Source organism: Oncorhynchus mykiss, chromosome 16 (assembly GCF_057628025.1).
Source record: "Oncorhynchus mykiss isolate SJ-2025 chromosome 16, ASM5762802v1, whole genome shotgun sequence".
In the NCBI taxonomy this organism is placed as follows: Eukaryota; Metazoa; Chordata; class Actinopteri; order Salmoniformes; family Salmonidae; genus Oncorhynchus; species Oncorhynchus mykiss.
This window is the reverse complement of record NC_143037.1, coordinates 53,667,919-53,789,814: the sequence shown is the minus strand read 5'-3', so window position 1 is coordinate 53,789,814 and position 121,896 is coordinate 53,667,919. Positions and strand designations below refer to the sequence as shown.

Below are 121,896 nucleotides of genomic sequence, written 5' to 3'. Positions count from 1 at the left end.
GATGGCCAGGTTAGGGGAGGGTTTGGCCGGGGTAGGTCATCATTGTAAATAAGAATTTGTTCTTAACTGACTTGTCTAGTTAAATAAAGGTTAAATAAAGCTGTTAGCAGGGTTAGGATCTAGCAGGTTTTGCTATTAGCATAGTTAGCCGTTAGCATAGTTAGACGGTGCTAGAGGAGCGTTGAGACTCATGGTTGCAGACAGGACTCTGGGTGTGGCGGGTGAGCTTGTCCGTGAGCTCTGGGCACCGGGGGCACTGGCTGAACCCAGCCCTGTTCTCACACTCCCCCAACAGGTGCTCTGTGAGGCTGATTATCTCAACCACCTGAGACACACAACATCCTCCACAAATAAACACTTCAGCCTCCAAAACAAGGACACACAAAACCACACGTCAATGTGTCTACACTGCACGGTCACATCCTCACTCCATCCAAAGCTCCTCCTGGTTCCCCATCATCCTCATGGTATTTCATCAATCATGGGACACTTTGTCATTTCATAGATAGAAGTTACTTGAAAGTGGCCTTGGAAGTTACCTATTTAAATCCAGTTTGGAGCCATGCTGGCATTTGCCTACCTGTCTACATTGGCCACAGCGGCGCAGCAATAGTGCAGGTCCAGTCCATCTTCAGTGAAGGACTCATCCTTAACACCACAGAATATACAGAGACAAACACATTTAGAATATATATACGCTGAAACGCATTAAGAAATACACACTGGCTGAAACACAATGAGAATATACACACACATGCTGAAACAATAATATACACAGGTTGATACCAATTCAGAATATACACACGCTGAAACATATTAAGAATGTACACATGCTGAAACACAATATGAATGTATTCAGGCTGAAACATACAGAATATACACAGGCATTCTACAGAAAGGCATTCTATGTTCCCCATCAGGTGTTTTGCATTATTAGATGCATTAGGCAATTTAAACAGAATTTCATTCAGCTTCATAGCTTGAAAGCTTTCAGATGTTGCTGTGCATCAACACTCACTTGTCTAAGTGGTTGACAACTGAAGACTTGTCATCTCCTGCATCTGCCAGGTTGTTTTGGGGAGCCTTTTTGATACCTGCAAAGCAACACATTTCTCAGCTGTCACTACAAATGTAAAGGGACAGTGTACTGTAGTCCCTAAAAGAATGCCTCACATAGTGGTGCAACCAGCATTCTACCATAAGAACAAAGAATGTGATCCACAATGGGTTTTGGCCAAAATGAAACCTGGTTCGTGTACGTTTGAACAGTGGTTGAGGATAGGGCTCTTTCAACCTCCATACAGACCTATTTTTATAGCTTTTACAGCCTCCTTTTCCTGTCCTTTGGTGTTTCTCTTCTCCTTTATGCAAAACCCCCCTGCAAATTCAACTTCTTGCAGAAATACAGTACATACGGTCTAAAACGTTTTCTAACACCATATAACTGTGCTTATATCCCAATGCATTTTACCAAGCAATGGTACATGTGATGAATTGTCTTTTGAAAATATTCAATCAAAACCATGGAGACTATTATGTGTGTGATTATACAGTGGCCTATACAATGGAAATCCAGTACAGTGGAATATGGGGAGTGGAATGAGGGCACAACAAGGAGGAGTGACACAGACACGCTGGCCTGTTGAAGGAAATGAGGTAATAGGTGCAGTGATGACAGCTCCACCTACACTGATCTCCTTCAAGGCAGCCAGCTGTTCCATCTCCTCTTTCTTCCCCTCCTGCTGTGCGCCTCCCTTCTTTGACTTCTGAAACAAAATGAAAGAAGCATATTGAAACACTTAATGCCACGGTATACGTCCGTCCGTCCTTCTCTAACAGCCCAGTCATGTCTGGGAGCCTTGCAGATAGACTCCACTGCAATGATGACAATGTGTCCTTAACTCACCCAGTGAGACATGGCCAGACGTTACTCAGTGGAACATTACTTAATAGCAGCACGGTCGTTACTTAATGGGACTGGGATACCCTGCTCTCTAATGAGGTAAGGGAACACAAGCGACGGAAAAGAAACAGCTCGTCACCCATCCCTCAACAATTGAGCATGTCCAACGTTACGTCATGACTCATTCAAACAGGCGGGCCTCGCCTTGGATTCTACCGGCTGCCCGTCGATCCTGGCGAAGCCGTCAGAGATGTTCTCGTGGAGGATGTTCTTGCGCGTGTCGTTGGCCAGGAGGTAGTAGGGGATGGCGTTCTTGTGCAGGCGGTAAATGGCCAGGACGATGCGCACGGCCGCCTCTCTCACCTCCGCCGAGCTGTGCTTCAGTGCACCTGTACAGAACTGACAGAGAGGCAGAGAGAGAACAAGAGCCTTTAGAGAGCTGAAACCGAAACAAAAAGACTAAGGGCTGGTTTACCAGACACAGATTACTTCTAATACTGGACAAAAAAAATCATGCTCAATGGAGAATCTTTATTTGTATCTGGGAAACCGCCTTTAACAGCCTTAACAGAAATAATAAAAAAAATAAAACAAGGATAGCTTGCTAAAAAAACTATAACACACTGAATTTAGCATGATGCACCTCTCTACACAGAGGATGAAATACGAAAGGAGATTGCATGGCAGAAAGAGGATAGCGTATAAGCACCCGAAAAAGCCTGCATATGTGATTGTTTAAACCAACAGTATTATATTACTATAGTCTGATGAGATTGATAGCCCAATAGCCGTCATAGCATATCTGCTAGAGAGCATTTACCTCAAAAGGTAAACTGTGTACAAAGGGCACCTCTCCTCTCCCTGAGTCAATGGGCTGGGGACAGGCATCCATTATTCTCTGTTGTCTCTCTCTGCTTCTCATTTTAATTACAGGAAATTCAATCACCTCTTTGCTCCGGCTCCCGGCCCATCTCCCAGGTAACAGGAGGGGAAAGGGAGAAATGTATCAGTCCTCGGACCAAGGGGGGCTAACCCGGCTAGCCCTGCACTGAGCCAAGAGCAAGCTAGGTGCAAGCTCATTATACTCACAAAAGAGAATGGGAAAATGGTAGGCTCAACTCCCATTGAGGACCATTGTTTGAATTTCAGTCAAAATCAGGGCTCATGTCATGGTGGTCAATGATGCAGGCATTAAACTAGGAAATCATGCTATAGGTTATGTTAAACAAATATGACTTGAGTCAGACGACAACAGATGCACAATCCAGACCTCTTTAGGTTTGTTCCTACTAGTTATAGACTATTGTTATAGATTCTACACTAGTCCCAAGCTGCCTTGCAGTACCCATCATAGTCTTTGTTCGATGTAAGAGGGAGCCCAATGAGGAAGGTGTGAAACTCAAGCACTGCGGCTCAGTTGCATAATACACCATTGTTCATTGAGACGGCATAGGCCTGAGGATGGACAGGAAGCCTTCACCTCACAATAGCAATCAGGTGTTGACCAAACCGGAAAACTGGGTCTGGGAATTCCCTTTTTTGACCGAAACACTGATTCTGATCCAACACCTCACTGACTGAACACACGGGGACCATACTTCCCAGGTGGCAGTGATTATTTACTGTAGCAAGTTTCTCATCAGTCTATCAAAGATCTTCAACTTGTGGATGTGATAGAACACTTTTTCAGTAGAGTGTCCTTAACAGAAGTCAAACAGCACGATCTGCTATTCAAAGTTACTAAAACGCGGCAACAATTTCAACTGGATGTTTAGATTACAGTGTTGTGAGCCTGGCTCCTGGTACTTTATGCCGTTTGCGGCAAGTTCGAATCCCAGGGGAGATCCCAGGGGGAATTACATTTATTTTGGCAGTGTGTTCCAAAGCGAATTGCATCCAAAACCTTAAATGAAGATTACAAACACTATATGTTTAAATGAAGAGCTTCTTGGAGTCCCTCTTTCAGAACACCACATAGGCTACTGCTACAGGAGTGTAACGTTAGAGCTGCCGGAGCGATGCGCTGTCACTTCTCAGAATGTTGCTTTATTTATTCATTTCACCTTTATTTAACCAGGTAGGCAAGTCGAGAACAAGTTCTCATTTACAATTGCGACCTGGCCAAGATAAAGCAAAGCAGTGCAACACATACAACACGGCGTTACACATGGAGTAAAACAAACATACAGTCAATAATACAGTATAAACAAGTCTATATACGATGTGAGCAAATGAGGTGAGATAAGGGAGGTAAAGGCAAAAAAGGCCATGGTGGCGAAGTAAATACAATATAGCAAGTAAAACACTGGAATGGTAGATTTGCAGTGGAAGAATGTGCAATGTAGAAATAAAAATAATGGGGTGCAAAGGAGCTAAATAAATAAATACAGTATGAGAAGAGGTAGTGGTTTGGGCTAAATTATAGATGGGCTATGTTCAGGTGCAGTAATCTGTGAGCTGCTCTGACAGCTGGTGCTTAAAGCTAGCGAGGGAGATAAGTGTTTCCAGTTTCAGAGATTGTTGTAGTTCGTTCCAGTCATTGGCAGCCAAAGGAAGAATTGTTTTTGGGGGTGACCAGAGAGATATACCTGCTGCAGCGCGTGCTACAGGTGGGTGCTGCTATGGTGACCAGCGAGCTGAGATAAGGGGGGACTTTACCTAGCAGGGTCTTGTAGATGACCTGGAGCCAGTGGGTTTGGTGACGAGTATGAAGCGAGGGCCAGCCAACGAGAGTGTACAGGTAGCAGTGGTGGGTAGTATTTGGGGCTTTGGTGACAAAACAAATGGCACTGTGATAGACTGCATCCAAAGTCGAGGATCGGTAGGTTGGTCAGTTTTACGAGGGTATGTTTGGCAGCATGGGTAAAGGATGCTTTGTTGCGAAATAGGAAGCCAATTCTAGATGTAACTTTGGATTGGAGATGTTTGATGTGAGTCTGGAAGGAGAGTTTACAGTCTAACCAGACACCTAGGTATTTGTAGTTGTCCACATATTCTAAGTCAGAACCGTCCAGAGTAGTGATGCTGGACAGGCGGGCAGGTGCAGGCAGTGATCGGTTGAAGAGCATACATTTAGTTTGGCATGTATTTAAGAGCAGTTGGAGGCCACGGAAGGAGAGTTGTATGGCATTGAAGCTCGTCTGGAGGGTTGTTAACACAGTGTCCAAAAAAGGGCCAGAAGTATACAGAATCGTGTCGTCTGCGTAGAGGTGGATCAGAGAATCACCAGCAGCAAGAGTGACATCATTGATGTATACAGAGAAGAGAGTTGGCCCAAGAATTGAACCCTGTGGCACCCCCACAGAGACTGCCAGAGGCCAGGACAACAGGCCCTCCAATTTGACACACTGAACTCTATCAGAGAAGTAGTGGGTGAACCAGGAAAGGCAATCATTTGAGAAACCAAGGCTATCGAGTCTGCCGATGAGGATGTGGTGATGTGGTGACAGAGTCGAAAGCCTTGGCCAGGTCAATGAATACGGCTGCACAGTATTGTTTTTTATCAATGGCGGTTAAGATATTGTTTAGGACCTTGAGCGTGGCTGAGGTGCACCCATGACCAGCTCTGAAACCAGATTGCATAGCGGAGAAGGTGCGGATGGGATTCGAAGTGGTTGGTAATCTGTTTGTTGATTTGGCTTTCGAAGACCTTAGAATGGCAGGGTAGGATAGATATAGGTCGGTAGCAGTTTGCGCCAAGAGTATCCCCCCTTTGAAGAGGGGGATGACCGCAGCTGCTTTCCAATCTTTGGGAATCTCAGACAACACGAAAGAGGTTGAACAGGCTAGTATTAGGGGTTGCAACAATTTCGGCAGATAATTTTAGAAAGAAAGGGTCCAGATTGTCTAGCCCGGCTGATTTGTAAGGATCCAGATTTTGCCGCTTTTTCAGAACATCAGCTGACTGGATTTGGGAGAAGGAGAAATGGGGAAGGCTTGGGCGAGTTGCTGTGAGGGGTACAGTACAGTAGACCGGGGTAGGGGTAGCCAAGTGGAAAGCATGGCAAGCCGTAGAAAAATGCTTATTGAAATTCTCCATTATAGTGGATTTATCTGTGGTGACAGAGTTTCCTATCCTCAGTGCAGTGGGCAGCTGGGAGGAGGTGTTCTTATTCTCCATGGACTTTACAGTGTCCCAGAACTGCCTGTGTATACTGGTTTCTAACTTCCCGGAAAAGTTGCATATCACAGGGGCTGTTCGATGCTAATGCAGAACGCCATAGGATGTTTTTGTGTTGGTTAAGGGCAGTCAGGTCTGGAGAGAACCAAGGGCTATATCTGTTCCTTGTTCTACATTTCTTGAATGGGGCATGCTTATTTAAGATGTTGAGGAAGCCTCTTTTTTTTAAAATAACCATGCATCCTCTACAGACTGGATGAGGTCAATATCCTTCCAGGATACCCCAGCCAGGTCGATTAGAAAGGCCGGTTGACAGTGATAAGTGGAGGTCGCTTGACCGCTCACCCATTACAGATGCAGGCAATGAGGCAGTGATCGCTGAGATCTTGGTTGAAAACAGCAGAGGTGTATTTAGAGGGCAAGTTGGTTAGGATGATATCTATGAGGGTGCCGTGTTTACGACTTTGGGGTGGTACCTGGTAGCTTCATTGATAATTTGTGTGAGACTGAGGGCATCAAGCCTTGATTGTAGGATGGCTGGGGTGTTAAGCATGTTCCAGTTTAGGTCACCTAGCAGCACGAGCTCTGAAGATAGATGGGGGGCAATCAGTTCACATATGGTGTCCAGAGCACAGCTGGGGGCAGAGGGTGGTCTATAGTAGGCGGTAACGGTGAGAGACTTGTTTTTAAGAGAGTTGGATTTTTAAAAGTAGAAGTTCAAATTCTTTGGGTACAGACCTGGATAGTAGGACAGAACTCTGCAGGCTATCTCTGCAGTAGATTGCAACTCCGCCCCATTTGGACGTTCTATCTTGTCTGAAAATGTTGTAGTTATGGATGGAGATTTCAGAGTTTTTGGTGGTCTTCCTAAGCCAGGATTCAGACACGGCTAGGACATCCGGGTTGGCAGACTGTGCTAAAGCAGTGAATAAAACAAACTTAGGGAGGAGGCTTAACATGCATGAAACCAAGGCTATTACGGTTACAGAAGTCATCAAATGACAGCGCCTGGGGAATAGGAGTGGAGCTAGGTACTGCAGGGCCTGGATTCACATCTACATCACCAGAGGAACAGAGGAGGAGTAGGGTAAGGGTACGGCTAAAAGCTATCAGAATTGGTTGTCTAGGATGTCCGGAACAGAGAGTAAAAGGAGGTTTCTGGGGGCGATAAAATAGCTTCAAGGTATAATGTACAGACAAAGGTATGGTAGGATGTGAATACAGTGAAGGTAAACCTAGGCATTGAGTGATGATGAGAGAGATATTGTCTCTAGAAACATCATTGAAACCAGGTGATGTCATCGCATGTGTGGGTGGTGGAACTGAGATGTTGGATAAGGTATAATGAGCAGGGCTAGAGGCTCTACAGTGAAATAAGCCAATAAACACTAACCAGAACAGCAATGGACAAGGCATATTGACATTAAGGAGAGGCATATTGCCATTAAGGAGAGGCATGCTTAGTCGAGTAATCATAAGTGTCTAGTGAGTAGTGAGGTTGGTTGGGGTCACGGCGATTCAGACAGCTAGCCGGGCCATCGGTAGCAAGCAGGCAGAGGATGGAGGTCTGTTTTTAGCCACCTCGTGCGTTTTCGTCAGTAGATGAGTGGGGTTCCGTGTGGTAGAGGGAACCAATCCAAATGGCAAAATAGATATAGTTATAGTGACCCAAGAAAATAGTCCGATAGACCTATTCAGATAGCAGCCGATAAGACAGCTAACGATTAGCGGGCCGCAGATGGGCGTTCAGGTAACGTCGCGACGGAGGAGCCAGTTGGATAACTCGGGCAAATAACGTCGGTAAACCAGTCGTGAAGGCCCGGTGGGGCTCCGCATCGGCAGTAAAACGGATCCGGATAGGCGATTGTAGCCCAGGAGTGGCTGATGGAACTCTTCAGCTGGCTAGCTCCGGAATAATTGATGTTTGCTCCGGGACCGACGTAAGCAATAGTCACTCGGATAGCAGTGTAAATGTACAGAGCTTGCGGTAGAAATCCGGGCATATGGAGAGAAAATAGGTCCGGTATGCTCTGGTCTGAGTCGCGTTGTACAAAACTGGCTAACTTTTCGAGCTAAAGGATAGCTGATGACCATCAACCGTGGTTATCTGAATACTAACGTTAGCCAGTAAACTGGCTAGCTTCTGGCTAACTTCTATTGTGGATTTCAGATTTGAGGTGAATAATACTTTTTAAAATGTTTTTAATTGGTGAGGCGGGTTGCAGGAGAGTGTTTTGAAGTTAAGATTTTTAGAAAAAAAATATATATATAAAAAGATATGCGAATAAAAAATGTAAATATATATATATATATATATATATATATATATATATATATATATATATATATATATATATATATATATACATACATACATACATATACACACAGCAGTTTTTTCCTTAAACAATCTTGACTTGAGGGGAACCCATAGTTCCTGTACCCCGGAGATTCAAGGTCAAGCGCCTTAGCACTGTACATCACCTGGCAGCGGTGTCAATCATGGTAAATTACAGCTATTTGACAAAGGCCCTTGGACTTGTTTTAATTTTTAATCTGCATGAAAAACTTTGTATAGATGTACTTGATCTTTTTCCGTAAAATCACATGGATGTGAGCTTTCGTCAAATGTGAAAACATTTTGAATTTTGTCTAACGTTAGTAGCCTTGTCAAGGATGCATCACGCAACCTATTGGTACCTGTGACAGACCAAGTGGAACAAAAGTAAACCTTGAGTTTGGAGGTTTATTAAATCCCTCTGGTGGCCGATTTGACTTATTTTAAGAAATCCATTGGTTTGTGGAAAAAAAGTGTAACATCTTTGATGAAGAAGTTGTTATAGGAAATCATCACTGCCACCTAGTGATGTTAGCATAGTGCCAGGTTATGTGATGGGACCAGCTACAATGTAGCATTCTATCACATGACACTATGTCAAATAATTTGAATTGGGTGATGTTTAAACTTAAAGGAGAATGGAAACACTAGGCTTTAGAACACCAACTGTAAATCACCATTGTTGCATCACTGACAGGAGAGTTTTGGAAGTCCTGAATTTACTGAGACCATGACCTCTGAATGCATTAATGAACATAATTTGCTGGTGTCAAACCACATATGAAAACATTGTACATATTTTGAATGTTGAGAAACAGCCTTTCACGTGATATGACATACAATTGCACCACATCAATCAAATTGTAATCAGTCAAGAAAAAACCTCTGTGAAAATGGGTGTTATATGAAAATCAACACTTCTTATCCAAACTGCAATTACACAACTTCCTAAGGAAGACGTACAGCATATCGAGTCTTCCTTATTTTTTACAGATTTAAAATCTGTAATCAGAATTAAATCTGTAATCAGAACCTTTTACTGTGAATGAGCTACAGCTGTTTAAGTGAACAGTGGTATTTTTCTAGAATTTGATGGATGTTCCGTGATCAGACACCTTCTCATCTGGATAGTATATTAAAAACATACACTACCATTCAAAAGTTTGGGGTCACTTAGAAATGTCCTTGTTTTTGAAAGAAAAGCTCATTTTTGTCCATTAAAATAACATCAAATTGGTCAAAAAATACAGTGTAGACATTGTTACTTTTGTAAATGACTATTGTAGCTGGAAACGGCTGATTTGTTATGGAATATTTACATAGGCTACAGAGGCCCATTATCAGCAACCATCACTTCTGTGTTCCAATGGCAAGTTGTTAGCTAATCCAAGTTGATCATTTTAAAAAGCTAATTGATTAGAAAACCCTTTTGCAATTATGTTAACACAGCTGAAAACTGTTGTTCTGATTAAAGTAGCAATAAAACTGGGCTTCTTAGACAAGTTGAGTATCGGGAGCATCAGTATTTGTGGGTTCGATTACAGGCTCAAAATGGCCAGAAACAAAGTACTTTCTAATGAAACTCGTCAGTCTATTCTTGTTCTGAGAAATGAAGGCTATTCCATGCGAGAAATTGCCAAGAAACTGAAGATCTCCTACAACGCTGTGTACCACCCCCGTCACAGAACAGCGCAAACTGGCACTAACCCGAATAGAAAGAGGAGTGGGAGGCCCCGGTGCACAACTGAGCAAGAGTACAAGTACATTAGAGTGTCTACTTGAGAAACCGACGCCTCACAAGTCCTCAAATGGCAGCTTCATTAAATAGTACCCGTAAAACTGCAGTCTCAACGTCAACAGTGAAGAGGCGACTCCGGTTAAGCCCTGGCTGTTGCGAGAGTGTGCTTGCAGGCTAGGTCTGAGTCAGACCGAAACTAGATAAAGAGAAGTAACTACTGTCTGGTTTTGACATCTTGATACATTGACGTAGGTGATCATACCACTAGGGAGTGATCACATGTATAAAATCAGCTGCGTCCTTGGGTGGGGTGCAGAACTTACTCGGAAACATGCATGGTATGTTCCTGTTGTCAACTTCTGTCTGCAATTGCATTAATAAAGGTTTTTACATTATTTAATTAAAGATAGTCTGAATGCAAATTTCACCAATGAGCCAATGATTGACAAGGAACGAACCCCAACATTAGAGGCAATGAAGCCTTCAAAACTGCTTCAGCATATCAAATCCAATCACCTTGCACTTAAAGACAAACCTGTTGAATTCTTTGAGCAAAAGAAAACGTGAACAAGGACAGACGCAAGTCTTGAAAGCCACTGCATCAACAAATGTGGCTGCACTGAGTGTGTCATAGTTAGTGGCTAGCCGTATTGCTAAGGCCAAGAAGTCTTTCACTATTGGCAAGGAGATGATTCTACCTGCTGCTAAGGACATTTGCCGTGAACTCTTAGGAGAGGCTGCCGCTAAAAAGATAGCACAGGTTCCTCTTTCGGCTACCACCGTCACTAGGCGAATTGATGAAATAGCGGAGGACGTTGAGGCACAATTGTTAGAGAGGCTTAACGAGTCGCGGTGGTATGCAATCCAGGTTGACAAATCTACCGATGTTGACAACAAGGCAATACTGCTGGTTTATGTGCAATATATATTTCAGGATGATGTGCATGTGGATATGTAGTGTGCGCTTCCCTGCCGACAAACACAACGGCCGCAGGACTATTCAAGTCTTTGGATGATTACATGTCAGGAAAATTGGATTGGTCATTCTGTGTTGGTGTACGCACGGATGGGGCTGCTGCCATGACAGGACAGCTGTCTGGTTTCACTACCTGGGTTAAAGAGGTTGCGCCTGAATGTGGACTAAAGAATCCCCATAGCTAACATATGGCTGGCTATCTTTCATTTGGTCAGATATACATTCCAGTTTTAGTCCCAAAACTTTACTTTACATATTTCTTGACACATTAGATTTTCGTATTGAAGCTTCTTAAATTTTTTGGGGTAATTTTACCAACTTGCTCGCTCATTTTCTCCAAAATGTTTGCAGACTACTCACCATGTGGTCATGCTGGGGAGGGGTGCAATCCCATCACCTGGTGATATTTGTAGGGGTGTGGCTTAAGGCACATTCATTCTACAGTCTTTTATTTAATGTGTGTGTTTTGGTATCGACATCAAAAGGTGGGACAGCATTTTTTTTGAGAAAGTTTAAAAGTCAATAAAATCACTAATTAGATCAGTTTCTTCCAATGTAATAATATAACAACTCTAGATGTTCTATTGAAATAATAGTGTTAAAAATCACAAAAATCATGAATTGCTTTATTTTTAATCATGAAGTTTTGGAGGGTTTGGGACAGCCACCTCTCAATAGAAATGTGTATAAACATTGAGTTGTACTATGTACTTGTACATTGTACAATATTCAGTTAACAATATGTTTGTTATTGCCTTGGGCTGAATTACAGATATAATGATGTAAAAAAAAAAATCCTAAATTTGAAGACTTGACTGTTTTTATAAATGTGTAACCTGCAATTTGCAAAACTTCTGTAGAATCCCTTGTGTGTTTTTTGTTTGTTTTTAGGCCATGTGGTGTGCCAAGAAGGACTGCAAACAAACAACAGCAGTTTTCAACAAACCAATTCCAGTCGTATGCACGGAACAAGCAGTATACAGAAAACATGCCCTCCCAATATTGCCTCTGAATACAATGCTAACCCCAAAAGTTCTCAGCAAACATTGAAAACAGCCGACACAAAGGAGTCAGGTGCCAGTGCTAGCAGTCAGCAAGCACAAACATGCAAATACAGGCCACTGAGGAGAGTAGCATCTGTGTCTCTTCAACTTCAGAGATGGACTCTGGTGCAGAACCTAACAATTTGCTCCCGCCTATCATAAAGTCAGCGGTGAAGCAGAGGCAGGTCAAAAGAGGGCTGTCATAAACTATAGAGGACAGACAATGACACTGCCCACTCTGTTAACACTTAGATAGTTAACACATAGATACTAGGTCACTGTTGGAAGTGAAGAGACAGAGAGAGAGACAAAAATAACATACATCATCCAAGCAGGCACTCCTGGGACTTCGCTAATTGCTTTCTCCGGGACATGAGATTCAATAGGCGCTGACCCGACCTGACCACCCTGGCTGCCGGGTCTGTCTTCTTCCCAGGCCTGTTCATGCTCTCCAAGAAATGCCTCAAATACATCCCTGCACTAAGGTGGAGCAAAGGGGATGCGGTCAGTGTCAACCGGGTTGGTGTTCTCCGTTCAGGCGATCATGGCCTCCTCAACTGGTTACATCACTGCCTCCTCCTGTGAAGACATCATCAAGGATCAGTATTGGCTGACCAGCACCTACATCCTCTTTGCCATGCCCTACTTTGTGTATGAAATCTATGCTATGGTCATGAGCTACTGGTACAAGCAACGGGTCAAGGATCACAAAGCAGACAGCGGCGCCAAACGCCTGGGTGCGGCCCTGGCCTGCGACGCAAGTTCCTCATTGTGCTCCAGCACGTAGTCATGGTCACTGTGTGCTTCCTCATCTCTGTGTTCTGGCGACAGGGCAAGGGGGATTACTTTCAGGGCGTCATGTTACGGGCTGAACTCAGCACACCATCGGTCTGTCTGGGAAAGATCCTTAACCACTACAAACAGCAACACACTCCCCTGGACAAAGTGAATGGGGCTACAATGCTGCAGTGTTAATTTTGGCACTCTGTTTTAGATTTAGTCTAGTCTTGAATATGATTAAGTCACATTTTTGTCATTTGAATAATCACTTAGTCTAGTTATTGTCAAAATGATGAAAATATTTTAGGCCATTTTAGTCAACTACACTGAACAAAAATATAAACACAACATGCAACAATTTCTAAGATTTTACTGAGTTACAGTACATATTAGGAAATGAGTCAATTTGAAATAAATTCATTAGGCCCTAATCTATGGATTTCACGACTGGGAATACAGACATGCATCTTTTCGTCACAGATACACTATATATACAAATGTATGTGGACACCGCTTCAAATCAAATGTTATTTGTCACATGCGCTGAATACAACAGGTGTAGACCTCACCGTGAAATGCTTACTTACGAGCGCTTAACCAACAATGCAGCTCAAGAAATAGAGTTAATAAATATTTAATAAATAAACTAAAGTTTTAAAAAAGTAACACAAGACATTTACATAACAATAACAAGGCTATATAAGTTTAGGGGGGGGGGGCATTTGATTTGCTGTCTTCGGCAGTCTAATGGCTTGGGGGTAGAAGCTGTTCAGAAGTCTTTTGGACCTAGACTTGGCGCTCCGGTACCACTTGCCCTTGTGGTAGCAGAGAGAACAGTCCATGACTAGGGTGGCTGGAGTCTTTGGACATTTTTAGGGCCTTCTTCTGACACTGCCTAGTATATAGGTCCTGGATGTTAGGAAGCTTGGCCCCAGTGATGTACTGGGCAGTACGCACTACCCTCTGTAGCGCCTTACGGTCAGGCGATGATGCAACCAGTCAGGTATGGCAACATACTATTCAGCTACACCCCTACCAACATTCAGCTACACCCGTTGCTGACAGGTATATAAAATCGAGCACAAAGCCATGCAATCTCCATAGACAAATATTGGCAGTAGAATGGCCTACTGAAGAGCTGAGTGACTTTCAATGTGGCACCGTCATAGGATGCCACCTTTCCAACAAGTCAGTTCAATTTCTGTTTTTGTGCTGTTATTGTGAAATGTAAACGTCTATGAGCAACAAGTGGTAGGTTGTCCCTGGATATTGGGGGGAACTGGAAAACACTGTCATACACGTTGCCAGAGCATCACAAACATGCTCAATGGGTGACATGACTGTTGAGTATGCAGGCCATGGAGGAACTGGGACATTTTCAGCTTCCAAGACTTGTGTACAGATCCTTGCGACATGGGGCTGGACACGACAAAAGTGAATATGAAAAAGGTCCAGGGTACCAAATTACGTTTCATGCTGACACGTTTTTGGACCAGAACATGTTTTTAACCTTTATTTAATAAAAGTACAGTACTTTTCTATGGAGCAATTGTTGTGCCTTAGTTCTGCATTCTAGGAAATGTTAAATGTATCAATATCATGTTTGTATAATCCCCTACTAAGCAAGCATACTAAAGGAGTTTCTGAACTAAACAAACATAAAAAAGTACATTCCTACTCAGCTTGTGGGTCGTTTCCAGCTAGAATATGAACCAGTTTGATTTCTGGAATACCGTTACGGACCATTTAATTTTTTTTTTTTTTTAAAACATCCTTAATGAAGTCCATATAGTCTTTGTGTCCTCTTGTTAAGTCATTGATTTATTGGTGACAGATGGCTTGTATGCGTAATAGATGAAGTGTGGGGGACCACTCGGACTAACAAAGAACCATTCATGTCTTGGGTTGGAGTTCAACTGAGTTCTTAACGGTTCCACAGGGCACGAGCAGTGATCTAAGAGGGCTGAGTCGTCAAAAAGTTTAAAAAAAAATACAAAAAACATGACCAGAGCTGAGATGGTGATGGTAGCCAAATACAGACTCTCTCTCTGAAGACTTTTCCCTCACTTATTCACGTGCACATGCACCACACACATGCACATGCGCACACACAGTCCAGAAGCTACACTACCACAACAATGTGACACCTCAAATGTTGGCAAAGCCTACTTTTGCTAATCTTTTCTTGCCCGAGTGAGGGACATGCTGTAAATCAAGAGGACTCGATGTGTTCTGAAAGATGAGACGTTGAGGATTATAATAAATACCTCTGATGCCATACAAGAAAACCACAAACCCGTGAGTAAAATGGGCACTTCACCTTTCCATATTATAAAACTCATGTCATTTACAGTTTTGACGACTATGATCGATATGTTTAATGTACAGTTACAAGGATGACATGGCGTCATACCCTGGGTTGTCCTGAACAGAATGATCCTGTTTGCCATATTGTGAAGGAAATTAGCCACAGAACTGACTCCATCCATGACTCCATCCTATGCGCATCAAAATGACCTTTGGTTTCTCTGATGTGCCTTGTGAAAGCCTAAGACCATATTTTATAACTTAGATAGTCATGTTGGCAATAGAATACACTTTCAAATGATGCCCACCTGACACAGATTGCGATTTATAGTGGACCAGTTTTGGATTGGTCCATTATATTTATGGCCAAACACACCAAGACAGTCGTGAAGAGGGCACAACAACGCCTATTCTCCCCTTAGGAGACTGAAAATATCTGGCATGGGTCCTCAGATCGTAAAAAAGTTCTACAGTTGCACTGTCAAGAGCATCCTGACTGGTTGCATCACCGCCTGGTAGGGCAACTGCCTGGCCTTCGACCGCAAGGTGCTACAGAGGGTAGTGTGTGCTGCCCAGTACATCACTGGGGCCAAGCTTCCTGCCATCCAGGACCTCTATACCAGGCGGTGTCAGAGGAAGGCCCTAAAAATTGCTAAAGACTCCAGCCACCCAAGTCTAGGTCCAAAAGGCTTCTGAACAGCTTCTACCCCCAAGCCATAAGACTGCTGAACAGATAATCAAATGGCTGCCCAGACTATTTGCATTGACCCCCTCCTTTTTTTTACGATGCTGCTTCTCACTGTTTATTACCTATTATCTGTTATCTGGATGACTTATGTACTGGGTTTGACCAGGCCACAGATAGCAACAGAGATGTATTTATCTTGGGTGATTTTAATATAAATTGGAAGGATCAAAATAATTTGAATAGAACAAAATTGATGAGATATGCTAAGAACTGTGGTTTGAAACAAATGGTTAATGATACTTCTAGATCTTAAATCAAGTTAGGTCATCGTTCAGACACATGCATTGATCTGATTTTCTGTAATATACATGTACCATTGCAATGCTTAAAAGCCAGATCAATGCCAGTGGACTGGACAGACCATAATATTGTGACCATAACCATGAACCACAAGGTTCCAAAGAAACACACTAGGATTGTGGTCAAAATACATTTTAAAACATTTAATCATGAGCCATTTCTAAATGATTTGGCTGCTGAACCCTGATTTATCTAGAGGATGATTTAAATCACGCTATAGAATGTTTTATTGATTTGCTCACTGAGGTAATGGACCATCATGCCTCTATAAGAAAGAGTACAGTTGGTGCCCGTCTCCATGGATTGATGATGAACTGGGTGAGTCTTTTTCTCTAAGAAATATGGCAAAAGTCTTAGCAGCCAAGTCAAAATTAGAAATTGATGAACAGAATTATAGAACATTACGTAATTATGCAGTTAAATTGAATCGAAGGAAAAAAAAGTTGTTTTACAAAGATGTTTTTATTGATTGTAAAAATGATTCTAAAAAGGTATGGAATACAGTTAAGGGCTTACTTGGTACATCTATCTCGTCATGCCCATCTAGTGTGTAGGTTGACGGGAGAATAATAACAAAACCAGTTGATGTTGTGAATCAAATTGCAGATTTAAATTAAATTACTGAGCAACAATGTAAACATACATTCTTCCAAACAAGCTATTGTCCAATGGATTAATGATCATATTATGAGCAACAGGATCTGCTCTTTTAGTCTGCAAACGGTGTTAGTGGAGGAGGTGTTAAACCTATTGAAGTCATTACCTGATGGTAAATCTAAAGGTTATGGTCTTATGGACAATTTTTTGCTTCGCTGTTCTGCTCCCCAGATTGCAGTTCCACTGAAATATATATGTAATTGGTCAATGGAAAAGGGGATGTTTGCAAATGTATGGAAGCATGCGAAACTGTGTCCTATTCCGAAAGACTGCATAGAACCCATTACTCCTGCCAATAGTCAACCAATTAGTCTACTCCCTACACTCAGTAAGATATTGAAGGGGATTGTGAGTAGACAAATATGGGAGTACATGGAAAATAATGATCTGATTACAGGCAATCAGCATGCTTATCGTAAAAACCATTCCACTACCACTGCATTGGTTGACATGACTGACCAATGGCTCAATGCTATGGATAATGGCACGTTAGTGGGTGTACTATTTTTAGATTTCAGTGCAGCATTTGATTTAGTGGATCATGAAATAATTTTGATAAAATTAATGCATTATGGTTTTAAGGAGGTAGCATTGAATTGGGTACAGTCAGATCTAACTGACAGGAAACAGTCCACCTATATCAATGGTTCATTTTCTTCCCCTCATGTGTTCAACTGTGGAATACCTGTCACGTTCTGACCTTTATTTCCGTTGTTTTGTATTTATTTAGTATGGTCAGGGCGTGAGTTGGGTGGGCAGTCTATGTTTGTTTTTCTATGATTTGGGGATTTGTATGTTTCGGCCTAGTATGGTTCTCAATCAGAGGCAGGTGTCATTAGTTGTCTCTGATTGAGAATCATACTTAGGTAGCCTGGGTTGCACTGTTTGTTTGTGGGTGATTGTCTATGCTAGTTGCTTGTGTCAGCACAGGTCTCATTTGTAGCTTCACGGTCGTTATTGGTTTATTGTTTTTGTATGCAGTGTTCAGGACTTTCTTTAATTAAATATTCACTATGAACACATACCACGCCGCATTTTGGTCCTCTGATCCTTCTTGCCTCTCCTCTTCAGGTGAAGAGGAGGAAGACCGTGACTATACCGCAGGGCAGCTGCCTTCGGCCACTTCTTTATTTAATATATACCAACGATCTTTCCTGTGCCTTAGCTGAAACTCAAGCTACTATATTTGCAGATTATACTACAATTTATGCAGCAAGACAATCGGTTAAACAGGTACAGCAAGCTATACAAAGAAATTTGGAGAATATCAGGGAGTGGGTTTGCCAAAAACAACTTGTTTTAAACATCAAGAAAACCAAAGTTATGTTGGTCTGTTCAACTACGAAAAGGCCAAAACTGCATGGGATACAATTAAGTATGGGAGTACAAATTGAAGAAGTGGCAGAAACCAAACTATTGGGAGTGCAACTAGACAACTTCTTATCATGGTCGTCTCAAATAACTAATCTATGTAAAAAAAAAAAAAATTAAAACAGCATGCACAATCAGAAGGATAGCTAAATATTTACCAGGAAAAATTCTTCAGCAAATAACACAAGCATTAATTGAGAGTCAGGTGAACTAGTGTTCTGTGGTCTGGGGAAATGCATCATTAAATGAAGTTAGGAGGCTGCAGAATGCACATAACAAAGCAGTAAGGATTGTTTTAAGGTGGAGATATGGTTCTTCTGTTGCAATCATGCGCAGTGTTCTTGGTTGGTCATCAGTCGACAGGATAATTGAAAAAAACCTATTTATTTAATTTCATAATATACATCATTTAAAACGGTATTCAGTTGGTAAGAGACAGACATTCCGTAAATACTAGGAATAGATTGTCCGCCATCTATGCGTTATCCGGACAGAAAAGAGAAATAGGCAAAAGAACATTTCGATTTAGAGCAATAAAGAAATTGAATAAATTAACTGAGCAAACTAGAAACCTTTCAATATGTAAATGTAAACATTATTTTAAAACAATTTAAATATAATACATAGAAATGTTGTGGGACTGTAGTAGATGAAGAATCAATATTTTTTTAGATGGAGTATTTATTGGGTCATTATGTTAGTATATTATGTATGTTTGTAACAGTGTGTTTATATGTGGAAATGTGTTCGTATTATAAATTGTATTTTAATGTTTAAAGACTCTTGGAAGATTAGTCCAAATGAGGACTAAAAGAGATACAAATCAAATCAAATGATCTATGCATAGTCACTTTACCCCTATCGACATGTAAATATTACCTCGACTAACCTGTACCCCCGCATATTGACTTGGTACCGGTAACCCCTGTGTATAGCCTCGTTATTGTTCTTTTATTGTTGCTTTTTTATTTCTTACTTTAGTTTATTTAGTAAATAAATACATTTACTAAAGTAAAATTTACTTTAGAGTAACTACAATGTTGTTGATCCATGCTCAGTTTTCTCCTATCACAGCTATTTGACTTTGTAACTGCTTTAAAATCCCCATTGGCCTCATTGTGAAAGTCCTAAGCTTTTTTTTCACTCTGTGTCAATGGAGTTACAGTAGGAAGGACACCTGTACCTTTGTATTGACTGGGTGTGTTCATACACCATCCAAAGCGTAATTAATACCCCCCCCCCCCCCCCCCCATGCTCAAAAGAATATTCAATTTCTGCTTTTTTATTTATTTATCTACCAATAGGTGCCCTTCGTGGCAAGGCATTGGAAAACATCCCTGGTCTTTGTCGATCTGTGCTTGAAATTGACTGCTCGATTGAGGGACCTTACAGCTAATTGTATGTGTGGGGTAAAGAGATGGGGTAGTCATAATTCTTCTTATTGTACACAGAGTTAGTCCATGCAATGTATTCTCTGACTTGTTAAGCAAATTTTTACTCCTGAATTTATTTAGGCATGCCATAACAAAGAGGTTGAATACTTACTGACTTAAGACATTTCAGCTTTCCATTTGTAATACATTGTTAAACATTTCTAAAAACATAATTCCACTTTGACATTATTGGGTGTTGTGTGTAGTCCAGTGACACAAAATCTAAATTGTAGCAATTTTAAATTCAGGCTGTAATACAACCAAACGTGGAAAAAGTCTAGGGGTGTAAATACTTTGTTATTTACAATAAGGGTTAGATGAAGAAAATCGGACCTCTCTGAAATGAAAATGGATGGCCCTCCCTTCAGCAAAATACAGTCTATCTTACCTAAACCTTTCCTGAAAGCTTGAAAAAAAAACAAGTGACCCTTCCCTATACCCAAAATAAAAATAAAGTGGATAGCAGAGAACATCTCTACCGTTTACCCTCACTTCTTGGACAGACCAGAGCCTTAGATCTGCAGTTTTACTAAATGTTCTTCATCCTGTAAGCATTATATGGCAACGCAGGAATTTTGATAACTTACAGGGCTGCGGTCCAGAAGGTTGTGGGTTCGCAGACCACCATGGACAATAATAGGGGTGGAAAGATCTACTTTATAGTAAAAGCATTCAATGAATGCATCATCTTATTTGCAAAATATTACAGGCTAAGAATGACAGAGAGATAGGCCTGTGTTCATCTTATCATATTTCTTCAATGCCAAATCAGTGTGTCTTGTTTGCAAGGAAACGGTCCCTGTTTGCAAATAATTAAGAGATGTCATTAGGAATCTGAGAATTGTACCTTTAAAAGTTAGGCCTACCTTTCCACTCCAGACAGATTAGGCTTACTGATGGAGAAAAATGTAAGGTTTCACTGCTTGCTACTCTTCTTCTGTGGCTTAACCCAGCGAGAGAAGGTCACAAGTGTTTCTCTAAAAGCTGTCTGGGTTTAAACATATTCTATTGTACAGTAAGTGAATATATTAATCTATTGATAGTGACACAATTAGATTACTTCCCAAGCAAAGTCAGTCTCTGAATGTCAAAGAAACAAAACAATGATATCCCCATATGCGTCGGAGTCACGCCTTTCTCGAGTATGTTACAGCTTGTTTGTAGCATAAAGCATCGCGGACCAAAGCGCTGTTACAGTTCACATTATATCATCGGATCTGTTTCATTTTCTTCAAAATCTTAAGATAACAAAGGGTAGGCCTGTGGTTTTGCCATTTTCTTTAATAAAAGGTAGGCCTATGGCACACCCTAACTTAACAGCCCTTCACTGACAAGGAGGTAGGCTATTTAAAGAGTGCGTGGTGGGTGGAGGTATTGACCGATAAATCTATGGATATTGCTGCCTAAAGCCAAATTTTGTCAGTCAAACAGGTAGGACTAACTCTTATTTCTTAAAAAGGAAGAAATAGGCTCCAACACAAAGCTCTCTTGTTGTTAATAAAGTCTAATTAAAATGAAGACGGTTGAAATTAATTATGACTACTCGAATTTCTTTACTTTCAGAACCATGAGCTGTCCGTTTCCGAGTCATTTTGCCACAGCTGCTGCTTGAAGTTTTAGCACCACAATGTAAATGACTCCAACCTGGCTTATTGTGAGGTCAATGACTCTGATAAATAGATCATGGGCAAGAAACATATTGTTTTAATCAAATCAATTATAGTAGTAACAAGCTATCCAAGTTGACCTCCAGTCCTCTTTCTCATCTTCACGCTCTACTTCTCAAACGGAACAGAACATAGGCTATAGGCTAGTCCACGAGCAAGATGCATTTTTGGGACTGGCCTAATCAAACATTATTTTCGGGATAAACCTTTGACTCTCCTGAACAGCCACCATAGCCCGACACAGCACAACCATTGTTTAGGCAGCACACAAATTATTTTTTGATCAGCAAGAGCAGAGCAGGCCGGGGCTCAGGGTTGTAATATCCATTGCAGTGGCGGATTTTGGCATAGGCGACATGGGAATGGGGACATTTGCGCGATTGGTTTTCTATCGCTCATTTGCACGTCACATCAATGATATCATGTCACCGTGTGGGAATGTGAGTCAATTAAACTTGTCGGAGTGGGCGCCCTGATTCCAGTTTATTGGATTTTATTTCACCTTTATTTAACCAGGTAGGCCAGTTGAGAAAAGTTCTAATTTACAACTGTGACCTGGTCAAGAAAAAGCAAAGCATTGAGACAAAAACAACAACAACACAGAGTTACACATAAACAAATGCACAGTCCATAACACATTAGAAAAATCTATGTACAGTGTGTGCGAATGTAGAAGATTAGGGAGGTAAGGCAATAAATAGGCCATAGAGGCAAAATAATTACAATTTAGCATTAACACTGGAGTGATGGATGTGCAGATGATGATGTGCAAGTCGAGATACCGGGTGCAAAAGAGCAAAAAGATAAATAACAATATGGCGATGAGGTAGTTGGGTGTGCTATTTACAAATGGGCTCGGTAAGTGATCTGTGAGCTGCTCTGACAGCTGATGCTTAAAGTTAGAGAGGGAGATATAAGTCTCCAGCTTCAGTGATTTTTGCAATTCGTTCCAGTCATTGGCAGCAGAGAACTGGAAGGAAAGGCGGCCAAATTCGGTGTTGGCTTTGAGGATGACCAGTGAAATATACCTGCTGGAGCGCGTGCTACGGGTGGGTGTTGCTATGGTGACCAGTGAGCTGAGATAAGGCGGGGCTTTACCTAGCAAAGACTTATAGATGACCTGGATCCAGGGGGTTTGGTGATGAATATGTAGCGAGGGCCAGCCAACGAGAGCATACAGGTCGCAGTGGTGGGTAGTATATGGAGCTTTGGTGCCAAAACGGATAGCACTGTGATAGACTGCATCCAGTTTGCTGAGTAGAGTGTTAGAGGCTATTTTGTAAATCACATCGCCGAAGTCAAGGATCGGTAGGATAGTTTTACGAGAGTATGTTTGGCAGCATCAGAGAAGGAGGCTTTGTTGCGAAATAGGAACCCGATTCTAGATTTAATTTTGGATTGGAGATGCTTAATGTGAGTCTGGAAGGAGAATTTACAGTCTGACCAGACACCTAGGTATTTGTAGTTGTCCACATATTCTAAGTCAGAACCAGAGTAGTGATGCTAGTTGGGCAGGTGCGGGCAGCAATCAGTTGAAGAGCATGCATTTAGTTTTACTAGCATTTAAAAGCAGTTGCAGTCGTTTGGAGGTTTGTTAACACAGTGTCCAAACAAGGGCCAGATGTATACAGAATGTTGTCGTTTGCATAGAGGTGGATCAGAGAATCACCAGCAGCAAGAGCGACATCATTGATATATACAGAGAAAAGAGTCGGCCCTTAGAATTGAACCCTGCGGCACTCCCATAGAGACTGCCAGAGGTCCGGACAACCTCTGGCAGATTTGACACACTGATCAGTCATTTGAGAAACCAATTTGAAACCAATTTGAGTCTGCCGATAAGAATGCGTCCTTGACCAGGTCGATGAAGACGGCTGCACAGTACTGTCTTTTTTTTTTATTATATTTTTTAGCCCCTTTTTTTCTCCCCAATTTCGTTGTTTTTAGTAGCTACTATCTTGTCTCATCGCTACAACTCCCGTATGGGCTCGGGAGAGACAAAGTTTGAAAGTAATGCATCCTCCGATACACAACCCAATCAAGCCGCACTGCTTCTTAACACAGTGCGCATCCAACCTGGAAGCCAGCCTCACCAATGTGTCGGAGGAAACACCGTGCACCTGGCAACCTTGGTTAGTGCGCACTGCGCCCAGCCCGCCACATGGGGTCAATGGTGCGCGATGAGACAAGGACATCCCTACCGGCCAAACCCTCCCTAACCCGGACGACGCTAGGCCAATTGTGCGTCGCCCCACGACCTCCAGGTCACGGCCAGTTACGACAGAGCCTAGGCACGAACCCAGAGTCTCTGGTGGCACAGCTGGCGCTGCAGTACAGCGCCCCTAGCCACTGCGCCACCCGGGAAGCCCCCCAGTACTGTCTTTTATCGATGGCGGTTATGACCAGCTCGGAAACCAGATTACATAGAGGAGAAGGTACCTTGGGATTCAAAATGGTCGGTAATCTGTTTGTTAACTTGGCTTTCAAACAATTTAGAAAGGCAGGGCAGGATGGAAATAGGTCTATAACAGTTTGGGTCTAGGGTGTCTCCCCTTTGAAGAGGGGGATGATCACGGCAGCTTTCCAATCTTTGGAGATCTCAGATGATGCGAAAGAGAGTTTGAACAGGCTAGTAAGAGGGGTTGCAACATTTTCGGCAGATAATTTTAGAAAGAGAGGGTCCAGATTGTCTAGCCCAGCTGATTTTGCAGCTCTTTCAGAACATCAGCTGTCTGGATTTGGGTGAAGGAGAAGCGGGGAAAAATGAATGACATTTTCATGCTGATTCCCTGTGAGAATGGAACCCACAACCCTGGCTTTGCAAGCGCCATGCTCTACCATTTGAGCCATACTCTACCATTTGAGCCATACTCTAGTTGTATTTTTTTTTAAGTATAACATTAGTCAACTCAGTGGCAGTTTCCTTTCTGAGATTTGAAGGTTGCGGTTTCGTCAAACCACAGACTTGAAAAATGCTTGACACTCAGCATACAGAGACTAGTATCCTGTCCAGGGGGAGATGTTCACACAACAGAAATTGGTTCCTGCCCTATGAGCTACATAATGTAACTTTTGTGGTTGGGAAAGGGATTTAACCCAACCCCTCTGAATCAGAGATGTGTGGGGGGCTGCCATAATCGACATCCATGTCTTCGGCGCCCAGGGAACAGTGGGTTAACTGCCTTGCTCAAGGGCAGAATGACAGAGTTTTACCTTGTCAGCTCAGGGATTCGATCCAGCAACCTTTCGGTTACTGGCCCAACGCTCTAACCACCAGGCTACCTGCCGCCCTCCTTTCTGTTTTATTGTAGTATTTATTGTTTGTGTTTTTGTGTGTTATATGCGTTTGTTTCTTATTGCAAACCATTAAACAATTGTTTACAAAACAAAGTAACCAGCATGGCAACTATTGAGTTAGCCTGGTCATAGTTAGTGGTTACAGCCTGGTTTCTAACTAGCTTGGTAATCTGGATGCCAGATGTCATACAATACAACTCAGACTTTGATGTTTCTATAGCCTACTATCAGCCATCACTGAGCAATCCATTCATAAAGCAATCACATAGAATAGTATACATTTTATTCCCACCATAACATCACTATGTAGATTATTGAAGCCTACTTTCTCATTGCAGGACAAGTCAGGGAAAGTGGTTGCAACTTACAAGGCCAGCGTTGTCACCAATCCTCTCTAATATTTGTTTAAGGAAAGAGCTCTAGCAGCAAGCAGTGGGAATGTGAGTGGGACAGGGGGAGCATTGTTAGGGGGGTGGCTAGAGTGTGTGTGTGTGTCTGTGTGTGTGAACAGTAAACGGTTGGTAGGCAGCTCTAATAGTGACTAGCTGCAGTGTAAAGCACCCAAAGAGCATGGTCAATCAGAGCCTGTGACAGCAGTGGAATGTCCAATGTAAACATATCTGACCAATAAACTATCCCTTTTCAATTCACTTTACACAGCTTAAAGCTTTTCAATTCACACCAAAACCTTACACCTTTCCTCACCAGTTCTAAAATAGAGCTTCATGAGTGAACAATTTTAGTGGAAACTTTGGCACCATGTATTTTTCTGGAGATGAACACAATGTGCAGTATCATGGAACCGTAATATTTATATATGTGTGAGAATGAATGTTTGTTCACGTTACATATTGACTTGAGTTTTGACTTTTGAAACATGGGGAAATCCGACATGGTAAAATGTTTACCATTCAACTATTCTGTTCTAGACATTATCTAGGCCTGAAATCAACATCAGCCTCTGGTTCTCACCCTGACCCACTGTCCATCAGTTTATCCTCCAGCCACTTTCAGCTGACAGCAACAACAGATAGATAACCTGATTGGTTGCCTGCCTTCAAAACAAGGACAAGGCCTTTCCTTCACTTTCAAGGGAAAACGTATTTGAACTTGAAGGGCAGGGCAAGGGGGGACTAGCCATCACATTAGTTCAACAAACACAAGGACAAAAATGCCACAAATAACATCACACAATGCTAAATAATGCCATCCATTTCGTGAAGAAACCAGGTACCATCATGCTCAACTTTAGGAAGTGTAAATAGGCCTAGTCTTTGGTAGTTGCATAAAAACAACACCCTGAACAAGGAAGTTCACAAATAAGAGCATGGTTTGCAGACAAAAATACACAAAAGGGTCAAATGTTCCCCTGTGTAAGTTAAGCAAGAATAAACACATTCAAAATATTTCTGAAGTTTTGTCTATTTTTGTGTGGGGCAATTCCACAAGGAAGTCCACAAATAAGAGCATGGTTTGCACACAAAAATACACAAAATGGTAAATGTTCCCTGTAAATGTTCCCAAATACATTCAAAATATTTCTGATTATGTTTGTGTTTAATATTTCCACATATTGTATTGGACTGTACTTTACTGTGCTCTACTCACTGTACAATACTGTGCTGTCCAAACATGTGAAACATACATCTTTGATAGGTTCAGATTTGGTCTAGTCCATTAACATCAAGTCCAGGTTGGACTGACCAAATTTGAACTACTTTTCAACGCTAATGGACGTCCTGCTGGTTAAAGTAAATGGAAAGAGAAGGGGCCCATGAGTAAGTGTCAATAAGAGCTGGGATAGGTGCATTAACTGGAGAGAGAGAGAGAGAGAGAGAGAGAGAGAGAGAGAGAGAGAGAGAGAGAGAGAGAGAGAGAGAGAGAGAGAGAGAGAGAGAGAGAGAGAGAGAGAGAGAGAGAGAGAGAGAGAGAGAGAGAGAGAGAGAGAGAGAGAGAGAGAGAGAGAGAGAGAGAGAGAGAGAGAGAGAGAGAGAGAGAGAGAGAGAGAGAGAGAGAGAGAGAGAGAGAGAGAGAGAGAGAGAGAGAGAGAGAGAGAGAGAGAGAGAGAGAGAGAGAGAGAGAGAGAGAGAGAGAGAGAGAGAGAGAGAGAGAGAGAGAGAGAGAGAGTGGCAGAGAGAGATGGAGGAGTTGTCCAGACTCAGACTGTTTTAACATGGAGAGAGAGAGAGAGAGAGAGAGAGAGAGAGAGAGAGAGTGGCAGAGAGAGTGGCAGAGAGAGTGGCAGAGAGAGATGGAGGAGTTGTCCAGACTCAGACTGTTTTAACGCTCTTGGTTTGAAATAGAAAGAAAGCAGTTATGAGCTGAACATAACAGTATGCCAGTGGAAGGGAGGACAGTAGCAGGTCACCCAACTGTGGTTTGTGACAATAATGATTTCCCATTGTAGCCAATCCAGTTGCAGTAATTCCGTTACTGACATTTTGTTATTCCGTTACCAATTTGTTTGAATCACTTACTAATTCATAAACAAAATTGATATCAGTAAAATCACTATAACTAATTTGGTAGGCCTACCATTACTTGTTACTTCTGTGAACTTTCATTACCCTCTCTCCACATGCAGGAGATAATTAGAAATGAGAAGTTACTGTATGTGTTTTTTTAGTAATGGAATTACAGGGCACAAGGCAAACAAGGTAAACAATTTCTCCAAAACTAAATATAAGTGTTAATATTAGTTGGCAGGGGTTTTAACGTCAACATGATTGTATTTTGATGCATTTCTGATAAATTTTAAGAGTTTTTCTGGCAGATGTTTTCTAAATCCCCTTTTCCATCTGTTTATCCAGAAATCAAAGCCTTTTCTTATGCCTAGTTTTTAAGATGGAAAATGTAAGTAAAAAAATATAAAAATCAGCTGAATGCCTTGATTTCCCTTAAATATCGATGCTTAGCTTTCATGTTGGGTCCTTTTTGATGAAAATGCCCTGTGCAAACGACCCTCTTAAACTGCTTGAGCAATATTTAGTCTTTGTTCACAAACTACTCAGTGCACACACTTATTCTCTGTTCATAAAAACACATTACTGTGAAAAGGTAACCATAATCACCTCCCCAAGTGCAGGTTTCCTACAGCGTGGGTTTGATTGGCCTCCATAAATCAGCCCCAGATATCAAGAGAGCTGTTAGTCATTGTGACACAGGGCAGGTAGCTAGCCCTTATTTCATGTTCTACATGTTGTATGTAACTTCAATCTGGGCCAAGTGTGGTTAAAGGCACTTAAAGGTGAACATGTAAACCTACTGTTCTGAGTGATAAAGAACACGACCCCCCAGGCATCACAACTGCCAGTCAATTATCACACCTAGGCTAAATAGGGAGAGTCTGTGTCCCAAATGGCACCCTATTCATACGATGTCATCTAGGACACACACAAATACCGAATACGGTGCCATTTGAAACTCACAGACGATACTTTATCCTGGAGGGCCTTCTTGACCAGAAAAACTGCTGCCCTCAGTTCCATCTTGGGTGTCCCGGGCCAATACTTCTGTCAGCTTCTTGTAGATGTCCTACCGCGAAGATGCCCTGCTGCCTAAGGTTTTTGAATATGTTCCAGCCACCTAGGGCAGATGTGCGGCGGGAGGATTGGAGAGTAAGTCAGTCAGTCAGTTTCTGGCAGTTTTGTATTTGTATTTATTATGGATCCCCATTAGCTGATGCCAAAGCAGCAGCTACTCTTCCTGGGGTCCAGCAAAATTAAGGCAGTTTATATCATTTTAAAAACATTACAATACATTCACAGATTTCACAACACACTGTGTGCCCTCAGGCCCCTACCACATATCTACAGTACTAAATCCATGTGTTTGTATAGTGCGTATGTTATCGTGTGTGTGTGTGTGTTTGTGTTGCTTCACAGTCCCCGCTGTTCCATAAGGTGTCATCTAACATCTAAAATGTTACTGCTTGCGTCAGTTACTTGATGTGGAATTGAGTTCCATGTAGTCATGGCTCTATGTTGTATTGTGTGCCTCCCATAGTCTGTTCTGGACTTGGGGACTTTGAAGAGACCTCTTGTGGCATCTCTTGTGTGGTATGAATGGGTGTTTAAGCTGTGTGCAAGTAGTTTAGACAGACAGCTCAGTGCATTCAACATGTCAATACCTCATAAATAAAAGTAGTAATGAAGTCAATCTCTCCTCCACTTTCAGCCAGGAGAGATTGACATGCATATTATTAATATTAGCTCTCTGTGTACATCCAAGGGCCAGCCGTGCTGCCCTGATCTGAGCTAATTGCAATTTTCCTACGTCCTTTTTTGTGGCTCTTGACCACACAACTGAACAGTAGTCCAGGTGTGACAAAACTAGAGCCCGTTGGACCTGCCATGTTGATAGTGTTAAGAAGGCAGAGCATCGCTTTATTATAGACAGACTTCTCCCCATTTTAGCTACTACTGCATCAATATGTTTTGACCATGACAGTTTACAATCTAGTGCTACTCCAAGCAGTTTAGTCATCTCAACTTGCTCAATTTACACATTATTTATTACACGATTTAGTTGAGGTTTAGGGTTTAGTGAGTGTTTTGTCCCAAATACAATGCTTTTAGTTTTAGAAATATTTAGGTCTAACTTATTCCTTGCCACCCACTTTGAAACTAACTGCAGCTCTTTGTTGAATATTGCAGTCATTTCAGTCACTGTAGTAGCTGACGAGTATAGTGTTGAGTCATCCACATACATAGACACTCTGTCGTTACTCATGTTGTTAGTAAAAATGTAAAAAAGCAAGGGGCCTAAACAGCTACCCTGGGTAATTCCTGATTCTGACTGGATTATATTTGAGAGGATTCCATTAAAGAACAACCTCTGTGTTCTGTTAGACAAGTAACTATTTATCCACATTAAAGCAGGGGGTGTAAAGCCATAACACATACGTTTTTCCAGCAGCAGACTATGATTGACAATGTCAAAAGCTGCACTGAAGTCTAACAAGACAGCCCCCACAATTATTTGATCATCTATTTATCTCAGCCAATCATCAGTAATTTGTGTAAGTGCTGTGCTTGATGAGTGTCCTTCCCTACAAGCATGCTGAAATTCTGTTGTCAATTTGTTTACTGTGAAAAAGCATTGTATCTGGTCAAACACAATTGTTTCCAGAAGTTTACTATGGTTGGTAACAGGTTGATTGGTCAGCTATTTGAGCCAGTAAAGGGGTTTATTATTCTTGGGTAGTGGAATGACTTTAGCTTCCCTCCAGGCCTGAGGGCACACGTTCTCTAGTAGGCTTAAATTAAAGATGTGGCAAATAGGAGTGGCAGTATCTTCTGCAATTATCCTCAGGAATTTTTTATCCAGATTGTCAGTCCCCGGTGGCTTGTCATTGTTGATAGACAGCTTTTCACCTCTTCCACACTGAACACACTCTTCCACACTGTACAATTCTTGTATTTCATAATTATACTTGGATGTGAAGTGTCAGTATTTGTTGCTGGCATGTCATGCCTAAGTTTGATTATCTTGCCAATGAAAAAGTCATTAAAGTAGTTTGCGATATCAGTGGGCTTTGTGATGAATGAGCCATCTGATTCAATGAATGAAGGAGCCGAGTTGGCTTTTTTACCCAAAATTTTATTTAAGGTGCCTCAAAGCTTTTTACTGTCATTCTTTATATAATGTATCTGTTACCCCTTTCCTCTGCAGGGCAGGTAGAGGTCTCTTGTCATAAGGCAGGGCGGTGAGCTGTGAATATAGTCATTCAATGGGACACCAATGTCAAATGTATAACTTTTGTTTAATTAATGTTGACATGGAAAATTAGATCCAAAGATTAAGGCAGAGAGATTAGTTTAGATAATGTTTCTATATAGATCTAGATAGAATATTTAAGAATGTTTACATTTATTACACCAAGATATCTCAAGTGTTGAGAAATGTTCCGTGTTCAAGAGAAACAGATCATGTAAGAGACCAAACAGACTGAGCTGGAAAGACTGGTGAATGAAAGGCCTGTTGAAAAGATTGATTGATTAGATCAGTGGTTCTCATTCCTGGTCCTGGGGACCCAAAGGGATGCACATTTTTGTATTTTCCCCTCGCACTACACACCTTGTCAGGTTTTGATGATTTGAATCAAGTGTGTAGTGCTAGGGAAAAAACCCAGGACCATGATTGAGAGCCACTGGATTAGATGATCTACTAAAACAAATGTGGCTTTCATTAACTATAATGTCATTGAATATATCATGATTTATAGTACTCCCTCTATGAAGAGCCAAGGTATAATATCTATTCCAAGTACAACTCTGCCAGCCAACTGGCACAATACTCCTGTTCTGTAAAAGGCTAAAAGCCGAGCCTTCCAGCCAGGTTGGCACGCTCTAAAGTCACCCAACTGTTTCACACTTTTAATTAAATTGTGAAACTCAATCTGTCTGTGGTCACACTGGTGAGTAAACCATATAAACGCTTGGTCATAATCCCATGTTTGATCGTTCCAAACACCTGCAGCTTAAAAGGAGGGCCCCACTGTTAGGGATGGTCATGAGTAATCAAGTACTCGAACAGACAACAAAACTCAAAACTTTAACCAAAGATCACTTTTTTTTCACATACTGTAAAACTATTTGGTGGAATGTGCTTAGTGGCTGCACAAACGGGCAAGTGAAACTTGGGCCCGGAAATTGTCTTCTTGAAGACAACACTAATTTGCTTTGACTCTAGGGTTCCAAGCCAAGCATCACACAGTTCTTCTCCCTAAATTTACTTTCAAGTGGAATTGCTAATCCATCCTGTCTCAGCCTCCAGTATTTATGCTGCAGTAGTTTATGTGTCGGGGGGCTAGGGTCAGTTTGTTATATCTGGAGTACTTCTCCTGTCCTATTCGGTGTCCTGTGTGAATCTAAGTGTGCGTTCTCTAATTCTCTCCTTCTCTCTTTCTTTCTCTCTCTCGGAGGACCTTAGCCCTAGGACCATGCCCCAGGACTACCTGACATGATGACTCCTTGCTGTCCCCAGTTCACCTGGCCGTGCTGCTGCTCCAGTTTCAACTGTTCTGCCTTATTATTATTCGACCATGCTGGTCATTTATGAACATTTGAACATCTTGGCCATGTTCTGTTATAATCTCCACCCGGCACAGCCAAAAGAGGACTGGCCATCCCACATATGCTCTCTCTTTCTTTCTCTCTCTCTGAGGACCTGAGCCCTAGGACCATGCCCCAGGAATACCTGACATGATGACTCCTTGCTGTCCCCAGTCCACCTGACTGTGCTGCTGCTCCAGTTTCAACTGTTCTGCCTTATTATTATTCGACCATGCTGGTCATTTATGAACATTTGAACATCTTGGCCATGTTCTGTTATAATCTCCACCGGGCACAGCCAGAAGAGGACTGGCCACCCCACATAGCCTGGTTCCTCTCTAGGTTTCTTCCTAGGTTTTGGCCTTTCTAGGGAGTTTTTCCTAGCCACTGTGCTTCTACACCTGCATTGCTTGCTGTTTGGGGTTTTAGGCTGGGTTTCTGTACAGCACTTTGAGATATCAGCTGATGTACGAAGGGCTATATAAATACATTTGATTTGATTTGATTTGATCCATTTGGAAAATTTCCAAAACAGGCATACTAAACTACACTGAACAAAAATATAAACGGAACATCCAAAGTGTTGTTCCCATGTTTCATGAGCTGAAATAAAATAATTTTCCATATGCACAAAAAGCTTATTTCTCTAAAATGTTGTGCACAAATATGTTTACATCCCTGTTAGTAGCCATTTCTCCTTTTTCAAGATAATCCCTCCACCCGAGGCACCTCAATAAATTGATTAAACAGCATGATCATTACACACGTGCACTTTGTGCTGGGGACAAAAAAAGGCCACTCTAAAATGAGTAGTTTTGTCACACAACACAATGCCACAGATTTCTCAAGTTTTGAGGGAGTGTGCAATTGGCATGGTGACTGCAGGTGACTGCAGGCGACATAGCTGTTGCCATGCCAGAAAATGTCATGTTCATTTCTCTACTATATGCCAGCTCCAACCAGCCTCACATCCGCAGACCACGTGTATGGCGTTGTGTGGGCTAGCGGTTTGCTTAGGTCAATGTTGTGAACCGCATGGTGGTGGTGAGGTTATGGTATAGGCAGGCATAAGCTACGAACAATGAACACAATTGCAATTTATCGATGGCAGTTTGAATGCACAGAGATACTGTGACGAGATCCTGAGGGCCAGTGTCGTGCCATTCATCCGCTGCCCTCACAACATGTTCCAGCATGATAACACAAGGATCTGTACACAATTCCTGGAGGCTGAAAATGTTCCAGTCCCTGCATACTTACAAGACATGTCACCCATTGAGCATGTTTGGGATGCTCTGGATCGACGTGTACGACAGTGTGTTCCAGATCCTGACAATATCCAGCAACTTTGCACAGCCATTGAAGAGGAGGGGGACAACATTCCACAGGCCACAATCATAAGTCTGATCAACTGTATGTGAGGAGATGTGTCGCGCTATGAGGCAAATGGTGGCCATACCAGATACTGACTGGTTTTCTGATCCAAGACCCTACCTTTTTGTTAAGGTATCTTTGACCAACAGATACAGTGGGGCAAAAAAGTATTTAGTCAGCCACCAATTGTGCAAGTTCTCCCACTTAAAAAGATGAGAGAGGCCTGTAATTTTCATCATAGGTACACTTCAACTACAGACAAAATGAGAAAGAAAATCACATTGTATGAATTTTAATGAATTTGTTTGCAAATTATGGTGGAAAATAAGTATTTGGTCACCTACAAACAAGCAAGATTTCTGGCTCTCACAGACCTAAAACTTCTTCTTTAACTCGTTACCTGTATTAATGGCACCTGTTTGAACTTGTTATCAGTATAAAAGACACCTGTCCACAACCTTAAACAGTCACACTCCAAAATCCACTATGACCAAGACCAAAGAGCTGTCAAAGGACACCAGAAACAAAATTGTAGACCTGCACCAGGCTGGGAAGACTGAATCTGCAATAGGTAAGCAGCTTGGTTTGAAGGAATCAACTGTGGGAACAATTATTAGGAAATGGAAGACATACAAGACCACTGATAATCTCACCTCGATCTGGGGCTCCACGCAAGATCTCACCCCGTGGGGTCAAAATGATCACAAGAACGGTGAGCAAAAATCCCAGAACCACATGGGGGGACCTAGTGAATGACCTGCAGAGAGCTGGGACCAAAGTAACAAAGCCTACCATCAGTAACACACTACGCCACCAGGGACTCAAATCCTGCATTGCCAGACGTGTCCCCCTGCTTAAGCCAGTACATGTCCAGGCCTGTCTGAAGTTTGCTAGAGAGCATTTGGATGATCCAGAAGAAGATTGGGAGAATGTCATATGGTCAGATGAATCCAAAATAGACTCGTCATGTTTGGAGGACAAAGAATGCTGAGTTGCATCCAAAGAACACCATACCTACTGTGAAGCATGGGGGTGGAAACATCATGCGTTGGGGCTGTTTTTCTGCAAAGGGACCAGGACGACTGATCCATGTAAAGGAAAGAATGAAAGGAGCCATGTATCGTGAGCTTTTTAGTGAAAACCTCCTCCATTAGCAAGGGCATTGAAGATGAAACGTGGCTGGGTCTTTCAGCATGACAATGATCCCAAACACCCTGCCCGGGCAACGAAGGAGTGGCTTCGTAAGAAGCATTTCAAGGTCCTGGAGTGGCCTAGCCAGTCTCCAGATCTCAACCCCATAGAAAATCTTTGGAGAGAGTTGAAAGTCTGTGTTGCCCAACAACAGCCCCAAAACAACACTGCTCTAGAGGAGATCTGCATGGAGGAATGGGCCAAAATACCTCTGTCATTGCCAACAAAGGGTATATAAGAAAGTATTGAGATAAACTTTTGTTATTGACCAAATACTTATTTTCCACCGTAATTTACAAATAAATTCATAAAAAACCTACAATGTGATTTTAAAATGTAAAATTATAGGCCTCTCTCATCTTTTTAAGTGGGAGAACTTGCACAATTGGTGGCTGACTAAATACTTTTTTGCCCCACTGTATTTGTATTTCCAATAAGGTTAAATCCATAGATTAGGGCAAATGTATTTATTTAAATTGACTGATTTCCTTATTTGAACTTAAACTCAGTAAAATTTTTAAAATTGTTTCATGTTGCGATTATATTTTTATTCAGTATAAATCGAACGTCAGTATATCGAAAAGAAGACCGATTTTGGTTTGTAACCCTGCAAAAATTGTCTTCCAACTCGCTTCAAATGATCACTCTGAGAATAACTGTTCCAGACACAATGCGCATCACTTAGCAATGGCAAGTTTTGTCATTTGGAAAAATATTATATTTTATTTGATATATTACGTCATGCTTTTTACTATAGCATACGGTCCCTTCAGAAAGTATTCATACCCCACGACTTATTCCACATTTTCTCATGTGTCACGTCCGGACCATAGAAAGCCTTTATTTTCTATGGTAGAGTAGGTCAGGGCGTGACTAGGGGTTTAGTCTAATTTATATTTTCTATGTGGGGTTCTAGTTTGGTTTTTCTATGTTGGTGTTTTGGTATGATTCCCAATTAGAGGCAGCTGGCTATCGTTGTCTCTAATTGGGGATCATACTTAAGTAGCATTTTTTTTCCCACCTGTGTGTTATGGGATATTGCTTTGAGTTAGTGCACGTAGCATCTCTGAAGTCACGGTTCGTTATTAGTTTATTGTTTATTTGTTTTTGTCTTTGCTAATTTTCACATTCTTTATTAAATTACAGTATGTGGAACTCAACATATGCTGCACCTTGGTCCAATATTCATTCCAACGAACGTGACAGAATATCCCATCAACAAAGGACCAAGCAGCGTGCCCAGGAGGAGGAAGTATCCTGGACTTGGGAAGTGATTCTGGTTGGGAAGGGATCCTGGACTTGGGAAGAAATCCTGGCAGGACAGGATCGCCTTCCATGGCGGGAAACGCAAGCGGAGAAGGAAGGACAGCGACGACGCCAGGGTTCGTGGCCACAGAGTAAGCCCAAAAGACAGCCCAAAAACTTTTTGGGGGGAGGCACATGGGGTGGTCGGCGGAGCTGAGGAGTGAGTCAGAGACCGTCGAGGAGTTATTGGATAAATTGGAGGAGAGTGAACAGAGGGGAGAGTTAGAAACCTTCGAGGAGTTGTTGGATAAATTGGAGGAGAATGAAGCGAGAGAGCTACTATGCTTGAAAATGTGTTGTATTTGATTTGGCCCAAACAGATTTTTGTTTTTATTCAGGACAAAAAGTGAATTGCTTCGCCACATTTTTTGCAGTATTACTTTAAGTCCTTGCTGCAGACAGGATGCAAGTTTTTGAATATTTTTATTCTGTACAAGCTTCCTTCTTTTCACTCTGTCAACTTGGTTAGTATTGTGGCGTAACTACAATGTTGTTGATCCATCCTCAGTGTTGATCCTATCACAACCAATAAGCTCTGTAATCGTTTTAAAGTTGCCATTGGCCTCATGGTGAAATTCCTCATGAAGGATGCCTGTATCTTTGTAGTGACTGGGTGTATTAATACACCATCCAAAGTGTAATTCACAATGCTCAAAGGGATGTTCAATGTCAGTTTTTTTTTTACCCATCTACCAATAGGTGCCCTTCTTTGTGAGGTATTGGAAAACCTCCCTGGTCTTTGTGGTTGAATCGATGTTTGAAATGCACTGCTTGACTGAGGGACCTTACAGATAATTGTATGTGTGGGGTCGAGAGATGAGGTAGTCATTCAAAAAAAAAAAAAATCATGTTAAACACTATTATTGCACACAGAGTGAGTGAGTGACTCAGAGTGAGTGACTTGTTAAGCACATTTTTAACTCCTGAACTTATTTAGACATGCCATAGCTAAGGGGTTGAATACATATTGACTCAAGACATTTCAGCTTAATTTTTTTAATGAATGTAAAAATGTCAAGCAACATAATTCCACTTTTACATGATGGGGTATTGAGTATATTGAGGCCAATTTTAAATTGAGGCAGTAACACAACAAAATGTGGGGACAGTAAAGGGGATACTATCTGAAGGTGCTGTACTATAGGTGTCTTGACTGTGATAAAGGCTCGGGAAATAAGATAAATGAACAAAACAAGGCATTAACTTAAGTTCCCAGTCACAACTATTGAAATGACCCAAGAAGCCACAAAGAGCCACGAACCGTGCCCATGTCCAGTAGGTTGTGGACCTCCAGATGATGGTACACTGTCCTGTACTCCTCCATCTGCTCCTTCTTCTTCTTGGCCGTGTCGTAGTCCTCCTACTCAATGGCACAGCGCTTCTCCACGTTGGATCGGCCCAGGCATTCTCCTACCTAGCCCAGTCACACATGGGGACAGATGGAGAAGGCAGGAGGCACATGAATGGATAAAGAGAAAGACAGAGTGATTTTGAAAGGTTATTTTTTGTGCTTAACTATTTTCATGTCAATGAATGAACGACCAAAGGCCCAAATGTCAAACTATATCTTATGTTGTTCAACAGGACCGCATATGAAATAAAAATAGTTAAGTCCTCCTTAAATTGTGGTTACTATGCAACAGTTCATTGCCATGCCCCCAGAGCATCACGGTATTACATGGACGGAATTGGTAGTGTTTACTAGCTGGTATCCCAAATGGCACCATATTTACTTTATAGTGCACTACTTTTGACCAGGGCCCAAGGGGTAGTGCATTACATAGTGAATAGGATGCCATTTTGGACACAGACCATAGGTTCCAGTAAGTCCAATGTGTAATTTTACTGGGAAATTTCACAGAACTGAGGGAGCTTGCTAGTCGGTGACTGGTAACACATATATTTATATAAGTTACTGGATTAGCTACTAATGTGACAGACAATTAGTAGTAGACATATTTCAAGTATGTGACAATATGAAGTAATATCTTTTTCTATTAATCCTGCATAGGTGTGAGTTATGCCATCAAGGAGCTATGGAGAGAGTTTCGGCTAGATCACCTTGGCAACAGCAGTGTATGTAATGCTAAGAGGCGTTTGGGTTGGAAAGAACCCGTTCTTTGGTTACAGGCTAGCGTCTGGTTTGTCACAACAAAGAAAAAACACTCACTCGCCTTCACCGCAGCTGTTGTGCTTATTAAGTATTCATGGTTGGTATGACGACCGAGTACACATAGGTGGTTGGTGACAGGAATCTGAACAATGTTTAATGACTATGATTACAGACACGGCAAAATCAGACTGCAAAATTGCAAATCAATAAGGAAGTGAAAAAGTCAAAAGATGAATTCAAAGACTTGATATTGAGTATACTGTATGTGTACATTTGGAATGCAATGATAGTGTCTCTACACTACAGGACCAAAAGTATGTGGACACCTGCTCATCAAATATCTCATTCCAGAATCATGGGCATTAATATGGAGTTGGTCCCCCCTATGCTGCTATAACAGCCTCCAGTCTTCTGGGAAGGCTGTCCACTAGATGCTGGAACATTGCTGCAGGGACTTGCTTCCAGTCAGCCACAAGAGCATTAGTGAGGTCGGCCACTGTTGTTGGGCGATTAGGCCTGGCTCACAATCGGCGTTCCAATTCATCCCAAAGGTGTTTGATGGGGTTAAGGGCTGCACTCAGCGCAGGCCAGTCAAATTCTTCCATACCGATCTCGACAAACCATTTCTTTGTGGACCTTGCTTGTGCACGGGGAAGCATTGTCATGCTGAAACAAGAAAGGGTCTTCCCCAAACTGTTGCCAGTTGGAAGCACAGAATCGTCTATAATGTCATTGTACGTTGGTACGTTAAGATTTCCCTTCACTGGAACTAAGGGGCCTAACACGAACCATGAGAACCAGCCCCAGACCATTATTCCTCCTCCACCAAAACTGTACAGTTGGCACTATGCATTCGGGCAGGTAGCGTTCTCCTAGCATCCACCAAACCCAGATTCGTCTGTTGGACTGCCAGATGATGAAGCGTGATTCATCACTCTAGAGAATGTGTTTCCAGAGTCCAATGGCGGCGAGCTTTACACCCCTCCAGATGACGCTTGGCATTGTGGATGGTGATCTTAGGCTTGTGTGTGGCTGCTCGGCCATGGAAACCCATTTCATGAAGCCCCCGACGAACAGTTATTGCGCTGATGTTGCTTGCAGAGGCAGTTTGGAACTCGGTAGTGAGTGTTGCAACTGAGGACAGACGATTTGGACTTATCAGAGCAAAGGACAGATTTCCACCGGTCTAATGTCCATTGCTCGTGTTTCTTGGCCCATGCAAGTCTCTTCTTCATATTGGTGTCCTTTAGTAGTGGTTTCTTCACAGCAATTTGACCATGAAGGCCTGATTTACACAGTCTCCTCTGAACAGTTGATGTTGAGATGTGTCTGTTATTTGAACTCTGTGAAGCATTTATTTGGGCTGCAATTTGAGGTGCAGTTGACTCTAATGAACTCATTGTCTGGAGCAGAGGAAACTCTGGGTCTTCCTTTCCCGTGGCAGTCCTCATGAGAGCCAGTTTCATAATAGTGCTTGATGGTTTTTGCGACTGCACTTGAAGAAACATTCAAAGTTCTTGAAATGTTCCGTATTGACTGACCTTCATGTCTTAAAGCTATGATGGACTGTCGTTACTCTTTGCTTATTTGAGCTGTTCTTGCCATAATATGGACTTGGTCTTTTGCCAAATAGGGCTATATTCTGTATACCACCCCTACCTTGTCATAACACAACTGACTGGCTCAAATGCATCAAGAAAATAAATTCCACAAATTAACTTTTAACAATGCACACCTGTTAATTGAAATGTATTCCAGATGACTACCTAATGAAGCTGATTGAGAGAATGTCAAAAGAGTGTGCAAAGGGTGGCTACTTTGAAGAATCTTAATTATAAAATACATTTTGATTGTTTAACAGTTTTTTGGTGACTACTTCATTCCATATTATTTCATAGTTTTGATGTCTTGACTAATATTCTACAATGTATATCTATCTATGCAATACATATTTTCAGATCTACACAAGTTCCATGGGGAAATGGGGTACTGGGTATTTTTATTCCATTTCCACACAGAAAGACCCTAGAAGCACCTTTTGCAGGTCAGCGATTGCCTGTATGAGTGTTTTGGCAAACTCTTATCTCTCCTGACGGACCATCTCCTGCTTCTTGTCATCCAGTAGGTGGATGATGTGGGCTACCTCGGGTCCTGATACATGTCAAAAGCCAGGTCATCCAGAGGAGAGATGGACTCACACTTACTGAAAGAGACAATGGGATAGAGCCGCTTTTAATGCATAGAACATACTGTAGCCTCGGTTTACACTTGTAGATTATTAGGTACCCCTATTAGCCAAATTAGGTATTCAAAATATTACCTGAAATTGTTTGATTAGGTAAACAAATATTCTGTACATTTGAAATGTACAGAGTATTGTTAGTACAGTCATTTACATGTTGTTGATGTTTTTTTTTTTTTTTACCTCTATGGGATATTGCTATTTTTTGAGTCTCAGAGTGACTATTTGACAACTATCCAAATGTAAGTGTCATTTGTGTTTCTCTTTAGCCTGGATTCCTGGGCTTCTACGTTAGCCATTTCTATTTAACAGACTGTAGCCCAAGCTAAAGAGAAAAACATAACAATCGAAATGGCAAACAGTGGTGATTTAGAGGTCTTCTCGATGAGCCTTCAACCAATGAGCCTTCAACCGTATGTTGCAACCAAGGCGGTCACGTGCTGACTGCTGTTAAGGTAGTGCTCAATCAGCTTCTCTCTGCTTAGCTGTGGGCAAACAGAGGTACAATTAACCTCTCTCAATGACAGGTCTCAAAACACACAGCGAAAAGGCACAGGTCATCTGCTCAGTAAAGCACAACAATCACAACCAACTGACTCCATATTATGGAAACCCAAATGGGGCATATTCCAGTTGTAAATTAGAGAACTAACAGTAACATGGACGATATGAGGACTACTCAACTCTGTATATAATAGATGAGGCAAGTCATCAGAGCTGGGTGATCTACCACAAGTAGTCTCGTCAATTCACGTATATCTACACATCTCAATGATATGACCAGAAATAGTACTGCATGCAGCACTCAATATACTTCAATATGTCACTCTATAGGTTTCATCTGTACAATCACAACATACATGGAACAGTGAGAACACTAAAACCCTGAGAGATAACCAGGCCAGCTAACACTGTGGCCATGGTGGAGGTACTTATGCGTGGATTTAGAGAGCAACAATGTGGAGCTTGTCCCGTGGAATCTGCCTTCCTGTGTGTTGGAGAGGTAAGGCTGGACCACTCGTTGTAGGGTAAAGTTCCCCCTAGATGCTGATCTATGGTCAGTTTAGCATTTTCCTAATTAATGTTTAAGGTTAGGCTTGGGGGAGGGGAAGCTGATCTTGGATCTGCAGCTAGGGGAAACTTCAACCCTGAGCTGGGCCACTCTCCTCCAGGGGCTGTCCGTCCGCAGGTCTATCTGATTACACTGGCTATGGCCTCCTCTGTGATTACTCTGCCCTCTGAGTCTGATTACCACATTCCTGTCCCATGTCCGTCAGGGCAAACGCACACGCATACACACACACACGGCAATACAGGCACACACAGTGACCACCATGGAACCAGGCAACACTCTAACAAAAGAAAAACTGACACACAGTTACATAAACAGTGGAAAATGTATTTTTCTATTGTTTTTTTTGTTTTTTACATAAACACATTATGGACGCATTTTATAACATCAATAATATTCAGAAATATCAACTATGATTATCTGCAGATCAATGTAGGCCTATAATGTGTATCTGGTTATAGTTATATGAAACTCAAAATGTTTTTGATTTTACTGTACCATAGACTAACACTTCATGTGCTATACTCACTGTCCTGGGTTAAATGCTTGTGGACAAGTCATGTAATCAGTCATGTCAATAAAAACATGTCACATGTAAATGGGTGTGTCGGAATACACATACTAGAGTACTACATTTCTGCGTTTAATAATCACTCGTATTTTCCGCCTTATGTACAGCTGATAATCAGATAAAGTTACGCGCTGTACCATAATGAACAAATGGTGGGAGTCAATGCAATCGCACATTAGATGATCCATTCAGAGTACTATTTTCAAAATGTCAACATACTATAAAACATTATTTTTGGGAAAGTTGCACAAAATACATTAAACCGAAATATGTCTTCCGCATTTAACCCAACCCTTCTGAATCAGAGAGGAGCGGGGGCGGGCTGCCTTAATCGACGTCATCGGAGCCCGAGCAGTTGTTGTTGGGGGTTAACTGCCTTGCTCAAGGGTAGAACGGCAGATTTTTCCACCTTGCCGGCTCGGAACCAGCGAACTTTCGGTTACTGGGCCTACGCTGTTAACCGCTAGGCTACCTGCCACCCACTTAAGTACACTAGTATGGGTATTCGGACACAATAATGACTTCACATTGGCAACCTCACAAACACAGCAGCTCTATCTGGTGTGTCACAGTAGTACTGCACCTTAAATATCCAGTCAAATAAAACATGAAAGAACACGTACACACGTTAAAGAGCAGCCACTTACAATAGTGTCAATAGCATTGCCATCCACAAAATCTCCCAAAGGATGTATGGCAACCAATGCAACCTGAAATGATAAACAAAAGCCTATGAAAAAAATCGAATAAACAATGAAATTATATGAATGTGGTAATACCTAAGTTCAATCAACAGGCTATGGGGAATTACTTTATGTGTAGTACCGGTAGGTAATGATTGACTGTGAGTGTGACATAGTGGAGTACCTGGTTGTAAAGGTTGTAGCGGTTGACATGGTTTCTGTGAAAGGTTACCCGGAGGTAAGTTCCAATGGCATCCATGTGAACAGACTATAGAGAAACATAGAGAAACATATAAAGAGAAACATACCTATGGCAACATTTGCATACCAATTCCTATTACTGTGAACATTTCTTGTAACAAAAATGCAGTAAATTATGAAAATGTAGGCCTACACACTGAATGCACAAAACCTTTGGAAAACCTGCTCTTTCCATGACATAGACTAACCAGGTGAATCCAGGTGAAACTGTGGGAAGCATTGGAGTCAACATGGGCCAGCATCCCTCTGGAGCGCATTCGACACCTTGTAGTGTCCATGCCCCGATGAAATGAGGCTGTTCTGAGGGATAAAGGGTAGGAAGGTGTTCCTAATGTTTTGCACACCCAGTGTATATCATAATAGTAATATAGTTACTTAGCAATAACCAATGCTGAAGTTCACCATGTTCAATCACTATATGTGCGTCAAGTGGGAATTGAACCTACAACCTTGGTGTTCCCACCACCATGCTCCATAGAATCATAACCACAACAACAACATAGAGAACAGCAGAAACAGACTGCAATCCAGGCTACATGCTCCATCCAAGTAAGCCAGACACATGTACATCAGGGCACACATTTTCTATGGGACAAGGTCAGGTAGTCCCTCCCTGTTTCAGTCCATTTTCTTCCTTTTGGTGCCTAATGGATATGACCCCTGTTCGTGTTGGTCAGACATCGCTGTTCGCTGATTCTAATGACTCACCCTAATCTGCAGAGGGTTCCAAAGAGACTAGGTGAGTGGGCCTCTGGTAGTCTGTCGCCGATGTGGAACTCTATCCTGCCTGAGATCAGGTACTGGTGGGCCAGCAGCTGCAACTTACGGACCCGACTCTGCCCTGCCAACTGCAGAGTGACCTCCTGAGTATATGGACAGAACCTGTGGAAGAAACAAGTGAGGTTGGAACTTATTTTTATTTGTATTTTTTTTTAAATTAAATAATACAAAACAACATACAGACGAAAAACCAAAAAAAATCAACACCACTCCTGCCCAGATCCACCTGTTCTCACCCGTATCTCCAGTGCGTCCGTATGACATCTCGAAATATACAGACAGATGGATTAAAAGTACATTTACATTGTAATACTTCTGACAGACAACTTTCGAACTCTGGCCAGAACTTTTCAACTTCATAACATTCCAAGAAGGCGTGAATTATTGAGTCATCGGTTAGTTTTACAATTACGACGTGACTCCGTCGTTGTGCTGTAGAATTTGTGAATTTTGTCTATTGTATAATACATTCTATACATTAGTTTATACTGGATTAAGAGTAGATTTTTGTTACCTTGTTTTCATTAGTTACTGTATGTTCAAGCATTCCCTCCATCTTGTGCTAATGTCAGTTGTTTTTTATTCTTGGTTCCAATAGTTTATATTTTTTACTAAGAGATTGTCAGTTGAATAGGCTCTCTGCAAGGTTTTGTATATCGTACCTATCATATGAATATCCTTCTCTGACTCAAATAGGATTCCTTCAAGATTGCTCTGATGTCCAAAAGATTACAAATCAACATTTTGTGATATTAAAGTTTTCAGTTGCACGTATCTGAAAATATCTACAATGGTCAGTCCAAAATTACTTGTTAATTCTGTCGTGGAAATAATTGTATTTCCTCTTTCTATGCCTTTAGTTTTCCAAATGGACCAATTTATCGGGAACATTCTGAAAAGCTATGCAATGATTGTTCCATAGGGTTGTGTTCTTTGGGAGTGATGTTGGTTCTTGTAGAATTAATTTCATTTTCTTCCATATTGTTATAATGTTCTTAACTATGAAGATAAGAAAAGATTCTGCGGGTGAGAACGAGCATTTCTTCAATATGTACCCATTGTTCCTCTTCAGTGTATTTAACAATGTCTCAAGTAAAAGCCTTGGGTGGCGAGTTGATACAATTACATACCTGGAAGGTTAAAACCACCCTCAGACTTGGGGAGATGTAAAACTTCCCCTTTTTATTCTGAGTTTTATTTGCCCATATAAAGTCTGTTATTTGCCCATAAATATTTGGAGGGGTAATTGGTATAAATATAAAACCTTTGGGAGCCAGGCCATTCTGAAGACGTTTATTCTACCTGTAAGATTTATGGGAAGATTGCTCCATTGAAATAGATCTGCTTTCATATTGTTGAGTAATGGGATAAAGTTATCTTCATACACAGTGTACAAGACATTAGTGTCACGACTTCCACCGAGGTGGGTCATCTTCCTGTTCGGGCGGCTCTCGGCGGTCGTCGTCACCGGTCTACTAGCTGCCACCGATCCCCTTTTCCTTTTCTGTTGGTTTTGTCTTATTGGTTACACCTGTTTCTTGTTTGGGGTTTGGTTAGGGCTATTTAAGCCGGTTATTCCCACCTGCTTTTGTGCGGGCTTGTTTCTCTGTTCGTTTTGTGGATGTGTTATTTTTGTATTTTCTCTGGACTGTTTGTGTCCTGTTTTTGGGCCGGTCATTGTATGGTGTTTCGGCGTGACCTTTCTGTCACCGGAATAAATACGGTTGTCCTTAACCCTCTGCTCTCTGCGCCTGACTCCGCACCCACTACTTCTAGAAGTCTCTCTGCGCCTGACTCCGCACCCACTACTCCTAGAAGTCTCTCTGCGCCTGACTCCGCAACTACTACTCCTAGAAGTCTCTCTGCGCCTGACTCCGCACCCACCACTCCTAGAAGTCTCTCTGCGCCTGACTCCGCACCCACTACTCCTAGAAGTCTCTCTGCGCCTGACTCCGCACCCACTACTCCTAGAAGTCTCTCTGCGCCTGACTCCGCACCCCCTACTCCTAGAAGTCTCTCTGCGCCTGACTCCGCACCTACTACTCCTAGAAGTCTCTCTGCGCCTGACTCCGCACCCACTACTCCTAGAAGTCTCTCTGCGCCTGACTCCGCACCTACTACTCCTAGAAGTCTCTCTGCGCCTGACTCCGCACCCACCACTCCTAGAAGTCTCTCTGCGCCTGACTCCGCACCCACTACTCCTAGAAGTCTCTCTGCGCCTGACTCCGCACCCACTACTCCTAGAAGTCTCTCTGCGCCTGACTCCGCACCCACTACTCCTAGAAGTCTCTCTGCGCCTGACTCCGCACCCACTATTCCTAGATGTCGTAACAGAAGCACGCACCACCCATGTAGTCAGCAGGAGCAGCGGCAACCCCCCTCCCATCTATGGAGGAGCGTGTCCTCCACCATACGGCCATCCTCAATCGTATCGGGTCAGTGATGAACATTGAAATTTAAAAAATACAGCTTGCTCATGTCCCATTTCATCTCTATAACCACCGCTATCAACAACTAGTCCACCTAGGTGCGTGTGGGACTGTAGTCCATTACATCTTCCATCCAAAACATTTGGAGCGTCCAGTCTGCATGTGCGCTGTGCATTTTTTATCTCCACTGCTGGTTTCATGTTTTACTGCGTCTTCCATTTGGCATATAAACGTTTTAAAAAGTATTTCCGGGTGGCATGACTTTGCTTTCTTCCGGATCTGGTATAGCATCATGGATGTTCAAGAGAGTTGGCCAGAAATAGAGAAAGCCGCAAAAGAGAAGAGACGCGAACTGGTCCTGCAAGGTGCAGTTATCGATGAAAAGATATCCTCGAATGGAGGTCTGTGTTCTGCAATCTATTCTCTCAAGCTCCTAAATTACCTAGAAATCATCCAATGCCCGAGTTTGACAGAAATTCATGGAGACATAAAAAACCTGACCACCCTTACAAGCTTGATTGTTTGTAGGAATAAGCTTTCCTCTATTCCCAAAAATCATTGGACATTTGAAGTCACTGAAAGTCCTCGACATTTCAGTCAGCACCCTGAAAGCTTTGCCTGATGAGAGAACCCAGCTAAGCGAGCTCAATACACTCAACGTGAGCAGCAACAATATCAGTCACTGCCAGGTGGACTGTGTCGTTGCACGAAGCTCTCCATCATCAACATATCAAAAAATGGCATCACTCGGTTCCCTGATGACTTCTATCGCCTGGATCTCCTCAGCACTGTCGTTGCCTCTGAGAATTACATTGAAGACCTGAGTGGAAATGTTCACATGCTTTCTGCTCTAAAGGGGTGTGACTAAAATAGATGGGTAATATCTTGTACTGCTACCTAAAATATGCATTCTTGCATCTTGTCTATTCCTTCTGCATTATTATGGCCATGATTGACAAGGTACCTCTCTCAGGTACCTCTCTCAGTTCTACTCATCAACAATGTATTGAACGGACCTGAGACTGTCGGGACATCTTCCTTGCACAAGGCCTTTCAGATGGTGAGACAACAGACCTGGATGAAGCCCCGTTTGGTTATTCATCTTAGTTGAATGTAGTAACATGCATGTAACACTGAATATAGTAACATGCATGTAACACTGAATGTAATAACATGCATGTAACACTGAATGTAGTAACATGCATGTAACACTGAATGTAATAACATGCATGTAACACTGAATGTAGTAACATGCATGTAACACTGAATGTAGTAACATGCATGTAACACTGAATGTAGTAACATGCATGTAACACTGAATGTAATAACATGCATGTAACACTGAACGTAATAACATGCATGTAACACTGAATGTAGTAACATGTATGTAACACTGAATGTAATAACATGAACTAAAAACAACAAAAATATGAAATGTTCCTCTCCAGGTTTTGGACCAACAACAAGCTCCGTGACATCCCCTACGAGTTGAGCGACTGCTGAAGGAGATCAACTTCAAGGGAAACAAACTAAAAGACAAGCGGCTGGAGAAGATGGTCAACGGTTGCCAGACCAAGTCCATCCCGGACTACCTTCGAGCTGGTGGCCGAGGAACAGGTAGCAAGCAGGCCGACGGGGGCCGGAACGCAGAGAAGACCCAGACCAAAAAGCAGCGCAAGCAGAAGAAGAATGAAGAGGAGGATGAGGATGAGGTGGATAAGTTGAACCGGCTGGTGGTGAAGGTGCTTCACATTTCTGACAACCACGGGGCGTTCACTGTAAAGGTGGCCAACGAGCTGAAGGATGTGAGGCCATACTTGGTGTGCTATGTGGTCAGAGGCATGAACTTCAGGTCCGGGAATGCGCTTAAGAGATTCCTGGCTGCTCAGGTAACGTTGTTTTGAGATGAGAACATGTTCATCTAGGAGCCAGTCTGTTTCTGCGTTAGCCGACTCTTACGTTGCTGTCTTTGACAGTCATATTTGGCAAGGTAACAATGTAGGCTAGAAGTTTCTTAGTGCAGTATGGGACCCAGATTAAGAAAAATCTACAAAATAAACTCAAGCACATAAATGGACATAAACTCACCATCCTCAACAGCCTCTTTTGCATTATTCACAACTCTTTCTCTCTTGTCTGTTGTGGTTCAGACCAAATTTCACAATGACCTATGTGGTAAAAGGACAACTGCAACCATCGCAACTCACAACATGCAGCTACTCAAGGGACCTCTCATGTATGATGCCAGGCGTCCTCCCATATTAAAGGTACGATGCAACATTGCATGACATTTTCCTCATACCACGTTAGACAGCCACACATATTCAAGTCAACTCGCTTGAGCCATTTAGCTATGTATTTCAAACTTTTTGCATTTGATTGGTTTATGATGACATTTCTCAGGACCTTGTCCCATGTCTTTGTTCAAGTAGTTTATGCAGACAGTCTTATAAAGGTCTCTAGAGAAGGCTGATTTTCTATTGGACACGGTAACTCCATTTTAGTAGAATCCAGTATTTTGAAGGACACTCTAATAAGCAATTGTGAGCCATCACATTATTCCATTCTTAATAATACCTTATCCTTTTTTCCGTATGTTATGCCAAAGCCAGGCGACGCACCACCTGTTAATAGTATTATCAGTCTTATTGAAAGACCTGCATATGTCTTCACAGCAACAGTTTGAACACAAAATAACATTGTTGCTAGTTGTTGTCCGTCACTCTTGGCAAATCATTGTATTCAAAAACTGCATTCAGGTTTGTGTCAATGCATTTCAGTTCCATTCAAGGTCATTCAAACAAGCAAATAATATTTTGAAAGGAGCACAACTCTCTCATGAACTGTTGTTCACTAGAGAGTCCCCCTGGGCCGTAAGGAGATGACTGCGGTGGAGCAGTTGCAGCTGGAGTGGGAGAGGACCAGAGGTAACAGAGGAAGAGGCAGAATGTTTCTGAGTATTAGCACCTGTCTTTAAAGGAAAGATTCACCCATTTTGAATGTTATATTGTTCTTGTGCATCTCTGAACAATGTTCTGTCGATTCCCGGAGTCATTTCATGTTTTCATGTGTTCTGAGCTATTGCCACTCAAGCAGGCAGAAATTTGACAGGGATGATGTAGCTTTGCGATAAAGTGTCTCTCACTACACTGGAAGTTAATAGGAATACGACTTTTAGATTGCGAAAACGTCTATCATACATGTCAGATTTCAATACTGGGTGACGTCATAACACAGGATGTTGTCTTCTCTCTAATGAGCCATTGATCATATTTTTGCGATATTCCTACCTCGAGAAATGTGTAATTTAACGAGGTTTCACAACATTTGTCCTATTTGTCTGCCTCTTCAGTCCAAGGTGCATTGCATGGTGCCGTTGCATGGCCGTTGCGAATGTCAGACTCCACTCTGCGAGGCACATCGATCTGCAGGTTGAACATTTCGTATTTGGTAATTTATTTGGATCCCCATTACTCTTCCTGGGGTGCATACAAAACTTGAAACATGACATAATATAGAACATTAAAGGGATACTTTGGGATTTTGTCAATGAGGCCTTTACGTACTTCCCCAGTACCAGATAAACGCGTGGATACCATTTTTATGTCTCTGTGTCCAGTATGAAGGAAGTTAAAGTTTTGCGAGACAATGCTAACTAGCATTAGTTTAAACAAAACTGGAAGTCTATGGTAGATACCCATACTGTACGCTAGCGCTAGTTAGTAACTTCCTTGAAACTCATTGCCAATATTCCGAAGTATCCCTTTAATAGAAAAGAACAGCTCAAGGACAGAACTAAATAAAAACATGGTGAGATTGTAGACTCCTAAATTGATAACTGTAAAATCGCCTAAACAAACAGCACTAACTAGCTACACTTTTTATGCAAAATGATGTGGAGTGTCGGCTGGAGAGACAAATATATTGATTAAAGTCACCATGCCTGAGAGATTTACATGGTTATCAAAACGTCATGCCAGGGTAAGCTTACACGAAACACAATCATTATTTTAAGTGTTTCTAAAATCCTCTATGGGAAAAAGGAATGGTGGAAAAACGATTGGAACCATTTCCCTGTTTCACCGCCAGGTTTTATGGGTATTATGGCACCTCCGCTGTGGGGCTCTATAGGGCTGTGGTGGTCATGAAATTTTGTCAGCCGTTACTGTCATGCAGTAACTGCTGGTCTAACGGTAACACATTTAGCATCTCGAGGCCTCTACGCATACAGACTCTATACAAACAGCTGATGCGCGTCTTTGGAACAGCTACATTTTAAAAAGTCAAATAAATCAATTGAATATACAACATCACAATAAATCCATTACTTATTTTAGGCAGGTCTAAAGAAACATAAAGAAAATGTCTTTCAGAAGAACAGAATGAGTTGGCCTACTGTATGTTATCTGGCTATGTGCCATGCCGTAGGTGGTAGGCTTGTTATTTAGCAGACAAAATATGCTTATAATTCCGGTGCCATTATTTTATAGTAAGAAGAATATAATACAAAGGATATGTTTCCTATTACGGAGTGTGCATATGAAGTGGCTATGTTGAGTGTGAAAGTGATCAGTTGAAACAGGTCTTGTACGCTAGATTTAGAGATTTGGCAAATTTAGTTGTGAATGATACAACCTAGAGGTCGACCGGTTAATCGGCATGGCCTGGCCGATTTAATTAGGGACGATTTCAAGTTTTCATAACAATCTGTAAATGGCATTTTTGGACACGAATTACATTGCAATCCACGAAGAGACTGCATGGCAGGCTGACCACCTGTTACGCGAGTGCAGCAAGGAGCCAAGGTAAGTTGCTAGTTAGCATTAAACTTATCTTATAAAAAACAATCAATCTTAACATAATCACCAGTTAACTACACATGGTTGATGATATTACTAGTTTAACTAGCTTGTCCTGCGTTGCATATAATCAATGCGGTGCCTGTTAATTTGTCATCGAATCACAGCCTACTTCGCCAAACGGGTGATGATTTCTCAAAAGCGCATTCGCAAAAAAGCACTATCGTTGCCAATGTACCTCAAATCAAACCAGTCAGGATGCTCTCGATGTTGCAGCCGTAGAACCCTTTGAGGATCTCATGACCCATACCAAATCTTTTTAGTTTCCTGAGGGGGAATAGGCTTTGTCGTGCCCTCTTCATGACTGTCTTGGTGTGTTTTGACCATTCTAGTTTGTTGTTGATGTGGACACCAAGGAACTTGAAGCGCTCAACCTGCTCCACTACAGCCCCGTAGATGAGCATGGGAGCGTTCTCGGTCCTCCTTTTATTTTACTGTAGTCCACAATAATCTCCTTAGTCTTGGTTACTTTGAGGGATAGGTTGTTATTCTGGCAACACCCGGACAAGTGATCAGGCCTATCACCGTTGTGTCGTCTGCAAACTTAATGATGGTGTTGGAGTCATGCCTGGCCATGCAGTCGTGGGTGAACAGGGAGTACAGGAGGGGACTGAGCACACACCCCTGGGGAGCTCCAGTGTTGAGGATCAGCGTGGCAGATGTGTTGCTACCTACCCTCACCACCTGGGGGCAGCCCTTCAGGAAGTCCAGGATCCAGTTGCAGAGGGAGGTGTTTAGTCCCAGGATCCTTAGCTTAGTGATGAGCTTTGAGGGTACTATGGTGTTGAACGCTGAGCTGTAGTCAATGAATAGCATTCTCACATAAGTGTTCCTTTTGTCCAGGTGGGAAAGGGCAGTGTGGAGTGCAATAGAGATGGCATCATCTGTGGATCTGTTTGAGCGGTATGCAAAATGGAGTGGGTCTAGGGTTTCTGGGATAATGGTGTTAATGTGAGCCATGACCAACCTTTCAAAGCACTTCATGGCTACAAATGTGAGTACTTCGGGTCTGTAGTCATTGCGTTACAGTGCAAGCAGAGTCAGGGTATTTGCAGCAGTATGGGCCACCTGGCTAGTTGCGAACTGTGTGAATTTCTTCCTAGCAAAGACCGTAAATAATTTGCCAGAATATTACATAATTATGACATAACATTGAAGGTTGTGCAATGTAACATCAACGGGTTGCCACCCGTTGGATAAAATATGGAATAGTTCCGTATTTCACTGAAAGAATAAACGTTTTGTTTTCTAAATGATCATTTCCGGATTTGACCATATTAATGACCTAAGGCTCGTATTTCTGTGTGTTTATTATGTTATAATTAAGTCTATGATTTGATATTTGATAGAGCAGTCTGACTGAGCGGTGGTAGGCAGCAGCAGGCTCGTAAGCATTTATTCAAACAGCACTTTCCTGCGTTTGCCTGCAGCTCTTTGCAATGTTTGAAGCACAGCACTGTTTATGACTTCAAGTCTATCAACTCCCGAGATAAGGCTTGCAATACTATAGTGCCTACAAGAACATCCAATAGTCAAAGGTATATGAAATACAAATGGTATAGAGAGAAATAGTCCTATAATTCCTATAATAACTACAACCTAAAACTTCTTACCTGGTAATATTGAAGACTCATGTTAAAAGGAACCACCAGCTTTCATATGTACTCTTCTGAGCAAGGAACTTAAACGTTTGCTTTTTTACATGGCACATATTGCACTTTTTCTTTCTTCTCCAACACTTTATTTTTGCATTTAAACCAAATTGAGCATGTTTCATTATTTATTTCAGACTAAATGTATTTTATTTATGTATTATATTGAGTTAAATTAAAGTGTTAATTCAGTATTGTTGTAATTGTCATTATTACATATATATATATATCTCACCACCGTGAGATATATATATATATATATAAAAATCGTCCGATTAATCGGTATCAGATTTTTTTGGTCCTCCAATAATCGGTATCGGTATCAGCGTTGAAAAATCAAACCTTAGAATGTCTTAGAAATCAAAAGATATATGGGCTGCATGATGCGACTATAGGGTATTGATGATTTGAGAAGACACAAAAAAAAGCTTGCGCTCTGTTCCTTGCCTCAAGTTGCACACGCTGTTCTCTCATCAAGTGATCATATTTTCATCCATCAGACTATTATCAATTAATCTAGTCTTTACTAATATGTATAGTTAGTTTTGATTTAGAATGGCCATTATCAAATGGGAAGGAACAGAGGCAGGGGTAAAAAGATGTCATCCGTAGGCACTAGAAAGGTGAATGGACGTGCATTCCCGCTTGTTCGTTTTTCAATCATGCCTTGTAGGCTACTCCATTTTTATAGCAGAGCATGTGCTTAATACGAGCAAATGATAAATAAATATAGTAGCATCTTTTTAGTGACAACCATCAAAACTCTGCTTTCACACGGGATTGCATATAGAAATGTCTGGCCTTATAAAAACACGTATTTAACTCCATCAACCAATGTTTGAGGAGCATGCAGCTTCTCGGAGATGGAAACGCACGGTGGTGAGATATTCTGTAGTTAAAGGTAATGTGTCAGCCTATTAATTATGAAAATATAGAAAATGCCCTATTACTAGGCTATTTAAAATCAAATACAAATTGCAGGTTAACTCTAAGCCGCCCTGCACAATCAATGAACCAACAGCATCACTTAGGCCTATACATTCTCTCCCAGACTCATGGATAGAGTGTAGCATAAGTATGCATAATAATACAGTCCACACTCAAAGGCGATTATTTGTTTAATTTTGTACCAAAGACATATTTTAGTTTTTTCTGACGTGCGTAATATGCGGCAGCCTATGTATTTCATAACTGCAAAATCATTATTTAAATTCAGTTGTTTTCAGGCTTGGGCTCATAAGCTGCAATATGCATATGGGTGTTGAATGAATAATCACCTTAGAAATGCGATGTCATTTTTGTTAGACTTTGAAACAACATCCACAACGACCACGTTTTCCACTCCGTTTCAACTTCTTTCTTCAAATTGATTGATCACAGTGAGGTAGGTGAGTTTTAAAAACACGATACTGTTTTCACGATAAGTGTTTGATGTGATTTTACATTTGCATTGACGTGAGTGGTTAGAGGACCAATCAAGCGCTGAGGACCAGACCACTAGGTCATTAGCGAGTTGGGTACTACCAACGGATGTCCAGAGTGCATAAGAGCAGATTACCGTGCAGTCACGTGGAATTTTACTGGGGTCATGACTGCTGATGTGGCGGTAATACGGTCACCGCAACAGCCCTACTTCCAAGGTGCAAATTTGCAGACTTCCCATCATGGATTCAACAATGATTCAACAATACGGCAAATGATTTTCAGGAAATATAAAAGTGCAAACTTCTGGAGAATGAGGGGCGGCAGGTAGCCTTGGACTAGTAACCGAAAGGTTGCAAGATCAAATCCCCAAGCTGACAAGGTAAAAATCTGTTGTTCTGCCCCTGAACAAGGCAGTTAACCCACTGTTCCTAGGCCATCATTGAGAATAAGAATTTGTTCTTAACTGACTTGCCTTGTTAAAGGTTCCATTTTTTTATGATATAGAATCGCAAAAGCTGCAGTAAGGCCTACATTTGTTTTATTGCCTTACCTCCCTAATCTTACTACATTTGCATACTCTGTATATATATTTTCATATTGTGTTATTGACTGTACGTTTGTTTATCCCTTGTGTAACTCGGTGTTGTTGTTTTTGTCTAACTGCTTTGCTTTATCTTGGCCAAGTCGCAGTTGTAAATGAGAAAGAACAAAATATATGACAGATTTTTTATTTTTCATAGTCATCATTGACATTGTGGACATTACATTCTCTGTATGAGCAGTCACATAGGTTGACTTCAACATTGGGGAGGGGACCATTGCAGAAGACAATTTTGCCTCTAATATTGAGAGGGGGGCCGTAACCCCACTTTCCCCCTGGAAATTACACCCCTGCTACAGGGCTCAAATGCACAGGATTTTTTAAATCTGCATGATAGGTTGATTATAAAGATATTTCTCTTTGCAGACTTGGCAGATTTTAAGTGAGAAAAGGCTGAAACTAAACATATTAAAGTGTATTTTTGTAAAGATGAGGTTTGATATTTGCAGATGATTACACCTCAATACTGAAATCAATTGTACATCTACCTGAATAACATTGTTTCCAGTCCTTTTCAAGAGGAAAACATCTTGTTTGACTCACATAGTTCACACACAATGTTTGTGGAATAACACATGGAATCAATATATTTTCAACAGCCTTTTTATCACTATTAGTATTCGCTGTTTCCTTTCATATAAATATTGAAGCCACATGACTTTGATGCACAGTTGAATAGGCTTACAAAACATGCCCAACAGTACAATCTTAAAACCACAGAAATGAATACAGTGCCCTCAAAGCATTCACACCTCTTGACGTTTTCCACATTTTGTTGTTATAGCCTGAATTTAAAATGTATTAAATTGAGATTTTGTGTCACTGGCTTACATGCAATAGCCCATAATGTCAAAGTGTATTTAGAAATGATCAACAAGCAAATTGAGGGAGCTTGAAGAATTAAAAAAATAGTAATGTGCAAATATTGTACAATCCAGATGTTCAAAGCTCTTTGAGACTTACCCAGAAAGACTCACAGCTGTAATCGCTGCCAAAGGTGATTCTAACGTATTGACTCAGGGATGTGATACTTACCTAAATGAAATGTTTCTGTATTTCAATAAATTAGCACAATTTTGTCAAAACATGTTTTCACTTTGTCATTATGTGGCAAAAATGTAATCCATTTTAAATTCAGGATGTAACACAACAAAATGTGGAATAGGTCAAGGGGTATGAATACTTTCTGAAGGCACTGTAATATCACTTACTGAGAAGAACATATTGAATACCAAAAGTCTAACATTTTGTTCATATTTTTGGACTTAATCGCCTAATTGCCCTGGCATTTCACATAAAAGACCAAGCTGTGGGGAAGCTGTAAAATCACTTTACAACAAGCAAACTGCAATCCCAACACTTCTAAAAAAAGGAAACATAAAATCCTGACTATTATTGAAAGTGTGGCTCCAATAATCTTTGATCCTCTCATACAGCCATTATTTGGTCATTTAAAACCCATGTATAATTGATACATAACACATAATTGATACATAACATAATTCCATCCATTGAGGGTCCTTCCTCTCTGAACAAGGGTCCTTCGGTCAGTGGCTGGTCAGCATTTGTGGGCGTAATATCCAATGAGGTATCCTAAGATGTAAACAGCCACTAGTGCAGCCAAAGCTCCGGCCACCTTGATAGCTACGCCCAGGGTGCCAGTGCAGACCCTGTTGTAGAGCCTTTGATAAGCAGAACATGTCATGTAATACATATGGCCAGTGATTACTGTTGGGGTCAGTTACATACACTATCAGTAAACTCAAGAGGTCAGAATGTGGAGAAGTTAATCAAATGGGATTTAATGGAGGAAAAACAATGTGCACTGACTATCATTTTAATGTGATACACCTTAATTGAAAGTAAAGTAAATGTCTTATTCACAGCTTACCCCGTTACACCTGTTCCAGCCACATTCAGGTTGATGTTGTCTTCATTCCAGCGGTTGTATTGAACACCAGCAGTGTTGGGGTCCGTTTCAGAAGTCATTCTTCCCTGAACGTTATATACTGCAAATACTTCTTCAACAGCCTGTGAAGAGAAGATAGTGATGGCGTTAGGCAATATGGACACAGAATAGGTAACAGCTTCATAAGACATTTTTACACGTCTTTCAATTGTCTTACCACAATCAATTTAGACCAATTCAGTCCCTCCTCCTCCCATTCAGGCCAACTTAAATTTCAATAAATTTTGTGTATCTTATTATATGTAATTGTATCATAAAATAAGTTTTTCTATGACACTTTAAAACTCAAAACAGGTGTCTGGAGCTGTGGAACATTGATCAGCTTGCTCAAAAATGATCCGCTGGAAATTATTCCTGTTGTTACAGTACATGCTGCCCAGACCGCTCGAGCGCGTTCGCGTACGCATGTTGATTTTGTCCACCCACACCAGACGCGATCAGGACACTCAGGTTGAAATATCAAAATGAACTCTGAACCAACCATAATTTGGGGACAGGTCGAAAAGCATTAAACATTTATGGCAATTTAGCTAGCTAGCTTGCTGTTGCTAGATCATTTGTCCTGGGACATAAACATTGGGTGTTATTTTACCTGCACAAGGTCCTCCGACAATTAATCCACAGATAAAAGGATATAATTAATCCACAGATAAGTTTTTGTTTCTAGTAATCTCTCCTCCTTCAGGCTTCTTCTTCTTCTTTGGACTTTATATGGTGGTTGGCAACCAACTTTAAGGTGCATTACCCACACCAACTGGACTGGAGTTTGGACCTCAGTTTATCACCCAAGTGGATATATGCTCCTAAAAACCAATGAGGAGATGGCGCGTCGGTATATGTTCCTAAAAACCAATGAAGGGATGGGAGAGGCGGGACTTGCCCTTCAAGAACCAAGTTCTATTTTAGCGCCTGGCTACGCAGACACTAGTTGACAAGCACAAGCAGTGTGGGTGCAATGATTGAATAACATGCATATGTACATTTATTTTTCAACGCTCGCAGTGTGGTCAGCATGTTAGTCACCCAAATTAACCTGTTAGTCACCCAAATTAACCTGAAAATAACTGGAAGTCAGTTATTATGTTATACAGTCAGCAGCACTGTGCTCTATCGAGGACTGAAGGCAGATAGTCTTGAAAAGTGTGCCTCTTGCTCTATAATTATGAAGCCTTGAACAAAGTTCATGATTTCATCAAGGTCAGCATTCATCACCTGGTCATAAATTGATAAGGCTTATGCGATAGTAGTTATATGGCTCTTTCCAATGATGATAAACATTATTTTATCCTTCTCGATGGTTTGATTCATTTTTTCACCATTCATTTTTCACATAGTGAATTTTACAAACACTTCAAACTAAGTATGTGTTTGGTGTAGGCTTAGCTTGGCGTGACGTTTTGATAATCACTTTAATTATCTCTCAGGCAAGGTGAGTTTTATCAATATATTTGCCTCAATTTACTTTAAAACAAATGCTAATTAGCTACAGAGAACCTCAGTAAGACTACAAATTCCTGCAGGAAGCTCCTCACGTCATCTCTAGCCGACATTGTCAGCTACCATTCACCAGCGCGATCAGAGACCTTTGCCCAATCTATGATGAATCCATGTGCTGTATTGAAATTAATTTAATAAAGTGTTGAACCTCTTCCGTCTCCTTTCTCTGTCTTAGCTAGCCACTGACGACACTTTAGCTAGATAGTTAGCAGAACAAAAAATAATATTGTATTACTTAGCCTAGATAATTGTTTGTACAGTATGTTGACTTTTATTTCAGACCTTATGACATTTTTCAAGGATGAGCATTAGAGCATTAAAAGGGGAAGACCACTAAAAGCCTGGCCATGTGGAGAAGTGCAGCTATTGTGAGGGGCAACTTACCGGTTTAGTCAGAGCCAGCATGAGGGATAAAATTTATCCTGTGTCGGTGAGTGTAGCTATTATGTTACGTTTGAGCATCTTAGCAATACAATGTGTTCTATACTGCTGTCAATATTCTACAAGGAAAGAGACACGTAATCAATGTTATTAATATTAACGAGACTACCCCGGATAACAGACTTAGATGAGTGTTAACTCAGTTCTAGAATGTTGTCATGGATTATAAGGAATCTAAAAATCTATTGACATTCAGAATTGACTTTGTTTAGACATCCAACCTGTGTTGTAGTTTCATGACCAGAGACAAATATTCAAAGGAACTGTATTTGCTTATTTGAAGTGGTACATGCATTAACACAGTCTTAATTTGTAGGATCCTTCCCACTATATGATTCATATGTCAAGTGATAAAATCCCAAGTTATCAATTAGTTTATGGAAAAACTGCACTTGTCCTCTATTCTACTGCTGTAATGTCATCAATCAAATCAAACTTGATTTATATTGCACATTTCTTACAACAAATACATTTCAAGGTGTTCAAAGTCATGCATTGAAAGGCATGTGGCACTTAACATCCTTCCTCTTAGCAGGTCTCTATAGGTGACCAGGGGATTCTCTCTACCACTTGAGAATGCCCCCATAGAGCTCAAAAGTGTAGTTATTTTTTGTGCATTGGCTATTTTTGTGTGCTAATGATGGATATAATCCTGGATTGCTGATGCTATACAGTATATTGGCCATTAAGAGGCTTTGAAGCAACCTGTCAGCCATAATTTGGCATTCCCCAGTAGGAGCAGTCCTCCAAAGAAATGAATGGAATTATACAATATTTCAAATCAATGTTTCAAGGACAAAATTATATCTATTTTAAGTATATATATTTTTGTGGTAGGGACAGTAACAGTAATCTAAAAAATAGTATACTTTAATTTAAATGGTTTTATACAAAACCTGCTCATTCAAGAGTTTTTCTTAATTTGTACTATTTTCTACCTGGTAGAATAATAGTGAAGACATCAAAACCCTTGACAAAAAACAGCACTGTGTCTCACTTTTTATTGATCTCCCTAAGGCTTTTGATACAGTTGATCATGCTATGCTAATGCAGAGATTGTCGAGTGTAGGTCTTTCAGAGCATGCAGTTGCATGGTTTGCTAACTATCTGTATGATAGAACTCAGTGTACTCAATTTGATGGGCTAATGTCTGTTAAATTGTCTGTCATTAATGGTGTGCCCCAAGGCTCTGTACTTGTTCCTCTCTTATTCACTATTTATATAAATGATTTAGACAAAAATGTCCAAAATGCACAACTTCATTTTTATGCTGATGATACTGTTATTTACTTGTGCCTCATCTCTTACAAAAGCTTTCCAGAACTTGCAAACCGCTTTTTATACTGTTCAACATACCTTGTGTCAATTGAAGCTTATCCTCAATACTGACAAAACTACACTAACAGTGTTTTCTAAAGCAAGAAATAGACCTCTGAACCTTTCACCTATTACTACCTGTCAGGGCAAGGAGATTGAGGTTGTAACCTCATAAATATCTTGGAATTTTAATTGATGGCGGCCTCTCTTTTAAATTGCATATTCAACAACTTACAAAAAAATTGAAGCTGAAATTGGGATTTTATTTTAGGAATAAGGCCTATTTTTCATTTGAAGCCAGAAGGAGGCTATTATCAGCTACATTAATACCCTTACTGGACTATTCTAACGGTTGTCGTATGAAGAAGGTGAGGACCAAGGTGCAGCGTGGTACGTATTCATCCTTAATGGAACTGAACACTGATTAACAAAACGACGACGAGAACAACCGAAACAGTTCTGTCTGGTGCAGACGCAAAAACAGAAAGCAACTACCCACAAAACCCATGTGGGCAAGAGCTACCTAAGTATGGTTCTCAATCAGAGACAACGATAGACAGCTGTCCCTAATTGAGAACCATACCTGGCCAAAAACAAAGCAATACAAAAACATAGAATAAGGAACATAGAATGACCACCCTAGTCACACCCTGGCCTAACCAAAATAGAGAATAAAAGCCTATTTATGGCCAGGGCGTGACAACTATGGAGATATTTTATAAATCAATGCTTCCGCTCAGTGTTTGAGATCACTTGACACCCTTTACCATGGCACTTTGAGATTTATTTTAAACTGCAAAACCCTTACGCACCACTGCACTTTGTATACCAGGGTTGGCTGGCCTTCTCTAGTCACTCGTAGGCTCAGGCACTGGTATACTTTTATTTACAAAGCCATTTTGGGTTTACTACCTTTTTATTTGGGCATTTTTATTGTTCAGAAATGTGGTGGGTACTCTCTTCGTTCGCTGGACTTTATCCTGCTTACTGTTCCAAATGTCCGAACTGAATTTGGTAAAAGGCCTTTTATGTACTCTGCGCCATCGTCTTGGAACGCCTTACAAAATAATTTTAAACTGGAAGAACTTGTCCTGATTGGTATTTTTAAATCACTGATGAATGATCTTGAGACTGATTCCCTGACCTGTCAATGTTTTTAATTTGCTGTTTTTGATTTTGTTATACTCTTGTGAATTCTATGGTTTTTACTAGGATTACTTGTAGTTTTTCTTGTTGTTTGTCTGTAATTTTTGTAATGACTTGGTGCTGCCTATCTTGGCCAGGACGCTCTTGAAAAGGAGATTTTAAATCTCAATGAGCCCTTCCTGGTTAAATAAAGGTTAAATAAATACATTTAAAAATGAAATAACACATATGGAATCATGTAGTAACCAAAAAAGTGTTAAAACAAATCAAAATATATTTTAGATTTTAGATTCTTCAAAATAGCCACCTTGATGACAGCTTTGCACATTCTTGGTATTCTCTCAACCAGCTTCATGAGGAATGCTTTTCCAACAGTCTTGAAGGAGTTCCCACATATGCTGAGCACTTGTTGGCTGCTTTTCCTTCACTCTATGGTCCAACTCATCCCAAACCATCTCAATTGGGGTGAGGTCTGGTGATTGTGGAGGCCAGGTCATCTAATGCGGCACTCCATCACTCTACTTGGTCAAATTGCCCTTACACAGCCTGGAGGTGTGTTTTGGGTCATTGTCCTGTTGAAAAACAAATGATAGTACCACTAACCGCAAACCAGATGGGATGGCGTATTGCTGCATTATGCTGTGGTAGCCATGCTGGTTAAGTGTGCCTTGAATTCTAAATAAATCACTGACAGTGTCACCAGCAAAGCACCATCACACCTCCTTCTTCATGCTTCACGGTGGGAACCACACATGCGGAGATCATCTGTTCACCTACTCTGCGTCTCACAAAGTCACGGCTGTTGGAACCAAAAATCTCAAATTTGGACTCATCAGACGAAAGGACAGATTTCCACCGTATTTCTTGGCCCAAACAAGTATCTTCTTCTTATTGATGTCTTTTTAGTAGTGGTTTCTTTGCAGCAATTCAACCATGAAGGCCTGATTAAGGGCAGTCTACTCTGAACAGTTAATATTGAGACGTGTCTGTTATTTGAACTCTGTGAAGCATTTATTTGGGCTGCAATTTCTGAGGCTGGTAACTCTTAATGAACTAATCCTCTGCAGCAGAGGTAACTCTGGGTCTTCCTTTCCTGTGGCATTCCTTCGAGAACCAGTTTCATCCTAACGCTTGATGTTTTTTGCACTTGAAGAAATGTTCAAAGTTCTTGAAATGTTCCGTATTGACTGACCTCCATGTCTAAAAGCTATGATGGCCTGTGATTTCTCTTTGCTTATTTGAGCTGTTCTTGCTATAACATGGACTTGGTCTTTTACCAAAATAGGGCTGTCTTCTGTATACCACCCCAACCTTGTCACAACACAACTGATTGGCTCAAACGCATAAAGAAGGAAAGAAATTCCACAAATGAACTTTTAACAAGGCACACCTGTTAATTGAAATGCATTCCAGGTGACTTCTCATAAAACTGGTTGACAGAATACCAAGAGTGTGCAAAGCTGTCATCAATGCAAAGGGTGGCTACTTTGAAGAATCTCACATATAAAATATATTTTGATTTGTTTAACACTTTTTGGGTTACTGCATAATTCCACATGTGTTATTTCATGGTTTTGGTGTCTTCACTGTTATTCTACAATGTAAAAAATAGTGAAAAACCCTTGAATAAGTAGGTATGTTCAAACTTCTGACTGGTACTGTATATATGTGAGCTAAGCATATACATATGCTTAGATCACATACTATAATTTTAAGGTATGCATTAAGGGATCTGTAATATAATAAATGTGGCAAAACGAATGTAGAAATTAATAAATGTATTCTATAGCTTCCGAAATATGTTTTTACAGTGGTGGGGGAGTGCCAAGATGGGGGAACGGAGGTTTCAACACAGCGCACACAATACGTCAACTAGTGTGTTTTCAAGATATCAGTGTGCGCCATATAAACGTCATAACCAAGCGACGACAGGAAGCAGTGGATGTAAACAAATATACAGACGTTGCAGGTATTATTCGCATCTTTGCTGTATATTATGATTAAATCCTGAGAACAGATTTTAAAACGACAGTCTTACGTTTTTCAAAGGTTGAATTGTTCCATGTTGCAATTCCTTTTTTTGACGTTTGAAACGTTCGCCTCATATCATTCGACATTATTTGTGTTCTCGTCTCTCAGCCACCAGAAAATGACAACGCTAACAAGACAAGACCTCAATTTTGGACAAGGTAGCTAGCTATATACATTATTTTACGTCGACCTGTAAAATGTGCATTTCAATTAACAATTTCATTTTCATATAGACTCAAGCTTCGTTACTGCCTGTTTCTTTTGCAGTGGTGGCTGACATCTTGTGTGAGTTTTTGGAAGTGGCTATTCATCTCATCCTCTATGTACGAGAGGTGTACCCATCTGGAATATTCCAGAAGAGAAAGAAATACAATGTACCTGTACAGGTAAGGTTATAATATCACCGGGGTAATAACTATTCAGCTACTATTAACGGTTATCTGCAAAATATCCATCACTCATGTTGCATTACCTTCTAGATGTCATGCCACCCAGAGCTGAACCAATACATCCATGATACTCTTCACTGTGTAAAACCCCTCATTGAGAAGGTGAGAGAATACATTAGCCTACATATGATTGACATAGTTTTGCAAACCCAATGGCTCACCATGCTAAATATGTTATTGCATGAGGGCACACCTTTTTTTGAGTGCATATTACTTGCATGAAGTTCTACATTTCTCCCTCAGAATGATGCAGAAAAAGTGGTTGTGGTCATCATGGACAAAGAGCATCATCCAGTTGAGAGATTTGTCTTTGAGATTTCACAGCCTCCTCTTTTATCCATCAGGTGAGTGTATATATCTTCACTGACATTTTCAACTTCTCTGATAGGGTTGTCACGATACCAGAATTGCGATACTCCGATGTGTCATGGCAAGGGAAAAAAAACATGAAACGGGCAACATTTTCTGAGGAAAACAGTCTTAATGTTGGAAAGCTTTATGTTGTCACCCAGAATCACATTCATTTTCCAAGATATAGAACATAATATTTTACGTACAGTAGATTTTTTTAAAGGACCAAAGTGTTTAGTCTGCTTTGTGTTTTCCTTTTTGCCATGGAAAATCCAGTATCGTTGTATCACGATACTGGCATCATGACAACCCTAGTCTTTAATACCTACATGTTTCAAGCAGACCACCGTAGTCCCTGTCCCCAAGAACGCCAAGGTAATGTGTCTAAATTACTTTTCGTCCAGTAGCACTCACATCTCCCTAAAACACTTCAGCGAACAGGCCTTTGTAATCGACCTGGCCGGGGTATCCTGGAATGACATTGACCTCATCTCATCAGTAGAGGATGCCTGGTTATTCTTTAAAATTGCCTTCCCCATCATCTTAAATAAGCATGGTCCATTAAAAAAAAATTGAACCAGGAATAGATATAGCCCTTGGTTCACTCCAGACCTGTCTGCCCTTGACCAGCACAAAAACATCCTGTGGCGTTCTGCATTAGCATCGAATTGCCCCCGTGATATGCAACACAGGCAGTTAGGAAAGCTAAGGATAGCTTTTTCAATCAGAAATTTGCATTCTGTAGTACAAACTCAAAAAAGTCCTGGGACACTATAAAGTCCATGGAGAATAAGAGCACCTTCTCCCAGCTACCCACTGCACTGAGGCTAGGAGACACTGTCACTATCAATAAATCCACAATAATTGAGAATTTCAATAAGCATTTTTCTATGGCTGGCCATATGCTTTCCACCTGGCTACACCTACCCCGGTCAACAACCCTGCGCTCCCCACAGCAACTTGCCCAAACCTCCCCACTTCTCCTTTACCCAAATCCAGATAGCTGATGTTCTGAAAGAGCTGCAAAATCTGGACCCCTACAAATCAGCCGGGCTAGACAATCTGGATCCTCTCTTTTTAAAATTATCTGCCGCAATTGTTGCAACCCCTATTACTAGGCTGTTCAAACTCTCTTTCGTATCGTCTGAGATTCCCATAGATTGGAAAGCTGCCCGGTCATCCCCCTTTTCAAAGGGGGAGACACTCTAGACCTAAACTGCTACAGACCTATATCTATCCTACCCTGCCTTTCTAAGGTCTTTGAAAGCCAAGTTAACAAACAGATTAGCGACCACTTTGAATCTCACCGTACATTCTCCAATATGCAATCTGGTTTCAGAGCTGGTCATGGGTGCACCTCAGCCATGCTCAAGGTCCTAAACGATATCATAACCGCCATCGATTGTTGCAAATGAGAACTTGTACTCAACTAGCTTACCTGGTTAAAATAAGGTGAAATAAAAAATCTGTAGCCATGAAATACTTTGAAAGGCTGGTCATGGCTTACATCAACACCATCATCCCAGACACCCTAGACCTACTCCAATTCACATACCGCCCCAACAGATCCACAGATGATGCAATCTCTGATGTAATCTATATTGCACTCCACATTGCCCTTTTCCCACCTGGACAAAAGGAACACCAATGTGAGAATGGTGTTCATTGACTACTGCTCATCATGTTCAACACCATAGTTCTCCTTTAAGCTCATCATTTATCTCAGGACCGCGGGACTGAACATCTCCCTCTGCACCTGGATGGGCAGCCCCGATGTGTAGCCCCCAGGTGATGAGGGTAGACAACAACACATCAGCTATGCTGACCATGAACACGGGGGCCCCTCGGGGGTGCGTGCTTAGTCCCCTCTTGTACTCCCTGTTCACCCACGACTGTGGTCGCGCACAACTCCAACACCATCATTCAGTTTGCAGATGATACGACAGTGATAGGCCTGATCACTGACAATGATGAGACCGCCTACAGGGAGGAGGTCAGAGACCTGGCAGTGTGGTGTCAGTACAACAACCTCTCCCTCAACGTCAGCAAGACAAAGGAGCTGATCATGGACTACAGGAAATTGTGGGCTGAGCACACCACCATTCACATCAACAGGGCTGTAGTGGAGTGGGTCGAGAGCTTCAAGTTCCTCTGTGTCCACATCACTAAGGACCTATCATGGTCCATACACACCAACACAGTTGTGAAGATGGCATGACAACACCTCTTCCCCCTCAGAAGGTTGAAGGTTGAAATACATCCTCAAAAAGTTATACAGCTGCACCAATGAGACCATCTTGACTGGCTGCTTCACTGCTCTGTATGGCAACGGCTTGGCATCCGTCCGTAATGCGCTACAGAAGGTAGTGCGTACGGCCCAGTACATCACTGGGACCAAGCTCCCTGCCATCCAAGACTCCAGCCACCCAAGTCATAGACTGTTCTCTCTGCTACCGCACGGCAGCGGTACCGGAGCGCCAAGTCTGGGACCAAAAGGATCCTGAACAGCTTTTACCCCCAAGCCATAAGACTGTTGAACAGTTATTCAAATGGCCACCTGGACTATTTGCATTGTCCCCCTTTTTTTGTTGCACTGACTCTGTTACACTGGCTCTATGTACACTCACTGGAATCTACTCACGCACTACTCTGACACTCCAACAAACACACACACGCACTACATATGCTCACGCACACAAAACACATGCATATTGACCCCACATACTCACACACAAACACACTTTCACACTCTTCACACACTCTACTGCTATTATCTATCCTGATTGCCTAGTCACTTTTACCCCTACCTACATGTACATATTACCTCAATCACCAACTACCTTGTACCCCAAACTACCTTGTACCCCCTTGTATGTAGCCTTGTTATTGTAATGTGTTACTATTTTCCTTGACTTTTTTTTCTCTCAAATATTCTTACTTTTTAGGGCTCGTAATTAAGCATTTCGAGGTGAAGTCTACACCTGTTGTATTTGTCACATGCACCGAATACAATTTGATTTGATTTAATATGGTTTGTTGTTGGATTGCCCTTTTCGCTACCTTGAGCTTATACGAGTTACTCTTCTGGCTCTACAGCTCTGATACATTGCTGTCACACGTGGAACAGTTACTGAGGGCGGTTATCCTGAAGATCAGTGTATGTGATGCAGTTCTGGAAAACAACCCACCGGGTAAGATGGAAAAGCTATATTGGAGAATGGAGAGACACTCGGTGAGAAACATCTCTGTTTGAAAATCGATAGCTGGAGGTCTGCTGCTATATAAGTCTTGCGTTCCCAAACAAATTCCCTTGTGGAGTCCATGACAAGGAATATATATATATATATATATATATATTTTCCAAATGTGCCCTGTATTATACAATATAAAAATACACATTATACATACAGTATACAATTTCTGTTAAGTTGTTGTCTAGCAGCGGTCATAGTATTATAATATGTCTATTTACTTTCCACTGTCCCAGGATGTACGTTTACAGTGCTGGTCCACACCAGGGAGGCAGCCACCCGTAACATGGAGAAGGTTCAGGTCATCAAGGTCAGTGTTGTCACAAACAGGACGTTTCAATACTGTATGTGTGTTGATTGTAATACACGGACTTGTTTGTGTACCTACATTCAATCATATATGTTGTATTCTAGTGTGTGGGCCTGTACACTCCACATGTGATGTTGCCATGTTCCCCTCCAGGATTTTCCATGGATAGTTGCAGATGAGCAGGAAGTACACATGCAGGAGCCCAGACTCATACCCCTGAAGACCATGACATCAGACATTGTGAAAGTAAGCAATGGCATGGTTCTTTGTGAAGATTACGACACTTGCATGAAAGCCCACACTAATAGACGTAATGTTGTTTGAATGTGAATAATTTCATGTTGTGTAAAATTTGTATGTAACAACATATTTTCTTTGTTTAGATGCAGCTGTATGTGGAGGAGAGGGCACAAAAGGCTTCATAGATGAAGCTCGACTAAAAAAGATGGCAATCTCTGCACTGCAGCTGCCACAATAATCAACTAGTTGAGGTGTGCATTTGGGAAAGTGGGGATCTCTGGATCTTCATTCTAATGCTTGAACTGTGAAAACTTTGAGAAAAATACTGTTTTTTTGTCATAGTTTGACTTGGCAAGAGGGGATATGCAGAGTCAGTTATCGGTTCAGCACTGTATCATTGCTCATCACAATGAAAATCATTTAGTATGTACATAGTTATTACAGCAAAGCCTAAGGGGAATGATCTGTGGTATAGTGGGCACTTTTGTTCCCATTCTATTTGTTTCCAGTTTCCAAGCAATGTTTAAATGTACCATAGGCTGCGTTTACACAAGCAACCCAATACTGATATCTTTTCCCCTAATTGGTCTTTTGACCAATCACATCTCTTGACAGATCTTTTTTCAGAGCTGATCTAGTTAAACGAAAGAGCAATTAGTGACAAAAAGATCTGCATTTGGCTGCCTGTCTAAATGCAGCCCTTTTGTGTTGTATGAAGCTATGTTTACACTATGATGTTAATTATTGTGTTCACTAAAACATGTTTTTTGGGGCAGTCTCAGGTGGATACGGTCTACCTGGTTAAAGTTCTAGACCAGGGCTCTCTAACCCTGTTCCTGGACGGCAGCTCTCGAAGAACAGAGTTGGATAGCCCTGATTCTAGACAGTCGATAACAGGGATGACCAAACAGGTTGCATGGTTTGATATTGTAAGTGTTGAACATTGACATGGTCCATAAGAAAGTACTCAACCCAAACTGCAAAAATACTTTGTGAATAAATGTGGATTTAGTGTTTTTGATTTTAATATTTGAGTTTTGTTTTTTCATAATGCATTCTACTTTGGAAAATAAAGTGTTGAGTCGACTGTAATACTTTTGTCAAGTTATGTTCCATTCCACTGTAATGCACCAAAAAAGTCCCTTAAATCTCGGATACTGATTTAGAATTGCTTAACACAAGGAGGGTTTGTAAATCTAATGGACGGACTGAGTACAAGGCAAAAAACATTTGACCTGACAGAAGTGCACTTGCTCTGTTTATTATTTGATGGAGAATACAGGTAGGGGTATCTACAATACCATTGAGGGTTGCATATCAAACACGCCTTCTTCCAATCATTTTATTGTTCTTTGGTTTTACTGTTTTGTTGCATTAGCTTTTCATCCTGTTCATTTAAAATGAAAATTCCTATAGTAATGTGTATATTATGTCTACTTTATGTAGTGTGTTACGATATTAAATGCACTGTAGATGAAATTATTATTATTATTATTATTATATTATTATTATTTTGATTAGTGACTGCAAAAAGACTGCTAATGATTAGGGAACGGTTTATAAGGACCTATATTAAAAATCTTATAAATGATCTTATGTTACGAATCATTAATACGTCATTTAAATGTTTTTGTGTAAATAACTAGCTTAACATTTGGTGAGAACTGTGCATAACTAATAAATGGTTTATTAACTTTTTTTGCCCTCACCCTTTGCTGGGTTTGGAAGTGAAGGAGAATGCCTGCCCTCCTGTCCACCTCCCATAGCTCCTCCCTGGTCACAGGCCCGGGTTCCATGGTCCGCGGCAGAGAGAGGTGAGACATCCGAGAGCCTAAGGTGGACAACAGAAGACTTCAGCACACACCAGGACTGATGTGGCATTACTGGACTCAACTACTTAATACAAGTGCAGTGAGCATAAGAGACTATACACATTATCTCACCTACTGAGCTTCCATGTCCAATGGAAGGAAATGTGTTTCATAGTCGCAGCTCTTCCCTGTAAGGCTGATCTTCATCGAAGGCCCAGGCCTGAAGTAAAATATTGGCTGTGAGACCAGGGGTGGAAATGGAGCATGATTGGGGAGAGGCAGGGGACTGAGGGGTGCTCCCAGTATGGAGCTTGATGGCTGGTTCTCAGGTACCTACCCTGCTCACTGAGCCTCGATCCTAGTGTCAAATGTATGCCTCTGACAAAAAATGATAGAGGACAGGACACCCAAAGGATACATACAGTGCCTTCAGAAATTATTCAGACCCCTTGACTTTTTCCACATTTTGTTAGGTTACAGCCTTCTAAAATTGATTCAATTGTTTTTTCCCCTCATTAATCTACACACAATACCCCATTATGACAAAGCAAAAACAGGTTCTTAGACATCTTTGCTAATCTATTAATAAAATAAAAACTGAAATATAACATTTACATAAGTATTCAGACCCTTTACTCAGTACTTTGTTGAAGCACCGGTTACAGCCTCGAGTCTTCTTGGGTATGACGCTACAAGGTTGGCACACCTGTATTTGGGGAGTTTCTCCCATTCTTCTCTGTAGATCCTCTCAAGCTCTTTCTGGTTGGATGGGGAGCGTTGTTGCACAGCTATTTTCAATTCTCTCCAGAGACCTGAAAATAGGGTTTGATCGGGTTCAAGTCCGGGCTCTGGCTGGGCCACTCAAAGACATTCAGAGACTTGTCCTGAACCCACTTCTGTATTGTCTTGGCTGTGTGCTTAGGGTTGTTGTCCTGTTGGAAGGTGAACCGTCGCCCCAGTCTGATGTCCTGAGCGCTCTGGAGTAGGTTTTCATCAAGGATCTCTCTGTACTTTACTCTGTTCATCTTTGCCTCAGTCCTGACTAGTCTACCAGTCCCTGCTGCTGAAAAACATCCCCACAGCATGATGCTGCCACCACCGTGGCTCACCGTAGGGATGGTGCCAGGTTTCTTCCAAACAATAGCCCTTTTCAATTATTTTTCAATTCTACGATAGCCTGTTCGAACATGTACACTAAGTTTTGTCATTTGTTTCAATGTTACAGCTAAAGCACTTGTCTAGTGTGATTAGTCACTTTATACTGGAAGCCAGAGCTTTCCAAACCTGTTCCTGGAGAGTTACCGTCCCGTAGGCTTTCGCTCCAACCCTAATCTAGCGCACCTGATTCTAATAATTATCTGGTTGATAAACTGAATCAGGTTAGTTCCAACTGGGTTTGGAGCAAAAACCTACAGGAAGGCAGCTGTCCAGGAACAGGGTTGGAGAGCCCTGGTGCAAACCATGCATTGATTACTGGATTGGGGAAATAGTTTTATTGACCCATTAACCGTACCATGGAAAGGATGAATCATTCTCCCTCTCTGCTGTTAAGCATTTCATTATGCAAAGTAAACATTGAGACATATCATGCATACAATTCCCAAGACATGCTTCACATCCCATGGCATTCTCCACTAAAGTATTTCACTGGAGTAGAACTATTTTGGTTTTGAATTGTAAATATGAATGTTTTGACTGAATCTGCTTACAAAAGTTTGAACTTACATCAGGGTAAAGCTCTGTGCTCCAAGCATCTTCCCCCCCTGCTGTTAACGCTCTGGTTTCACCATTTGATCTGTTCTCTCTCTTCACTCCATCTTTGGGCCTTTCTTCTGTCTCTCCTCTAGGTCGCTCCCATCAATTTTCCTTCTCTACCGTAACACCACTTTAATTCCTCCCATCACATTCTTCTTCAACTCTAACTCTTCCTCTCTACTTCATCCATCCTCAGCTTCTCCAAGTGTCTCCCCGTTCCTCCTCCCTGGATGAGTCTGTCGGGACAATCACTATTCCTCTACTGGACACTTGTCCTCCATGCCTCAAACTCTTCCTGCGATGCGAAGTACAATGTGTTATTATACATACCTAGCTCACTATGTTACCTGAGTCAGTGTGAGCTATGATGGGTGCTTTACCTGAGGTAAGGGTGTGGCTGGGGTGTGGGATGGCCACAGGCCTGGGTAATATACTGTAATAGGCACAGAGCTGGGTCCTCTGTCAGGTATAGGACTGGGGTTGTGGCTGGACTCTCTATTCTAACTCTCCTACTGTTCACAAAACAACATTTTAGTTCAAGATAACAGGTACCTAGATCTTAGAAGCATTTTTTGTAGCATAAAAATAACAATGTTTTGGCTTTTCCTGGAAAATAAATATCCATGTTTGATTCAATAGGCCCCTAAATATATATTTACCGTTGATACAGTACATCTTTCAAGTGTACCTAAGTGTATTTTTAAGTAATTACAACTATTAACTCATGTAATGTAAGCATTATTACTGGCTCTGCTGTATTATCTACCTTGACCTTTTGACCGTTCACTGTAGGTACAGGTGGCCTATGAGAGCTTGCTCTCCTCTGAGGCCCCTGAGACTGCTGTTTGAGGTCAGGTGTGCTCTCTCTGGGCCTGCTCTTAGAGACAGTAGTCTGCCTCCCCCTGCCTGTCCCTAGTGAGGTACGGAGGCAAGAGATTACAGACTGCCTAGCTATCTGAGGAACATGACTAGATGATAGCGATTTGAAATTGAATTTGAAAATCTTAATACCCTCCTAAATCCTTAAGAGTCGATTGACGCACCCGTGCCTAAATCCCCATCAAAAGCCTTCTGCATCTGCGGTATAAAGTGGCCGACTAGGAGACATCCAGAAAATTGGTCTTCTCAGGAAAACATATGTAGATTCCGAATAGTTTGGCCTACAAAAACTAATACAATCACTCTATGGAAAGGGGAAATTCTCACGAACATGGTGGTGTTCTCCAAGACTGAAGGTAACCCGGTACAGTTTTAAAAAATGAATGGAAGTATAATGTGTCCCATAAAATATATATATTTCCTGAGCTTTGCAAGATATAGGACAGACACTTTAAAACCGTATTCCTTTATGATTCCATTTTTTTGTCTGTTTTGACATTTATGAACGTGTTCAGGTGCGTAACATGTGGGTGTGACGGGGGGTCATGACCCCCCCCCCCCCCCCCCCACAATATTAGAGACAGGTCAATTTGACCCCCTCAATAATTTATTTGATTGATAGGAAAAGTGCCAGGCAGTTACTGGATTCCTGTCTTTACACCACACAGTGGTACCGCTAATTACGCTTTTGGTTCGGTCCACAGAAGCCTTGGTTTGTGGATGGAAAAAAAGCTGAGGAAGGCTTTTAAGGAGAACAGTCTTTCACTCTACTCAACAAACCCTCAAATCTGTGAGCTAACATGGAACAAATAAAACAGTACAGTAACATTGAACATTCATAAGCACTAAGAAGAATTAAATAGAAAACATTTTTTTCTTCGAATTAATGAAGTTTCTATTGCCAAGTGATGAAATGTGCATCTTGAGTATGAGAGCTATTTATCAAAGGAGTATTAATTGGTATTATTATAAACCTTTAAAACATATAGTTTCTATTAGACTACAGAATTAGTGAAGGCATGTTTCTATGAACCTCAGGCAGTAGGCTCAAGCGAGCCTGTTTCTCTTCCCAGTCAGAGGCAGCCTGCCTGTCTCCCAGACCCTGACCATTGACCAACAGCAGCAACCTATCCACCAAATGTATGCAAATTTGATGGTTAGAATTGTGTGGGGGAAGCACTGATCATGTTTATAAAACCTAATAATCACAATCAGAGTACATATAGAACCAACTTTAGTTTTTATTTCAATTTGAGAGTCTACAATAGAAATTGGCCCAGCCCAGCTTCATTGTATGTGACATTGAAGTAAGTTGGTTTCTTTTTTTTATTCTTGATTTCAATATGGAAGGCAAACCAGGTACTGGTGTTTGTTTCTATGTACTAGTTATTGTTGAGTGAAAGGCTAATTTATGAACTATATTTGAATAATTTGGTTATTCTTATACCATATTTTTGTGTAATAATAGTAGCAGTATGTCACGCCCTGACCATAGTTTACTTTGTATTTTCTATGTTTTGATTGGTCAGGGTGTGATCTGAGTGGGCATTCTATGTTTCATGTCTTGTTTGTCTATTTCTATGTTCAGCCTGATATGGTTCTCAGTCAGAGGCAGGTGTTCGTCATTGTCTCTGATTGGGAACCATATTTAGGTAGTCTGGGGTTCACTGTGTGTTTGTGGGTGATTGTTCCTGTCTATGTGTTTTTCACCAGATAGGCTGTTTTAGGTTTTCGTTACGTTCATCACGTTCTTTATTTTGTAGTGTTTGCATTGATTCGTGTTTTACGTTTGTTCATTAAAACATGGATCGCAATCTACACGCTGCATTTTGGTCCGACTCTCCTTCTCATAAAGAAAACCGTTACAGAATCACCCACCAACGGACCAAGCAGCGTGTCAACAGGCAGGAGCAGCGCGAGGAGAAGCGCAATAAGGATTTCTGGACATGGGAGGAAATCCTCGACGGGAGAGGACCCTGGGCTAAACCAGGGGAGTGTAGCCGCACTAAGGTGCAGCGGGAGAAGAAACAACAGGAACAGCCCAAGGAGGAGTACAGTATGGAGTATACTACTTGGGAGGAGATCGACAGGTGGGCGGCCGACCCAGGGAGAGTGCCGGAGCCCGCCTGGGATTCGCTGGAGCAGTGCGAGGAAGGTTACCGTAGAATGGAGGCGGTGAAAGCAGAGAGGCGCTGGTATGAGAAGGCAGCACGGCGACGCGGATGGAAGCCTGAGAGGCAGCCCCAAAAATTTATTGGGGGGGGGGGGCTAACAGGGAGTATGGCTATGCCAGGTAGGAGACCTGGGCAGACTCCCTGTGCTTACCGGGGGGCTAGAGAGACCGGACAGGCACCGTGTTATGCAGTGGTGCGCACGGTGTCTCCAGTGCGGGTGCATAGCCCGGTGCGGTATATTCCAGCTCCGCGTGTCTGCCGGGCTAGATTGAGCGTCGAGCCTAATGCCATGAAGCCGGCTCTACGCAGCTGGTCCCCAGTGCGTCTCCTTGGGCCGGTTTACATGGCACCAGCCTTGCGCTCGGTGTCTCCGGTTCGCCTGCATAGTCCAGTGCGGGCTATTCCACCTCGCCGCACTGGCAGGGCGACCGTGAGCATTCAACCAGGTAAGGTTGGGCAGGCTCGGTGCTCAAGAGCTCCAGTGCGCCTGCACGGTCCGGTTTTTCCAGTACCACCTCCACACCCCAGCCCTCCGGTAGCAGCTCCCCGCACCAGGCTTCCTGTGCGTGTCCTCGGCCCAGTACCACCAGTGCCAGCACCACGCATCAGGCCTACAGTGCGCCTCGCCTGTCCAGCGCTGTCGGAGCCCTCCTCCTCTTCAGCGCTGTCGGAGTCTCCCGCCTGTTTAGCGCTGTCAGAGCTTTCCGCCTCTACAGCGCTGCCGGAGTCTCCCGCCTGTTCGGAACTGCCAGTTTGCAAGGAGCTGCCAGTTTGCAAGGAGCTGCCAGTTTGCAAGGAGCTGCCAGTTTGCAAGGAGCTGCCAGTCTGCAAGGAGCTGCCAGTCTGTAAGGAGCTGCCAGTCTGCATGGAGCTGCCAGTCTGCATGGAGCTGCCAGTCTGCAAGGAGCCGCCAGAGCTGCCTTTCTGCAGGATGCCGCCAAAGCTGCCAGTCTGCAAGGAGCCGCCAGAGCTGCCAGTCTGCAAGGAGCCGCCAGAGCTGCCAGTCTGCAAGGAGCCGCCAGAGCTGCCAGTCTGCAAGGAGCCGCCAGAGCCGCCAGTCAGCATGGAGCAGCCAGAGCCGCCAGTCAGCATGGAGCAGCCAGAGCCGCCAGTCAGCATGGAGCAGCCAGGGCCGCCAGTCAGCATGGAGCAGCCAGGGCCGCCAGTCAGCATGGAGCAGCCAGGGCCGCCAGTCAGCATGGAGCCGCCAGTCAGCATGGAGCAGCCAGGGCCGCCAGTCAGCATGGAGCAGCCAGGGCCGCCAGTCAGCATGGAGCAGCCAGTCAGCATGGAGCAGCCAGGGCCGCCAGTCAGCATGGAGCTGCCAGTCTGCAAGGAGCCGCCAGAGCTGCCAGTTAGCATGGAGCAGCCAGAGCTGCCAGTTAGCATGGAGCAGCCAGGGCCGCCAGTCAGCATGGAGCAGCCAGGGCCGCCAGTCAGCATGGAGCAGCCAGAGCAGCCAGTCAGCATGGAGCAGCCAGAGCTGCCAGTCAGCATGGAGCAGCCAGTCAGCATGGAGCAGCCAGAGCTGCCAGTCAGCATGGAGCAGCCAGTCAGCACGGAGCAGCCAGAGCTGTCAGTCAACCAGACTCTTCCAGATCTGCCAGTCGACCAGACTCTTCCAGATCTGCCAGTCGACCAGACTCTTCCAGATCTGCCAGTCGACCAGACTCTTCCAGATCTGCCAGTCGACCAGACTCTTCCAGATCTGCCAGTCGACCAGACTCTTCCAGATCTGCCAGTCGACCAGACTCTTCCAGATCTGCCAGTCGTGCAGACTCTTCCAGATCTGCCAGTCGTCCAGACTCTTCCAGATCTGCCAGTCGACCAGACTCTTCCAGATCTGCCAGTCGACCAGACTCTTCCAGATCTGCCAGTCGACCAGACTCTTCCAGATCTGCCAGTCGACCAGACTCTTCCAGATCTGCCAGTCGACCAGACTCTTCCAGATCTGCCAGTCGACCAGACTCTTCCAGATCTGCCAGTCGACCAGACTCTTCCAGATCTGCCAGTCGTCCAGACTCTTCCAGATCTGCCAGTCGTCCAGACTCTTCCAGATCTGCCAGTCGACCAGACTCTTCCAGATCTGCCAGTCGACCAGACTCTTCCAGATCTGCCAGTCGACCAGACTCTTCCAGATCTGCCAGTCGACCAGACTCTTCCAGATCTGCCAGTCGACCAGACTCTTCCAGATCTGCCAGTCGACCAGACTCTTCCAGATCTGCCAGTCGACCAGACTCTTCCAGATCCGCCAGTCGACCAGATTCTCCCAGATCCGCCAGTCGACCAGATTCTCCCAGATCCGCCAGTCGACCAGATTCTCCCAGATCCGCCAGTCGACCAGATTCTCCCAGATCCGCCAGTCGACCAGATTCTTCCAGATCTGCTAGTCGACCAGGATCTGCTGAAACCGCCAGCCAGCCAGGTTCTGGTAGTTTCTACTACCTGCCTGGGCTTCTTCTCAGTGCTGAGCTTCTTCTCAGTGCTGAGCTTCTTCTCAGTGCTGAGCTTCTTCTCAGTGCTGAGCTTCTTCTCAGTGCTGAGCTTCCTCTCAGTGCTGAGCTACCCATCTGTCCCGAGTTACCTCTGTCCCGAGCTGTCCCTCTGTCCCATGTTATCATTGTGGTGGGTAACCTATTTAGGGACGTTTAGGAGGGGGATTAAAACTGTCATGGAGTGGGGTCCACGTCCAGCGCCAGAGCCGCCACCGCGGACAGATGCCCACCCAGACCCTCCCCTATAGGTTCAGGTTTTGCGGCCGGAGTCCGCACCTTGGGGGGGGGGTACTGTCACGCCCTGACCATAGTTTACTTTGTATTTTCTATGTTTTGATTGGTCAGGGTGTGATCTGAGTGGGCATTCTATGTTTCATGTCTTGTTTGTCTATTTCTATGTTCAGCCTGATATGGTTCTCAGTCAGAGGCAGGTGTTCGTCATTGTCTCTGATTGGGAACCATATTTAGGTAGCCTGGGGTTCACTGTGTGTTTGTGGGTGATTGTTCCTGTCTATGTGTTTTTCACCAGATAGGCTGTTTTAGGTTTTCGTTACGTTCATCACGTTCTTTATTTTGTAGTGTTTGCATTGATTCGTGTTTTACGTTTGTTCATTAAAACATGGATCGCAATCTACACGCTGCATTTTGGTCCGACTCTCCTTCTCATAAAGAAAACCGTTACACAGTAACAGCACTGCTAATAGTAACAGCACAGCATCCTGATAATATGGACCAATATGTGGTTAGGCTCATTTCTGGAGGCGGAAATTCTATTTTAGATGGTGTTACTTTGGATCCCTTCGTAAAGGTGAGCAAAAAAGACTGTATAAAATATATACTACAAATACTTATCTATATTGTATGCCAAATTTGTATTATTATTATTTTATAGAAATACAATTGCCCAGAGAAATATATTTTGTTTAACAAGTAAAATAGATAAAATGACTGTAAAAATGACTGGATCCTCTGTTTTCAATATTCCAGCACCCTCCCCTTTTTCTAAAATGTTTTTTGAGATTGGAGAACACATTGGGAGGGGTCTTAGACTATTCCTCCATACAGAATCTTTCCAGATCATTGATATGTGCTTGGTGTTATTGTCTTGCTGGAAGATTCCCTTTGACCAAGTTTCAGCCTCCTGGCAGAGGCAAACAGGTTTTTGGCTGAAGTTCATGATGCTGTTTTATTTTTTATATTTAACTAGGCAAGCCAGTTAAGAACAAATTCTTATTTACAATGACAGGCTTGGAACAGTGGGTTAACTTTCTTGTTCAGGGGCAGAACGACAGATTTGTACCTTGTCAACTCAGGGATTCAATCTAGCAACCTTTCGGTTACAGGCCCAATGCTCTAACCACTAGGCTACCTGCCACCCCCGTTGACATTAACAAGAGCCCCAAGTACAGTGGAAGCAAACTAGCCCTATAACATCAAAGATACTCCACCATATTTTACAGGAGGGATGAGGTATTTTCTGCATACGCATTTCTCTTTCAAAGACCAAACCCAGAAGTGGTGTGTGTGGCCAAAGACCTCTATTTTTGTGTCATATGACCACAGCACTGGTTCCAATCCAAGTGCCGATGCCGTTTAGCAAACTCCAGGCAGTGCTATGGTTAGATGACATGAACACAGCCCCCCACCACCCTTAAACACAATGTCAATGATAAGGAATACACGTAATGACTCTGTAATAGCCATAACAAAGGGCCAGGGTGTGGAGCTGACATGAGCTGTGTATGGGAAATGTACGTGGCCTCTGTTGGGAGGGGCGGGGAGCCTGTGACTCAGGGTCCTGCTGCTGTCTGGGCTCTGCAGCTGGAGGAGCTAGAGCATGAAGAGGTGGTGGTCTGGGAACATCTGTGGGATCAAACAAAGACTCCATTGTTGAGATTTCAGTTTCGCAATAAAAAACATTGAGGACATAATGTTGATGGACAGCCTTGAAACAGAGGATGGCAGACAGCGACCTATTAGTGACGGTGGGTTTGGGAATGTCGGGGTAGGTAATGAGGATGTTGGCAAAGCGCAAGGCAGGCGGCTCCTTCACGATGCCGTTTCGGGACAAAGATCAGCAAAATGTGCTCCACTGCTTCTGCTGGTGGGGATATCTGCCAAATGTTGGGCTACGTTAGGCCAAGCATTACCTCAGCTCTGTTCCACACACTGGCCAGTGCCATTGAGGCTATGATCTAACAATCTAACCGTGCCAAAGAAATGTAACATGGAGTAAAATAAATCTAACACATCTTTTTTTAACTAGGCAAGTCAGTTAAGAACAAATTCTTATTTTCAATGACGGCCTAGGAACTGTGGGTTAACTGCCTGTTCAGGGGCAGAACGACAGATTTGTACCTTGTCAGCTTGGGGATTTGAACTTGCAAGTCCAACACTCTAACCACTAGGCTACCTGCCACCCAATTACACAACACTCCTTCATTAAGGAATAATTTTGTTTAACCTTTAACTGCAGCGGGCTAAATCAGGGTCACTTCTTGGTAGTCTTTAACAAATCTACTTTGAAACAAAAGTATACACCACACATGGTTATGGGCTTAAAGAAAAGAAGACAACTGTACATTGTCAGATATGGAGATGAAACGTGTTCAGTTTACATCCCAAAATTACACTTTATATACAGACATCACAGACGACTGAAATATAGAAAACAGAAACACCAGATTTTCTGCATAAAAAAGTAAGTTTAATTATGATATTATGAAAAATATGAATAACATTCCACCCATGAGTCCACTAGGTCATTTGACTGCAGGAAAGGGCTTACTGGTCATTATCCTGTTAGTAAAAAGGAAAAAGTGTTAGTACTGTGACAGGTGATTGGAGGAATGTGGGTGGTCGTTCCTCTTTCTCAGAATCTGGTCACTCTACTGTAATGCACTCTGATTGAACGCTACATGCAGCAGCCATCTGTAGGATTTCTGATTGGACCTCCCAGGAAAACAAAGATTCATTAGCATCATTATCTTTCTCAACATCAGGTCTGTGAAGATGTTTACTGTGATAACAGCAATGAGTTGGTGCTCATGTTTTGGGTACTCTACTGTGTCACATCAGTGCTAAGGCATAAGGCGATCATTAAAGTATGCCTTTACGACTCATAAGTGGAGAGCACAACCATAGATTGACAATATAGTTTGAACATGAAACACATCTTCAAAGTGTACCTTTATATAATCTACTGCAAAGTACAAAGTAAATAGTACACTGAGCAAAAATATAAATGCAACATACAATTTCAGAAGATTTTACTGAGTTACAGTTCATATAAGGAAATTAATCAATTGAAATATATTAATTAGGCCCTAATCTACGGATTTCACATAACTGGGCAGGGGTGCAGCTATGGGTGGGCCTTGGAGGGCATAGGACTCGCCAATCAGAATGATTTTTTTTTGCCACAAAAGGGCTTTATTATAGAGAAATACTCAGTTTCATCAGCTGTCCGGTTGGCTGGTCTCTGACGATCCTGCAGGTGAAGAAGCCAGATGTGGAGGTCCTGGGCTGACGTGGTTACACAAAGTCTGCGGTTGTGAGGCCGGTTGGATGTACTACCAAATTCTCTAAAATGACATTGGAGGCAACTTATGGTAGAGAAATTAACATTTAATTATCTGGTAACAGCTCGGATGGACATTCCTACACTAAACTTGAGACATCTGTGGCATTGTATTGTGTGACAAAACGGCACAAAACTGCACTGTCCCCAGCATGAGGTGCACCTGTGTAATGATCATGCTGTTTAATCAGCTTATTGATATGCCACACCTGTCAGGTGGATGGATTATCTTGGCAAATAAGAAATATGCTTTTTGTGCGAATGGAACAATTCTGGGATATTTTATTTCAGCTCATGAAACATGGGACCAACACTTTACATGTCAGTATAGATATACAGTACCAGTCAAAAGTTTAGACACATCTACTCATTCAAGGGTTTTTCTTCATTTTTTATTATTTTCTATATTATAGAAAAATAGTGAAGACAAACCTATGAAATAGCATATATGGAATCATATAGTAACCCAAATAAGTGTTAAACAAATCAAAATAGAGTTAGATTTTAGATTCTTCAAAGTAGCTACCCTTTACCTTGATGACAGCGTTGCACACTCTTGGCATTCCCTCAACCAGTTTCACCTGGAATGCTTTTTCAACAGTCTTGAGTTCCCACATATGCTGAGCACTTGTTGGCTGCTTTTCCGTCACTCTATGGTCCAACTCATCCCAAACCATCTCAATTGGGTTGAGGTCGGGTGATGGTGGAGGCCAGGTCATCTGCTGCAGCACTCCATCACTCTCCTTCTTGGTCAAATTGCCCTTGCACAGCCTGGAGGTGTGTTGGGTCATTGTCCTGTTGAAAAACAAATGATAGTCCCACTAAGAGCAAACCAGATGGGATGGCGTAACTCTGCAGAATGCTGTGGTAGCCATGCTGGTTAAGTGTGCCTTGAATTCTAAATAAATCACAGACAGTGTCACCAGCAAAGCACCCCACACCATCACACCTCCTTCTCCATGCATCACGGTGGTTGGAACCAAAAATCGCAAATTTGGAATCATCATACCAAAGGATGGATTTTCGTGATCATTAAATTTTAATTCAAATTTTTATTGCTCGTGTTTCTTGGCCCAAGCAAGTCTTTTCTTATTACTGGTGTCCTTTAGTAGTGCTTTCTTTGCAGATATTTGACCATGAAGGCCTGATTCACACAGTCTCCTCTGAAAAATTGATGTTGAGATGTGTATGTTATTTGAACTCCGTGAAGCATTTATTTGGGCTGCAATTTCTGAGGCTGGTAACTCTTAATGAACTTCTCCTCTGCAGCAGAAGAAACTATGGTTCTTCCTTTCCTGTGGTGATCCTTATGAGAGACAGTTTCATCATAGCGCTTGATGTTTTTTGCGACTGCACTTTCAAAGTTCTTGAAATATTTCCGTATTGACTGACCATGTCTTAAAGTAATGATGGACTGTCGTTTCTCTTTGCTGATTTGAGCTGTTGGTGGCTACTTTGAGGAATCTCAAATATAAACTATATTTTGATTTGTTTAACACTTTTTTGGTTACTGCATGATTCCATATGTGTTATTTCATAGTTTTGATGTCTTCAATATTATTCTACAATGCAGAAAATAGTCAAAATAAAGAAAAAATGATGAAATGTGTCCTAACTTTTGTCTGGTACTGATATATTTAAAACACTATCTAAATCTGTGTGAGATCAGTGGTGAACTGTCCAGGTGTGAGGAGCAGGGCTCTGAAGGACAGTTGTGGACGGTCCAGGTGTGAGGAGCGGGGCTCTGAAGGACAGTTGTGGACTGTCCAGGTGTAAGGAGCAGGGCTCTGAAGGACAGTTGTGGACTGTCCAGGTGTGAGAAGCAGGGCTCTGAAGGACAGTTGTGGACTGTCCAGGTGTGAGGAGCAGGGCTCTGAAGGCAGGTCAGTGGTAGACTGTCCAGGTGTGAGGAGCAGGGCTCTGAAGGACAGTTGTGGACTGTCCAGGTGTGAGAAGCAGGGCTCTGAAGGACAGTTGTGGACTGTCCAGGTGTGAGGAGCAGGGCTCTGAAGGCAGGTCAGTGGTAGACTGTCCAGGTGTGAGGAGCAGGGCTCTGAAGGACAGTTGTGGATTGTCCAGGTGTGAGGAGCAGGGCTCTGAAGGACAGTTGTGGACTGTCCAGGTGTGAGGAGCAGGGCTCTGAAGGCAGGTCAGTGGTAGACTGTCCAGGTGTGAGGAGCAGGGCTCTGAAGGACAGTTGTGGACTGTCCAGGTGTGAGGAGCAGGGCTCTGAAGGACAGTTGTGGACTGTCCAGGTGTGAGGAGCAGGGCTCTGAAGGACAGTTGTGGACTGTCCAGGTGTGAGGAGCAGGGCTCTGAAGGCAGGTCAGTGGTAGACTGTCCAGGTGTGAGGAGCAGGGCTCTGAAGGACAGTTGTGGACTGTCCAGGTGTGAGGAGCAGGGCTCTGAAGGACAGTTGTGGACTGTCCAGGTGTGAGGAGCAGGGCTCTGAAGGCAGGTCAGTGGTAGACTGTCCAGGTGTGAGGAGCAGGGCTCTGAAGGACAGTTGTGGATTGTCCAGGTGTGAGGAGCAGGGCTCTGAAGGACAGTTGTGGACGGTCCAGGTGTGAGGAGCAGGGCTCTGAAGGACAGTTGTGGACGGTCCAGGTGTGAGGAGCAGGGCTCTGAAGGACAGTTGTGGACTGTCCAGGTGTGAGGAGCAGGGCTCTGAAGGACAGTTGTGGACTGTCCAGGTGTGAGGAGCAGGGCTCTGAAGGACAGTTGTGGACTGTCCAGGTGTGATGAGCAGGGCTCTGAAGGCAGGTCAGTGGTAGACTGTCCAGGTGTGAGGAGCAGGGAGACAGACAGACAGACAGACAGACAGACAGACAGACAGACAGACAGACAGACAGACAGACAGACAGACAGACAGACAGACAGACAGACAGACAGACAGATAGACAGAGAGAGAGAGAGAGAGAGAGAGAGAGTTCAAACAACCTCCTGCCCATCCTCCTAAGAGAAATATAGGCCCTCTAGTGGCTGAAGAGTGAACTGGCTAGTGAAGTCAAACTGATGTTCACTCATACAATGTCATTTTCTGTCAATAGGATCCATCTCCTTCCTTAACTTCTTATTGTCGGTCAAGCAGGGATTCTGTGATGTTGCAAACAGACAGTGTTTTGGGGAAATTACATGTTGGTTGTTCCAGAAGAACCAAAGCACAGATCAATCCCATTGTTCATATGTGAGTGAGGTCTGTGAGGCAGAGGACTTCCTGAGGGTCGAGTGCAGCAGGCGATGGTGGGACAGTCTGAAGAGGTTGAAGCCCACTAGCAGGTCTTCCAGGGGGTTGAGGAAACAGGCACAGTTCAGAAAGGAGTCCAGCAGCACCTCAGCCAGCAGAGAGCGCTGTTCATCCCACAGCTTGATCAACTAAAATAAAATTGTATTTGTCACATGCCTCGAAAACAACATTTGTAGACTAAGTGAAATGCTTACTTACGGGCCCTTCTAGCAATGTAGAGAGAAACATAGAAAAAATATAGAAAGATAGTAACATGAGGAATAAATACACAGTAAATAACGATAACTTGGCTATTTACACAGGGTACCAGTACCGAGTCAATGTGCAGGGGAGGAGGTAATTTAGGTAGATACAGAATCTACATACACAATACATGTCTAAAGCAAATTAGTGGATTGGGCTATTTCAGCAACACCGGTTGCTGACAGGTGTATAAAATCAAGCACACAGCCATACAATCGCCATGGACAAACATTAGCAGTAGAATGGCGGATACTGAAGAGCTCAGTGATGTTCAACGTGGCACCAGTCAAATTTCTGCCCCACAAGCTCACAGAACGGGACTGCAGAGTGCTGAAGCGCGTAACACGCAATTTAAAAAAAAAAGCACGCTGCCATTGGACATTGGAGCAGTGGAAACACGTTCTCTGGCGTGATGAATCACGCTTCACCATCTGGCAGTCCGACTGACAAATCTGGGTTTGGGGGATGCCAGGAGAACTCTACCTGGAAAGTTTGATGGTGGAGGATTACTGGTCTGGGGCTGTTTTTCATGGTTCAGGCTAGGCCACTTAGTTCCAGTGAAGGGAAATCTTAATGCTACAGCATAAAATGACATTCTAGACCATTCTATGCTTCCAAATTTGTGGCAACAGCCCTTTTCTGTTTCGGCATGACAATGCCCCGTGCACAGAGCAAGGTCCATACAGAAATGGTTTGTCGAGATTGGTGTGGAAGAACATGACTGGCCTGCACAGAGCTCTGACTTCAACCCCATTGAACACCTTTGGGATGAATAGGAATGCCGACTGCGAGCCAGGCCTAATTGCCCAACATCAGTGCCGACCTCACTCATGCTCTTGTTAGTGGAAAGCCTTCAACTAGTGGAAAGCCTTCCCAGAAGAGCAGCAAAGGGGGGACCAACTCCATATTGTTGGACATGATTTTGGAATGAGATGTTCAACGATTAGGTGTCCACATCCTGTTGGCCATGTACATGTAGTGTAGGTAGGGGTATAGTTAGGGGAACAATGACTAAGCAACAGGATAGATAATAAGATAATAATGTGATGAGTCAAAAGAGGGGGGTCAGTACAGATAGTCCGGGTAGCTATTTGGTTAACTATTTAACAGTCTTATGACTTGGGGGTAGAAGCTGTTTACGGTCCTGTTGGTTCCAGACTTGGTACATCGGTACCGCTTGCCGTGCGGTAGCAGAGAGAACAGTCTATGACTTGGGTGGCTGGAGTCTTTGGCAATTTTAGGGTCTTCCTCTGACACAGCCTGGTATAGAGGTCCTGGATGGCAGGGAGCTCAGCCCCAGTGATGTACTGGGTGATACTCACTACTCTCTGTAGTGCCTTGCAGTCAGATGCCAAGCCGTTGCCATACCAAGCGGTGATGCAACCAGTCAAGATGCTCTCATTGGTGCAGCTGTATCATTTTTTTTAGGATCTGAGGGCCCATGACACATCTTTTCAGCCTCCTGAGGAGGAAGAGGCATTGTCGTGCCTACTTCACGATTGTGTTGGTGTGTGTGAAGCTCTCAACCTATTTCACGACAGCCCCATCAATGTGTAAGGGGGTGTGCTCGGCCTTCTGTTTCCTGTAGTACACAATCAACTCCGTCCCACTGTCGTGTCGTCAGCAAACTAAATGATGGTTTTGAATTCGGCACGTCCACAGAGTCGTGGGTGAATAGGGAGCGCAGGGAGGGACTAAGCACCCACCCCTGATGGGACGCCGTGTTGATGATCAGCGTGTTGTTGCCTACCCTCACCACCTGGGGGGCGGCCCGTCAGGAAGTCCAGGATCCAGTGTTAGAGGGAGGGGTTCCGTCCCTGGGTCCTTAGCTTAGTGATGAGCCTGGAGGGCACTATTGTGTTGAAGGCTGAGCTGTAGTCAATGAACAACCTTTTCACATAAGTGTTCCTCTTGTCCAGGTGGGACAGGGCAGTGTGGAGTGCAAAAGAGATTGCGTCATCTGTGGGTGGTATGTGAATTGGAGTGGGTCCAGGGTATCTGGGATGATGGTGCTGATGTGAGCCATGACCAGCCTTTTAAAGCATTTCATGGTTACAGACGTGAGTGCTAAGGGGCGATAGTAATTTGGAGAGGTTACCTTGGCATTCTTGGGCACAGGGACTATTGTCGTCTGCTTGAAACATGTACAGGGCCTTCAAAAAGTATTCATACCCCTTGACACATTCCACATTTTTTTATGGTACAACCTGAATACAAAATATATGTTTTTTCTCTCACCCATCTACACACAATACCTCATTATGGAAAAGTGAAAACATGTTTCTAGAAGTGTAAAAAAAGACAATTAAATACAGATATATCTAATTTACATAACTATTGACAGCCCTGAGTCAATACATGTTAGAATCACCTTTGTCAGCAATTACAGCTGTGAGTCTTTCTGGGCAAGTCTCTAAAAGCTTTGCAAAACTGGATTGTACAATATTTGCCCATTATTGGTTGTAAAAGTCTTGCCATAGACTTTCAAGCCGATTTCATTCAGAACTTGGTCACTCAGGAACATTCAATTTCGTCTTGGTAAGCAAAATTGAAAAGTCTGGCAATGTGTTTTAGGTTATTGTCCAGCTGAAAAGTGAATTTGTGTAACGGCTGTTGGTGGAAGAAGGTGAGGACCAAAGCGCAGCGTGATACATGTTCATGTTATTTATTAAACTGACCACTAAATACAACAAGTAACAAAAGAACAACCGAAACAGCTCCGTCAGGTACAAAACAGAAATGAACTACCCACACCACACAGGTGGGAAAAGGCTACCTAATTATGGTTTTCAATCAGAGACAACGATAGACAGCTGCCTCTGATTGAGAACCGCACCCGGACAAACAACACAGAAATCCAAAACATAAAAAATGAACATAGAATGCCCATCCTAGTCACATCCTGGCCTAACCAAAATAGAGAATAAAAGCCTTTCTATTGCCAGGGTGTGACAGTACCCCCCCCCCCCCCCCAAAGGTGTGGACGCCGGCCGTGAAACCTGACTCTAAAGGGGAGTGTCCGGGTGGGCCTTCTTTATGGGGGCGAATCTGGTGCGGGACGTGGACCCTGCTCCACCTTAGGCTTGGCCCACTTAGGTGGCGCCTCTGGAGCGGGGACCCTCGCAGCGGGCCCCGGACAGGCGGGTGACTTTGGCAGCGCCGGACAGGCGGGCGTCTCTGGCAGCGTCGGACAGGCGGGCGACTCTGGAGGGAGAAGACGAAGAGACAGCCTGGTCCTTGGAGGAGGCACAGGATAGACCGGGCCGTGGAGGCGCACTGGAGGTCTCGAACTAATGGCCTGCACAACCCGTCCTGGCTGGATGGTAATTTTAGCCCGGCACGTGCAGGGCGCAGGCACAGGACGCACTGGGCTGTGCAGACACACAGGAGACACAGTGCGCAGAGCCGACGCAGGATATCCTGGCCCGAGGAGACGCACTGGCGGTCTGGAGAGCAGGGTTGGCACCATCCGTCCTGGCTGGATCCTCACCCTAGCCCGGCAGATGCGTGGAGCTGGAATGTAGCGCACCGGGCTCAGAGCACGTATTGGAGAGCTGTAGCGCCGAGCTGGCCCAGGACGTGCAGGGCTAGGGAGGCGCACAGGCGGCCTGGTGGGTGGGGCTGGCACAGTCTTCACCAGACGGCTAGCACGCGCCTCAGGACGAGTATGGAGAGCTGACTCAGGTGACATCAAATCGCGGACACACTCCGTCAGGCGGATGTCGTGCCTCATGCACCAACACAGCAGCTCTCTCATTGCTCTCTCCTCCAATCTCCCCATTAACTCCTTCACAATTTGTCTCAAAGTGTCTGTTAAAAAGCAGACTGAACCAGGTTTTCCTCTAGGCTTTTGCCTCAGCTTAGCTCTACTCCGTTTATTTTTATTCTAAAAAACTCCCTAGCCCTAGCCGATGACAAGCATACCCATTATGTGACGCCACCACTATGGTTGAAAGTATGGAGAGTGGTACTACTCCGTGATGTATTGCCCCAAACATAACGCTTTGTATTCAGGACATAAAGTAAATTTAGCAGTTTTGCTTTTTATTTTTTTTATTCTATGCAGGCTTCCTTCTTTTCACTCTGTCATGTAGGTTAGTATTGTGTGGAATAACTACAATGTTGGTTATAACTACAACGTTTTCTCCTATCACAGCCATTAATCTCTGTAAAGGTTTTAAAGTCACCATTGGCCTCATGGTGAAATCCCTGACCCGTTTCCTTCCTCTAAGGCAACTGAGTTAGGATGGACACCTGTGTCTTTGTAGTGACTGGGTGTATTGATACACCATCCAACATGTAATTAAGAACTTCACCATGCTCAAAGGGATCTTATCTTATCTTGTATTTTATACCCACCTACCAAAAGGTACGTACTCAGAACTTACGATGATCAGCTGGCAAGTGTCTTAAAGTGACCAGTGTTCAATGACTATGCGCATAGGGCAGGAGTCCCTAAGGTGCAGGGTAGAGTACCCGGTGGTAGCCGGCTTGTGACTAATGGGCAGAGTTGGGTATGGTTGGAGGCTGTCTAGTGGTGGCTGATTAACAGTCTGATATAGAAGCTCTTTATCAGTCTCTCGGTCCCAGCTTTGATGCACCTGTACTGTCTCTGCCTTTTAGATGTTAGTGGGGTGAATAGGCCATGGCTTGGGTGGCTGAGGTCCTTGATGATGTTCTTGGCCTTCCTGTGACAACGGGTGCTGTAGATGTCCTGGAGGGAAGGCAGTGTGCCCCTAATGGTGCTTTTGGCTGACAGCACCATCCTCTGGAGAGCTGTGTGGTTGCGAACAGTGCAATTATCGTACCAGGCGGTGACACAGCCTAACAGAACGCTCTCAATGGTGCATTTGTAGACATTAGTGAGGGTTAAAACGTGTCCACATTCTTCCCATCCGAAACCTAAACCCCAAATCCTAATAAAGACATTTGAAGTAAAAGATTATATATATACACAGTGGGGCAAAAAAGTAGTTAGTCAGCCACCAATTGTGCAAGTTCTCCCACTTCAAAAGATGAGAGAGGCCTGTAATTTTCATCATAGGTACACTTCAACTATGACAGACAAAATGAGAGAAAAAAAATCCAGAAAATCACATTGTAGGATTTTTTATGAATTTATTTGCAAATTATGGTGGAAAATAAGTATTTGGTCAATAACAAAAGTTTATCTCAATACTTTCTTATATACCCTTTGTTGGCAATGACAGAGGTCAAACGTTTTCTGTAAGTCTTCACAAGGTTTTCACACACTCTTGCTGGTATTTTTGCTCATTCCTCCATGCAGATCTCCTCTAGAGCAGTGATGTTGTGGGGCTGTGGCTGGGCAACACACTTTCAACTCCCTCCAAAGATTTTCTATGGGGTTGAGATCTGGAGACCTTGAAATGCTTCTTACGAAGCCACCTTCGTTGCCCGGGCGGTGTGTTTGGGATCATTGTCATGCTGAAAGACCCAGCCACGTTTCATCTTCAATGCCCTTGCTGATGGAAGGTTTTCACTCAAAATCTCACGATACATGGCCCCATTCATTCTTTCCTTTACATGTATCAGTCGTCCTGGTCCCTTTGCAGAAAAACAGCCCCAAAGGATGATGTTTCCACGCCCATGCTTCACAGTAGGTATGGTGTTCTTTGGATGCAACTCAGCATTCTTTGTCCTCCAAACACGACGAGTTGAGTTTTTACCAAAAAGTTCAATTTTGGTTTCATCTGACCATATGACATTCTCCCAATCTTCTTCTGGATCATCCAAATGCTCTCTAGCAAACTTCAGACGGGCCTGGACATGTACAGGCTTAAGCAGGGGGACACGTCTGGCACTGCAGGATTTGAGTCCCTGGCGGCGTAGTGTGTTACTGATGGTAGGCTTTGTTACTTTGGTCCCAGCTCTCTGCAGGTCATTCACTAGGTCCCCCCGTGTGGTCCTGGGATTTTTGCTCACCGTTCTTGTGATCATTTTGACCCCACGGGGTGAGATCGTGAGAGCGTGGAGCCCCAGATCGAGGGAGATTATCAGTGGTCTTGTATGTCTTCCATTTCCTAATAATTGCTCCCACAGTTGATTTCTTCAAACCAAGCTGCTTACCTATTGCAGATTAAGTCTTCGCAGCCTGGTGCCTACAATTTTGTCAGCTCTTTGGTCTTGGCCATAGTGGAGTTTGGAGTGTGACTGTTTGAGGTTGTGGACAGGTGTATTTTATACTGATAACAAGTTCAAACAGGTTCCATTAATACAGGTGGAGGACAGAGGAGGACAGAGGAGCCTCTTAAAGAAGAAGTTACAGGTCTGTGAGAGCCAGAAATCTTGCTTGTTTGTAGGTGACCAAATGCTAATTTTCCACCATAATTTGCAAATAAATTAATTAAAAATCCTACAATGTGATTTTCTGGATTTTTTTTCTAATTTTGTCTGTCATAGTTGAAGTGTACCTATGATGACAATTACAGGCCTCTCATCTTTTTAAGTGGGAGAACTTGCACAATTGGTGGCTGACTAAATACTTTTTTGCCCCACTGTATATATATATATATATATTTATATATATACAGTGCCTTGCGAAAGTATTCGGCCCCCTTGAACTTTGCCACATTTTGCCACATTTCAGGCTTCAAACATAAAGATATAAAACTGTATTTTTTTGTGAAGAATCAACAACAAGTGGGACACAATCATGAAGTGGAACGACATTTATTGGATATTTCAAACTTTTTTAACAAATCAAAAACTGAAAAATTGGGCGTGCAAAATTATTCAGCCCCCTTAAATTAATACTTTGTAGCGCCACCTTTTGCTGCGATTACAGCTGTAAGTCGCTTGGGGTATGTCTATCAGTTTTGCACATCGAGAGACTGACATTTTTTCCCATTCCTCCTTGCAAAACAGCTCGAGCTCAGTGAGGTTGGATGGAGAGCATTTGTGAACAGCAGTTTTCAGTTCTTTCCACAGATTCTCGATTGGATTCAGGTCTGGACTTTGACTTGGCCATTCTAACACCTGGATATGTTTATTTTTGAACCATTCCATTGTAGATTTTGCTTTATGTTTTGGATCATTGTCTTGTTGGAAGACAAATCTCCGTCCCAGTCTCAGGTCTTTTGCAGACTCCATCAGGTTTTCTTCCAGAATGGTCCTGTATTTGGCTCCATCCATCTTCCCATCAATTTGAACCATCTTCCCTGTCCCTGCTGAAGAAAAGCAAGCCCAAACCATGATGCTGCCACCACCATATTTGACAGTGGGGAAGGTGTGTTCAGCTGTGTTGCTTTTACGCCAAACATAACGTTTTGCATTGTTGCCAAACAGTTCAATTTTGGTTTCATCTGACCAGAGCACCTTCTTCCACATGTTTGGTGTGTCTCCCAGGTGGCTTGTGGCAAACTTTAAACAACACTTTTTATGGATATCTTTAAGAAATGGCTTTCTTCTTGCCACTCTTCCATAAAGGCCAGATTTGTGCAATATACAACTGATTGTTGTCCTATGGACAGAGTCTCCCACCTCAGCTGTAGATCTCTGCAGTTCATCCAGAGTGATCATGGGCCTCTTGGCTGCATCTCTGATCAGTCTTCTCCTTGTATGAGTTGAAAGTTTAGAGGGACGGCCAGGTCTTGGTAGATTTGCAGTGGTCTGATACTCCTTCCATTTCAATATTATCGCTTGCACAGTGCTCCTTGGGATGTTTAAAGCTTGGGAAATCTTTTTGTATCCAAATCCGGCTTTAAACTTCTTCACAACAGTATCTCGGACCTGCCTGGTGTGTTCCTTGTTCTTCATGATGCTCTCTGCGCTTTTAACGGACCTCTGAGACTATCACAGTGCAGGTGCATTTATACGGAGACTTGATTACACACAGGTGGATTGTATTTATCATCATTAGTCATTTAGGTGAACATTGGATCATTCAGAGATCCTCACTGAACTTCTGGAGAGAGTTTGCTGCACTGAAAGTAAAGGGGCTGAATAATTTTGCACGCCCAATTTTTCAGTTTTTGATTTGTTAAACAAGTTTGAAACATCCAATAAATGTCGTTCCACTTCATGATTGTGTCCCACTTGTTGTTGATTCTTTACAAAAAAAATACAGTTTTATATCTTTATGTTTGAAGCCTGAAATGTGGCAAAAGGTCGCAAAGTTCAAGGGGGCCGAATACTTTCGCAAGGCACTGTAAATATATATATATATATATATATATATATATATATATATATATATATATATATATATATATATATTTTTTTTTAAAACAAAAGTGGCTTATTTAACAGAAACTCTTGCTTGTGGCAGCTTGTGGCACCTCCATTAGCAGCGATAACTTGGAGTAAACGTCTCCTATAGCCAGTAATCAGTCTCTGACATCTGTTTTGAGGGATTTTTGCCCACTCCTCCTTACAGAACTCAGCTAATTGAGTGAGGTTTGAGGGGTGTCTGGAATGAACTGCCAGTTTCAGGTCCTGCCACAGCATCTCAATTGGATTTAGGTCAGGACTTTGACTTGGCCAATCCAAAACACAAATGTTCTTTCTCCTGAGCCATTCTTTGGTAGATTTGCTTCAGTGCTTTGGGTCGTTGTCTTGATTGAAGACCAATTTTCGGCCCAGCTTTAGCTCCTTGACTGATGGCATGACATTCTGTTCCAGAATCTCCTGGTATACCTCAGAATCCATGGTTCCCTTAATGATGCTGAGTCATACAGGTCCAGAGGAGGAAAAGCAGCCCCAGATCTTGACATTACCACCACCAAGCTTGACTGTTGGGATAAGGTTATTTTGGAGGTAGGCAGTGTTTTCACTTTTTTACTGATTTATTATTGTTCTTGTGGTTGTTGGGGATATTTTGGAAGGGTGTCCACTTCTAGGCCAAGTTGCTGTCATGTTAAATGCTTTCCATTCTAAAGGATTTGCCTCGCAGTGGACTGATGGAGCTCAATGATTTTATAGCCTTCCCCAGACTGATGTGCTCTCACTACCCTAGTCCCGATGTCCTCTGAGATCACCTTTCCTCTCGGCATGGTGTGCTTTGGGTAACTCCAAACTGACCAGAGTCCCACCTAAACTCTTTCCTAACAATCTCTCCGTTAATTGCTTCATTTGGTACCTAATTATTTACCCACCTGATTCTACTTATCTACTTGATTTAACCAATGCAACTTGGGGTTCACAAATTTTTTCTCCACCGGTTCCTTTTTAATTTAGTTTTTCTACTACTTGCATGATTTCCTCTACACCAACATATGGTATCGGTAAATATAAACCTGTTATGTCAGATCAAAAAGACTGGTTCTGATTCAATTAAGATTTCATGGTAAAAACGAACAATATATTTAATTGCACAAGGGGTGCACATACTAAGATCTCGACTAAGATCTCCTCTGCAAGAAATGTCAAAATTAATGACAGAGATCTTGAGTTATCATAGATTCACCGTGATTATTTTGAGAAAGTGTATTTGCATTTTTAGATTTGTATTCCTTATGGATCCCCATTAGCTGCCACCAAGGCAGCAGCTACTCTTCCTGGGGTCCGGGAAAATTAAGGTAGTTATACAATTTTAAAAACATTACAATCGATTCCTAACAGATTTCACAACACACTGTGTGCCCTCAGGCAACTACTCCACTACCACATACTTAATCTACAACACAAAAGCCATGTGTACGTGAATGTATAATGTGTATGTGAGTGTATAGTGCGTACATTATCATGTGTGTGTATATGCATGTGTCTGTGCATATGTTTGTGTTGCTTCACTGTCTCAGCTGTTCCATAAGGTGTATTTTTATCTGGTTTTTAAATCTGATTCTACAGCTTGCATCAATTACCTGATGTGGAATAGAGTTCTATGTAGTCATGGCTCTATGTAGTACTGTGCGCCTCCCATAGTCTGTTATGGATTTGGGACTGCGAAGAGACCTTTGGTGGCATGTATTGTGGGGTATGCATGGGTGTCTGAGCTGTGTGCTAGTTGTTTAATCAGACAGCTTGGTGCTTTCAACATGTCAATACCTCATAAATACAAGTAGTGTATACTGGCTTTTGCGTCTCAAATTTGACAAACTGTACTATTGCAGATACTCAGCAAGAAGGTCTGATTTCACTATTATTGAAACAGGACCCATGTGGTAAATATAAAAATCCAGTCCACCTAAAAAACTAGAGGCCACTTACACTTCAGTGTTGTGGTGCAAAAAATTGTAGCAAAATGCATAGGACATAGAATTAAAAAGGTCTTGTCGGATATTATTCATCCTAATCATCTGCATTTTTTTACATTGACGATACATTGGAGATAACATAAGACAAGTACGGGAAACAATACAACCCTGTAAAATGTGATAAACCAGGCCTGGTATTCATAGCTGATTTTGAAAAGGCTGAATTTAGTATATATAAATGTTATGACTATTTTAATTTTGGAGAATCTCTTATACAATGGATTAAAGTTATGAATAGTAACACCAGGTGTAAAATTGTAAATTATGGCTACTTCTCAGAAAACATTTCTATTTATTAGGGATCCCCATTAGCTGCTGCCAATGTATGTAGCATGTTTCCGGTTGCAGGTTCAGGAAAGGCCGAAGAACTGCAACATTTATCTGGAGCTAACTCTTCAAATAGCACTGCTAGGTGACTTGAAAAGCCATATTCAATCTATCAATAATATAACAATTTCCATCTTTAATTTACAATATTGTAGAAACTATGAGCATAGAAAGGTTCAGAACTTTTGTGAAGCATCACAGCACAGATGAAAATATATGGCAATTAGAAATCTAAACTGGATGGTTTTCAGAGACACAAGACATAACCAAAAGTATGTGGTCACCTGCTCGTCAAACAAATCATGGGCATTAATATTGAGTTGGTCTCCCCCTTTGCTGCTATAACAGCCTCCACTCTTCTGGGAAGGCTTTCCACTAGATATTGGAACATTGCTGCGGGGACTTGCTTTCATTCAGCCACAAGAGCATTAGTGAGGTCGGCACTAATGTTGGGCGATTAGGCCTGGCTCGCAGTCTGTGTTCAAATTAATCCCAATGGTGTTCCATGGAGTTGAGGTCAGGGCTCTGTGCAGGCCAGTCAAGTTCTTCCACACCGATCTCTACAAACCATTTCTGTATATACCTAGCTTTGTGCACGGGGCATTGTCATGCTGAAACAGGAAAGGGCATTCCCCAAACTGTGAAGCATGATTCAACACTCCAGAGAAGTGTTTCCACAACTGCAGCTGCTCAGCCAAGGCAACCCATTTCATGAAGCTTCTGACGAACTGTTTTTGTGCTGATGTTGGTTCCAGAGGCAGTGAGTGTTGAAACCAAGGACAAACCATTTTTACACGCTGCGCACTCCATTCTGTTAGCTTGTGTGGCCCCCCACTTTGTGGCTTAGCCATTGTTGCGCCTAGACTTTTCCACTTCACAATAACAGCACTTACAGTTGACCGGGGCAGCTCTAGCATCGTAGAAATTTGACGAACTGACTTGTTGGAAAGCTGGCATCCTATGACGGTGCCATGTTGAAAGTCACTGAGCTCATCAGTAAGGCCATTCTACTTTCAATGTTTGTCTATGGAGATTGCATGGCTGTGTGCTCGGTGTTATACAGCTGTCAGCAACGGGTATGGGGGATTGGAAATTATAGATTGTGGGTTCTATCTGCAATATTTAAGCTGATCTACCCCCATTTAAGCTGATCTACCCCTTCTTCACCACACTTCTTTAATGATGTGCATGCCGAGGAACTTGAAGCTTTTGATCCTCTCTACTGTGGCCCATCGTTGGGAATGGGCGCATGCTCTCTCGAATCACACGCAAAAAGTGTTTTTCTTTTCAGGAAGCGAGGCGTTGGTTTTCCCTTTATAATCCATGATTGTCTGGAGTCCCTGCCACATGTGTCTCATGTCTGAGCCATTGAATTGCGACTCCATTTTGTCTCTTTACTGACGTTTTGCCTCTTTGATTCCCTTACCGAGGTCATAGTTAGTCTGTTTGTACACGTCCATGTTCCCAGTCACCTTGCAGTGGTTCTTGATTTCACTTTTGGGTGATTGCTGCCTTCAATCCACGGTTTCTGGTTAGAATAACTTCTAATAATCACAGTAGGAACAACATCCCCTAGGCTCTTCCTGACAAACCCAGTCACTGAGTCAGTGTATTAACCAATATTATTCCTAGATGCGACCCCGAACACATCCCAGTCCACGTGATCAAAACAATCTTGAAGCATTCAGTAGATCCCGATTGGTCAGGCCAATGTTGAACAGTCCTTACCACAGGTGCTTCCTGCTTAAGTTTCTGTCTATAGGTGGGGAGGTGCAGGATGGAAGCATGGTCAGCTTTCCCAAAGGGAGGGCGGGGGAGGACCTTGTAGCCATCCCGGAAGGGAGAGTAGCAATGGTCAAGAATGTTCACACTGCGAGTAGCAAAGGAGATGTGTTGATAGAATTGTAGTTTTTTTTTCTTCAGATTTCCTTTATTAAAGTCTCCATCTACAATAAATGCGGACTCAGGACATGAGGTTTCCAGTTAGCACAAAGTCCAGTGTAACAATATTTTTGAGTAATTTACAAACATTCCAGTTGACCAAATGAATGAGGTGGGTTTGTTCCAAATGGGTCTAGTTTCTCAAACAGGTGAAATTTGTGATCCTATCTGAAGAATGAACTGGTGGTTGCATATCAACAGGTGTAGTATCTGGTACCCTGCCGCCAGCTGTTCAATGATCAATCATGCCCATGTGCCATGTCAGGATGGCAAGTTCAAATGAATAAAATGTCAGTTTTTCAGAGTAGGCTACTCAGTTATTGCAGAAATATTATAACATAAATGAATCCTGGTATGAATTAAATTTAAACTAGTCGGTTTTGAATACGAGCCAAGGCCCCAAACTCTGTGGCAACCTTCCCGGAGAACAAGGAAGTGAACACTGTAGCCTAATGATAACTCAAGTGAAAAAATCAACAACAACATTAGTCAACTGTAAGTTACAAGACGGCTAAGACATGAATTGGAGATGTTGTGTCATCAATACTACTCATGTCCACACGGCTGTGGCATTGCTCCATAACACACATTTTATCAGAGGTGTTCTTTTTATTTGAATCAAACTACTCCAACAGAACTTCCCCTTTACATTGAACTGACATTGGGGAAATCTTGATGATGTATTGCAGTTATTCCAACTAAGACTCAATGTATTTCATGTGTATCATTTGTTCATTATTCCAGAAGAACAACAACAACAAGAAGGAAGAAGAAGAACATACTTTGAACAGATAGATTGGTGGTTACCTGCTGGGTGTTTCTGAGTCAGGGTCATACAGGGTCATCAGCCAGGAAGAAGAAAAAGAAGAGGCTTTGCAGCCGTTAAAGAAGTAAAACGGTTGGTGTAATCATAGAAATAGAATTAAATTCTAATCACCAATGCAAGCTACATTATAACAAGCTAAATTCCAACAAGCTACATTAGAACAAGCTACATTATAACAAGCTACATTATGACATTTGTTTGGGATGTTGTGTTGACTGTTGTGGCAGATTATTCAAATACAGTCCATGACCTTATTTGTCCCAAAATGCACCATGCAGTGGTGAAACACCACAATAATAATACACAAATGTACAAATCTTTCTTAAACTCTGAGCTTTTCCATTTGATGTGAAGGCGGCAAAAGGCCTCGCCACATTGGAGCGATCCCTTATCTCCCAGTCGCGACGCTCCATTCTGGATTGCAGGAACATTGAGTTTATAAATCAATACTGTGTCCCCAAAACGTGTTCGCTCCTAGCACTCTGGGGAAGACAATAAAGCACTTGGCAAGATCATCTTCCTCTACCATCTCTCTCAGAGGATGAACAAAGAAAATGGTTGTTACTTTCTGGAATGGTATTTGAAGACAATGTGAAATGGTTTTGTAGTGGAGGTGGCCCATACAGATGCTGCACATTTGGTGCCCTTGATTAGATTAGATTTAGATTAGATTATTTATATTAGTATTTTTTTGGGGGGATAGATCATCTTTAACATTTCGGATAGATTGTAGCTTCCATCAATGTAATTGTCTGCATCATTTCCAATCCCCCAGAGTCGCCTCTTCACTGTTGACGTTGAGACTGGTGTTGTTTTGCGGGTACTATTTAATGAAGCTGCCGGTTGAAGTCTTGGGAGGTGTCTGTTTCTCAAACTAGACACTCTAATGTACTTGTCCTCTTGCTCTGTTGTGCACCAGGGCCCCCCACTCCTATTTCTATTCTGGTTAGGGCCAGTTTGCGCTGTTCTGTGAAGGAAGTAGTACACAACGTTAAATGAGATCTTCAGTTTCTTGGCTTCCTCACATGGAATAGCCTTCATTTCTCAGAACAAGAATAGACTGACGAGTTTCAGAAGAAAGTTATTTGTTTCTGGCCATTTTGAGCCTGTAATCGAACCCATAAATGTTGATGCTCCAGATACTCAATTAGTCTAAAGAAGTCAATTTTTATTGCTTCTTTAAATCAGAACAACAGTTTTTAGCTGTGCTAACGTAATTGCAAAAGGTTTTTCTAATGATCAATTAACCTTTTAAATGCTAAACTTGGAGTAGCTAACACAACGTGGCATTGGAACACAGGAGTGATGGTTGCTGATAATGGGCCTCTGTACACCTATGTAGATATTCAAAACAAAATCTGCCTTTTCCAGCTACAATAGTCATTTACAACATTTACAATGTCTACACTGTATTTCTGATATATTTGCTTAATTTTGCTTTTCTTTCAAAAACAAGAACATTTGTAAGTGACCCCAAACTTTTGAACGGTAGTATATGTCATGTCGGGAAAAAGTCAGTTATAAGTTCTTCTGTCCTAGTTAAAAACAAATTATCATCCAATAGGCTTTGATTAAATTTCCAATATCCTCGCCCACGTGAAAATTCTGTAATAGTAATATCTATGCCCATTATGTGATGGTCTGACCGCATTAGAGTTTATTAGTCACATGCACAGGGTCGCAGATGTAATAGCAGGGTACAGTGACATTCTTATGCTCTGAGCTCCAACAATGCAGGTCAAGGAGAAGTGGATGAAACAAAAATACAAATAATAATAATATATACAACTGTGACAATGATTCATGTTCATTGGGGCAGCTATTGCTTTTGAGTGTGCAGGATTGATAACCTTACATGTAATTGATTCACAAATCAAATAACTTAAGCTGAGCTTCTCACCTCCTGGGTGCTCTCATCTGCCATGGATGACAAACCCATGAGCTTAACCCAAGCAATTGCTGTACATGAGTGGCAGAGGACATTGCATTGTAGGAATCCATTACAAAACCTTTGATGCCTCAAGTCAAACAGTTCATACCCCAAGGCCAAAGATATGTCAAACCAGACTATATCCTACAACGGTTAAACAACAATGTGTAAAGAAACATGAAAACAGGGTCTACAGAAAAAGAGAAAGGGTTAAAAAGAGAGAGGAGAGCAGTGTAAAATGAGGATGAATGCTAAGTCAAACCTAGACTAAATCATTCTCAGCCAGAATCACACCTAAAACTAAGCTCTTAGGTGGAGGGGCTGGATTACGCTTGGGGTTGACAAGTGAGAACAAAGAAGCCTATGGTTGTGTCACAATCTGAAGCGCTTTCAGGCTTAAAGAGGTGACTCTCGATCGTTAATATTATTTATTTACACTTTCATGTCACTATAAAACAAACCTAGAAGCACCAGCGCTGATGCTTTATGTACTCTCATTCCAGCAGGTTTAGAAATTAACATAAAGAGATTAGGAAAGTTGTGTGATGAAAGACACCAACCGCTAGTCAAGGAAATCCCTCTTCTCTTGAAGTCATAGGTAAAGTTCTGTGCCTTTGACAGGGATTTGATGCGACCAAGCACTTACTGCAGCACACAAACACACACACACGTACAACAATATGCAAACACACACACACGTACAGCAACATGCAAACACACACACAAACACACACACAAACACACACACACGTACAGCAACATGCAAACACACACACAAACACACACACACACGTACAGCAACATGCAAACACACACACAAACACACACACACGTACAGCAACGTGCAAACACACACAAACACAGTAGAATCCTATTACATTAATGAAGTCATTACTCATTGCAGATCAGAAAAGACATTTGTAGATTAGAAAAGCCGCTCATCATTCTATAGACATTAGACCTAGAGACTACTGTTGTTCAGTAAAGTGTTGATTATGTGGAGGATCTAAGAGGTTCCTTTCACTCAGCATCAGTACTTTTACATCTGAGGAGAGCTGATTAAACAATCTGTATGTGATGTACTGCATGTGAAGGCACAATTTTCTAATGTCTCTACTCTAAACTGAAAAAGCTTAACTTACATTTGTATTCAGGACAGCAGTGAGTTAGACGGAGGAGGAATCACCTTTCATGTCAACTGGGGGCCTCAGAGCTGGCAGTCTCGGGTGAGAATCAAGCATTTTCCTGGCCACAAAGTACATATTCGGCATAGTTTGGCTCACCAACTTCAATTACAGCCTTAAATCAGCTAATCTGACAGGTGGAGTGAAGTGGGCACTCATCGGGGCTTTGGAACAAAAGGCTTTGCCAACCTAAACGGATTAGCCTCCTCAAAGGAGCCCTCAACATGGAGAGACCCATCTCTCAGTGTGGACACACAATAAACTGTACAGTAGGGAGAAGGAGATTGAGAAGAACGGCTTGACTCCTGACATTTTGTTCACAAGAGACACGCATGCTGAAGTTTACATTCACAGCTCTACAGTGACTAGGGATGGTGGAATAGTCCAATTTAGAACAAACTGTGCCACACACACACACACACACACACATGCATAAATGTATGTGCAAAGACACGCGTCACACACACACGCTCATTCACATTGACACACAAACACACACACATTTACAGCTATAAACCTGCAGCAAACAAAATCAAGCTAAAATAAAATATCTGTGAATATAAACAAAGTAAATGGTCCATTAGCCTTTTGATATAGTCTCTAATGAGTTGAGCTTTGCTGTGTTTGTTTAGTTGAGCGGCCCCCATGTCTTTGTGCGCGAGGAATAACAGCAGGATCTTTATCTCCCTCCATTCCCTGCAGGCACAGGTATGAGTGATAGAAAACAATGTCACCTACCATAACAGATTTCACCAGATTCACATTCACTTAGTGAAAAACAAATTCATAGAACAGACGTTACTTGACCTATGTTTATATGTGTGAGAAAAAATAAGTAGCTTTAGATATTCACAGATAATAAAAGACAAGGGTTGTATATCATTTTTATATACTGTATATAGGTCTTTGATTTTATAATCCAGTAACCAATATTGCATTCAGTATTACATCCATTACAACAAGGAAGAAATAAGGCATTGGATCAATAAGCTTCTTGATTACCAAATTCTCTGGAGTTGGCGGTGCTTGTGCCAGAGATAGACAATGAGCTTTAGGGAAATTAAAAAAGAACAGTCAAGTAAAGTGGCTCAATGTAATGATAATCAGTTGTAAGAGACGAGGTAGGAAGGGGATCGATGTCATAGCAGTGCTGTTGAGGAGCGACATGTCCACTTTTCCTTTGTCTCAGGGGAGATGGCTGATGGAAGAGGAGGCGGACATGGCACTGAGCTCTGCTCTTCCCAGTCATATCTGTCTATCAGATGGGAAGAGGAAGGCTAGTCCAAGGAAGATTCTATAGGAAAGGCAGAGAGATTAGTGGAGGAGAGAGAGTGGGTGTAGGGAGGGCAAAAACTTTTGAATGGTGAGAAAGCACCTTTTTTTCTAAAATTGTAGCCTATCTATTATAGAACCTAAAAGGGTTCTCTGGCTGTCCCCATTTGGGATTCCTTTGAAGAACCCTTTTGGTTCCACATAGAATCTTATTGGTACCAGGTAGAACACTTTGGGTTCAATGTAGAACCCTTTCCACAGAGGGTTCTACCTGGAACCAAAAAGGGTTATCTTATGGGGACAGCCAAAGAACACTTTGGAACCCTTTTTTCTAAGAGTGTATTGTATAGGCAAATAGAGGAAAGTTGTCACGCCCTGACCTTAGAGATCCCTGTTTATTCTCTATATTTTGGTTAGGTCAGGGTGTGACTAGGGTGGGTACTCTAGTTTTTGTATATCTATGTTTTCTTTTTCTTTGTTGGCCTAGTATAGTTCCCAATCAGAGGCAGCTGTCTATCGTTGTCTCTGATTGGGGATCATACTTAGGCAGCCCTTTTTCCCACCTTCGGTTGTGGGATCTTGTCTTTGTTTGGTTGCATGTATTTTTTGAACGACGAAGCTTTTCGTTCGTTGTATTGTTTATTGTTTTTTTGCTGGTTCACATTTGAATAAAATATGATGAACTCAAATCACGCTGCGCCTTGGTCTACCCTTAACAACGAACGTAACAAAAGTTAGCATACTGTAAAATGTCTCTTGTTTTCTCAAACATGTCGTCCAAGAGGTTTAAAATAGGGAGAAGGGGGGCCTCCCGGGTGGCACAGTGGTCTAGGGCACTGCAGCGCAGTGCTAGCTGTGCCACCAGAGACTCTGGGTTTGCGCCCAGGCTCTGTCGCAGCTGGCAGCAACCGGGAGGTCCATGGGGCGACGCACAATTGGCCTAGCGTCGTCCCGGTTAGGGCGGGCTTGGCTGGTAGGGATATCCTTGTCTCATCGCGCACTAGCGACTCCTGTGGCGGGCCAGGCGCAGTGCACGCTAACCAGGTCGCCAGGTGCACGGTGTTTCCTCCGACACATTGGTGCGGCTGGCTTCCGGGTTGGATGCGCGCCGTGTTAAGAAACAGTGCGGCTTGGTTGGGTTGTGTTTCGGAGGACGCATGGCTTTCAACCTTCATCTCTCCCAAGCCCGTACGGGAGTTGTAGCGATGAGACAAGATAGTAACTACTAACAATTGGATACCACAAAATTGGGACGAAAAGGGGGTATAATTTAAAATAAAATACAATAAAATAGGGAGAAGGGCAAAATAGGTGTGATTTTTGTTTGTATCCATGACTTGGTTCAGGGGGCAATTGCTTAATTGCCAAGTTATTTTTATCCTTGCTATTAGCATAAGCAATTCATTGGAAGTGGTGCTAGGGATTATAAAACTCAGATATATAATGACATGAGTGTGGGGAGAGAACTTTCAGCTAGCTGAACTGACATTTGAAGCTTTTTTTAAACTATGATCCTTTTCTGCTCACTCTTCCTCAAATGTTAATTTCATGACAAAATTTAGTAATGGAAAAATAATCATTGATGATACCCCTAAACGAAATACCTCTTTTTCGATGCCTTATTGGCAACTGACAAACATTAAGTTGACCATGGCAAGTGCAGGTTGAATAAAGTTTAAATGGGAATTATCAACTATTACACATTTTACTTTCAGAGTCTGCATTCAAAAATTTGCTAGCTAATTAGGAGTTCAATAGGCCATTATGACCAATAAAAAGGGCCACTTATGTTGTGGTTATGTCATCTTCTGTTATGACGACTAGCGTGACCCTCACTGCCATATGAACTGCACATCGGTTGTAATGACTCCTGACATCCTGACTCCTGACAACATGTTATATCAGTCTTTTTGTGACCCGCTCACCACAACTCAGATAAATCATCATGGGAATACTGGTGAAAAGAACAGCTCAGTAAATTAACTTGTATGATAATGACTCGCTAGAGGAAAATGCAAGAGGTAAGGGATATTACTTTATAAATATATGAAAGGCTTAGATTACTGTTTCAGGAATGTTCTCTCATGCAACAAGAATGAACTGAAAACACAACTACACACTGAATGCAATTTAACTTGGATGTATTATCTAGTATCAATCAATGAATCAATAACATTTGATTATAAATCCCTTTTTACATCAGAAGTTGGGGCGGCAGGTAGCCTATCGGTTAAGAGAATTGGGACAGTAACCGAAAGGCCTCCGGTTTGAATCTCCGAGCTGGCAGGATCGAAAAATCTGCCATTCTGCCCTTGAGCAAGGCAGCTAACTACAAACAACTGCTCCGTGGGCACTGATGACATGGACATCAATTAAGGTAGCCCACGCACCGCTCTTATTCAGAGGGGTTGGGTTGAATGCGGAATACACATTTTGGTTGAATGCATTGTTGTGTAACTTACTAGGTATCCCCATTTCCTTTCCTGTCACAAAGTGCTTATACAGAAACCAAGCCTAATACCTCAGAGAGCAAGCAATGCAGATGTAGAAGCACAATGTCTAGGAAAAACTCCCTTGAAAGGCCGGAACCTAGGAAGAAACCTAGAGAGGAACCAGTCTCGGCCAGGTGCGGCCAGTCTTCTTCTGGCTGTGCTTGGTAGAGATTAGAAGAGTACATGGCCATTAAGGCCTGATTGTTCTTCAAGATGTTCAAATGTTCAAAGATGACCAGCAGGGTCAAATAATAATCACAGTGGTTATAGAGGGTGCAACAAGGTTACCCCCGGACAGGGCCAACCAGGCAGAATATAGCACCACCCACTTTGCCAAAGCACAGCCCCCACACCACTAAATGGATATCAACAGACCACTAACTTACTACCCTGAAACAAAGCCGAGTATAGCCCACGAAGATCTCCCCACCACATGAGCCCGAATACAAGAAGGATGGGAGAGCACGAGCAAGCCAGTGACTCAGCCCCTGTAATAGGGACATAGAATCCCAGTGGAGAGAGGGGAGCCGGCCAGGCAGAGACAGCCAGGGTGGTTCATCACGCCTGGACAGACTACACTCAATCATAGGACCTACTGAAGAGATGAGTCTTCAGTAAATACTTAAAGTTTGAGACCGAGTCTGCATCTCTCACATGGATAGGCAGACCATTCCATAAAAATGGAGCTCTACAGGAGAAAGTTCTGCCTCCAGTTTGCTTAGAAATTCTAGGAACAATAAGGAGGCCTGCGTCTTATGACCGTAGAGTACGTGTAGGTATGTACGGCAGGACCATATTGGAGAGATAGGTAGGAGCAAGTCCATGTAATGCTTTGTAGGTTAGCAGTAAAACCTTGAAATCATCCCTAGCCAGGAAGCCAGTATAGAGAGGCTAGCACTGGAGTAATATGATCACATTTTCTGGTTCTAGTCAAGATTCTAGCAGCTGTATTTAGCACTAGCTGTTTATTTAGTGCTTTATCCAGGTAGCCAGAAAGTAGAGCGTTGCAGTAGTCTAATCTTGAAGTGACAAAGCATGAATTTGTCTGAAACACAGATTTCCAGGATAGGCAATTTGGGGGCTTCCCTATGTTTCATCAAAATGTACATCTTGATGTGTGTCATCTGCAAAGCAGTGAAAGTTGACATTGTGTTTGCGAATTACATCACCAAGAGGTAGCGTATATAGTGAAAAGAATAATGGTTCTAGAACAGAACCTTGAAGAACACTTAAACTTACCATTGATTTGCCAGAGGACAAACCATCCACAGAAAATAACATATCTTTCTGACAGATAAGATCTAAACCAGGCAAGAACTTGTCCTCGCAGACCAATTATGGTTTACAGTCTCTCCCAAAAACGTGATCAATACAACCAATTACAGTATATGGAAAAGAAAAACATAACCCCAGGGTATTGAGTGCACTCTTAAAGGGGCCATCTGCAGTTGCTTCATCCATTTTTGTACTTCTGAATTAATTGTACCCATTGATTCTTGAATAATATAACTGATCAATTTCTCATGAGCTTAGTTCAACTGTCGTACCCCATCAGAACCCAAAATATAAGCCTGTTTCACTCCAATGTTTCTAAACAAAGCAAATGTAAACAAACACGATATACGGTAGCCTCAAAACATGGTTAAAACTATACTTTTTATATCATGGATGGTCAGTCTTTGCATCAAAAATGATGACATTTTTCTAGCCCTATCCCTCAGCTTTGTACTGAAATGGGTGGGGAAAACATTGCTATTGTTTCAACTGCTGATTAAGACCACCACTGACAATGTTGGTACCTGTGGTGGAGCTCAATAAAGACGTGAGGAATCATTCAAGAAAATGAATGGAAACCCAACATCACTCACGTTATCGAAGCAAAGCTCCCTGAAACAATAATTCTAAGGCCAATGCCTATCTATAATTCATGCCGCAAAATGCCTCGCATGCTGCAGAAGAGATGTCCAGAAAGAAGTCCTCAGCTCTCTCGGAACAAAGCCTTCCTCCACAGCTCCCGATCCGACGAAACCACATTGATGTTGAATCGACGATGGCTAATGTATTTATAAAAGGGACAACGCACATTAATCAACATCAATATTACAATAATGCAACATCCAGGTAAATGTGCCGGGGTTAGCAAAAAGCTCATTCGCACCATACAAATATTCACTAACAATACAAATACATTACATCCAATAATATATCATTCTGACAACACCTCTATCAACTGTTATCTTACATATGGAGGAACCACAGATAATCCTCCACACAGCAGGAGAATGAAGGTAAAGGTAGAGTTGTAACAGGTGAATAAGATTAAGCAACAGTCATTTTTCTAAATGCAATTCGTATTGTCACGGATGTAAAAGTTCCAGCTAAATAAATAGTGTTGTCTCCATTCTCACGTCTCGAGCAGAGTCACGAATCCAAAAATGTTCCTTGCACCAGAAAGTTCCGTGCACCAGAGTTTGTGTGATTGGCCCAACAATGTAACAAGACATCTAACTGGCTAAACCAAACCAGGTTACTTTAGTTCACAACGTAAAGGTCAAAGTAATTAAGTGGACGTCACATTAAAGCATCCAAACCAACAGTGACTCCTAAGTGATTGACATGTCATTTATTTAAGTGTGTACTTGAAAGCGACAATTGTTTGATGCAATGCGTACAACATAGGCTCAACAGCAAAGGCTGTAGTAAAACAGTGTTTGTAATACATGGTTTTAACAGGGTATTCAAATATTTATTTTAAAAATTATAGACTACCATACACTTATTGAAGACTTCATTCAAAGAAACAGCCTTGAACATTGTATTTTCTGACACTTTTCTTCATCACTATCCTGACTTCCTGTCTCGCTTGCTTATAGGTTGTTGTCCCTTCTTCATTGAACATTGCTCATCTACCCAGCAGAAAACAATGAATAAAATGTTTAAACGAAATCCTTGCACCATGTAATCTTGACAAACTGCCGACAAGCACCCGCTGCTTTTATGTGGGAAATGAAAATGGGTCTTGTGGTCCAGGAAGGCAGTTTTAGTCTTGCGCACAATGCATCACGCTGGTGCAGGGAAAAGCATGGTGCTGCGTTGTTGGGATATTTGCATTTATTTCCCTGCTCCACGTGTTTGCTGACACCAGAGATGCCCATATCATGACGCGGGTATGACCCAGATGCAGACACTGGAGACGGATGGTTCGGTTCTCAGAATATTTATCACAAAGAGTCAGTCAAAAGGGCAGGTCGAGGTCAAGCAGAGGTTCGTAATCCAAGGCAGAGTCAAGAAGGGACAGAATGGCAGGCAGGCTCAGGGCAGGTAGAAAGGTCAGAACTGGGAAGACGAGGAAAACAAAACTAGACCGATGAAAACAAGCTGGGACAACTTGACAAGACAAACTGGCAACAGACAGGTACAGACAGGTACAGACAGGTACAGACAGGTACAGACAGGTACAAATACACAGGGGATAATGGGGAAAAATAGGAGACACCTGTTGGGGGGTGGAGACAAGCACAAGACAGGTGAAACAGATCAGGGTGTGACACATTAATTGTAAATAGAAGGCATTGTAATGGTAAATAGGAAAAATGATGTTTTACCCCTATCTGCTTGTGTTTCTCTTCACTATCTTTAAATGTACATTACCTCACCTATCTGCAAACTAATGTCAAGTTCATTTCAACTCATTAGGAAGATAAAGCTTCATGAAAATGTATCATCTGCTGAGGTAAATCTGTTTTTCCCCCAGGCTTTATCTTTTCTATTCAGCACTACTCTGAATACATTATTATTCTCTCAGTATGTTCAGTTTCTGTTTAGACGAATGGAATTGTAACCTCTCCCACACCAACACTTCATTTTATACAGTAACTCACTTCAGCTTTACAGTAGGTAAATCCTCCAGAACTGGCACTAATTTCAAAGTAATTCCAATTCAAGGTAAAATGGTTTTGCAATACGTTTACATTGATGTCCAATCTCCTATTTAAACACAATTTCCCCTTATATATATCCTCTTCCCTGCCTCAACATTTCAAACAAGACAAATTGAGAGGGCAGGACAGCAGCGGTAACAGGCCAGAAGGAAACGATTGATCACACAAGATTCAAATGAATTTAATGTAACATTCAAGTAAAGAAAGTGACAAAAGTTGGCAAGTGCAAAATAGTTATTTGGTGATTGACAAATAGCTGTGCCCCAGCAAGGAAGTGTTAAGCTCTTAATGCTTGATAAATCTTCTGCTCCATTAAAGCCTCACAGGAAGAGGGGTTATTAATTGCCAAGTTATGACACATGACTGCTTTAATTTGACTCGTAGTGTTGGTGGGGATAATTCCATCCCTGCTCAGCATACTAGCCAGTTTGACTTTCACCTTCATTTATCATCCCCACAGTCTAAACAGGCGAAAGAGACTCAACATGGTTTGTTATTGTATTGATGCTGCTGTTACTACATGTTAATCGTTTGGTTATTAAAAATAATTGAACATTTCTTTGTTCAAGGTCACATTCAATATTGGTAAGGTATGTGCCCCTATATAAGTGGACATAGTATACGATAGACTGACTTCAATGACCTACAGTTCATACTCATAGGACTGCTGTACATGCAGTAGCAGTGGTATGGCAGTATAGTGCGTATATTATTTGACCGGAGAGGACAGAGATGGCCATACTGATGACAACTGTCTTTTTTGAACATTCATGTCACTCTCTTCTTGGTATGCTTGAGTGTAACATTACTCTCTAAAACGCTGTGATTATTCTCCGAAAAAGGAAAACTGTGAAAACAGCCCCTTAAGGATTTCCATACCCTAACAGCCTTCCTGGGACAGATTTGCATGTGTTCACAGGGGTATGCTCACTTCCCACTATGATTCTTTAACGTATGGGTTTAGATCAGTGGAGCTTGTGAACGCAATTGCTTAGTAATCAAAACAGAGAACAGGACAGCCACTAGCTCTGTGATAAACACCCGTGGAAGTCCAGAGGTCCGGGAGATTCCCTTGAGCTTTTTGTGACACAAATTGTTAGATTAAAAAAAGCAAGCCATTTTTCACACAGGTGTTTGCAGCAGCATCCTGGTAAAATGTGTCTACACATTTTCTTTCTTGTCAGTTTCCTTTAACGGGACACTTTGTCCTCTATCTTACATACATAATAATAACATACATACATAATCATGTGCTCACTTTGGAATGGAAGTGGACGGAATTGGCCTTTTTAAATTGTAGTGCTGCTGAGTGTTGAGACAGTTTGTTATCTGACACTGAACTGGCGCCTTCCTAAATGGTAAATAATCAAATGTATAGTTCAGAGTCTTGTCACAGGAAATGAATATGTGCACTATGCCAAAATGTTATTGTATTTTCCCCAAAAATAAAATGGAAACATTTTCTAATGAGGGAGACCTACACACCTCTATTATTAGAGCATTAGTTTTGGTATTTTAAAACTTAGTGGTAAATTCAAAATTAATTATGCATGAATTGTATGCATAAATTACGGAGTGTGGAATGTTGCAAAAGGAGAAAATGTAAATCAGAAGCTATCAAAGGACAATGTGAAAAGACTTTGCCGTCTGCAGAAGATGGGAAAAGAAATGTTTATCCTCGGGTCAGTGGGGATGTTAATTAGAATGGGGATTTTCCTTGCATGGATGGTGCGAGCTGAATGAAATTGCCATCATCGTCTTGTCTCTGATGCATTGTAAATGACGGCTCATCAAAAGAAAGGACATTTTCATGACAGGTTGCCTGTACAACTATGTGGATGTATCCCCCACACACTTACACCATACATTTCTGCTCTGAGGATCCAGGTGGATATGCTCATGTAGACTAATGTCTGAATATTCTGAATTTGATGAGGTTGTGGTCTTTTTTTAATTTATTTTTTACCTTTATTTAACTAGGCAAGTCAGTTAAGAACAAATTCTTATTTTCAATGACAGCCTAGGAACAGTGGGTTAACTGCCTGTGCAGGGGTAGAACGACAGATTTGTACCTTGTCAGCTCGGGGATTTGCAACCTTTCTGTTACTAGTCCAACGCTCTAACCACTAGGCTACCCTGCCACCTCAGTACCTCAGGGTCTAGTCTGATGCTAGACCCTGAGGTACCGAGCTAAGGGCTGTAGGCCTATGCTGTTGTTTTGTTTTGTTCTCTTCATTTTGTTAACACGGTGCCACGTATGATGTAGATTGAACAGATTGATACAGCTATTCATTAGACTGTATGTCAACAACAGTAGCAGAGTGATATGTGGAGAGAGGTGATTGTTTTGGTGGGAGGGAATGATTGTGGCTGGAACATAGTGTGACGAGGATTTTGTGTTTCAGAAGGTGTGGGTTAATAACTGGATCCCACCAGGACACCAGGCCTTAAAACAATGTTCACTGTGTTTGCAGAAGACACTGGAGTGAGCCAGTCATCTCCAAACAGTGAGAGCTTCAAAATGCATTGTGACGCTCCATTGGACATGCGACTCATCCTCCACCACCACCAGGAGGGAAACTGAATCTCCTGCATGACAATACTCCTGGGCTCCTCACTCTAGTCTCTCTACGCTTCACTCTCAGAGCTTTTGTCATATTTTCCTTCACCGGCCTTCTCTTTCTTTCTGCCTCTCTCTGTCTCTGAAAATATGACATATGAAAATATATTATCTTTTCCAGACCATCATTCTGTAGAACACATTTGAATGAGAGTAGAAACATCAGGAGAATCACTTGGGAATCTATGCCATTTGTGGAGCCCCCTACATTATCTGTCTCACAACTGCCGATTTGTCTTTTCTAGGTGTTATCTCACACAAGGCAGGAGGTGAATCTCTATGCAAGTAGGCTAGATACCAACAAAAACAGGCACAATCTCAAGTCCCAATCGCAACACTAAGGTTGTGTTGAAAATGTGAATACAGATCTACCATCTGTTTTCTGGCTTCCACTTTGCTAGATCTAAATGAAAGCATTAAGTTTATTGTGATGCATTATCTTTAAGTGCCACCCATTGTGACAACAGATGGGAGTGTTTCAATGATTCAAGAAGGCTTTACTGCCTCAATGTTACAATATTGGTATTACAGACCATTCTTAAATTCACTCACATTCTCACAATTATGAGGAATTATTTAATTGTCTGTGTCTTAAATACAACCTGTATTAAAGTCATTATAGTGCCATTATATTGCTTATACAGTCTAGGAACCTCAGTTTTTATAAATGCATTCAGTTTAGGACCACCAACAAGTACAATACCCTAATTAGCTATCATAAGCAACATGAGGAATATACAGACAATTAACTCACCACTGTGTTCCTATGACATTTAATGTGATCCACCTCATATTGCTAGGCATTGACTAAATGCCATGCTAGTGTGTGTTACATGTATTGATATTTTCTAACTATTAGGCCTCCTGTGATTTTCCTCTTGCTCATACCTTTGGAAATTTCATGTTTAAATACATAGTGTTCAACTCTGCTTCTTGTTTAAATATAGATGTTATGATACTGTATTAGCGCTAGTGGAATAGGCAGTGTGTCCTTTGCTGCACATACATATGATAAGACACACACTCTACACATACACATGGATGTTGTATTGTCAATATGTGACAGTAGAGTTGTCACGACCTCCGCCGAAGTCGGCTCCTCTCCTCGTTCGGGCGGCGTTCGGCGAACGACGTCACCGGCTTTCTAGCCATCGCCGCTACATTTTTCATATATCCATTTGTCTTGTTTTCATACACACCTGGTTATCATTTCCCGAATCAATCTACTTGCATTTAACCCTCTGTTTCCCATCATGTTTGTCACGTTCGGACCTTAGTTCCTTTTGTCTGTGTTTTAGTATGGTCAGGGCGTGAGTTGGGGTGGGCAGTCTGTTTGTTTTTCTATGTTGGGTTTTGAGTTCGGCATAGTATGGTTCTCAATCAGAGGCAGCTGTCAATTGTTGTCCCTGATTGAGAATCATACTTAGGTAGCCTGAGTTTCACTTTTGGTTTGTGGGTGTTTGTTTCCGTGTGAGTGTTTGGGCCACACGGTACTGTTTCGGTTTTGTAAATTCACGTTGTCATTTATTGTTTAGTGTTCCGAGTTTTAATTAAACATCATCATGAACACTTGCCACGCTGCGCTTTGGTCCGCCCCTTCTTCCACCTCTGAATGCCGTTACATTGTTTTGTGTGTAATTGTTTTCATGGGTAGTGATGTTCGTTTAGCGTTTTACTTTATTGTTCCGTTTTTTGAGCGCGTTTGTTTTGTTGTGCTCCCGGTTTGGAACTATAATAAAGTGCGCTTTATTTAATCATACTCTGCTCTCCTGCACCTGACTTCGCCTTCATACACATCTTGACAAGAGTAGTGGCCTGAGGGAACACTAAATGTATTCCATAAAGTCTTATGAAATGTAATGTCATGTAATACTTTAAATTGCACATAACTGCCTTAATGTTGCTGGACCCCAGGAAGAGAAGCTTCTGCCTTGGCAGGAACTAATGGGAATCCTTAATAAATACAAAAAATACAAACACTGCTCCATGGTAGGATATCAATTCCTTCCCTTAAGCTAAAAACAGCACTAAGCTCATTAGCTCTGATACAGTATGTTTTGCTGTGCCTTTGCTGTAATTACTTTACTGACAGTGCCTAAAGAAAGTCTTCAGACTCATTCCCTTTTTCTACAATTTGTTACGTTACAGCCTTATTCTAAAATTGATTAAATAAAAAAATGTCCTCACCAATATACACACAATATCCCATAATGAAAAAGCAAAAACAGTTTTTCCTAAATGTTTTAAAATGTATTCAAATAAAGAACAGAAATTCACTACCGGTCAAAAGTTTTAGAACACCTACTCATTCAAGGGTTTTTCTTAATTTGTACTATTTTCTACATTGTTGAATAATAATGAAGACATCAAAACTATGAAATAACACATATGGAATCATGTAGTAACCAAAAAAGTTGGATGCAGACGTTACATTACCCCATGAAGCTGGTTCAAAGAATGCCAAGAGTGTGCAAAGCTGTCATCAAGGCAAAGGGTGGCTATTTTAAGAATCTCAAATATATAATGTATTTTGATTTGTTGAATACTTTTTTAGTTACTACATGATTCCGTATGCGTTATTTCAGAGTTTCAATGTCTTCACTATTATTCTACAATGTAGAAAATAGTCAAAATAAAGAAGAACCCTTGAATGAGTAGGTGTTCTAATAATTTAGACCAGTAGTGTGACTTATTTACATAAGTATTCAGACCCTTTGCTATGAGACTCGAAATTAAGCTCAGCTGCATCTTCCATTGATCATCCTTGAGATATTTCTACAACTTGATCGGAGTCCACCTGTGGTAAATTCAATTGATTGGACATGATTTGGGAAGGCACACATCTTTCTTAAATGGAAGAAGTTTGGAACCACCAAGACACTGCCTAGAGCTGGCCGCCTGGCCAAACTGAGCAATCGGGTGAGAAGGGCCTTGGTCAGGGAGGTGACCAAGAACCCAATGGTTACTCTGACAGAGCTCCAGAGTTCCTCTGTGGAGATGGGAGAACCTTCCAGAAGGACAACCATCTCTGCATCATCCAAAGTGTAATTAATAACGTCACTTCACCATGCTCAAAGGAATATTCATTGTCTTCTTTAAAAAAAATTACCCATCCAATTGGTGCCATTTTTTGCGAGACAACAGAAAAACTCTTTGTGGTTGAATCTGTGCTTGAAATTCACTGCTTGACTGAGAGACCTTACAGATAATTGTATGTGTGTGGTACAGAGAGGAAGTAGTCATTCAAAAATCATGTTAAACACTATTATTTTACACAGAGTGAGTCCATACAATGTATTATGTGACTTGTTAAGCACATTTTTACTCCTGAACTTACTTTGGCTTGCTGTGACAAAGGCATTGAATACTTATTGACTCAAAATATTTAATCTTTTAATTTTTAATTAACTTCTACAAAAATTCAACAAAAAAAAATCCACTTTGAGACTATGGGGTATTTTGTGTAGGCCAATGATGATACAACATGTACATTTAATATATTTTAAATTCAGGCTGCAACACAACAAAATGTGTAAAAACTCAAGGGGTGTGAATACTGTCTGAAGGCACTGTACAGTATGCACATATCTACCTAAATGACCTTGTACCTCAGCACATTGACTCATTACTGGTTCCCTGTGTATATAGCCAGGTTATCGTTAGTCATTGTGTTATTATTATTACTTTTATTATTTTACTTTTGTATTATTTCTCTATTTTCTTTCTCTCTGCATTTTAATTTAACCATTATTTAACTAGGCAAGTCAGTTAAGAACCTAGGAGGCCAGCATCCAGGAGTCGCCTCTTCACTGTTGACGTTGAGACGGGTGTTGTTTTGCGGGTACTATTTAATGAAGCTGCCAGTTGAGGGCTTATGAGGTGTCTGTTTCTCAAACTAGACACTCCAATGTACTTGTCCTCTTGTTCAGTTGTGCACCGGGGCCTCCCACTCCTCTTTCTATTCTGGTTAGAGACAGTTTGCGCTGTTCTGTGACGGGAGTAGTACACAGCATTGTACGAGATCTTCGGTTTCTTGGCAATTTTTCACAGTTTAATTAGAAAGTCCTTTGTTTCTGGCCATTTTCAGCCTGTAATCGAACCCACAAATGCTGATGCTCCAGATACTCAACTAGTCTAAGAAGGCCAGTTTCATTGCTTCTTTAATCAGCATAACAGTTTTCCGCTGCGCTAACATAACTGCAAAAGGGTTTTCTAATGTTCAATTATACTTTTAAAATGATAAACCTGGAGTAGCTAACAAAACGTGCCATTGGAACACAGGAGTGATGGTTGCTGATAATGGGCCTCTGTACGCCTATGTAGATATTCCAAAAAATAATCAGCCGTTTACAGCTATAATAGTCATTTACAACATTAACAATGTCTACACTGTATTTCTGATCAATTTGATGTTATGTTAATCAACAAAAAATGTGCTTATTTTTCAATGACATGGACATTTCTTAGCGACCCCAAACTTTTGAACGGTAGTGTATCTATCAAAGGTAAATTTAATTATGTTTAAAACCAAATACTTTTAGACTTTTACTCAAGTTAAACTTTACTGGATGACTTTCTTTTTTGCTTGAGTCTATTTCTCATTCATATATCTTTATGTACATATTCTTTATCCCCTTACACTTGTGTCTATAAGGTAGTAGTTTTGGAATTGTTAGCTAAATTACTTGTTGGTTATTACTGCATTGTCGGAACTAGAAGCACAAGCATTTCGCTACACTCGCATTAACATCTGCTAACCATGTGTATGTGACAAATACAATTTGATTTGATTTGATTAATTACTGTATTACTATTACTATTATTACTCTACTTGTCTATTACTGTATCTAGTTGTAAGATGGCGCCGGAGAAGAAGGCAGACGTTTTACTGTTCCCCAATCGATTGTGTTTTTTGCTCGTTTATTTGTGTTGTTTGTAACTTATTTTTTTACTTATTTTGTACATAATGTTGCCGCTACCGTCTCTTATGACCAAAAATAACTTCTGGACATCAGGACTGTGATTACTCACCACGGACTGGCAGAATCCTTTTTTTCCTTTAACGAGTCTGACGAGGCCGATGCAAACGATATGTTGCTTTCTCGGGAACAGGCCCAGATCCCCATGATTTGCGTGAAGAGGAGGCGGCGAAAAAGATTCCAGAGGGTGGGCTGCCTTCTGAGAACTTGTAGGCGATCAAATAAACCCCCACTTCCTTCCAATCTCCTAGCAAACATGCAATCTTTGGTCAATAAAATAGATGACCTACGCGGAAGATAAAACTACCAATGGGACATTCAAAACTGTAATATCTTATGCTTCACGGAGATGTGGCTGAACGACGACAGTATCGACATACAGCTTGCTGGTTATCTTCTTGGCGCACCCATCCCTTTAGCGGGATCATTTTCATCAACACCCGCTGAATTGCAACGTGTCAAATTCTAATTAAATTACTACAAATATTTCATTTTCATGAAATCACAAGTGCAATATAGCAAAACACAGCTTAGCTTGTTGTTAATCCACCTGGTGTGTCAGATTTCAATACAGCTTTTAGGCGAAAGCATAACAAGTGTTTATGTAAGAACCTCTCTCAGTAGACAAAATATTACAAACACTAGCAGCCAAGTAGATTGGTCATGAAAGTCAGAAAATAAATAAAATTAATCGCTTACCTTTGATGATCTTCGGATGTTTGCACTCATGAGACTCCCAGTTACACAATAAATGTTCCTTTTATTCCATAAAGATCATTTTTATATCCAGAATACCTACATTTGTTTGGCGCGTTATGTTCAGAAATCCACAGGCTCAAGTGGTCACATCATCGCAGACAAAAATTCCAAATAGTATTCGTAATGTCCACAGAAACATGTCAAACGTTTTTTATAATCAATCCTCAGGTTGTTTTTAAAATATATAATCGATAATATATCAACTGAGACTGTCGCTTTTTCAATAGGAGAGGGAGAGACAATGACTGCCCCACTCTGTTGCACAAGCAAAACTCTGTGAACACCCAGCTATCCACTGACGTGATGTTATCTTTCTCGCTCATTTTTCTAAATAAAAGCCTGAAACTATGTTTAAAGACTGTTGACACCTTGAGGAAGCCATAGGAAAAGAAATCTGGTTGATATCCCTTTAAATGGATCCAATGGAACAGAGAGCTTTCAGGAAAAACAGCACTTCTTGGTTTGATTTTCCTCAAGTTTTCGCCTGCAATATCAGTTATGTTATACCCACAGACAATATTTTGACAGTTTTGGAAACTTTAGAGTGTTTTCTAACCTAATCTGACTAATATATGCATATTCTAGTTTCTGGGCCTGAGAAATAGGCAGTTTCAAATGGGTACGTTTTTTAGCCAAAAAAACGAAAGAAGTTATACGCTGCACTATGTATTTTTGTAAATAACAGCCGGTGCACGATATCTAAGGAAGTCTCGAGCTATTGCTCGCCTAAGGTAGAGGATCTCATGATAAACTGTAGACCACACTACCTACCTAGAGAGTTATTGTTTTTTTTTCGTAGCTGTTTACATACCACCACAGTCAGATGCTGGCACTAAGACAACAATGAATGAGCTGTATTCCGCCATAAGCAAGCAAGAAAATGTTCACCCAGAGGCGACGCTCCTAGTAGCCGGGGACTTTAATGCAGGGAAACTTAATTCCGTTTTATCAAATTTGTATCAGCATGTTAAATGTGCAACCAGAGGGAAAAAACCTCTGGACCACCTTTACTCCACACGCAGAGATGCATACGGAGCTCTCCCTTGCCCTCCATTTGGCAAATCTAAATGTAAGCCTAGACTAGATCAATAAAAAAGTGGTCAGATGAAGCAGATGCTTAGCTAGAGGACTGTTTTGCTAGCACAGACTGGAATATGTTCCGGGACTTCTCCAATGGCATTAAGGAGTACACCACATCAGTCATTGGCTTCATCAATATGTGCATCGATGACGTCGTCCCCACAGTGACTGTACGTACATACCCCAAATAGAAGCCATGGATTACAGGCAACATCCGCACTGAGCTAAAGGCTGCCGCTTTCAAGGAGCAGAACTCTAACCCGGAAGCTTATAAGAAATCCTGCTATGCCCTCCAATGAACCATCAAACAGGCAAAGCGTCAACACAGGGATAAGACTGAATCATACTACACCGGCTCTGACGCTTGTTGGATGTGGCAGGGATTTCAAACCATTACACACTACAAAGGGAAGCACAGGCGAGAGCTGCCCAGTGACAAGAGCCTACCAGACAAGCTAAATTACTTCTATGTTTGCTTTGAGGCAAATAACACTGAAACATGCATGAGAGCACCAGCTGTTCTGGAAGACTGTGATCACACTCTCCGCAGCCGATGTGAGTAAGACTTTTAAAAAGGTCAACATTTAAAAGGCCGCAGGGCCAGATAGATTACCAGGGCATCTACTACGAGCATGCGCTGACCAACTGGCAAGTGTCTTCACTGACATTTTCAACCTCTCCCTGTCCTAGTCTGTAATACCAACATGTCTTAAGCAGACCACCATAGTGCCTGTGCCCAAGAACACTATGGTAACCTGCCTAAATGACTACCGACCCGTAGCACTTACGTCTGTAGCCATGAAGTGCTTCGAAAGGCTGATCATGGCTCACATCAACACCATTATCTCAGAAACCCTAGACCCAATCCAATTTGCATACCCCCCCAACAGATCCACAGATGATGTAATATTTATTGCACTCAACACTGCCCATTCCTACCTGGACAAAAGGAACACCTATGTGAGAATGCTATTCATTGACGACAGCTCAGCGTCGTCACCATAGAGCCCTCAAAGCTCATCAAGAAGCTAAGGACCCTGAGACTAAACACCTCCCTCTGCAACTGGATCCTGGACTTCCTGACGGGCCGCCCCCAGGTGGTAAGGGTAGGTAACAACACATCCGCCACGCTGATCATCAACACAGGGGCCCCTCAGGGGTGCACGCTCAGTCCCTTCCTGTACTCCCTCATGACTCATGTTCACTCATGACTGCACGACTCCAACACCTTCATTAAGTTTGCCGATGACACAACAGTGGTAGGCCTAATCACAGACAATGACGAGACAGCCTATAGGGAGGAGGTCAGAGACCTGGCCGTGTGATGCCAGGACAACAACCTCTCCCTCAACATGATCAAGACAAAGGAGATCATTGTGGACTACAAGAAAAAGAGGACCGAGCATGACCCCATTGTTATCGACGGGGCTGCAGTGGAGCAGGTTGAGAGCTTCAAGTTCCTTGGTGTCCACATCACCAACAGACTAACATGGTCCAAGCACACCAAGACAGACGTGAAGAGGGCACGACAAAACCTATTCCCCCTCAGGAAAAGATTTGGCATGTGTCCTCAGATCCTGAAAAGGTTCTACAGCTGCACCATTTTAGTGCATGCTGACTGGTTGCATCACTGCCTGGTATGGCAACTGCTCAGCCTCCGACCGCAAGGCACTACAGAGGGTAGTGTGAATGGCCCAGTACATCACTGGGGCCAAGCTTCCTGCCATCCAGGACATCTATAGGTGTCAGAGGAAGGCCCTAAAAATGGTAAAAGTCTCCAGCCACCCTAGTCATAGACTGTTCTCTCTGCTACCGCACGGCAAGCGGTACCGGAGTGCCACGTCTAGGTCCAAGAGGCTTCTAAACAGCTTCTAACCCCAAGCCATAACACCTAATCAAATGGCTACCCAGACTATTTGCATTCCCTCCCACCCCCTTTTTACACTGCTGCTACTCTCTGTTGTTATCATCTATGCATTATGTCACTTTAATAACTCTCCCTACATGCACATATTACTGTACCGGTACCCCCCTGTGTATAGTCTCGCTATTGATATTTTACTGCTGCTCTTTAATGACTTGTTACTGTTATTTGTTATTCTTATCCTTCTTTTTTTTTATTTATTAAACTGCGTCGTTTGTTAGGGGCTCGTACGTAAGCATTTCACTGTACGGTCTACGCCTATTGTATTCGGGGCATGTGACAAATACAATTTGATTTGATTTACTTTAACTCCAGAATGACAATTGGGTACTTTTTCCACCACTGTCGATAGGCTACTTCCCTCCTGCAGTGACCATTAGACAAACAGCTCCAGCCAATTATTCTTCTTTAATCATTTGTGCAGTGCCCTTTATGGTGATAACCATGACCTTTTCTCTTATAGCAACACTTGTATTCTTCTCTTCTCTCCAACCCTGGGCCTTTAGCTGGCTGCATCTCTGCATTTTTCTCCCCTCCCTGGAATCTAGTAATTAACAGAGTGAAAGACTGAGACCAATTAAACAATGTTACCAAGCCCTTAAGGCTGACAGGGCCTTAGCCATAGCTCAGCAAATGCTATTTTAAGAGCAAATTCATGAATTGATATATTTTTTTACATATGAACCTGAAGATTCAAGCTTTGATTCCCTCTGTATGCATTCTGTTGGAAGGCCAGATTTAACTGATACGTTTTCTCCTGAGGATATTCCTAGAGGTTCTTGGGCTTTTATAGTGGTCTCACCACATGGTTTGACAGTCACATTACAGTAAGGATGTTAAGACGGGAGACCAAAAAAGAGGAGAAATTCCCGAAGTGGAAATCCAAAGTACAAGTATACGGCTGTTGCTTTATTGTTCAAACTTTGAAAATGTTTAAACAAGTGAGAGGGTTCAGAAGGCTTATTATTTCTGCTGCCAAGACAAGCAGGTTCTATTGTTCCTGGTTATTACCAGGGCTTGTATGGGGCATTGTTTGCCAGTCTGGACAGTTCCAGGAGGACCTAATAGATTTCATTATCAGATGGCAGAATTTAATTTGAGCCACTGCTTTCAAAGATGAGAACCTGATACAGAGGACGCAAAATAAAATAATATATTTTGTAATTACTTTACAGAGGTGGTGTGGGGGAAGGGAGACACCCTGCTATGATGGTACAAGGGTTATGAAAGGAATCAATAGCCGGTGCCATCGTCAGGCTATGAGATTTGAGTTGGGATTTGTTCCTCATTGTGAGCTGGCTTGGGTTTGACTCAATATCAGGGGCCCAGCGAGACTGGTTGGCAAACAAAGGGAAGCCAATGCATTCCACCATTTCACGGAGACAGGAACGAGCCAAGATTAGTCATGTCTGATTAGGAATCAATCCATTCAAGGAATTGCTGCCATCCACATCTTGACAACAGAAACCAACAGATCTAACACACTAATTTGACTGGAGTTGATATGGAATTCCCTGCATATCCTGCATATACAGTATATTCTCTGCACATTTAGGGCTTATGGGTTAGCCTACCACTTGTTTGTTTAATTCAATCAAGATGTATGAGTTTACTAATGTATAGCTTAAAACAAATACACAGAAAAGTCACTGTACCATTCAGATGCATAGAATGTGGTAGTCTGCAGTTTTGTGTGCAGTTTTGGTTTTATTTATTGCAGATTCATGCCTTGATTGGTTGTTGTTCAATGTATATCCTTAATTGTAGCACACGGTACTAGTTCCAGATCTGTACAACACGTCTGTTTCTGAGAAGTCCCTGAATCCTACGCATACTATGTTACGGTCCAATCCTGAACTCTAATGATATCATATGTGTGATTGAGAAGCCAGGATGTCAACCTTTATGTATGCTTCTACGCCTTTTCTTACTAGTAGGCCTCCTCTCTTTTCTCCTTCAAGTAAAAAACATTTACTTGATGAAGTATCTATTTACATGTGAATTGAACAGCAGAGGGCAATATTGCTCCCTGTATTATGTTCAGTTGTAAATGAAGGCTTGGTGCTGCTGCTCTCCTGCCATGCCTCACCTCACTAGAACAAACCTGTTTCATTCGACGCATTTCATGCAAGACATGCTGGAAAATAACAGGCATTATGCTAATGTATTCGTCTCTGGTTATTGCAATAACCAGTTTTTCACCATTTGTGTTGATGGCTAGTTAGAATCAATAAGAAGTTCCTTGAGGTAAGGGTACCAAAATGGGACAAGCCTTCAGAAGAAATGTAGATGTTCATATTTTATTCCGGCTGTCAGCTTTAACTCGATTCATCCTCTACTTCTACCTGCTTAACCTGCAGATAAATATTGAATGAGGGTCGGTAATGGCTGACATGTACAATACATTGACTACATTCAGATTGAATACATGGACTCAGATGGACTGGGATTCATGGCTGCTGTTACTATACCTGTCCTTATACAATGCAGTGACTTGACTGGTTCACTATGCATGATCTTATTATCCCTATTATCCTTATCATCCTCCCCACTTATTATCCTCCCTACAGGTAATTGGGGACACACCCGATAAGGCGTAGGCAACCATTTTTCAGTTTTGCATAATTGTTGATAAATCAGGGATTGTACTGTCAGGGATTGTACTGCTCCTTTTCTACAGTGAACGTATGCTGAGGATAAGCATGGTCTAACTGGGAATAGAAGTGGAAGCAGATTTTTTTTGTAGACGATATGTTAAAATATACCTGTTACTGTCTTGAATGTAGAGCAATCCACCCTGTAGCCTATAACACAGCAAGTCAAGATGGAGCTTGTAAACACCATTGCTGAAACACTTTTCCAGCTCATGTCATATTAAGGCTTTAAAGTCCTGTGAAATATATACAGTTGAAGTCGGAAGTTTACATACA

At 42.1% G+C, this 121,896-nt stretch overlaps 2 protein-coding genes and 3 pseudogenes across 3 annotated transcripts; 2 read left to right on the top strand and 3 right to left on the bottom strand.

Annotated features, from left to right (window-relative positions):
* Nucleotides 1-1,169: 1,169 nt before the first annotated feature.
* LOC118939554 (centrosomal protein of 104 kDa-like) lies at nucleotides 1,170-43,589 on the bottom strand (annotated as a pseudogene).
* A 2,294-nt stretch (nucleotides 43,590-45,883) lies between these two features.
* LOC110491089 (leucine-rich repeat-containing protein 47-like) lies at nucleotides 45,884-49,378 on the top strand (annotated as a pseudogene).
* A 5,024-nt stretch (nucleotides 49,379-54,402) lies between these two features.
* On the bottom strand, nucleotides 54,403-57,028 carry LOC149976924 (small integral membrane protein 1-like). 2 transcript variants are annotated; one of them, XM_090201654.1, is made up of 3 exons: nucleotides 56,853-57,028; nucleotides 56,183-56,322; nucleotides 54,403-55,973 (listed from the first exon to the last, which is right to left on the bottom strand). In XM_090201654.1, exons 2-3 carry the CDS (start codon nucleotides 56,278-56,280, stop codon nucleotides 55,850-55,852), a joined length of 222 nt encoding a protein of 73 aa, XP_090057780.1. In that variant the 5' UTR covers nucleotides 56,281-56,322; nucleotides 56,853-57,028; the 3' UTR covers nucleotides 54,403-55,849. The 2 variants fall into 2 exon arrangements, with proteins under 2 accessions (XP_090057780.1, XP_090057781.1); XM_090201655.1 differs by lacking the exon at nucleotides 56,853-57,028 and adding an exon at nucleotides 56,418-56,708.
* Nucleotides 57,029-57,915: 887 nt separating this feature from the next.
* Nucleotides 57,916-68,385, top strand: mad2l2 (mitotic arrest deficient 2 like 2). Its single transcript, XM_021566314.3, has 10 exons — nucleotides 57,916-58,187; nucleotides 62,473-62,630; nucleotides 62,801-62,850; nucleotides 62,960-63,078; nucleotides 63,172-63,243; nucleotides 63,385-63,485; nucleotides 66,589-66,683; nucleotides 66,980-67,053; nucleotides 67,207-67,299; nucleotides 67,437-68,385. The coding sequence occupies exons 1-10, from the start codon at nucleotides 58,161-58,163 to the stop codon at nucleotides 67,476-67,478; spliced, it is 831 nt and encodes a 276-aa protein (XP_021421989.2). The 5' UTR covers nucleotides 57,916-58,160; the 3' UTR covers nucleotides 67,479-68,385.
* Nucleotides 68,386-86,482: 18,097 nt separating this feature from the next.
* Nucleotides 86,483-98,709, bottom strand: LOC149976923 (uncharacterized; annotated as a pseudogene).
* Between the last annotated feature and the right edge of the window lie 23,187 nt (nucleotides 98,710-121,896).

What these genes read in the sequence shown, in the direction of transcription:
- LOC149976924 (XM_090201654.1), bottom strand. Translation starts at nt 56,280, where the DNA reads ATGACTTCTGAAACGGACCCCAACACTGCTGGTGTTCAATACAACCGC. An exon ending in GCTGGAACAGGTGTAACGGG is followed by an intron (nt 55,974 to 56,182) that starts GTAAGCTGTGAA and finishes TGCTTATCAAAG; the next exon opens with GCTCTACAACAGGGTCTGCA.
- mad2l2 (XM_021566314.3), top strand. Translation starts at nt 58,161, where the DNA reads ATGAGGGATAAAATTTATCCTGTGTCG. An exon ending in ATAAAATTTATCCTGTGTCG is followed by an intron (nt 58,188 to 62,472) that starts GTGAGTGTAGCT and finishes ATGTTTTTACAG; the next exon opens with TGGTGGGGGAGTGCCAAGAT. An exon ending in AATACAATGTACCTGTACAG is followed by an intron (nt 63,079 to 63,171) that starts GTAAGGTTATAA and finishes ATTACCTTCTAG; the next exon opens with ATGTCATGCCACCCAGAGCT.